This window comes from Balaenoptera physalus (genome assembly GCF_965194825.1).
Source record: "Balaenoptera physalus genome assembly, chromosome: 14".
Taxonomy (NCBI): Eukaryota; Metazoa; Chordata; class Mammalia; order Artiodactyla; family Balaenopteridae; genus Balaenoptera; species Balaenoptera physalus.
Genome location: NC_138893.1, coordinates 67700999 through 67845177, shown reverse-complemented (window position 1 = coordinate 67845177; position 144179 = coordinate 67700999).

Genomic DNA, 144179 nt, shown 5'->3' with positions numbered 1-144179 from the left:
CTGAATCTTCTTTCACTTTCAGACTGTCTTTTGGGTGGAATATGACCATTTCCAAGCTATAAAACACTTAGACAATCAGGAGAAATCGAGTTTTACTATTATTAACAGACTCCAAGGACTTTCCTCATCTTTTTAATTTCTATTACTCCACAACTTGTACAATCCCTTAGATGTTTTATATTCAGAAGTCAGTATCCAGCATTTTGAATTTTAATGGTATATTTATGCTCTGCTTGCTTCTCCTATCTCCTGAAGAGTGTCTCTTGAAGAGTTATGGCTATGGTCATAAAATCCAATAAAGATGCATTTGTCAAACTGATTTTTTCCCCAAACTCTGTCCCTGTTAAATTCATAAAAGAAACCAGATTTCCACAGATATTTGACTACTCTAGTGGAAATGATAAGAAGTGCAAGAGTCATCAAGGCACAGATATTAAAAAGAGCCACACGAGAGAAAGCTGTCGCTTATACTAAATTGTTCCTTCTCAAAAGACAAGGCAATCACCTAAATAGAAAAATTAATCATAAAGCATGTTAAATCATCAGGCATGAAAACAGTTGGGTTTCATGATTCATGATAATTAGTTTGGAGAAGCAGAAGTTATAACTAAATAGACTTGTGAGAAGAACTTACAACTGGGTAAATTTATTTTCAGATTGAGCACACAAGGCAAATGTTTTACCAAAAAAAAAAAAAAAATAGTCTCTTGGATTTATTTGGTCATTATTTTAAAACCTACATTTTAAAGTCAGGGATCCTCAGCACCATAGTGAGATTTTATATACCACCTGGTAAGTAAGTAAATGACTCAGGCAAAACCTCAAAATAAGAGATGTTTGTCCCCAAGTTTGTCCCCTTTCCTTGTCATCATAGTTCCACAAAATTCAATGTCTTTTTTTCTTGTGCCTTGGCTGTTTCATACAATAGAGTCACAATAATAATAGTAAAATTGTATCACCCTGGTTTCAGCTGTCATAAGTAAAAATAGCTGGAAATATCAGACTCAAATTTTTCTTTACTAGTTCAGGGGAGTAACTCAAATGTCCTATGTGTGCTTGCAATGAACTGTGACTATCGATTTTTTTTCCACTTCATATTTTTTATCTTTTCTTTTGACACTCGACATAATCCATTCATTCTGTGGTCACTGTGTTCACTTCCAGTGGAGAATTTGTTCCTGTTGTGTCTCTTTAATTACCATGTTGGCTCCAGGTTAGGATAGTTGTGAGGATTTTCAGTTTATGAAACTGACTTAGCTATTTCACCATGCTCCATTTCTTTTCCTAACCTGCGTTTACCTGTGCTTTTCTCCTCCTATTTTGAAGATACGTTGAAGACACAGCTCATTGACATAGTCCTTCCTCTCTCCCCTTCTCACTAGAACTCTCTTATAAGTCACTTTGGGCTGGGCCAAAAGATAATCTAAGTGACTCAATGGAATATAAACAGATTTGATCCGTCTCATAAATCCTCTTACATTTTCCATACACTGAAGCCTTCTGCATCTTTTCTCCTTTTACTCTCAGATAGGCCTATTGGGTCTTCTTTTTGAGAGGCTTAGTGGAGGAGCCTTTATTGTCTGATGGATTAGAGGTGAATGACCTGAGGACTAGCCATTAGTGCTAATGTATCCAGTTGTTAGTGACACGATTAAAATTCTATTTCCTTTCTTGTCTTCAGTCATATAGTAAAGCAAGTCTATAAGCAAGGATCAGGCCTGAGAACATCTGATTTTGCCATAGATATAAAGCTTACTTCTGTGGTACCTTCATTCTGTAGACGTTGTCAAGTTACAAACCAGAATTATTTGCTTATTACTGACATATTTCCAGGAGCTTTATACACATAATTGGTGTCCCCACTCTACCCTTTATCATCATGTGAAAAACAGGGCTACTTTTCCTAAGATCCATATTTTCCCCCAATATAAATCATTAAGTATCCTTTGGAATCCATGCTTATCTTTTCATATGAAAAACTAGACCTAATTTAAATTAAGATGGAATTTTATTACATTCAGCCTTCATCTTTAAAAACTATTTGGCCATCATCTTTATCAAAAAAATTGCAAATTAGGACAGTATTGATAGTCTTTATTTTGCTGGTAAGGAAATGAGGGACAGGGAGAGGTTGAGTCACCTGGGACTATGGAAAGTCAATAGGAAAACGTGGACAGAAAATAATATTACAGGGACTTCCCTGGTGGTCCAGTGGTTAAGACTCCGTGCTCCCAATACAGGGGGCCTGGGTTCGATCCCTGGTCAGGGAGCTGGATTCCGCATGCCACAACTAAGACCCGGCACAGTCAAATAAATAAATATTAAAAAAAAATATTACGGACTCCCTGGAAACCTTTGTTACTTGGTGTGTTTACTTATCCTCTACTGAGCAGCAAAATCTCCTAATATAAAGAAAAATCATAGTTCAAGATTTTTAGCCTCTTATAATTTAGTTATTTCTAAAAAATAGGGAAAGAAAATCATAATCTTTGAAAAAATATTATGATATGAAGATGATTTAGACATTATTTAAATAGTTTATAGACATTGTGAAGTGGTGCTTCTTTGAGTGTACATAGCAAACCCTTTTTGTAGCTAATATTGTATGTCAAGATCACATTAATTCAGATTCCTACAGCATCAGCAAATAGAGTCAAGAAAATATCTCAGGCAGTTGTTGCTTGAATGAATATATGTGTAAAATATAATGATCACCTAAATTCATTCTTTAATCAAATATTTATTGAGCATCTACTATGTGCAGAGTTTATTCTTGGTGTTTGATACTGGGAAAATGTGTGCCTAAAAATGCTGTACTGAGAAAAATGCGTACTTAATCCTTTCAAAATGGGGAGAATTAACAGAGTTTCAAGTGCATCTTGAAAGCCAGTTTTGCATAAATTTTATTAGTCCCTTTCTGTGTTCCTTTTGATTTTGCTCTTCTCATTTATAAGCCCATCTTCAAATGATTGATTAAAAGACTGCCTGCTTCTGTTCTGAATGTTGTGCTTTGTACCATGTCAGAAAATACATGAACTTACTTTGCTTTTCCAGTGTTTCATATCTCAATAGTCAATTCCAAACTATTTGATTCTTGTTGCTCTGACTTATAATTTCAACTTTCCTCCTTTTATTAGCTTTGTTTCAGATTATCTATTCTATCTCTGCTTTTGTTCTTTTTTTTTGATGAATATTTCTTTTTTAACATCTTTATTGGAGTATAATTGCTTTACAATGGTGTGTTAGTTTCTACTTTATAACAAAGTGAATCAGCTATACATATACATATATCCCCATATCTCCTCCCTCTTGCGTCTCCCTCCCACCCTCCCTATCTCATCCCTCTACGTGGTCACATGCACCGAGCTGATCTCCCTGTGCTATGTGGCTGCTTCCCACTAGCTATCTGTTTTACATTTTGTAGTGTATATATGTCCATGCCACTCTCTCACTTCGTCCCAGCTTACCCTTCCCCCTCCCCATGTCCTCAAGTCCATTCTCTACATCTGCATCATTATTCCTGTCCTGCCTCTAGGTTTTTCAGAACCATTTTTTTTTTTTAAGATTCCATATATATATGTGTTAGCATACGGTATTTGTTTTTCTCTTTCTAACTTACTTCACTCCGTATGACAGACTCTAGGTCCAATCACCTCACTAAAATAACTCAGTTTCACTTCTTTTTACGGCTGAGTAATGTTCCATTGTATATACGTGCCACATCATCTTTATCCATTCATCTGTCAGTGGGCACTTAGGTTGCTTCCATGTCCTGGCTATTGTAAATAGTGCTACAGTGAACACTGTGGTACATGACTCTTTTTGAATTACGGTTTTCTCAGGGTATATGGCCAGTAGTAGGATTGCTGGGTCGTATGGTAGTTCTATTTTTAGTTTTTTAAGGAACCTCCATACTGTTCTCCATAGTGGCTGTATCAATTTTCATTCCCACCAGCAGTGGAAGAGGGTTCCCTTTCCTCCACACGCTCTCTAGCATTTATTGTTTGTAGATTTTTTGATGATGGCCATTCTGACTGGTGTGAGGTGATACCTCATTTTAGTTTTGATTTGCATTTCTCTAATGATTAATGATGTTGAGCATCCTTTCATGTGTTTGTTGTCAATCTGTATATCTTCTTTGGAGAAATGTCTGTTTAGGTCTTCTGCCCATTTTTGGATTGGGTTGGTTGTTTTTGGATATTGAGCTGCATGAGCTGCTTATAAATTTTGGAGATTAATCCTTTGTCAATTGCTTCATTAGCAAATGTTTTCTCCCATTCTGAGGGTTGTCTTTTCGTCTTCTTTATGGTTTCCTTTGCTGTGCAAAAGCTTTTAAGTTTCATTAGGTCCCATTTGCTTATTTTTGTTTTTATTTCCATTTCTCCAGGAGGTGGGTCAAAAAGGATCTCCCTGTGATTTATGTCATAGAGTGTTCTGCCTATGTATTCCCCTAAGAGTTTTATAGTGTCTGGCTTTACATTTAGGTCTTTAATCCATTTTGAGTTTATTTTTGTGTATGGTGTTAGGGAGTGTTCTAATTTCATTCTTTTACATGTGGCTGTCCTGTTTTCCCAGCACCAATTATTGAAGAGGCTGTCTTTTCTCCATTGTATATTCTTGCCTCCTTTATCAAAGATAAGGTGACCATATGTGCGTGGGTTTATCTCTGGGCTTTCTATCCTGTTCCATTGATCTATATTTCTGTTTTTGTGCCGGTACCATACTGTCTTGATTACTGTAGCTTTGTAGTATAGTCTGAAGTCCAAGAGCCTGATTCCTCCAGCTCCGTTTTTCTTTCTCAAGATTGCTTTGGCTATTCGGGGTCTTATGTGTTTCCATACAAGTTGTGAAATTTTTTGTTCTAGTTCTGTGAAAAATGCCATTGGTAGTTTGATAGGGATTGCATTGAATCTGTAGATTGCTTTGGGTAGTATAGTCATTTCACAATGTTGATTTTTCCAATCCAAGAACATGGTATATCTCTCCATCTGTTTGTATCATCTTTAATTTCTTTCATCAGTGTCTTATAGTTTTCTGCATACAGGTCTTTTGTCTCCTTAAGTAGGTTTATTCCTAGGTATTTTATTCTTTTTGTTGCAATGGTAAATGGGAGTGTTTCCTTAATTTCTCTTTCAGATTTTTCATCATCATCAGTGTAGAGGAATGTAAGAGATTTCTGTGCATTAATTTTGTATCCTGCTACTTTACCAAATTCATTGATTAGCTCTAGTAGTTTTCTGATAGCATCTTTAGGATTCTCTATGTATAGTATCATATCATCTGCAAACAGTGACAGCTTTATTTCTTCTTTTCCGATTTGTATTCCTTTTATTTCTTTTTCTTCTCTGAATGCCATGGCTTGGACTTCTAAAACTATGTTGAATAATAGTGATGAGAGTGGACAACCCTGTCTTGTTCCTGATCTTAGAGGAAATGGTTTCAGTTTTTCACCATTGAGCACGATGTTGGCTGTGAGTTTGTCATATATGGCGTTTATTATGTTGAGGTAAGTTCCCTCTATGTCTACTTTCTTGAGGGTTTTTATCATAAATAGGTGTTGAATTTTGTCAAAAACTTTTTCTGCATCTCTTGAGATGATCATATGGTTTTTCTCCTTCAGTTTGTTAATGTAGTGTATCACATTGATTGATTTGTGTATATTGAAGAATCCTTGCATTCCTGGGATAAACCCCACTTGATCATGGTGTATGATCCTTTTAACGTGCTGTTGGATTCTTGCTAGTGTTTTGTTGAGGATTTTTGCATCTATGTTCATCAGTGATATTGGCCTGTAATTTTCTTTCTTTGTGACATCTTTGTGTGGTTTCGGTATCAGGGTGATGGTGGCCTCGTAGAATGAGTTGGGGAGTGTTCCTCCCTCTGCTATATTTTGGAAGTATTTGAGAATGATAGGTGTTAGCTCTTCTCTAAATGTTTGATAGAATTTGCCTGTGAAGCCATCTGGTCCTGGGGTTTTGTTTGTTGGAAGATTTTTAATCACAGTCTCAATTTCAGTGCTTGTGATTGGTCTGTTTATATTCTCTGTTTCTTCCTGCTTCAATCTCAGAAGGTTGTGCTTTTGTAAGAATTTGTCCATTTCTTCCAGATTGTCCATTTTATTGGCATGTAGTTGCTTGTAGTAATGTCTCATGATCCTTTGTATTTCTGCAGTGTCAGTTGTTACTTCTCCTTTTTCATTTCTAATTCTGTTGAGTTGAGTCTTCTCCCTTTTTTTATTGATGAGTCTGGCTAATGGTTTATCAATTTTGTTTATCTTCTCAGAGAACCAGCTTTTAGTTTTATTCATCTTTGCTCTCATTTCGTTCATTTCTTTTTCATTTATTTCTGATCTGATCTTTATGATGCCTTTCATTTTGCAACCTTTGGAGGTTTTTTGTTCTTCTTTCTCTAATTGCTTTAGGTGTAAAGTTAGGTTGTTTATTTGAGATGTTTCTTGTTTCTTGAGGTAGGATTGTATTGCTATAAAATTCCCTCTTAGAACTGCTTTTGTTGCATCCCATAGGTTTTAGGTCATCGTGTTTTCATTGTCATTTGTTTTTAGGTATTTTTTGATTTCCTCTTTGATTTCTTCAGTGATCTCTTGGTTATTTAGTAGTTTATTGTTTAGCCTCCATGTGTTTGTATTTTTTACAGACTTTTTCCTGTAATTGATCTCTAGTCTCATAGTGTTGTGGTCAGAAAAGATACTTGATACGATTTCAATTTTCTTAAATTTACCAAGGCTTGATTTGTGACCCAAGATATAATCTATCCTGGAGAATGTTCCATGAGCACTTGAGAAGAAAGTGTATTCTGTTGTTTTTGCATGAAATGTCCTATAAATATCAATTAAGTCCATCTTGTTTAACGTATCATTTAAAGCTTGTGTTTCCTTATTAGTTCTCTGGGAGAACTTTCGCTGTTTGATATTATGTGGCTGTCTCTGGTGGACCAGTGTCCTGGACTCAGCTCTCCCACCTCAGAGGCACAGGCCTGACACCCAGACAGATCACCATGACCCTGTCAGCCAGTTGGCTCAGAAGCAAAGGGAGAAAAAAAGAAAGAAAGAAAGAAAAAAATAAAATAAAATAAATTATTAATATAAAGAATTTAAAAAGTTCTTAAAAATTACAAAAAAGAGTTAAAAAGTAATAAAAGAAAGAAAAAAGAGAGCAACCAAACCAAAAATCAAATCTACCTATGATAACCAGCACTAAAAGTATACTAAAAGAAAAAAAAAAAAAAAGACAGACCCCTAGGACAAATGGTAAATGAAAGCTATACAGACAAAATCACACAAAGAAGCATACACATAGACTCTCACAAAAAGAGAAAAAGGAAAAAAATATATGTATGTATATATAAAAAAAAAACAGGAAGAGAGCAACCAAATCAATAAACAAATCTACCAATGATAATAAACTGTAAATACTAAACTAAGATAAACATAAAACCAAAAACAAATTAGATACAGGAAGCAAACCCAAGTCTACAGTTGCCCCCAAAGCCCACTGCCTCAATTTTGGGATAATTCATTGTCTATTCAGGTATTCCAGAGATGCAGGGTACATCAAATTGATTGTGTAGATTTAATCCGCTGCTCCTGAGGCTGCTGGGAGAAGTTTCCCTTTCTCTTCTTTGTTTGCACAACTCCTGGGGTTCAGCTTTGGATTTGGCCCCGCCTCTGCATGTAGGTTGCCTGAGGGCATCTGTTCTTCGCTCAGACAGGACGGGTTTAAAGTAGCAGCTGATTAGGGGGCTCTGGCTCACTCAGGCCGGGGGGAGGGAGGGGTACGGAATGCAGGGCAAGCCTGTGGCGGCAGAGGCCAGTGTGACGTTGCAACAGCCTGAGGTGCACCATGTGTTCTCCCCGGGGAAGTTGTCCCTGGATCACGGGACCCTGGCGGTGGCGGCTGCACAGGCTCCCGGGAGGGGAGGTGTAGATAGTGACGTGTGCTTGTACACAGGCTTCTTGGTGGCTGCAGTAGCAGCCTTAGCATTTCACGCCTGTCTCTGTTGTCTCCGCTGATAGCTGCAGCTTGCACCAGTCTCTGGAGCTTTATTTAGGTGGTGCTCTGAGTCCCCTCTACTCGCGCACCCTGAAACAATGGTCTCTTGCCTCTTAGGCTGTTCCAGACTTTTTCCTGGACTCTCTCCTGGCTCGCTCTGGTGCACTAGCCCCCTTCAGGCTGTGTTCACGCAGCCAATACCTGTCCTCTCCCTGGGATCTGACTTCCGAAGCCCGAGCCTCAGTTCCCAGCCCTCACCAGCCCCGGCGGGTGAGCAGACAAGCCTCTCAGGCTAGTGAGTGGTAGTCGGCATCAATCCTCTGTGCGGGAATCTCTCTGCTTTGCCTTCTGTACCCCTGTTGCTGCCCCCTCCTCCGTGGCTCCATAGCTTTTCCCCTGCCACCCCCTGTCTCCACTAGTGAAGGGGCTTCCTACTGTGTGGAAACTTTTCCTCCTTCACAGCTCCCTCCCAGAGGTGCAGGTCCCATCCCTATTCTTTTGTCTCTGTTTTTTCTTTTTTCTTTTGCCCTACCTAGGTACGTGGAGAGTTTCTTGTCTTTTGGGAGGTCTGAGGTCTTCTGCCAGCGTTCAGTAGGTGTTCTGTAGTTGTTCCACATGTAGATGTATTTCTGATGTATTTGTGGGGAGGAAGGTGATCCCCATGGCCAACTCCTCCGCCATCTTGAAGGTCTCTTAATAAATATTTCTTTGAAACATCCCTGAGATCAAGGCAATAACACTTGACTTGATAGCACAGAGATTGGTTAGAAGTCTATTTCTTTTTGAAAAATAGCCATTTCTAGAGAATGTTGTTTGTAAAAGCAACTTTTGTTCTTTAGCAGGATTTTTATCAGCTTTTGCATTAAGTATATTTTAGGAGCCCATGGTACTTCATAATAAATTATAAGCAGTTATTTATTTATTTTCTTTTTGGTGGGGGGAAATACCTGTTAAATGGTTTCTAGAACCCAGAATAAACTCGATTATCTTGTGCTCAGATGGAAAAAAAATCTGTTTGATTTCCCTTTAACCTATTAAGAAAGAAATTTTAAAATTTCTTAAAGATTACTCATAGTATATTGACATTTGACTCTACTACAATGAGCATCTCTTGTCAATGCTGGGAGTTTTAAAGGAATAGGTATAATTGATATTATTTTGGGAAACATTTTAAAAGGATTCTAAAAAGGGGTAAGATTCATGGAGATACACTAATTTTCTCATAAATCTCTCAATAGTAATAATTATTGGTTAGATACTTTCTTTGAAAATGTATTCAAATTTATTTGGTGACTTATTCAGAAGCAAATAGCTAACTTTTACATCCACTGTAAACTAACATTTCTACTTCATGTATATCAACTAAGGTTCTTATAATAAGTACAAAAAGAAAATACATTAAATGGTTTTTAATGCCATATAAAAATAGCATATAAAAACATATCTATATTCCTTATATTTAATGAGTATTTCTCCTTAAAAATGTATATCTTTAAGTATACATATATTTTATATATGTATTGTATATGTGTATTTTTTAAGGGATCATCATGGTCAAAATATTGAATACTATCAGCATAAATGTATTATATAACTTCTATTTGAGTTCTTGTAAAATGGATAAGGTTGGTATTCCAAATTTATTATGTTCACATGTTTTTTCACTGCCATTGCTCTTCTGATGACTACCAAAAATGGAATTATAATTCAAATATTAATATTCAAGGTATGTTCATGAAAATGGTTTCTTAACTGTATCTGGAGGACTGGAAATCAAACACTCTTTTTCTTAAATTCCTTGTTTCTGCACATCCCATCATGTGGTATGGTTTTCATTTTAATGAATGCCACTTCCTTCAAACTTCCCTTCCTTGGTTTTTGGTGCCTCTCTAATTGGGAGATCATGTCTGGTTTTGAAGGCGATGCTGGGCTGGTGGGGAGATACTCAGGACTTTGGTGTGGAGTTAATCCAGAGAGATGCAGTATTTGTGCTTCTCCAGCTTCATGCCTCTGTTCAGGGTTTTCCCAGTCTCCTGAGTGATATTCAAGTCACATCTTTGAAGTTCACTTCTTCTAAACAGGCCGTTGGTGGCCTGCAGTCTCATTTACCTGCTTTTCTATGTGTCCTCTGGGCATCAGCTGGTCTCCTGGAGATGGAAGGCTTGCCACTTTAGGAGCTGCTCTGGTCAGTGACTTCTTGCTGACCTTGTCCATGCCTGGCAATGCCAGCCAGTGCCCAAGAATTTCCCTATCTCTAATTAAATATGACCGTGCATAATCTCCTCCTGAGATTACCTCTAATTTTAACCTTACTTACATGGGATATTTTTTATTCTGAACATTTAATGTTTATAACTGTATCCATACACACTATTTATTTTACGTTGGGACCAATTGCTTGTAAATAATCTTCAATCCCACGTGAAAGTTATTGCATTGTTGCATAAGATTTTAGACAAATATTGTAGGATATATTTTTCCTTCTCCACTAAAAAATTGAATATGTGTATTTGGACATGTTCTGTGACTTTGGTTTATAAATTGGGAATACATGAATAGGAAGCAAAATCTATAGTATAAGGTAAATTGTAATCTTTCAGTGAGCAGATACCTTTTTATTGAAGATCTTGGTGTGGCTGAGCAATATCTTGTGTGCTACTTGGAGCAGTGAAAAATAAACAAGGAATAAGGGAGAAAAATGAAACACAGCATTGTGAAAAACAGGGATGAGTGTGATGAGAGAAGTACAGGCCTAATACCAATAATGGAACATGTGCCATAACTTTTATATACCTTAAATCTTCCCTCTTTGTGGGCTTTGTCACTTATAATTACCAGGGGATATGTAAAGATAAACTTTCCACTCCCCGCTCATTTTAAACACAGTTTACCAAATGAACAGAATTTTTTGGTAATTAAAAAACTAATATTTATCATATTAGATGAAAAGAGTGTAAAGGTAATTAAATGCTATAATTGTTTCAATCTTGGTTTTTAAAACTCTTTGTCTTATGTGATAACATTCAATTCTCAAAACAATCTTTGGAAGTAATGAAAACAAGCATTATTATTGCCATTTTGCAGTTGGTGAAGCTGAGACTTAGATGTGAAACAGTGTTCTCTAAGGCTAGCGCATGTTAAGAGTCCACTAAATGTAACCCTCTAACCTTAGTGGCTTGGGTACAAACTAAAGGTATAGAAACTTCCATTTTTTTGTGTATCAAAGTGGGCTTTTCCCATGAAGAAAACCATCTTAGAAGCTAATCCTGGTACAGTGAGGAAGACTTTCCATTCTGGGCTGTGGAATCAGGCTAAGCAGTTACTCAGCTTTGGTGGGCGGAAGCGGGATGTGAGTAATGCCCCCAAACCTCTGTATGTCTGCTACTTGCAGCAAAGATGAGTTGGTATTGATGTAGTCTTCTGATTTCTGGCCCTCTAGCAAATACTGAAAGGGCTAGGAACTAACCAACAACCAGAGTCCTCTCCCTGCAGTGAGATGAGAGCTGGGTCTGGCTCAACATTTAACTGATACAGGAATCCTCCCTTACCCAGCTATCATGTCATTGAGTGTGGCATTGAGGGGAAAGGGCTATCTGTATCTAAAACTGAATAAGCTGGCCTCATTGATACTACATGTCCTCCAGAATTTTACATAAATATTGAAAGAGCCCCAGCTATCAAAGTAATACTGCAGTAAACAGGCTCTACCTTCCATCTCCTGGGTGTCCAGGTTTTTGGAACATGCTTTCTGTGTTGCATGTTTGTACCAGACTTCTGGAATTCTTGTTCCAGCAACAATGTCAGCAACAGTTGATCAGTCTAACTTTCTGGCACACTTGGAGTTCTTTTACTCATCATGACTGAAGAAGAAATGGACTTTGCTCAATCAGTGGGATATAGATTTATAATTATTTATCATGCATATTGTGTCAACTCTGATCCTGTTTTGTACTCCAGCAAATACACGGAATATATTAATTATATAATAAATAGAAGTTTATTTATCTGATGGGAATAGCTCTTTTACAAGTTTCATAAGAATCATGTTACTACTGAATGTAAGAACATTTGAATCTTTGAGGACATATGTATCATTTTTCTTGTCAGTTTTAACAATTTCTGACAAAAATAACTATGAGTCTTGCTTTTAATAGGTATAATTATACCTACTTCCTTCAAAGTGGAAATGTTCTGAGTTGCTATTTCTTTGTGAGGCATTTATAAGGTGTTAGATTTTTAACACTTGTCAAAATTATCTCTTTATAACAGTCTTTTACATTTCTGGTATCTATTTTGATGACTTTAAATTATTTTTAATTTAAACTACATCTTGGACAGATTGAATAATGAATAATAAGTATTTTTTAATATCTACCAAGTTTTGGAAGCCAGAAAAATTTTTTTTTCTCAAATAAAGGAAAGGAATCATATCAGATTCAATCATAATGTAGGTAAAAGGAGTAACTTGAGAAATTACGGCTGCTCAAGTAAGTTATTTTTATCTGGAATTAATTTGTGATTGCTATCTCAATTACATGAGTTATTAATTATTCCATATTTGATCTATGATTAAGACATGTATATTGTACTATATATATGCACATACATTTGGAGTAAATAAGTGTGATTTAAATATTTTTCTCTATCAAAATTATCATCTTCAATTGGCAAAACATTTCGTGAATTGTTAAGCCACATTCTGAAAGCATTTCAAAATGTTTAAATGGATATTATTTCCTAATTTATAAACCTTCAGATGATTCCAGGAATAAAGACTGAGACAAGAAAAAAAATAAAAGTGGTACAGTTTAAGAGCTTAAGGTCAAGGGACTCAGATTAGCATGAACATTGTTGATGGCTTTTTACTCTTTGGCTGGAGATGGTTTTCTGAAATACTGAAAGAAAAGAGAAGCTTGGATCATGAAGAGCTCAAACGTAGGACTAGAGATTTCTCTTTCAAGTGGGTAGTTCCATTCTATGCAAACTCCTGTTGTTTGAAGTCAAGAAAAACATTAGTGTATCTATTCTGTTTCGTGTTTTCACTGCAGTAGCATTGTGGCTCTATTACATTTAGACACACTTTAAGGAACAAACTGATGTAGGTTGTTGAAGGTGAACAAACTTGCTTGTTCTCTGCAATTATAAAACCAGACCTGGAACAAGGACTTTCTGTTTTCTACTGGGCAAATTTTCTGTCTGATTTTGAGTTGAGATCCTAAAGCCTTTAATTGGATTCTACAAAATGATTAAGAGACAGGGTTCACATGGGAGGTGTTTCTGCTTGTATTCTTAGAGTTGCAGTAAAGCCTAGTGGTTAAGAGCTTGAGCTTTGAAGCAAAAACAAACAAACAAACAAACAAACAAAAAAACTTGGGTTTGATTCCTGACTTTATCACTACTGGCCATGTGACACTGAATAATCTCACAAGGCCTTGGTTTCGTCACCTGTAAAATGAGAAAAAAGAAATGATAATTACAAGGAAAAGAGAATGGTTAGAATGAATCCTGTGGAGTTGGCTTAGAATTGCAGTTACCAGTGATATATATATATACATATATATATCTCATATATATGCGTATGTATGTGTGTTTGTTTCCTAGCTCTGAGAGGACCTGGAAGTAATAAAACCTCAGTACCAATAAGTACATCTAGAGTCCATAACTTGTTTTCTAAATTCCATTCTCCAATAAATTTCATTCCTTTCCTCCTACCAGGACCCAAGGTTGCCTAGAGAAATGTCTGGTTTCAGAGCTATGGCAGAGAAAGTATAAGATGAACCTGGGATAGTTTGCACTAAAAAAATGAGATGTGCAAAAAATGATGGGAGCAACTCAAAAGAACATAGGAGCCAACCTGAAGTGCCTTTCAATGTTAAGCAATTTAAGCACAAAATAAATAATATTGATAATGCTTTATAACCTGTAGAATGAAATGATAATCCATTAGTCCATATTAATATAAATACATAATTAAATAAACACATGGGGCTGAAGGAAATGTCTTTGTAGAATGTAGAAGGCATAATAATAATAGAAAAATAACAAATTACCATTTGACAAATACCACAGTAATAATGGTTTCTTATAAGAATCAGTAATAGTACTAAATGTAGTACATGAAAGGATGGTCAGAAACAAGATAATTGCATGTTCTCAAAGTATCATAAGATATTAATATTTATTAATTAAAAAGGCACAAAGTATCCTATATAGTGAAGAGCCTAACAGACACCACCTGAGCTAACATCTTCAACAGTGAGACAAATCAGCATCATGAGCCTTCTGATATGAGAAGTTAACATCACTTCTGTGGTATTTTTGCCCAAACTGATTAACCTGAACTTAATCATGAGGAAATATCAGACAAACCTAAACTGAGAGAGATTCCACAAAATAACTAGCCCCAGTTCCTCAAAGGTGTCAATATTTCGAAAGACAGGCAGATGGGAACTATTCTAGATCAAAGGAGACTAAGGAAGCATGACAACTGCATGCAATGCATGGTCCTGGGTTGGATCCTGGACATGAAAAAGGACAGTAGTGGGATAATTGGCAAAATTTGAATAAGGTCTATAGATTAGATAATAGTCTGTGTCAATATTAATTTCTTGATTTTGATCATTGTACTGTGGTTGTATAAGATGTTAATAATCAAAAACTTCATCTCTTAGCCCAATATTTCTGTGTGCAGTCTGTACTTTGGACTCACAGTTGAGCTCATAAATCATGAATTAATAGGATTTTCCTTTTGATTTTTTGAGGAACAGATTTATCTACTATATTCTACAAGCATTATGCATAAATTTGAGTACTCCATTAAAAGGATTTGGGAGGAAAATTTAAGAAAGAAGAGGCAAAAGCAAGACTGGATACAGAAAGAAAAAAAAGATAAATTAGGTGGTGTTTGTCATTGATATTCCAATATTTATTCTCCATTCCATTTCTATCTCTAGGACCTTTCTTCCGACTATCTTTCTCCACCTTGTTTTCTCTTCAAAGTCATCTAACCCAACTTATTCTCAAGAAAAAATCCCATAGTAGTAGTAAAAAATAGTAGACAATAGTATTTCAATGAAAGCCTCCATATTACTCCTCCCAGGGAATTTGCTTTTTTAGACGTCTTTCTCAATAAGGAGTTCAAACTAGAATTTTCGATTGTGAAAATTTCAGATTATCTGTTTAGCAAGACAGGAGAGAAATTATCTGGTATTTTCTTCTGTTTCATCTGCGTTCACCCTTGGCATTTGGGCTGCACAGGTTCAGAGCCTCTTCCAACTGGATATAATATTAGATGTGTAACACGATGATGTCAACAGAAGCGAACATGCATTCATCCACAAAGGGGAATAGATAAATGATTTTATTTTTGCACAAAATGGCTACAATGTATCAATATCCACAGTACCATGAAACACATATATTTTGCAGTGTCCTTTACTTTCAGATCTGATTATCATTTCAGAGTTTGTCTTTTGTTTTAGCTATGATTTGCTATTGAGTGATTCTGTAACTTGAAATTTTAAAAATAAGTGCAAAGAATGTTAACTATGCAAGATAACACAAAGGATGTTGCCAAACTTAGAAGATAGACCAAGTGGTGAGGAACTCTTCCAAGTAGTTTTTTTCCTCATTAATTGCTTGAGTGGAGAGTGGGAAGTAGGGTGGAGTAGAGTGGCAACATTTCTTAAGATTTCTGTGACTTCTTCCATGGAGATAGGAAATGAAGGTCCTGTTCTAAAGCTGTTACCTACACGTTCACAAACATTTCATTTAAAAAAAATTCTCAGGAACATATTGAATATATTTGATTTTACAGTATTAACATATCATTTTGAATATTGATAACTCTTAGCTTTAGTTTCTCTCTTCATTTAATATTAAGTATCTTCAAGGAAAAGAACTAGTTGAGATACTGTTCCATAGCTTTATTAAGAATGATGGTAGCAATGACAAAAACAAAAATAACTTACAATTGTATAGTGCTTTATAGTTTGCATCATGTTTTCACAGGATAGCTGTTTGAGATAAGTTAAAATAACCTTATTTTACATGTAAAGAATCTGAGGCTCAGAGAGAATAAGTACCCTACCCAAGTTCCCATAGTTTATAAAAAAAAAAAATTGAGCTAAACATAGAATCCAAGTATTTTGTTACCTAACATTCCCAGTAATTTTAATAAGCAGATTTCTCTAATTCTGTCAGTGACAAAGATTGAGAAAGTGGCATTGCAAGTATGTACTAAAAATGAAGGTAGTGGACAATGGTAATTATAGCTAGAGCCGTTGAATTAATAAAGAACTGATAAAGGAAATAAGACATATGCTAGATTGAAAGTAACTTTTCTAGTAAACCCTTTGTCCAGAATGTACCTGAGAAAGAAGTAAGCATAAGAAATTAACCTTGGGCATCTCCTGATGGAAGAGGGGTCTGTATTTGGGCAAATTTGTTATTCCCAGTACTGAAGTCTGATAGTGACTTAGAATTAGGAAGAGGAGTATGCCTTTTGCAGTTTCCATTTGTTGATGGGGGAATGTTTTATAATTTTGACAACTTTGATTAGTTTAGCTTCATGTGATCCATTTTAACTATTACTATAATATCATAAGCACTAATTGTAATACTAGAAACTATTATCTAGGATTCTTGCTAACGTTACCTCATTTCATCAAAATAACATTCTAAGGTAGCTTTAGTGTCTTTATCTTTTTGGTGAAGAAACTGGTGTACAGAGAGTTTCTGTTACTTGCTTGCGGTCACACAGCCTATAGTAGGTGGTGAACCCGGGACGTACATTCAGACTGGGTTATTTCATTTACTCAGTAATTTAGAAGACATTCAATGAGAGCATGCCATGGGTCAGGCCTGACTTAGGATTCTGGGGTCACATCATTGAACCTGTCATATAAGCTCTCTGAATTCAAGGAGGTTACATCTTATTTGGGGTAAACAGGTAATAATCAAGTAAAAAAATATTAATATATTTTGAGGTTTTGATTATCTCTATAATGAATTACTCTTTCTTCTATATCTTTATAAGTAATTAGCATGGAATTAGTGCTTTAGGTGAGAAAGTCAGAGAAGGCGTCTCTGAAGAAAATAAGATTTGAGCTAAACCCGGCAAACTGAGAAGGAGCCAGCTACATGAAGTGAAGACTAAGGGGAAAGTGTGTGCAAAGGCCTGAGAAGGAATTAGCTTGCTCTGGCATGACTGAAGACAAAAAGAGGTTGATGTGGCTATAGTATATGAGTAAAGGGGAGAGTGGTATGAAATGCGATACGAGACATAGGCAGGGGCTAAAGCACGTAATCAAGGAATTAGGAACTTGTTTTAAAAACTCTTTCACAATGGAAAAACCTAGAGGATGAAGGGAAAAACAAATGATAGTAATTTTAGAACTGAGAAACCAAGGCAAAAACTCTTGAGGGGTTAGGATTTTGGCCACAAAGCCTCTCCCACATTACTGAGATATCCTTTCTGTTGAAGTGTTTCTGTCTCCTACTCGATGGTATGGAGAAGAGCCAGCTGAGTCTTTATCCTGACTGTATCAGACAAAAGCTTTTTTAGGAAAGGAAAGCTCAGTTTCATAAATTCAAAGCTAGGAATCCCTTCTTTCCAATTAAGTCTATCCATGACTAGAATGAGGAATAGAAGGGAAATGCTTAGGCCATTCTATGTGCCCTAATTCTCAAGAGGATATTTGTCTCATGGGGGGAATGGACTTACATGTCTTTGAATAAATGAAATAAGGGTAAGAGAACTCTTTATTTAATCAAAGAATGATGGATAATCATCTTTGGATTCTTTTGGCAATGGTTCAAATAACAAAATTTTCTTTTAAATAAGGAAATACTGAATAATGGGGCAACATCACTTGAAAATAGTATTTAATTTGCTCTTGTTTTGTTTTCTTGCATTTCTGAGTTCGTATTTGGACAACCGTGCAGTGTTTATATCCAGACTGAGTTTTCACATAAGTAACAGAATAACATGCTATTTTAAGATAATTTCTATTTTAATGTAACTCAGAGATAAGTGTAAGTTCATGTTTCTCTAATAAATTATATGTGTGAAAAATGACCAGTGATTCAAACTTGATAATGGAATGTACTTCTTTTATTGTCTTTTAATCTTACTAAAGTTGTTTTCCCTTAAAATCAGTTTCCGTAGCCTGTCGCAGAAATGAAGCTTCTGGAACTTAAGTCCTCTGATCTCTACTAAGCCAAGTGGCACTGGGGAAATGAAAAGTTAAAGATTATTAGACTAATGCCACCCATTAAAAGTGACTGTGCCACTTTTTCCAAAGCCTCAGTGACTGTGGCCAAGCCTGATGAGACACATTGTCTTACTTATCTCAGGAAAAATTGTGAAAGACTTGGAAATAGGCAAACAGATAACTGAGTCTTTTCAATGTCTTGTCTAGTGTACCCATCTGGATTTTCTGATTCTTTGGGATTCTGCCTTTCATAGTCTTTGACTGAACTATTTTACAATTTTGTATATTTTGGAAAATCGACAGTAATGCGAATAATTCTTGTCCATTGAAATATAACTGAATTTTGTCTAGTGGAGGTGCAGTTTATTCCCTGCTTCAAATGCTGCAGAAAATGCTACTTGTGTATCCATTAGTAAATCCACTGTTCATTGGCTTCTCCTATGAAAGAGGGTTTTATATCTTATTGTTTCCTTTATTGATTATGAGCTAAATAAAACCATTAACAAATGTTCATTTTATATTTGTATGAGAGTCATGATTTTACCTTTTTGAAAAGATATTTTTATAATTCCCCCTTCAAAATGAAACTCAACAATCTAATCCCTTTAAAGTAAATATCTTTTTTTTTTTCCTTCGGTTTGTTTGGTACATACGTGTCTTTCTAGGCCCTTAAAGCAGACATTGTTGACTTCCTTTAGATCTTAAATGTTTCAAAAGGTAGTTAAAATATCCTCTAAGGAAGACATAATGTGATCTTTTAAGGTATTTTGTTTAGAGGGTAAATGCAGTAATAATAGTTTGTTATGGCAAAAGTGATTTCCTCTGCACACTTGTATTTTAGGGTTTTCAGAGCCCACTCATCTGACCGTATGACTGCTGAAAGGACAAGGACCACATATATGTCTCGTGCATTCCTCTGAATTACCTTATCTGTAAAGGCAATATGATGTAGATGGCAAAGTTGGGTTATGGCCACTGTTTTCTCTCCCTTTTCGGGAATCTTCCTGGAAGCACCTCCCTCATATGTGCTAGATACCTGACATGTCTCATTGAGGATTTCCTGGCACTATTCTTTAGAAATAAATCCTATGTGTCAGAAATTAACTTTGGAGTGTATTTACCTCTCAAAAGTCCCCCTATATTATTGCTTCTCAGCTTGCTCTTATGGCTGTAAATATCTTATGATACTAGTTTTCTTAAGAACTATATGACCATGAATGTGGTCTTACACTATCATTTTGGGAGGTCTATAAATTTTAATTGGTATTCATAGAAGCTTAAAAGAATAGAGGTCTAATGGTAGAATTTCAGGCAAATTGCCAGGCTGAGACGAGAGAAGGCATTCTCAGTATACTTTACAAATTATACCACATTGGTGTCAGTTTATTCTATTTGCTTATGATATTCTTCTTACCAAATGTCACGTTCTAGTTGTGCTCATGACTAAATCAAATCATATAAGTATAGCCTAATCAGGCCAGTTGAAGAAAGGAGGGGAAGAGAGGAGATTATGAATGCCTTTTCCGTAATTTGTTTTAAAAAAGTTTAGTCTCTTCTGTTTTAAAATAATGAACTCTTGTAGAGATGACTTACTTTTCCTTACTTTTTTGGCACCCTTAAAATTGTGAATGCTGGTAGTTTCCCATATATTTTAGGCACAGTTCTAGATCTAGGAGCTTGCATGTGTGAGTCTTTATGTGCATATAATTGTGAGCCTACTACTAGACATAAGTGGACAGGTCAAAGAATAGAGAGAAACTAATAGCCTTGGTAGATTTGTCAAAAGAAACTAGCTTCTCTCCTTTGTTGATTTTGAAATCATACAAAACATGTATTTGATGAATATGCTTCAGGAATGTGGAAAGGAAGACAGTGACTGCTAACTCCCTTACCTCCTTATTTCCTCATTCTACAAGGCCCTTGGCATTGTCAGGGCAGTGCGCTCCGATGATGAGAAGAGCTCTCATGAAAAATAAAGGAAACATACACCACTTAGGATATGTATCTATAGGGAGCAGCACAACAGAAATTGTAGTTATTCTACAGTTGAACTGAATTAAATAATATGTGACACCTACATTTAGAATGGCAATTGGGCCTAGTTATTATTGGGTTCAGAAACAGTTTTACTTTTCTGAAAAAATTAAGCAAATACATTTAATAGAATGTTTAGAAAGGAGAATCTTGTAGAACTTCAGTTTAAATTTTTAAATAAGAAAGTTAGGTTTCCTTACATGTATTGAGATTATGGGGGTAAATACAAATTAAAAGTAAGAAGCTTAATTATTCCAGTTGAAAATAAGGGAAGAGACTCCCCACTCCCTCCCCTTTCCTAGAGCATTTTCTTTAGAAAAGTTGTAAGGTTTTTGTCTCTTTGAAATATATATCAATCTTTTTAAAGCTAAATAAGCTCCTTAAAAGCAATACAACCCAGGACTGTCTTTCCCAAGGACCTGGGAGCCATCCCTTTGAAGTGTAATCATCATAGAAGATAGTGCCCTATCTCTCAGTTTCTGTGGGAGGGTAGGTTCCTCACTTTGCTGGGTACCTACCTCCAAGTTATAAAACTGTCTCTTGTCCTAAAAATATGAGAAGTTTATTTTTCCTATCAATGAAGCCAATTAGCGAACGCAAATGATCACCCCAATTACCAGGTGAATTTAAGTATGATGAACTATGTGTGATAAATGGTGCTGTCAGGTACTCTTACTTGGGGACCAGTTAGAGTTTATCTTGAGATCAAGTATGTAATGGGTTGTATCTACTTGGCTGTATAAAAGGGTGGGATTTCTTTCTACCTTTGCAGTCTCTTAGTGGATTGCCTTTGATGTACATCACATCTTGGTTTAATGCTTATTCAATTTAAAAAATTGTTTTCATTCTCTTCTACCTTTGTGGAGAGATTTTCTGGGTTGGGAAGAGGTTATGATTTTAATTATATTCCTCCAACGGTGTTTCGGATAAAATCCATTAAAGTGTGTACTAATAATGGCTAATATTTATTTAGCATTTAGCACTGTTTGGTTCTAGATGTTTCATGGGCAATATTTGCAAGGTCACCCAGCTATTAAGTTATGAAACCAAGAGTTGAAGCCAGGTAGAATGAATCACCTGTGTACACATTTCACAAGTAACTGTACTGCCTCCCTATGCCAAACATGGGTGGGTTCTAGTTCATTATTTTAATCAGAATTCTCATCAAGATGGTTGCTGTGCAATTAGGTTATTTAGGCATGTTGTAATGGTTGGAATTTCCATTTGCCTTACCTTTTAAAGACAATCTCCTTCAGTGAATTACTTTGATATTTTGGTCACAGTTTGGGGCTACAAGTTAACTCCTAATTATCTAGCACTTTGCATCTGTATCAGCCCTTAAATTGGTGAGGAAATGATGAAAGCATTGAGAAAATCCCCATTACTTTCATTTGAATGTAAATTTAACTGATCTAATTCTCTGCTGGGCTCCTGAAATCTTTCAGATTTTTTTTTCATTTTTAGTGTGCATGCAATAGCCGACTTTAATTTCAGACCCACTGGTAGAGTCCTGACTTAGGGGTGAATAACAAGCCCACCCTACCTCTGATGGGGTACCTCCTTCAGTATGGGATGTTGGAAAATATCAATTGTTTCTTCTAGGGTTTATTTCCCACCTTTGCAAATTGTGTGGTATGGAGAGAATTGAGGTGAATGAGGTGATTTCTAAAGTCTTGTTTACTGAGGAACAGTAATCAGTATCCAGGCTACAAAGAACAAAGAGCTTTATTTGGAGTCTTAAGAATTACAGGGAGACACAGATTCGGTACAGCTGAACAAGTATTCTGGGGAAGGGAAAGAGTTAGGGGCTTATAAAGGCAAAAGCCACAAGGCTGTATTCTGACATGAGAAAGGAAATATTTGTCTTTAAGTCTGGCTGTCTTGAGTTGTTTCAGGTTGCATGTCTGATAAATATCTTGAGTTCTGGCAGATGTTCTAGATGCCTGCGTTAGGACAATAAGTGGTCAAAAGTTCAGATTCCATCCATGCTGAAACATACATAAGTTACCTTTCCTCAGTGGACTCCCAGCTGGATTTTAGAGAGCTCTCTTAGCAATACTGACTCCATTTTGATTTTTCTTTCACATTAGTAATGGTGGTGATGGGGAGTGATGGTGGTTGGGCTGTACTCATATAGAAGGAGAGCTGTAAAAATCAATGTGCTAAGACACTAAGTACAGGCAACAAAATAAACAAGTGGGACTACATTAAACTAAAGGGCTTCTGCACAGCCAAGGAAATGATAGATTGAAAAGGCAACCTACAGAATGGGAGAAAATATTCACAAACCATATATCTGATAAGGGGCTAATATCCAAAATATTTTACCTTTTGACCTACATCACATCATCTCCCCCTCCTCCTAGCTCCTGGCAACCACCATTCTTTTCTCTGCTTCAGTGCACTGTAAATTCCACGGGGGCAGAGAATACGAATGTCTTTTTAACTGAAACATTGCTAGAACTGATGCTGAGTAAAATATTCACTAAGAACCAAAGTGTGGCCTTGGTATTTAGCCAAAATCTAAGATTTGGCTTCAGTTTTGGCCTCAGACTTAGGAAGACTGAATTCCTGAATGACCACTTCAAAGACATTTCTGATATTCCTGGTCTTACAAATGATGGACGATAGATAATCAGGTAGTTTAGCATCAGACTCAATCAGCATAGCATTTTCAGTAATGTGTACAAGTTGTGTCATTGGGACTTATTGTTAATGTGAGAATTCACTTCAAATGTAAGCAAGTAACCAATATACATTGGACTGAAAATCTCCTAGTGTACTTTGTACATTGCAATGCTCTGTGTGTTAGAGTAAAATGTATTTTATCATTGCAGTAATATCCTGCAATAATTGATGACTGTGAAAGATTTATATGCATAATAAATATTTATAACTTTCAAACAGTTATGAAGATAAAGATATTTTCAGTATGAATATCAAGAGAAAGTATGTTAGGTAAATAACTTTATGAAAAATACTCCTTTTAAAGTAAAAATACTTATAAAAATTTAAATAATATAGCAGAAAAATAAGAGCTTAATTTATATCACAATGATAAAATTGTTACATTGCATGTGATCCTTGTATTTTAATAATAAACACATGATCCTTAAGAAATCCATTTACTTTTTCATTACTTAAGTTGTGAGTCATGAGTCTTGGGCATGAGTATAGAGAAGCAGAGTCACTTACTTGAGGACATCGTATGGCTTGTTAAGGATTTTGGATTTTATTCTAAAGGGATTAAAGTGTCTTTGAAGGAATTAAACAGGGGAGTGATGCGGAGACACCCACATTTTATATTAATCACTTTGGCTTCAGTGTGGAGGACAACATTAGTTTGCCTAAAACAAGATTCTGGGGTACAAATTATTAGATTGTGCTGCAGTCCAGGTAAGAAAGGTGAGAGTGGTTACGCTGGAAACCAGTGTTTAGGAGGTGAAATTAGCGTGCTTTAGTCTTTTATTTCATTTAAGATAAAGTGATAACGATCTCAGTTTCTGACTTGTGTCACAAGGTGTATAGTGCTTTTATTAATTGAGATTATATTAAAATTAGGAAAATCTGATTTGCAGCAGTCTGAAGTTGTGAATTCTGGACCCAAGTGTGAGGTATTAGTGGAAAGCCAATGGATATGTTTAGGAGTAAGTTTTATTTGTGAAAGTAGAGATTATAAAGTGTTCACAATGTAGATAGAAATATGGATTGGAGAGTTGTCAACATATAATTAGTTAAATAATGTATGAGGGTCACGTTTTTAAGTTTTTTGAAAATTATACTTTTAGCACAAATTGACCATGTTTACTTCTTTTGACTTTTCTTTGTAAGCAGATTATCCTCTTCGGGCTATACATATTTCTTTAGATGAATTAATATCTATAATTGAGGTATAGCTTAGCCTGTGGGCATATGAAGCATTCTTTCACTTTACTCTGAATATTGATTTAAATAGTTTAAAGTAACAGAACTTTATTTCCTCATCCAAGTTACCTTAAAATCTGCTCTGTCCTGCCTAAAATGAGCTTACAAATGTGAGACATTTATGAATGAATCATGACAAGGTATTTAGAGACTGATTCAATAGACCTGAACTGGAGCTCAGGAAACTGAATTTTAATAAGGATCAGGCAGGTTCTTCTCATACTTAACCCAGGAACACCTCAAAGGCGCTGCTTATCTACTGACCTTGTCTGAACTGTTGCTGTCACTTATAGAATGATGTCCAGAGTAGTTATTTTGTTACAATGCAGTTAAAATAATAATTGTTCCATTGGATCACAAGCTACATCTGGGTCACATTGTTGGGTTGCTTCAAGTATGAAAAGGGCAGGATTGGGCTTCCCTGGTGGCGCAGTGGTTGAGAATCTGCCTGCCAATGCAGGGGACACGGGTTCGAGCTCTGGTCTGGGAGGATCCCACATGCCGTGGAGCAACTAGGCCCGTGAGCCACAACTGCTGAGCCTGCGCATCTGGAGCCTGTGCTCCACAACAAGAGAGGCCGCGATAGTGAGAGGCCCGCACACTGCGATGAAGAGTGGCCCCCACTTGCTGCAACTAGAGAAAGCCTTCGCACAGAAACGAAGACCCAACACAGCCAAAAATAAATATAAAAAATAAATAAATTAATTAAAAAAAAAAAGGCCAGGATTTAAAATACATTTTTACATATGGGCAAATTTGCAGTCTAGCTGGTAATCTGGGGTTAGTTTTTACAAGATCTACTCTGGGGAAGGGGCATGAGTAGGGATGTGGTTTTTGTAACAGGTTGACTGTCAGTGTCTAGATGTTCGAGCCATGTAGGAGGCTACAGTATCAATACACAGGTAAAACTCAGGTTTATTCTTCTCAAGTTATGAAGGACCAGGTTTAGGCAATGGGTTTCTCCCAGGGCCCCAACCAGCAGGTGGTTCTTTACTCGATCCCAGGGCAATAGCTGCTAGCCTTAACACCTGGATTTAAGCGGCTCTCAGAATATGAATGACTAGGGGATAATAAGTTCCTGTTGCTCTACAAAGTAAGGCAGGGTTTTCTAGGTAAAGAGTATTGTTCTGGAAAGTCTGGTTCTTATGGGGGGTCCTTATGCTTAACATTCTCCCAATATCTCCAGCTTTTACAATTGCCTCGTAGTGTTATTTTGAGTAAGCTAATCCTTAATAAGAATTTCTGATCTCATTTTCAGGAAATGTAAATGAGAATACTATGCCAGTCATTACTTAATAAAATCTTCTCTAAACTTTTCTGACTCCTTTTAGAACTAAAAAGAAAAAATAGGCGTAACTCTGAAAATATGGCCTTAATATCTGTGGAAAACATGATATGGAATTTGTTACTAGCTTGGACTTAAACCAATAAAATAAAAGCTATTTATTTAAAATATAATATTTAAATATAATATTTAAAATATAAATATTTAAAATATAATCATTTCTACATTTTACACAAGTGTAGAAAAAAATATTGGAATGGAAGACTAAGAGCTATAACACCTGGAGGTAGAATTGAATGAGTTCAAATTTTCTTAGAGTCCACCTTTTCATTTATGTTTCCATGATCTTAAAATATTTCTCTTCCTTTATGTTCTCAGTATCTTATTAATAAGCTGCATTTTAAACTTTATGTATACCTTTCTAAAGCAGGTCCAAATAAGATGTGTTGTTTCCTTTATTTTTGGAATATCCTTATTGACCAAATGATGTAATTAGAGAAAATAATAGGCCTTAATTTTTAGCTAAGGTTTTTTTCCCCTTTTGATTAATATTGTTCTTTCAAACCCAGACCAAAATTTTCCTTGTTTTCAATTAATTTTTTTTGGTTTCCTTCTTATTTGAGTTATCATACTCTTGATTTGACTAATTTATTTAGTCTCTGGGTGTATTCTTCTGTGATCTTTTTTTTTTTAGAAGTAGTTAAATGGTTGAAAACTGGGGAAAAAAAAAAAAAAAGGATGGAGAGAGATGGATAACTTATACCAGTCACTAATACCTCAATGTTTATCCCTTGCCCTACTGTTCTGTCTCTGCATCAAATAGTCAACTTATTCACTTGGCTGGTTCTGCTAGTATTCATGGATTCTGTAGATTTTCCCTAGACTTCTGATTTACGCTATACATTACATCATTATCCATTTTCATTGCGTATTAAGCACTCTTTTTGATGGCAACCTGAGTATACACATGGTCTATATGTTGAGGCTACAGTAGAAATTCCATCAGGGAAGATAAATATTAGGACCTCAGTCAGAACTATGGATCTTTCTGGCCAACACTCTGTCTCTACCATGAAAGTGTTTGGGGGAGAAGACCTAATCTTTCCCAATGATTTTACCTCAAAAGGCCAGGAATGAACCCTAAATGTCAACTCATCAGCAGGTATTTAATAAGCATTGAATACTTATTCATTTCACTCATTCAGCAGCTGCTTACACACTAGGGGCTTGGTGGCTAAGTGTGTAAGCTCTGGTGTCAAGTTGTCTGGGTCCAAATCCTTTCACTGCCACTTATAATCTATGTAACTTGAGTGATTGACTTAAACAGTCTTTGTTCCTTAGAAGTATTGTATGTTTCATAGGATGCATGCTTATATTTATAATACCTAGGTCATGGAAGAACCCAAAATATGTTCACCATTATATTATGCACTAAAGATCATTCTAGGAAACCTTAAAGTTCCTTCAGAAAGTACCCCTACCTCTAGTAGTTGACAGTTTAAATGGGAAACATGTATCAATAATACGTGTAATCTCAGCGTGGCTGGCAGCCTGGGTTTTTACTTCTTGCCCATCTTAAAGTTTGATTTTGCTTTTTGCTGCTTCTGTCCTTCCTCTCACCACAAAATAATTCCAAAGGCATTGGTAATTAATGTAAATTTTACTAAAGTTTCTTTTAGGAGATGGATAAGAAGTTTACACGGCGCACTGTAAATTCACTAGCTAGCCGTTTGTCCTCTGTCTCAAGTTTCTGTCTTTAGCCATATAAATGCCGGCTCCTCACATTCAATTTTCTTTTTATCTGTGGAGTGTCTCCAAATTCCTTTTCTATTCCAGGACGATTAGTTTTTGTCCAGCCTGCATACTCTGCTCAGCAAAGCAAAATCTCAGAAATTAGCAGATTTTATCTCTTGTTCCACAAATATGTCCCATGGGGTGTCAGTTCATTCAGTCCAGATAGAACAAGGTAAAAAAGTGACATATCAAAGAAAAGAAATAAGTGCTGTGTGACTTTATAAATGGAAGAGTTTATTTCTGACTAGGGATGCTGAAGTCTTTCTGGGAATGAATGACAGTTCAGCTGGACTTTGAAAAATGAGTGTGATTGGAGACATGGAAATGGATGGGTGGGGGAGGGGAATGAGAGAAGATACAACAGGGTATATAAGATGGAAGGAACTGAAAGTGTGTACGAGCAGACTGAAACGCTGCGCTGTATATGTAAAGATCATTGCTCAGTTCAACCAAGCACCACGTTATACAAGTTTTCATTACAGTAGAGAAATATTGTCTGTTAACTCACCCTGAGAAATAAACTCTGGAAAAGAGTGTCCTAGAATATTCAGAGTTGGGAGATTGTCTCTTCCCTACACTTCAGTAAGGGAAGTGACTATTGGATAGCACAAGCTGTGCAATAACTCAGAAAGACCAACCATGAGAAAAAAGCTGACATGCAGTAAATAAGTATAAAACTCCTCCCCCTGAAACTTCTCTGCCATCAAGGTCAGTGGAAGGGGAACCTACCAGACATACCTCCTTCCCACTAAATGCTCACAAATATCCCTCAAATCACAAGTCATTATTTTAAAATATCACTGTCTCTTCATTTCTATTTCCATATACCTACTTTGCTTTTTATGGTAGTTGCTGAAATTTGGAACAGTGACTAAGTTTTATGACTGTTCTGACATGGTACAGCTTCAGGACAACATATGCATGAACAGAAAGCCAGGAGTGACCAGGAGAACACAGGCTGTGGGCCTAGAGAGAGGCTCTGGGAAGGTACTGGTCTTCCACAGGGTAAGAAACGAGGGTGCATCCTATCATTCTTACATCTCGAGGTCAAAGAGATCTCAGCAGTCATCTGGATTTCAGAAAATGGGCTAGAGGAGGTTGGACTTGATTATTGAAAGGACTCTTAAAGAGCAAACAGTCTGTGACATTTATTTATTTTTTTGGCACATTGGAATTAGATGCAGAATTATTTTTAGAAAATTATTTGGAGTCAGGTCACAATGACTTGCTTAGCTCAGCTTTCCCAATTTCTGTTAACCATGACCAGAGAATCACCCTGGTAACTGCTGTACATGTTTGTCATTTTCAAAAAGCCAGGCTCATTCACCCTTGATTTGAAAGAGTAAATGGTTGACTTTGGCTTCTGCTTTCCTATCTGTAAAGAGACTATGGTGATTAAATGATAATCACTAAGATTTTGAGAGCATAAGTCATTGGTTAAAATCAGGAATAGCTGGATCCAGACATATTAATGTTCCAAAGCAATTAACTACAAAGACATATTTTTCATGTGACCAGAGACAAGTTCAGTTAAGAGAGCTGTCTGCTATCATAAATAAAAACTAAATATCTCCCATAGCACCGTACTCTAATGAAAATGCCAGAAACAAGGGAAATGTTATAGGTAGGTCGCGATCCCAAGCCTTCTCTGAAGAAGAGGACAGGGCAAATAGAAAACTGTGTCGAACTGACTGTTCAAAATGCAAACTAATTTATCATTGGTAATTAGAACAAATTTGGGAGAGGAGTACACCTAGGGAGTCATTTAGCCCAATTCTCTAAATTATCACAATGAAAAGAACTAAAACCCAGAGAAGATAATAAAATCAGTGTGCATTTATTGTATGCTTGTCTATGTCAGGCATTGTGCTAAGTGTCTTTCATATTTCCTATTTATAGCAACTATGTAAGGTGGCTACAGCTATCCCAGTTTTACAGTGGAAAATTTTTAGTATTTAAATTTCCATAGATTGCATAGCTAGCAAGATTAAAAGGATGACCTTAAACCCAATTTTTCTTTTTTCAAATCTTCACCTACTTTTAGATGAAGTATTTTGCCCAAGGCCTAAACAAGCACATCCATATCCTGGCTCCTAGTCTGATTTTTTTTCTTGTCTTGCTGTACTATTTGAAGATGATTATGCTGAATTATTGATCCAAAAATCAATCTACTGAACCATCTACTCCATGGGTCAAGTAACTGTATGTAAAGAAAACTGTTTTGCATATGTAAAACTATATGTAAAGAAAAACACATTAAAGTATTTGGCCTGTTAGCATGAAAGGAGAATTTTTAAAGAAAGGAACTCTTAAATGCATGATGAATTGCTATATATTAGAGAGCATGAATGAATTGTCCCATGTGATACTCCAGTACTTATCACGTGTTGTTTTCCAACGTGGCCTCGGAAGGGCAGCTGGATGTAGTAAATAAATATCTACTCGCTAAAATTTTTATTCTGGCAGATGCTCACTTAGCACATTGTTGTTTTATCTGGAATATTCATGCTTTTATGTATAATGCTCAACAGCAAAACATTACATGCACAGTTTTACACAAAAGCTTTTACCTATTACTGAGTAAATACTTGATATTTATATCCAGAAGAGTAACTGATGGTCCTAATGTGCCTACAGGGCTGTAATTCACTTCAGGATTTTCTGCTGACTTATACACTGCAAGAATACTATCCGAGTGCTTTATTACTGGCTTCAAAATCCTGAGGCTAAGTTTAAAGTTCTGGAGTATTCACTCTATGGACATATTTTGTTTCCTCAAATTAGAGAGCAAAAATGGCTTATAAAGTACTTAGAAGTTGTCATCCAATTATTTGTGTATTTGTAGAATCATGACAGTGTGATAGTCTTATGTGTCAGCCTTTCTAGGCTATAGTGCATGGTGGTTTAAGTAAACACTAATGTCGGAGATACAGTTGACAGCTATAATCAGTTGACTAAAAGTAAAGCAGATTACCCTCCATAATGTGAGTGGGCCTCAACCAAACAGTTGAAGGCTTTAGGAGCAAAGAGTGAGGTTACCTGGAGAGCAGTTCTGCCTTAAAGCTGTAGCATCAAATCTTGACTTTCCAGCTTGCTGGCCTGCCCTAAGAATTTCAGACTTTCTGGCCTCTTCAGTTATGTGAGCCAGTTTCTTAAAATAAATCTTTTATTTATATATACAGGCATATCTTGGAGATACTGTGAGTTTGGTTTCAGACTACCACAATAAAGCAAATATTGCAATAAAGTGAATCACAAGCTTTTGGTTTCCCAGTGCATACAAAAGTTTTTTTGCTTCCAGTTTTTTAACATATTTAGCACTGTATAAGTTTAAGGTGTACAGCAGAATTTTTTTGACTTACGTACATCATGAAATGATTATCACAACAAATTTAGTGAACATCCATTATCTCATATAGATACAAAATTAAAGAAACAGAAAAAAGTTTGCTTGTGATGAGAACTCTTTTTTTACTCTCTTAATGACTTTCATACATAACATACAACAGTGTTAATTATATTTATCATGTTGTACATCACATTCCTAGTACTTATTTATCTTATAACCGGCAGTTTGTACATTTTGACTGCCTTCATTCATACATGGGTGATTTACTACCTTTACTGTACATTTGCCTTTACCAATGAAAATTTTTCCTTTTGTATTTCTAGTTGTGGCCTTTTCTTTTTCATGTGGAGTTCCTTTAACGTTTCTTTTAAAGCTGGTTGGTGGTATTGGACTGTTTCAGGTTTTGCTTGTCTGTAAAACTTTTGATCTTTCCATCAATTCTGGATGAAAGCCTTGCTGCGTAGAGTATTCTGGCTGTAAGTTTTCCCCTTTTATCACTTTAAATATATCATGCCACTCCCTTCTGGCCTACAGAGTTGCTGCTGAAAAGTCAGCTGAAAAGTTCAGTTTTCTGCTGTAGACTCCTTACGGAAATTCCCTTGTACACGACTTGTTGATTTTCCCTGGCTGCTTTTAATATTCTCTCTTTATATTTACCTTTTCCATTTAAATTACAACATGTCTTAGTATGGCCCTTTTTGGGTTTATCTTGTTTGGGACTCTCTGTGATTCCTGGACCAACATGTCTGTTTCCTTTCCCAGGTTAGGGCAATTTTCAGCTATTATGTCTTCAAATATGTTGTCTGCCCCTTTCTCTCTCTCTTCTGCTCTAGGACCCCTATAATGTGAATGTTAGTACACTTGCTGTTGTCCTAGAGGTCACTTAAACCATCTTCATTTCTTTTTATTTATTTTTTTGTTGTTGTTCATCTTCAGTGATTTCCAGTACTGTGTCTTCCAGCTCGTGGATCCTTTTCTCTGTATCATCTAATCTACCGTTGATTCTTTCTACTGTATTTTATATTTCAGTTATTGTATTTCTCATCTCCGTTTGGTTCTTCTCTGTGTTTTCTAACTCTTTGTTAAAAGCTTCTAACTTCTAACTCTGTTCCAGTTTTCTCCCAAGTTCTTTGGACATCTTACAGTCATTACCTTGAACTCTTTATTGGGTACATGCTTATCTCTACTTCAGTTAGTTCTTCTTGGATTTTATCTTATTTCTTTGTTTGGAACATTTTTCTCTGTCACCTCATTTTGCCTAATTAGCTGTTTTTATTTTTATGTATTTGGTAAGTTGGTTACATTTCCTAACCTTGGAGAAGTGGCCTTTTGAAGGAGATGTACTATGCATCCTAGCAGTGCACTCCCTTCTGGTCACCAGAGCTTTATGCTCTAGGGAAGCACCGTATGTGGGCTGCATGGATCCTTCTGTTGTGGTAGGTAGACTACTGTGGGTGATATGGTAGGCATTGTTGGCCCCTGGTCTGGTTAGTTGCTAAGACCTGCTTTGTGTGGAGGCTGCCTGGTGCTGGTGGGCAGGGCGGGGTCACAAGATGGCTGGCTGCAGAATCCCAGGGTGTCCCATGGCTAACACTGGCCCACTGGTGGGTTTAGCTTGGTTCCAGGGTAAGTAGTTGCAGGACTGGTGTGTCAGATCTAGTGTCAGCTGGCGGGTGGAGCCGGTTCCTGCCACAGCTGGCTGTGGGGTCTGGGGTGTCCCGAAGCTTGTGTTGACCCTCTTGTGGGAAGGGTTAGATCCCGAGGTAGCTGGCTGAGGGGCCCAAGGTGTCACAGAGCTGGCGCTGGTGTTCTGGTTGTCATGGCTGGGGCCCAGGAGGTCCTGAGTCTAGTGCTGGCTCACTAGTGGGCAGAACCTGCTCCTGGGGTCTCTGGCTGCAATACCCTGGGGGTCGCAGAGTTGGCGTATTTGCCCACGATGGGTGAGGCTTGTCGCAGGGTTGGTGCCAGCCCACTAGTGGGTGGAACCACATCCCAGGGTCTCTGACTGCAGGGCCTGGGAATCTCGGGGCTAGTGCGGGCACACTAGTGTGTGCGGCTGGATTCTGTGCCCTCTGGCGTTACAGTGCAGTGTTCTGGGTTGGCTTTGGGCTCAAGGGCTCTTAAGTTAGCTGGCCTGCTGGTGAGTGGGGCAGTGTCCCTTCCTGGCTGGTTGCTTGGCCTGCAGTGTCCCAGTACTGTTCTGACAGGTTAGTGGGTGGGGTTGGGTCCAGGTGCTAATAAGCTAGAGAGAGGATTCCAAAATAGCATTTATCAGCACCGATGTCCTTGTGGTAGAATGAGCTCCCCAGAATGGCTGCCACCAGTGTCTGTGCTCCCAGGGTGAGTTCCAGGTGACTCCTGCCTTCAGGAGGCTCTCCAGGATCAGCAGGCTCCTTTCAAATTACTGCTTCTGCCCTGGGTCCTAGAGCATGTGAGATTTTGTGTGCATCCTTTAAAAGTGGATTCTCTCTTTCCCGCAGCCCGCTGGCTCTCTTGAAAATAAGCCCCACTGACCTTCAAAGCCAAATGTTCTTGGGGCTTGTCTTCCCAGAGCAAGACCCCCAGGCTGAGGAGCCTGATTTGGGGCTTGGACCCCTCCCTCCTTGGAGAGAACCTCTGCAATTTTAATTATCTTCCCATTTGTTGGTCACCCCCTGGGGGTATGAGTCTTGACTATACCATGATTCTGCTCCTCTTGTCCATCTTGTTGTGGTTTCTTCTTTATGTATTTAGCTGTAGATCTTTTCTGCCAGTCATCCGGTCTTTCTCACTAATAGTTGCACTGTAAATAGTTGTAATTTTGGCCCTTGGGTAGAGTCTTCCAACTCTGCCATCTTGGCCACACTTTCTGTAATATAACAGTTACGTTTATACTCTACTGTAGTCTGTTAAGTGTGCAGTAGCTAACCATCATCTGAACCTTCAACAAGTTGTAATATTTTTGCTGGTGGAGGGTCTTGCCTACATGTTGACCACTGCTGACTGATCAGGGTGGTGGTTGCTGAAAGCTGGGTTGGCTGCAGCATTTTTTAAAAAAATAAGACAACAATGAAGTTTGCTGCATCGATTGACTCTTCCTTTCACGAACTATTTCTTTGTAGCATGCAATGCTGTTTGATAGCATTTTACCCACTGTAGAATTTTTTAAAAAAACAAAAATGGGAGCCAGTCCTCTCAAACCCTGTCACTGTTTTATCAAGTAAGTTTATATAATATTGTAAATTCTTTGTTGTCATCTCAACAGTCTTTACAGCAGCTTCATCAGGAGTAGATTCCATCTCAAGAACCCACTTTCTTTACTCATTCATAAGAAGCAACTGCTCTTCTCTTAAAGTTTCATCATGCGATTTTAGTAATTCAGTCACATCTACAGGCTGCTCTTCTGATTCTAGTTCTCTTACTCTTTCTACCATATTTGCAATTACTTACTCCTCTGAAGTCTTGAACCCCTCAAAGTCATCCATCAGGGTTGGAATCAACTTCTTCCAAACTCCTGTTAATATTGATATAATGACCTCTTCCCATGAATCATGAGTGTTCTTAATGGCATCTGTTGTAGAATGGTGAATCCTTTCTAGAAGGTTTTCAATGGACTTTGCCCAGATTCATTAGAGGAATTACTATCTATGGCAGCTATAGCCTGACAAATTGTATGTCTTAAATAATAGGACTTGAGAGTTGAAATGACTCCCTGATCCATGGTCTACAGAATGGGTGTTGTGTTAGCAGGCATGAAATCATCATGAATTTCATTGTACATCTTCATCAGAGCTTTTGGGTGACCAGGTACATTGTCAGTGAGCAGTGCTTTTTTGAAAGGAATCTTTTTTTTTTTTTTTCTGAACAGTAGGTCTCAACAGAGGGTTTAAAATATTCAGGAAACTGTTGTCAACAGTTGTGCTGTCACCTGGCTTCATTGTTCCATTTATAGAGCACAGGCAGAGTAGGTTTAGCATAATTCTTAAGGGCCCTAAGATGTTCAGAATGGTAAATGACCATTGGCTTCAACATCAAGTCACCAGCTGGATTAGCCCCTAACATGAGAGTCAGCCTGTCATTTGAAGCTTTGAAACCAGGCATTCACTTCTGCTCTCTAGCTATGAAAGTCCTAGATGGCATCTTCTTCCAATATAAAGCCGTTTTGTCTACATTGAAAATCTGTTGTTTAAGGTAGCCACCTTCATTAATCAACTTAGCTAGATCTTCTGGATAACTTGCTGTAGCTTCTACATCAGCACTTGCTACTTCACCTTGCACTTTAATATTACAGAGATAGCATCATTCCTTAAAACTCATGAATCAACCTCTGCTATTTTCAAACTTTCTTCTACAGCTTCCTCACCTCTCTCAGCCTTCACAGAATTGAAGAGAGTTAGGGCCTTGCTTTGGATTAGGCTTTGGCTTAAGGGAATGTTATGGCTGGTTTGATCTCCTATCCAGACCACAGTAATAAGGCTCTTTTCCTTTTTTATCATTCATGTGTTCACTGGATTAGTACATTTTTTTTTTCTTGGCTGCGTTGGGTCTTCATTGCTGCACACGTGCTTTCTCTCTAGTTGCTGTGAGCGGGGGCTGCTCTTTGTTGAGGTACGGGGGCTTCTTATTGCGGTGGCTTCTCTTGTTGCGGAGCACGGGCTCTAGGCATGCGGGCTTCAGTAGCTGTGGCTCACAGGCTCTAGAGCCGCAGGCTCAGTAGTTGTGGCACATGGACTTAGTTGCTCCGTGGCATGTGGGATCTTCCCAGAGCAGGGATTGAACCCGTGTCCCCTGCATTGGCAAGCGGATTCTTAACCACTGCGCCACCAGGGAAGTCCCAGGATTAGCACTTTTAATTTCCTTCCGGAAGTTTTGCTTTACATTCACAACTTGGTTAACTGGTGCAAGAGGCCTAGCTTTTGGCCTATCTAGCCTTTTGATATGCTTTCCTCACTAAGCTTAATTGTTTCTAGCTTTTGATTTAAAGTGAGAGATGTGTGACTCTTTTTTTCACTTGAAAACTTAGAGGCCATTGAGAGATTACTAAGTGGTCTGATTTCAATATTGCTGTGTCTCAGGGAATAGGGAGGCCTGAAGGGAGGGAGGGAGATGGGAAATGGCCGGGGGATAGAGTAGTCAGAACACACACAACGTTTACCAATTAAGTTCGCTATTTTATATGGGCACGGTTTATGGCACCCTAAAATAATTACAATAGTTACAGATAAGATCACTGATCAAAGATCACCATAACAAAGATAATAATAATGAAAAAGTTTGAAATAATGTGAGAATTACCAAAGTGTGACACAGAGACATGGAATGATCAGATGTTGGAAAAATGGCACCAAGAGACTTGCTTGACGCTTAAATAGTTGCCATAAACCTTCAATTTGTAAAAAAAAAAAAAAAAAAAAAAAAAAAAAAGCAGTATCTGTGAAATGCAATAAAGTGAAACACAATAAAAAGAGGAATACCTCTATATATAAAGTTGTTGAAGTTCTTAGACTTCTATGCTAACTTTCAGATTTCTGTGACAGTGAAGACAGTTATCTTTGAAGTGTTTTGAAAGATTATTAGTCATAACTCTCACGGTTGAAAATAAAGGAAACCAAATTAAAAAAATGGGAGACTGTTGGCTTTTGCCACTGGGAAGTGTAGTGATACAATTAAGCCTTAGGTGCCCATGAAACTAGGTGCAGCGTGGGCCAGGACTCTCACTCTACTCACAGCTTGCTTTTCCATGTATGTTCCATTCACTTTATCACCCTGCAGGCCAGCTTCATCCACATGGTAGGAAATTCTGTATCAGGAGTTCCTGAGCATCAAACCTCCTCACTGCTTCTACCCTCACTGAGTCCTTTTACTCATTTCTAATTAGCAAAACCTTGGCAAAAGACCTGATTGACTCAACTTTAGTCAGGTGCCATTCCCAAGAACCCTGCAAATGTGAGTGGAGGTGGGGCCACGTAGCTTCTTACAAGTATAGATATACAGACAGGACAAAGGACAATACTTGGCTGACAACACCAGAGGATTCTCAATCCAGAATAAGAAATGGCTGCTTTTGTTCTGGGTGTGTATATAATAGTTCATAGATTGAACTCTATTTCTTTTATGAACTAGAGAATTAGTGCTAATCAAATGACAGCTGAATATGAATCAAGTGTGAAATACTCAATTGGGTGAGTAGTTTTAGATTAGCAAAGAAACGATTAAAGGGGTTTGGGGTGTTATATAGGTAGATTAACAGTAAACTCATATACCAAATATCTTGACCCACAGGGCAGGAATCTCAACTTTGGCCTGTGCAGGCAGGTTGATATGATAGAGTTACCAGTGGATTAGGAATCAAAACCCTTAAATCAGATTTTTTTCTTATAGTTGAGTAATCATGATAAAAAAAAATATGGCACTTTATGTTTTCTTAAAATAAAAAGGCTTTATAAAAATTTCTCTCTAAAATATTGATTACTCAAAATATAAAGATTATTATCTATTTAGTTAGAAAAGTTAAAAGTGGGCTGAATATAGTTATTCTAACCAAAAGAAGATTCTTAGATAGCATAAGTTCTCCTCAGTTGAAGAAATTATGAGTTGAAATATATTTTTTAGTCTCATTTTGTACATCGCTGGCTAGGTGAAGAGAGAGAAGTTTTTTCTTGCCTTTCAACTCTTTTGGCCATTTCCTGATCTGTCTCTTTTCTTTGGAAGACCTTGCCTTTTCAGAGTTACCCTTCAATATGGCTCAACATGACTCACTTTACTCTGCCCCCTAAGCTGCTACTTGAGAATAGGATTTTGGTCCTAGGGATCTTCTTATCTCCAGCACTAAACACGGTGTCCCAAACGTAGAGCGTTCAATTAATGTGTTCGGTCTTCGTCTGCAAGTACCCTAAAAAAGGCACAGAAATATGAAAATATGTAGTGTTCAGGTACCAACAAATAGACAGGGTGGAGCCTAAGGAAATCAAGGTGATCCTGCAAAGGTAAAACCACTTGTAAGTCATGTTAAAGAACTTGGGCTTGAACTTCTGAAGGCTCCGGGGTAGGTTTTATGCAGGGCAGTCAGTTGGAGAGCCAGTGTTGTGCTAGGACCATGCTAACACTGGTCAAATAAATCTGGCCGAGATTAATATGGTAAACTTGCATTTGCAGAATTAACAGAGAAAAGTTTTTTGGCAAATGACAAAGTTTTGTTTGGGTTCTCCTTTCTTCCTCTCATTGTAAAGGATTCTGTCTATAGAGAATAGTTCTAGGGTTTTTTATGTTTTAATACCTGAATTTATGTGAGTAAAATTACTTGCAGCAGCCAGGAGTGAAAAATGTCAGAAGAAAGATATTTTAGAGAACACCGTCAATCAATCTGGGAAAACCAAGATCAGCTGACAAGTCTAAAGAACAGGAGAAGGGAAAAACTTTACAACCACCACAAAACAACTGGAAATAAAAAGCAGGAACATAAAGGAAGCTTGAACCTGGAAGAAGATTGATTACAAAATGAGGGGTCACAGGGCATGTGTTTTCAGTCTCAAGCTGTGGGAATGGGCCAGGCTGGGTTAAAGGAATAGGGTCAGGCCTGGGATATATGAATTAGAGAAGAATGGAACATGAACTTGGAGGAGTAAGTCATAATTTCAGCAGCTGACATACAGTCCACTAAGCATAGTTGGCAGGTATTAACAGGTGAGGGTGATATTCTACGATTATAAAACTAAGGAAATAACATGGCTTACATTCCCTGAGAAAGTCATGATATGAAACAGCAAGATCAAAATACTGTCTGTTTAATTTTTTCACTTGTGAGATCATCTTAAAATACAAGGACAATGCAGTATCAAACATCAGTTACACACTTAGATATGTAAATCGACTTGAGGATGAAATGTGACAAACTCCAAATGAATTAACAGTTATAATAATAACAACAGCATATTGCTTTTTCAATTTTCATTCAGCAGCAGAATGGGGAAAAGCTACATTTGATACTGTACATAGCAATGATGAGACCTGTGGGCCACACGTAATAACACAGTGATACTTTACATCTACATAGAGGCTTTCACATCAGCACACAAATGAATTCTCAGTGGCAGCATAATTATCCCGTTTGCAGAGAAGAGGGGCCTGTGCAACTGCCTGGGAGAACAGATAGTTTTTATGTCTTGCCCTGGATAGTGAATGCTTTGAGTTATTTGGAGGATGAACTCCTTTCAACCCTGTAGCTTTCCCTCATGACCCAGGTTCATTTTCTTGCTCCTGAAATTCTTCTCTTCAGTTAACATACTGAGGGGGCATTGAAACTGGTTCTGGATCCCACAGCATCCGCATTTGAGTGACTAAGTTATAAATACAGAAGAGTATATATGTATACACATACATTTGCAGGAATGCATTTATATATGCATGTGTATGTGTATAAAATGGCTTTATTGATATTATAATACACATAGCATACAATTCAGCCATTTAAAGTATGCTCCATTTGGAGCATATGATGGTACTGTTTGAGCAAAGTGTATTGTGAAGGGGATATTTCTCATTTCAGGGAGGAGACTGCTGGAGCTCATTGAAAAGAAAGAAGGATGGGTAGTGGGAGGAGAGCCCAGTGTTAAGAGCAGGTGACAAGCCACCTACAACAGGTCTGTTGCCCAAGAGCCTGGTGACCCAAAGAGTGAACCTCAGGAGAAGTGCATCATGGCTGTATGGATGCCAGAGCACTATACACTGAGCATGGAGAGAGAAGGAGGGGTAGAACCTTTCACAGCTTAGGAGTGACAGGTGATAGCCTCCCTACTCCTAGAGTTAAGGAGCCCAAGCAGTAGTTTCAGCAGGAGTGGGAAAGTGGGGGAAGACAATAGGGATGGAGACATCATAGTTCTCAATCAGTAAGAGATCACACTAAGAATTTTGCTATGCAAAGAAATGGGGGCAGTGACATTTAAAAAAAAGTAGATTGATTCATCATTCATTCATTTAGATGAGAAAGATTACATTAAGCTATTATACTGATAGGAATAATCCAGTCAAGAAGGGAAACCTTTTGATGCAGGAGAGTAAGGTCAGAAGGGAGGGGGTCTAAGGCACGAGGGTAGAGGTTGGTCTTTAGGTAAGAGCATCAACAATTCTTCCATTATAACTGGAAGGAAGGCAGAGCAACATGGACACGTGTGAGAGACCCCTATTGGGAGGAGAGTTCCCACAATCCTGTGAGTGGGAGTCCAGACCTAGAAAATGTAATTCGGTTAATGTTGTGGGACCCCCATCCATCCCTCCATTCATTCATTTATTGAAGAAAATTCTGTACTAGGCATTTTACTAGTTGCTTAATACTGTGTAATAGTGAATAAATTAAAGACCGGAATAGCTTGGCAAAACAGTTTTCATAGAACAGTCATGTCTGAAAATTCTAGAAGGTAAATCGTTTATACAATATACTGCTTAGTGGAAAATTTAGTTTTACAGGTTTTATTTTGGCTAACATTGCTAAATGATAAGCCAGGGATGAAAAGGATAAAACATGGGAATTATAAGATTCATGGAAAAGGCAAGTAGCTTTATTATAGAGGGACATTATCATTTTAAATTTTATCTCTCATTTTTCACTATTAATGTTTTAAATCACTCTTTTAAACAGAACTATAATAAAGAAATACCTTTTGAAAACTGCAAATACAAATTTAGGTGCTAAATGTGTCGGGATTCTTTGGCTGAATATGGGATGGGGGTGATGATCAAGCATCTATGGTAGAAAAAAGTAAGCACATTTGTGGAATATCTATATATATCTGTATCTATCTGTGTATCTGTATCTATAAAACATCCTCTCCTGCACCAATCTCCAGCTGTGTTAATTTCAGTCTCGTGTGTTCTTTTTCTTCCCCAGCTTTATTGAGGTATAATTGACAAGTAAAATTGTAAGATATTTGAAGTGTACATTGTACTTTTTTGATATACCTGTGCATTGTGAAAGGATTTCCACTATCACCTCACATATTTATCTTTTTTTTTTGGTGACAGTATTTAAATTATACTCTTTGTAAATTTCACTTATATAATCCAGTGTTATCAACTCTAGTCACCATGTTTTACATTAGCTTCTCAGACCTTATTTATCTTATTAGTCTCTTATGTTCTTGACTTTATTTTTTGTTGGCTATGTCAGTTTCACCTCAGATATTGAATTACAACTGACCAAACAACAAACAAAAATACCAACTACATAAGGCCATAAGTGCAAACTTCTAGTTCCTTTATCCCCTTATTTATTATGAATACTTTTCAGAAGCAGAATACAGCAGTTATTTGTCAGATTGTTTTTTGTTCTTTTCTAACTATCTTTTCCCCTTACAACCACATATAAAGCCAACAGGTAAGACAGTAGACACTTTTCCTGTCTCAAGTTGGCATGAGAATCTGTGTGTCCATGTATGAGTGTGGTTGGGGAGCCTGATTTCAGGTTGGACTCTCTCCTAGTAATAATCGTGATACCTCTCCATGTTTCTCAGCATTTGTTAGAACTGGTAGAATTAAGAATTAAGCTTAATTAAGTTCCCTCTTCCTTGCTAAGTGAAGAAGGCACAGATTTTTCTGCAGGTCACTGAGTATATGATAAGTTTTCCTCTGGGTCAGCCCAACTCTGAGGGCAAATTTTAGTTTCCTCCCTGAACGTCTCTCTGGCTTCTGTTGTGGTGGTACTGGCGGTGGTTGTGTGGATGACTTCTTGATTTTACATGAGTTTTGGTTTTAATGGCATTTTGTAAGATTTGCAGCTCATTAGCTCAATGCTCTGAGTGCTTTTATCATGAAAAAGTTCAATCTGTTCAATTTTGCTTCAGATTGTGATTGAATTTTGACCAAGGAAAGAGGTAAGGTTTTTAATTAGTAAATGTGGAAGGTGTATCCAAGTAATTGTGGCTCCCACTTTGTTGTTAAAATTTATTGGGTGATTGTTAAGCATCTACTATTAAGTGATATTGTAAATGTACCATCAGCATTGTTTTGCTTTTCCTTACTGACTCTAGCTTCGTGTCACTATGCAATGTAAAAAAATGGTGTGCTGATTATTTTAAGGCACAGTATGATTGGAAAAAGAGATAAGACTAATATATATATATATGTTTTTAACAGCTTGAATATCTCACTTAAACATTATAAAAACTTTTCAAGGTAGTCACTCACATCCACATTTTATTGACCAAGGATCTGTGCTATAGGGAGTTTGATTTGCCCAAGTCTCATCGTGAGTGGTCAGTAAAGCTGGGATTTAAACTTTGTCTTTCTGATTCCGCCTCTGTATTCTTTTTCACTTTAGTATACTTGCATTTAAAAAAAAATTAGTTCATCTATTTGTTCTTCAGTGAATTGTCTGCCAAGAGATTTATCTAGTATCTTTATTATGGGATGGAAGTAGAGTTCAGAGATGGTATCCTAACCTTATGTCCCATGTACCACTTTGGGATAGAAATAAGATACTGTTTGTTTTAATGATCTAATCAATGACTCCACACTTTTAACTTCACTCTGGGAGAACATCCTCTTCCTATTAGGGGTAGGCCATCCGGAGTAATACTCATCCACACTCTCCTGACTCCAGTATTTCACTTCCGAATACTCCATTGGTGTAGGCCTTCAGGCCTGCCACCTTATGACTATTTGCTTCTAAAAGGACCCCTGGCCAAGCCCTTAGCTGGAGACTTGCTGCTGACAGGTAGAAAATAAGCAGGAATCCCTTTTACCCACCCTCAACCCTACTGTGAGAGCTTCTCAGAAATCACCTCTGAGATAATATTGATGCAACTTAAGTGTCCTTCATTGGAGAAAACTGGAAGGAAGAGAACAGGAGAGCTGTGTTGCTGTCAGGTGGAACTGCTGCTGAAAAGAATCCACATCATACCACTGGAGGCAGTGCCTGGTATCGGTGGCTTTGACAGGTGTAGGATCGAAGGGGGCAGGGGCACTGCTGACTTCCTAAAAATTGTATACCACTGTATTGTATACAGTTGAGTGGAAACATATTTTTAATTAAGCAAAATTAAGTTTTAAAACAACTAAGAAAGATTCAGACTCAGCTAAGGTTGATCCACAGCACTGTAGGCATGGCATCCCAGATGTCACAGCTCTGTATTTCATAGTCACAGCAATTCCGACAGCCCTGAGCTTGCCAGCTGTGCCAGGGTGGAGAAGAGAGCTTTGCGGTCCCAGGCACATATTGAGCCTCTAACAGGCCCCTGGGTCCTGACGCTTCCTGCTCTGTGGGAGTGCATGGAGGAGGCATCGCTGTCCTTTCTTGCCTAATGGTCCCATTTTGGGCTGTTTTAAGCTCTCAGAGAAATTCTGCGACACTGAACTCTGAAAGAAAAGGTGGTTTGCATGTTATGATTCCTTCATTGCAGGAGACTCTGGTTCTTAAGCAAAGGTTTCCACTGTGTCTCAAGCAGCAACCAGAAACAAATAACAAGCAATATAGGGAAGAGGAGGTCTGTGCCTCAGACCAGTATTAAAACCAGTATTTGTTATAGTTGTCTGTAATGTATTTTGTGGCTTTCACACTCTCTTTACAAATACTGGCATTTAAAAAATTGTAAGAAATTAAGCTTTGTTCACTCTTAAATAAGCAATTTGATTTTCAGGAAATTATTTGTTTAGAAAACAAGATTTAACAAAAAACCCTCACTCAGTAAAAACATTTACTGAGTTTTGGATTAAATTTTCCACTATGTTAGCAACTGGGAATAAACTAATAGTTCAGACAATTTCTGGCTACTTATTGGCCTATAAATACAATCCAATATTCTATGTATTCAGTATTTTAATACTGATTCAATAATAGCTAAGCCTTAAAATATGCTGATATTTCATTTTAAAGAAAGTATAAAATTTTTTTCCTGAGGAATTTTTAACTTAGAAATAAAGGGAGAAATTAGAAAGTACAAAAATTCCAGTTGAGAAAAATTAGTAATATATCTTTGGCCCAACTTCTGGAAAAAATAATTTGTTTCTAATTAAATACATCACCATATTGAACTTGAGCACCTTTGACAATACAGTGCTGAAGGCAGGTTACACTGTGATTATCTGGTAATGCTTTTTTAAGAGGACATTTTATTTTGTTAGGTCTTGGTAATTGGCAATTAATGCTTTTAAAAATGTACTTTAATTTTGTTGGTGTAATAAGTGTGGATGCTAAAGGTTAACTGTCTCAACCAGCGAGAACCCAATGCTCGCTGGTTACTAGCAATAAATAAAAAGCTTTTCTATTAAGAAAGAGAAAGTTGATTTTATTGGGCTTTGGGATGTAAAGCGATTTTTCCTCTCCTGAAGCAAGCACCAGTGAGTGGATGTGTGGCTCTATGTTCAGATCTGAGGCTGCTGTGTTATCACTGTCAGACAGCTGGAAAAGCAGGGGAAATGTCAGTGTCCGGCCTATCAGTTGTATCCTGTGGGAAGAAGTGGCAGCCAGAGCCGTTCAATCACGGCCATGTAAAATATTGTGCGGACTGGAGTGAGGGATGAAAGTGATTCTTGCTAATTCATTGACTGTTGCTATTGATGTGGTCTTAATAAAATACAGAGGCAGAGAGAATGAGTTTCAGCTACTGCAGAGTGGGTAAGCATAGATTGTGTTAACAACGTGGTGACGCTATAGGAGACGTGATTCAGAGAAGAGTATTAGAACTTTAGGGGCTAAAAGGTGAACCACAGCTTGTTTATCCATTCACTCATTAAAGGGCATTTGTGTGGTTCAGGCATTGATTCTCATCTTAAAGTGGCTTCTTTATACTAACTCTAGGCTTCTGAGAGCTCATAGGACTCTCCATACCTTCGAGATTCTTTACTGATACACTTGGTCACTTCCAAGTCTCTTACTCTATATGGCCATTGAGAATTAGGAACGGTGCTTCCATTTCACTCATTCTATTATGGCTGTTGTGCCAGCACCTTGGTGGGGAATGGCCACACTTGGGGCTTTCCTGTAAGCTTGCAGGATTCCCCTACTAAATCCAGTCAAGTGTGCCATTAGACCCAATGTTTTAGACCGTCCCATACCTATCTGTAAATTAGAGAATAAATCTCCCTGCCTGCCCACATGCCTGGAAGTTCAGCCCCAGGATGAAAAGAGACTCTGGAATCTGACCTTATTCTTCCTCTTTTTTTCCCTCTTCTCTCTATAATAAAGAAGAGACATAAGAGGAGAGCTTTCCACCTCTATATTTCATATTCTCCATCTTTAGATTCTGGGGATATGATAATACACTCTAATAGACTCCTCTGTCTCTGTAAAGAGAGGATATAGTGGAATTAAATGTCTTTCAAGTCTGTTGCCTTGATGAGGATTCAAAAGTTTTATATTGGATATCAGAACTGAATATTAATTCTCTCTCCATGCATTCTTGTTTGAACAATTCTGTTATGCTATACTTCATAGATATATGCCTCTTGATCACTGGGGAAGAGATTAAGTACATGAAAGTACAAGAATAAAGCATATTCACTTGTTTAAAATACTCTTATAACGCAAACATATGTGCATAAATTTTTTTAATTGTGTATAAGGACTTTCAGTAGCAACACATTGAAAACAATTTGAAATTCTATTAAATGGAGAAAGATTGAGAAATTTCACTATATCCACACTAAGGATTACAATTCATCTATTAAAAAGAATGAGGAAGAGCTACATGTACAGAAAATGGGCCTGTTTTAGAAAAATATGTAAAATATTCCATTTTTTAAATATCCTGCGTAAGCGTATACATAATTTTATATGTTTGTAAAAACATAGAAAAACCATGGAATAAAAAACACCTCAGCCTATCAACTTCAGTTACCTGAGAGGTGTGGGATTAAAGGGGTTGAGGAACATGATTGACTTTCTAGAAATTTTATACCTCTGTAGTGTGTAAAATCAAATGCAAATGTAAGTTGCTAATGAAGTGAAATTAAGTGTTAAAACATATAAAGACTGGATGGACATTGCTATGGAATGAATTTCCCCCCAAAGTGATGGTATTTGGAAAGAGGCCTTTGGGATATAATTAGGTCTAGGTGAGGTCATGAGGGTGGGGCCATCAGGATGGGGTTAGTGCCTTTATAAGAAGAGACCTCAGAGAGCTCTCTCTGCCACGTGAGGACACAACAAGAAGAAAGCCATTAGCAAACCAGAAAGAGAGCCCTCACTGGGAAACTGAATTGGCCAGCACCTTGATCTTGGACTTCCCAGCCTCCAGAACTATGAGAAATAAATTCCTCTTGTTTAAGCCTTCCTGTCTATGGTATTTTGTTACAGCAGACCGAGCAGATGAAGAAAGATTTTAGTACTGAGAAGTGGGGATAGTGCTGTAACAGATACCTAAACATGTGGAAGTGACTTTGGAACTGGATAATGAAGAGTTTTGAGGTTCATGCCAGAAATATGGCCATTAAGGGTGATTATGGTAAGATCTCAGAAACGAGGAACGTGTTATTGGAAAGTTTATGAGGAATATGTTATGAGGAAAGGTTATCTTAAGTTGGCAACAAACTTGGCCAAATTGTGTTCACGTTCTAGTTTTTTGTGGAAGGTAGAGTTTGTAAACATTGAAGTTGCTTATTTAGCTGAAGAGATTTCTAACCAAAGCGTTGAAGGAATGGTTTGGCTCCTCCTAACTGCTTATAGTAAAATGTGAGAGGAAAGAAATGAGTTGAAGAAGGAATTTTTAAGCAAAAAGGAACCAGAACTAAATATTTTGGAAAATATTCATTCTGTTCATATTGCAAAAAATAGAAAGTATGTCTAGAAGAAAACAGTAAGGGATTATCACTTGATAAATAGATTAAGGGATTATATGAACAGAAATGTTAGTTTGAACTGAAGAGGATGGAGACAGTATGAAATGAGGGAAGACTGTCAGGCTTCTTAGATACTACAGCTATACAGCTGTGAAAGTGTGCTATTGTTCAAGACAAAGGGAAAATGACTCAAAAGGCAGTTCAGAGATCACTGGGGCTACCTCCTAGGTATCAAAGTGTGGGTAGAGGGGTACTGCCTCAGTTTCATGGTGGGGCCACCTGGAGGCTTGGGAGCTTGACCCCTGCCTAGCAGAGTTTTGGGGTACAAACCCTGCCCCAGTGGGTCTGGAAGGCAGAACATAGAACCAAAGAGGATTATTCTCAAGTCTTAAAATCTAATGGAATTTGCTTTCCTAGGTTTTGGACTTGCCTGGGACCTGTCATTCCTTCCTTCTTTTTTATTTCCCCCTTTTAGAATAAAATATCTGTCTTATGCCTGTCCCACCATTGTATTTAGGAAGCACATAACTTGTCTGGTCTCACAGGTTTATAGCTGGAGAGAAATTTTGCCTCAGGGTAAATCATACCTCAAGTCACACTCATTTTATATGACTCAGATTTTATTTAGATGGGACTTTGGACTTTAGAGTTGACACTGGAGTGAGTTAAAACTTTTGCAGATGTTCAGATGGAATGAATGTGTTTTGCATGTGAAAAGGACATGAATTTGGGGGGGGGGCAGCCAGAGACAGAATGCTAGGGACAGATGTGTGTTCCCCAAAATTCATGTGTTGAAGTCCTAACCCCCAATGTGATGATACTTGGAGATTAGGCCTTTGGGAGGTAATTAGGTTGAGGTGAGATCATGAGGGTGGGGATATCATGATGGGGTTAGTGCCCTTAAAAGAGAGACACCAGAGAGCTTGCTTCCTCTCTCTCTCTCTCTCTCTCTCTCTCTCTCTCTCTCTCTCTTTCTTTCTTTCTGCCATGTTAGGACATAGTGAGAAGGTGACCATCTGTAAGCCAGAAAAACAGCCCTCACCAGGGAACCTAAGCAGCCAGCATTTTGGTCTTAATACTTCTCAGTTTCCAGTTGTAAGAAATAAATTCCTTTTGTTTAAGCATCCTTTCTATGGTATTTTGTTATGGCAGCCTGAGCAGACTAAGACAGGTATACAAAATGTTATACTGTATTTTCTATTGATTATCTGGGGCTTCTGTTTTATTAAAAATTATTTAATTTATGCTTTTATATATTCTCTAAATGTTGAGGGTTGTTTATGAACCATAACACGTTTTATCATTTTTTACAAACACATTTTCTTTTTAATAAAATGAAATTAATTACATGTATTATTATCCAAGTTACTCAGGGAGAATGGTGACAGAGCCAGTTGGTGGCAGTATCAGGGATAAAAATGTGAGAACCCAGTGCTATTTCAGTGCACTTTCCATCATAACATGCTTTTTCTTAATAATCTATATGCTGGCATTCTGCAGTAGCAAAAGGTTTTCACTGATGTATTTGAAAGCAATATCTTCTGAAACATATATGTAAAATACATGAGTATGAAGTTTAAACAGTATGTTTCCATCAGTAACATACCAACAAACTCTTAAACAAGACTTAGAAATCCAAATGTTTAGAGAGTCTAAATACATAAGCATTACATTTAAAATCAATGAGAGTTACTGGGTGGCTAAGTATGCACAGTATTTTGTATGTTTTTTGAATGTAGATTTGTTTGTATATTTATTAGGATTATGGGTAGAAAGAAATGGAATGGTGCAGAAAGTTCTTGTCAGCTATATAAAAGTAGAACCTAAATTGTATGCTTATGCTGTAGCCCAAGTATATTACTTTTCCCTTTTGATTTTTAGAACATGCAATAGATAACCTTCCTATTTTCCCATTCTAAGCTTTAATTATGGGACTGCTTTGTATCATTGTTATTATAACTAGTATGTTTATACTTTCTTGCATATAAAACTTTGGGAATCGAACTTAGATATCTATGTACCTAAGTGAAAGTGAAGTCCAAACTGACTGTTCTTTGGGCTAAATGATAAATACTCAGTAATCAGTCAATACTGTCTTGAATATGGGTATATCCAAAATCACTTTCATGAGTATAGGGAAAGTAATAGTGTCAATTTCTTGGGCCACAAATGAGCCACTTAATGAACATGATAAAGAAACAACAAGAGAAAACAGAGAAGTTCAAATGGTTAGAGCGATGATGTCAGTCTAGTGCAGAGGTTAAGAATAAGGTCTGTGGATCCGGACTGCCTGAGTTAGAAGCTTGTTTCTGCTGCCTATATTATATGCATGACAATGGGAATTTGCTTAATTTTCTATATGGGTTTCTTCTTCTGTAAAATGGAGATAATAATTATAATGCTTACCTCATAAATAAATGAAGACAATTCCACAGTTCTGAAAAGCTCTATAGTACATTTTTTTTTTCTCATATGTTTGGTACTAAAATTAAGTGCGCAACATAATGGGACTGGAATGTACAATTATATTTCTTTCTTTGCTGTTCACAGATATTTTATTACCTTTCTTTCTTTCTTTGTTTTTTTTTGGTGACTGAGTTTGATTGCAGTGGGGAAGTGTAAACAAGTAAGCAAGTGTTAGTACTCCTACTGCTCCCACCATGTGTTTCAGTGAAAAAGAGTAAAGGAAACATTTGTTATAATCAGTAATGCATAAAATAGGGTTATTGCCCAAGTGTGATCATCTTAAGTCTTTTGGAAGACTTTTATAAATGGAATATCTAACTGAAGTGTCTAACTACAGAATACTATATGGGAAATATGACCTCCTATCTCTTAAGGAACTAGAAAAACAGTTGATGAAGTTTCTCACTGATAATGGTAACTGAAAACTAATATAGAAAGGGGGAAAACTGATCCTGTGGAAAAATCAAAACAAAATCAAAACAATTAAGATTCCAATCGTGTGTTGAATGAGTAGACTCAACAACTATGAAGTGAATCTGAACTACTGACTGGTGTATGGGTCACAGAACAAACTTGAATATACCGTAAAGACTGAATTTTGAATGTGAGTATGAATATTCAAAATACTGGCTGCAGAAATTTCAGAAACTTCATGGTGTAAATTACCTGGAAATTTGTTGCTTGAAAGTTGCTGCTGATCATAAAGCTGCAGATTTTATTAGCATACTTGCCAAGATAATACCTAATAAAAATCTGAACAAATTTACAGTGCCAGTACAACAACTTTTATTGGTGTTAGAGTTCTAGAAAAATAGCAGCAGAGACAAATGAGAGAGAATCAAGAGGTTTTAAGGACACTGAGCATAGATGGACTGTGTATGGATACGCTGGTGCTGTCAGCGTATACAAGGTAGAGTCTATAGTGACTGGAAAAAACCAACATCCAGATGCTTAAAAGTACATGCAGTTTACCTGAACTTGAGTAACCAAGGCATACTTTTGGTGAGTTCAATTACTACTAGTTATTAGTGTAAGATCATTGCAGGCAAGCTTAATTGGGGAAAAATGTAAAATTTTATGTTTTCTAAAGAATGATCAGCACATACCCCTTATGCAATTTTATGGGAAGTAATGTTTTCAGAAATTACTTTTCCTTCATGTGACATGTGAAATACAGCCTCGTGAACAAGGAATTTTACAATCCTTGAAGAGTAAATATAAATACTTTTGGGGAGAAATAAAAACAAAAACAAAGTGAGTTACTTGTTCCAGTTACCAGAGAATTAGGAATTAAGATCCCTGAAAGATTCCAGTCTTAAGGATGGCTGCTAATGCTTGAAAATCTACATTTATTGATAATGTTGATGAATTTATATTAGTAGATCACTGACACATTGTTGGATTAAAATAAATTTGGAAAAAACCTGTATCTAAAGACTTTGAAGGATTTTTGGTAACTGATAAGAAAAAAATTATGCCAAACATTTTACCTAAACCAGCAGTCAGTGGGCAGAAAGAATAGATGAGCCAGAGATAAAAAGTTACTTATCATCACAGTGATTGGTCATGAGTCCAGAGAGTGGTGAATAGTTGTGTCAGAAAAGACAGCTATTAAATTGTTCTTAAATCATCAGAGCTCCTCTAAGACTAGAGATAGTATATAGAGAAAATGTTGTACTCATAAAATATTTCTGTTTCTTGAGAGGACTTGCTGTGTTTGCTTTTCTTTTGTATCCCCAACATGCTTACAAGTCTCCATTTATAAAAGTACATATTTTTGTATGTCTTCCTTGTAAACTAAGATACTTTGATTTTACAAAAATAAATGTCGGTGCAACATTCATTTGGTAGGAAATAGCAAATTTTTATATTTTATTTATTTTGTGATTATGTATTATTCTTTCTTTTCTGTGTTGACTTATATTGTTGCTTGTTCCCAAATGGAGTTTTCTATTGTAATCAAATTGACATAATCAGTATATGCAATATAAAACTTATCTGGGTCCATGTCTTTGATTCCATCGTCTATGATTTTATTTCGAGGCCAGATTATAGAAAAGTTATTATCTTCAACAGATATATTTATATAAGGAATTAGAATCAGACAAGCTAAATATACAACAAGGCACTTAATTGTTTTCAAATGTTGTAACTGAAGACAAAATTAGAATTATGATAGATAAATTTGCATAAATAATATCCAAAGATGTATTATTTTCTAGAGACTGCATAATTCAGCGTCTTCTGTCTTTTGTGAAGTATAATCTTTTCTGACAAACTGTATGATTTTAATTTTTTCCTATATTGTTGGCACTGAATTCTTCTCAAAAACGAATCTGGCTTAGTTTGATAACTCGTAAATTAGGGGTAATCACTCTCAATTAGCTTATGGATAGCATTATGCAGAAATATATTGCATTTAAATAAATGCTCTATTTTATGTGGTTGACATAATCCTGTATCTCTACATTTAAAGCCTGACTAAACCATACTTTTAAAGGCTTTTTCTGTAAAATGAATTGTATTTAAATGCAAATTTGGTTTTATGAAGCTTAGGAAATATAATTTTTAGACACATAGAAATTTGAAAAAGATAATGAAATGAATTGCTACAAAGAGCAGGAATAATCCTTCAAATCTTAATTAAAGAGAGAATGTTAGCTGTTCTGAAAGTGTCATGGTTATGACAAATTCAGAAATAAGTTTATTGTAATAAGAAAAATGGAAGAAAAAGCGTATTACTGTCAAATTCATGTAAAAGGAAGAAATTAGCTGATTCAAAGTTAAGTGAGGGAAACCTGTTGATGGAAGTTTAAAAAGGTCTCAAATACATTATTCATTACTTTACAAATTTCTTTTGTTAAGTCTGGAAGTCTGGAACTCCTGTAAGATAAAATAAGATGACTTACTTTTGCTTATAAGGTTAAAAATGACTTTTTGTTAATGATATAGACTAAATATATCAAACAATGTCTGGATTTTCTAAGGGTAATATCTGCCTGTTTATCACTTATATGGGAAACCCTAGAGGTAATCTTGAAAGAAAGTTCATAGTGCCAATAATTGGAGATAGCAAGAGTGTGGGATACAGAGGAAATATTTTTGCATTTCTGTGGAGCTGGGGCATTTTGGATAAATTTTGCTGAAATCTTGGGATGCTGGTCTAAGAGCAAGATTGGGGAATTAATTTACAACTGTAGAGGTAGTATGAGAACTCTAGACAGGTTTTCTTAACTCTAGAGTATATGCTTACCTTTCAAAGGAAGATAAGGCTCAGGACTTCGGAGACATCTCTAGGTCAGAAAAGCCAGAGACAGTGGGCTTATCTGGTCCTTGGAAGTGTGTATTTACATCCCAGAAGTTTATAGTGAGATCTCAGGATCTTTTTCATCCAGTATCCAAAGAGTAAAGGTTTTTCTCCCTTCTGCAAGAAGGGAGGAGGAGGTGGCTGTTTCTTTCTCCTGTAGATAAGCAGATAAAATCCAATTTTCTCCATTCCTCATCTGTAATATAGACTTTGAAATTTGTATGTGTAGGATATCTGACCTGGCTTTCATTGCCCTAGGGGTAATAATTGGGGTTTTGGGAAATACGCAGTCATTATTTACTTTTAAAGTGAACAATAGTAATCTGTCTTTGATTCAGAACACCTTGTATGCACATTCAAGATAACATTAGTAAAGGTCAACATTAAAACCCTAATAAAGACTCAAAGTAAAGAACAGATCAAAATAGAATACGTGATAATTAATGTCTAGATCAGGGGTAGAGTCAGCAAGATTGATTTTAAACGTTTGAAAAGCCTTTTTTTTAAACTTGTATATCATACGACTTTATCAGAATATCACAGTATTTATAGATACAAATTGCTAATATTTTATTTACCTATAATTTAAGTGGAATCACATTTATTGTAATCATTAAAGATAATAAATAGAATCCTACTGAAGTGAGTTCTTTATTTCCTATAGTTGTAGTTCATATTCTTAAATTGTAATTCCACCTTAATAAATAATAATTACAGTATCATTCATGTGATGATGTTTTCAGTTTGTGAAGATTTTGTACTAAAGGAACTGCATTTAGTTTCTTAAAACTGTGGGAAAGTTGTGTTTAGACACTTTTTACTTTTGCTATTTACTATTTTCATAAATAGTAGATCCAGTATAGATCCTATCAGAAAGCAGTACTCAATAAACTAATACCTCTAATACTTGACCTTTATTACTGGGCTTCTGCTGACCTAATGCTTATTGGCAGCTGAAAAAACTTATAATTTGGAGGTCTGACCACTGTGAACTGGGCATTGGACAAGTGTGGTTTGCTGTTTTCAGGAAATCAGAAGAATCAATTTAAAGTGAGATTTTAGAAAGTTCAAACAGATGTTGCTTTAAATGCTACAAAAAAAGGTTTGAAAAAAAAATTTTTTTTCATTGAAATAACTGCTATGTGATGGAATTGAACAGGATTTTAAAGATCACACAGCTAGAACCCAGTTTCACTTTTCAGTCCTGTGGTAAGAAATCCTACTAAAAATATTTAAAATTCACCTAAAATTTATAACTTTAAGACATTCATATTGGCCACAACATAAAGTTACTTAAGAAACATATCAATGTACTTCACCGGAAGTGACTATTTGCATTGAATGAAAAATGTTCAAAATGTTTGCATATATATTCACTGACAGTACTGTCCTATATCTTGTAGCATTTTATATTGCAGGGATATTAACGTACACTTTTGCATTTATGAGAAATAAAGTTAGAGCCAACAGCTGGTGCCTCATAATTTCAATTTTTAAGATAGTGATCTTGCATGGCACTGGATTTAATCACTGTTCCTGTAATTGAAGCTTTTCCCCTTTGTGCTCTTTCTAGTATAAAAAGATCTACAGACTCTGCATTTACTAGGGCTTCTGGGAAACATTACAGATTAACAGATAGATCCAATGAGTAGCATTTCTGTGGGAGATTTACAGGAGCATCTTTGAAACGATCATATTTCTTGATGTCCCAGCTTGGCACTGTGGGAAATGTGTGACTGCAACCACACCATTTCTCTGAGCTTAAGACCCTGAACATTTTTGCCAATGTGGTGGGACTTTTTTCTAAGAAAAGTCGAGTTGAAATTTTTGGTTTAAGATGGTGGTTTGAACAGACACATTAATGCCTTTTCCCTCATGAAACCCCACTCAAGTGAGAGAAAAGGATTTTAAAGATGCTTATTTTGACAATGCCAAAGAGAGCATGAGAAGAGAAAACAGCACTAAAAATTTGGATATTCAGAAAGAAGGTGATGGGTTTGATTGATTTAGCATGTCCAAGAAAGTTGAATCCTAACCTGGCAATCAGTGAAGTCAAATTGTGAACCTCATAGAATCCCGCAAAGGCCCAAGAATTGGTAGAATTCAGGACCTCTGTAAGAGATAGATGAAGGTAGAGCTAATAACAGAAGGATTGTTTAAGGTCTGTTTACAAAGCATTTGGACCCATATCTTCTCACTACTCTGAAACTTGAGTGACTGCCATCTCATATCCTGGCAGAGTTCTGACGATTTATTATTGAGATTTATCTGAAGAGCATAAAGAGAAAGTCTCTAGACTGAAGGACAGAAAAGAAAATGGAAGGTACAGGTTACATATTGAAAGTGGTGATACAGTGAAAGTTTACATAGTGAATATGGAGACCATATGTCCTTGCTTATTTGATTTCTAGAAAACTGGAAGCAAAGCTTATATCATCCAGATAGGATAATAAAATAATTTTGCATGGGAGTATCTCATCATCCCAAGAAGAAAAGACTTAACAATACTCAGTACTGAGATGGGGGTTCCCCAGTGAATCAGAATATTTCAGAAAAGCTCACAATCAATGCATCCCACCCATGGACACAGAAACTCTGATCTATTTTTAACTGACCCACTCCCGTAAAAGTAGGTAACCAAAGATTACCAGACATTTGAAGAAACTTCAAATATGGAAGGCCAAGAACCACACACACCCAATCAATTTTGAATATAGTACATTCAGGAGGAGAAAATGAAAGGTGTGGGGAGGAGAAGAGGGAGGGAGGGAGGGAGAAAAAGAGAGGAGAGAGAGGGAGGGAGGGAGGGAGAAAAAGAGAGGAGAGAGAGGGAGGGAGGGAGGGAGAGCAAGGGAGAGAGAGAGATGTTGAGAGATTGAAAGAAAGAAAAGGAAGAAAACATCTGGTTTGTATTGGTCTGTTTGCTCATTATGCAAGTGGTAAAGGACAAGGAAAAGTTATCAGTCCCATGAAGGCATGTCTGTTGTTGGGTTTCTTGGGCATTGAAGGGCCTTTCATTGGTTTGTTGGATGATGTATGTATGGGTGGTAAGAAGAGTTACCCTTCTCTATTCATGTGCAGGAGAGTCTCTCATTGGAGATACATTGCCTTTCCTTTAGCATTTGGATTGTGGGATAACTTAGGGTAATGCAGAGGTGGTGAGATAATGAAACCATAGAGACTATGTTTTCCGAGTCATGACTGTATTTTCCTAATCTCATAGGGTAGTTGTATAATTTGGGGGATCCCTTCTTTTTCCTGACTCCCAGTTAGTATGTTAGGTACAAAGTAGTCAGTTTGATTGTACCCATCCTTTAGTCATCATTGGATGAACACTCTCTATGTTGGGGGGTGTGTGTGTGTGTGTGTGTGTGTGTATGTACATGTGTACACAGAAACACTTGCATGTACAAGTTTTTCAGTAGGACTTCCTTCAGTAGTTAATCACAACCAAGGAATTCTATTTCAGGTGATCTTACTGCTATGAGTCTCCTATTTTTAGAGAATAAGTGGGGCTGGTTCTTGGGAGCATCCAGTGACCACATATCTTAAAGACTGGCCGATTTGTACCAATGGACTTTCCCTCCTTTAAGGTTGGTCATTGTCCTCTGGACTCTCAATCCACTTCTAGAAAGCCATGGTGGATGCCTGACAGGATATACATCTTACCATGATAACTCTCATACAAATGGGGGGAAATGGTGAGAGAGCACACACACACTAAATGTGCTGGAACAGCATTTGTCAGGGAAGTTTCATGGAGACAGGAGTAGTAGTAGCAAGTGTGTGAATGCTCATTGCGTTCTAGGTCAGTGCCAAGAATTCAGGCTGGGCTGGAAATCAGACTTGGCAAAAGGCACCTCACAGTTTGTCCATAGGATCTTAGGTTATATGGTTAGGAAAGTACAAGCCCATCCTCTGGTGTGATTAGTGGCTAAGAAATAATTGTAATATGTCATAGCAGAACCTTGGCTTCACCCCTATTGTGACAGATATCGGGCTGTACTCTGTGCTGAGGAGTAGATGAAGACTAAAGGCACTACTGTAATCAGAAGCACTTTTGGTGACCACCTAGATGGAATAAACCTATTAGGGATATACCCATTACCTTTGTCTTATTTTATATGATAATTTATTTCCAGGTCCAAACATTACGCCATGTAAGTACCATACTGACTTTTCTCACTCTGGTATGAGTACAAATGAGTGTATTACAATCAGGAACATGAAGGTCGATTAATGTGATGATAATAGGGAAATCACTGGTCCACATCGAGATGACTTCTTTTGGTATGGGACAGAGCCTATGGATATATTCCAAAGAAGATCCTTGCCTAGTAAGAGGGGAACACTGCATTCATTGGAGGCTGGAAATAGGTTCACACTGTCTTGTACTTGGATTTCTCCAGAATCGCCGCTAAGGCCATTCCAAATTCTTTGCTGCTGTCTTTCTTTGTTCATCTGTCTCTGATCTGCCAAGAAGGGGGAGGGAGAGAGAATACTTTCAGCATCTGCTAACATACCTACTCTGCTTGTGAAACTTCATAGCAAACTTGATCTATATACCATGTAGTAGTATTGGCAAATGAAAGTGATTGCCAACAGTGGATTTAGATCCCAAGGTTTTGGAAAAAGTTATTTGGCACTTTCTTCTTCCAGAATGATACAGATCATTGGAGGATACTTGGGAGAAATCTAAAAGGTCCTCAAAAGACTTTTCTCAACCTTCACGCTGCTTCTGTGAATGGCAGCCTTATCAATACTTTCCATACTAGATAGTGTAGGCTTTTTAGGCTGTTCATAAAAATGGTCTTACTCCATATTTCTCAGGAGAAATGATCTGCATACTGAGGAAAGTTGTCAGGCACTGCTGACAAACCTTTAGTTTCTCCTTTGGCAACTTCATTTCAAATTCATAGCTCTTAGGAGATTGATAATTGAATGTGGTATTTTGCTTGCAGGACACATTTTGTGATCAGGGTAATGGACTAACAGGTTAGGGTTAATATGCCCGTCAGCAGTTTCCCTAAAGGGTAACTTCTTAGAAAAGAACTGATTGACAAAGCTCCACAGAAACTGGCTAAAGTCTAATAAATAATCTTGGTCAACCATAGAATCTGGACCCTTGGTCCCAGATCATGCCAGTGAAGATGTATCAGTTACTTAGGGCTATTTAGCAAACTATCCCAAGGCTTAGTTGTTTAAAACAACTACTGTTTTTATCCCTCACAAATTTACGTATTAGTTAGCTTGATATCTCTGCTGATTTGGACTGAGATTAACTGGTCTTGGCAATATTCTTTCACATGTTTTGGGGTCTGCTGGCTGCTGGATTGTCCAGAACGATGTCAGCATTTTTCCTCTTGTATACCTCTGTCAGGCTTGCTTGTTCTTGTGGTGATTGCAGACACTAAGAGAGAACAAGTACTACTGTGTAAAATAGCAAGTGGAAATGCACATGTACTTTTCAGTTCTCTGATTATGATATGTTTGATAACATCTTATTGGCCCAAACAAGTCTTAGGCTGATCTCAGAGTCATAAAGGGAAGGGAATAGAAAAAGGGCATGGATATAGAGATGACGTTAATTGATGACACTAATGTCATCAATCTACCATAGTCTATCCTCTGTTCAAAATTACGCACCTCCTGAATGCAAAACACATTCATTCCCTTCAAAGGCCCACAAAATCTCATCTAGTCAGAGCATCAGGCTAAGAGTTGAGTATTTTATGGTGTACTTTAAATCAGAATGTGTTTTTCCTAATCCAGAGACTTATGAACAACTTCATCAATACGACGTAACACCCGATGGATGAGTTAGTTTGGGGCAGTGTAATCACAAGAGGCATATTCACTCAAAAAAGGGGAAAATGAAAACCGTATAGCAGACATTTGTCCATTAGTAATCATGACATCCAGCTGCTAGGTCTTCCTACTCTGGGCCCAGAGGCTGTTCCTTGATGAGACCCAGTTCTGCTACTTTGGAGTAGCTCATCAGTTCATTACTCTCCACACCTCTTTGCTTCGCCCTTATGGATGTACTTTGTTTTCCATGCTCCTTGACCACTTTTGAAAAGAGCATCATGCTCTCTGGGCAGTTTTCTTGACCTGTTTCCTGCCTGTAGAAAGTTGGTGCCCACTTAGAAATGGAGCAGATGAATTGCTAACATTTAAGCTATTTCTCCAAGGTCACACAGGGTCAATGTAATGTTTTCACACAGTTTTAAAAATATGAAGTAAAAATTGCTGTTATTACCTATTATACATAACTATGATTCTAGGAAATAATCTTCTTAGTTTGTTTATTTTAACATCATATTTTATCTTAAGTAGTTTCATGGACAAAAGAGCAGAACAGCAAACACTGTCTCAGGTGGTTGTGTTACCATGGTAACAGGCTTCTGCCAATGAAGTACGTTACTCAGCAACATTATTGTTTCACATATTGGTGTCCTCCCTCCCAAAATGTTGTTCTTTCAGTTTTGAAAGAGGAAACTTGAGAATAATACAGAACAGTAATAGTGTGCCATTTCTCATTGACATTAGTTGTACCTCTTTTATTACATTATACGCTTCTTAACTATGTTTTGGGACCAAGGAACTTTTAAACTGTTTTGAATACCCTTAAAAGGATGACAATGGTTCACAGGCATTCAGTATTTCCATAAGGACTAATTTTGTGCATAACATGTGGTAAAGAAAGGGCCTATTTTGAATACAATAAATGTTTCTAATTTCAAGAGAACATGGTTTAAAATTTCTCATTTTAATCATTCTCATGTTTCACACTAAAATGCAATAAATATTATGGCATTTTAATGCACTTTAATGTAGTAATTTCAGAAGACACAGATCTATAAATGTCTTCTCAGATTGGAACCAAGATGGCAGAGTAGAAGGACGTGCTCTCACTCCCTCTTGTGAGAACACCAGAATCACAACTGGCTGCTGGACAATCATCGACAGGAAGACACTGTACTCACCAAAAAAGATACCCCACATCCAAAGACAAAGGAGAAACCACAATGAGACGGTGGGAAGGGTGCAATCACAGTAAAATCAAATCCCATAACTGCTGGGTGGGTAACTCACAGAATGGAGAACACTTATACCACAGAAGTTCACCCACTGGAGTGAAGGTTCTGAGCCCCACGTCAGGCTTCCCAACCTGGGGGTCCGGCAACAGGAGAAGGAATTCCTAGAGAATCAGACTTTGAAGGCTAGTGGGATTTGATTGCAGGATTTTGACGGAACTGGGGGAAACAGAGACTCCACTCTTGGAGGGCACACACAAAGTAGTGTGCACATCTGGACCCAGGGGAAGGAGCAGTGACCCCAGGGGAGACTGAACCAGACCTACCTGCTAGTGTTGGAGGGTTTCCTGCAGAGGTGGGGGGTGGCTGTGGCTCACCATGGGGACAAGGACACTGGCAGCAGAAGTTCTGGGAAGTACGCCTTGGCGTGAGCTCTCCCAGAGGTCGCCATTAGCCCCACCAAAGAGCCCAGCTGGGCTCCAGTGTTGGGTTGCCTCAGGCCAAACAACCAACAGGGAGGGAACCCAGCCCCACCCATCAACAGTCAAGCTGAATAAAGTTTTACTGAGCTCTGCCCACCAGAGCAACAGTCAGCTCTACCCACCACCAGGCCCTCCCATCAGGAAACTTGCATAAGCCTCTTAGATAGCCTCATCCACCAGAGGGCAGACAGCAGAAGCAAGAAGAACTACAATCCTGCAGCCTGTGGAACAAAAACCACATTCACAGAAAGATAGACAAGATGAAAAGGCAGAAAGCTATGTACCAGATAAAGGAACAAGATAAAACCCCAGAAAAACAACTAAATGAAGTGGAGATAGGCAACCTTCCAGAAAAAGAATTCAGAATATTGATAGTGAATATGATCCAGGACCTCGGAAAAAGAATGGAGGCAAAGATCGAGAAGACGCAAGAAATGTTTAACAAAGACCTAGAAGAATTAAAGAACAAACAGAGATGAACAATACAATAACTGAAATGAAAACTACACTAGAAGGAATCAATAGCAGAATAACTGAGGCAGAAGAACGGATAAGTGACATGAAAGACAGAATGGTGGAGTTCACTGCTGCGGAACAGACTAAAGAAAAAAGAATGAAAAGAAATGAAGACAGCCTAAGAGACCTCTGGGACAACATTAAATGCAACAACATTCACATTATAGGGGTCCCAGAAGGAGAAGAGAGAGAGAAAGGATCAGAGAAAATATTTGAAAAGATTATAGTCAAAAACTTCCCTAACATGGGAAAGGAAATAGCCACCCAAGTCCAGGAAGCGCAGAGAGTCCCATACAGGATAAACCCAAGGAGAAACTCGCTGAGACACATAGTAATCAAATTGCCAAAAATTAAAGACAAAGAAAAATTATTGAAAGCAGCAAGGGAAAAATGACAAATACAAGGGAACTCCCATAGGGTTAACAGCTGATTTCTCAGCAGACACTCTACAAGCCAGAAGGGAGTGGCATGATATTCTTAAAGTGATGAAAAGGAAGAACATACAACCAAGATTACTCTACCCAGGGAAGATATCATTCAGATTGGATGGAGAAATCAAAAGCTTTACAGACAACCAAAAGCTAAGAGAAATCAGCACCACCAAACCAGCTGTACAACAAATGCTAAAGGAACTTCTCTAAGTGGGAAACACAAGAGAAGAAAAGGACCTACAAAACCAAACCCAAAACAATTAAGAAAATGGTCATAGGAACATACATATCGATAACTACCCTAAAGGTGAATGGATTAAATACTCCAACCAAAAGATACAGGCTCACTGAATGGATACAAAAACAAGACCCATATATATGCTGTCTACAAGAGACCCACTTCAGACCTAGGGACACATTCAGACTGAAAGTGAGGGGATGGAAAAAGATAGTCCATGCAAATGGAAATCAAAAGAAAGCTGGAGTAGCAATACTCATATCAGATAAAATAGACTTTAAAATAAAGAATGTTACAAGAGACAAGGAAGGATACTACATAATGATCAAGGGATCAATCCAAGAAGAAGATATTACAACTATAAATATATATGCACCCAACATAGGAGCACCTCAATACATAAGGCAACTGCTAAAAGCTATAAAAGAGGAAATCGACAGTAACACAGTAATAGTGGGGGACTTTAACACCTCACTTACACCAATGGACAGATCATCCAAAATGAAAATGAGTAAGGAAACAGAAGCTTTAAATGACACAATAGACCAGATAGATTTAATTGATATTTATAGGACATTCCATCCAAAAACAGCAGATTACGCTTTCTTCTCAAGTGCACACGGAACATTCTTCAGGATGGATCACATCTTGGGTCACAAATCAAACCTCAGTAAATTTAAGAAAACTGAAATAATATCAAGAATCTTTTCTGACCACAATGATATGAGATTAGAAATGAATTACAGGGAAAAAAACGTAAAAAAAGACAAACACATGGAGGCTAAAGAATACATTACTAAATAACCAAGAGATCACTGAAGAAATCAAAGTAGAAATCAAAAAATATCTAGAGACAAATGACAATGAAAACACAACGATCCAAAACCTCTGGGATGCAGCAAAAGCAGTTCTAAGAGGGAAGTTTATAGCTATACAAGCCTACCTCAAGAAACAAGAAAAATCTCACATAAACAATCTAACCTTACACCTAAAGGAACTAGAGAAAGAAGGACAAACAAAACCCAAAGTTAGCAGAGGAAATAAATCATAAAGATCAGCAGAAATAAATGAAATAGAAACAAAGAAAACAATAGCAAAGATCAATAAAGCTAAAAGCTGGTTCTTTGAGAAGATAAACAAAATTGATAAACCATTAGCCAGACTCATCAAGAAAAAGAGGGAGAGGACTCAAATCAATAAAATTAGAAATGAAAAAGGAGAAGTTACAACAGACACTGCAGAAATACAAGGCATCCTAAGACACTACTACAAGCAACTCTATGCCAATAAAATGGACAACCTGGAAGAAATGGACAAATTCTTACAAAGGTATAACCTTCCAAGACTGAACCAGGAAGAAACAGAAAATAGGAACAGACCAATCACAAGTAATGAAATTGAAACTGTGATGAAAAATCTTCCAACAAACCAAAGTCCAGGACCAGATGGCTTCAGAGGTGAATTCTATCAAATGTATAGAGAAGAGCTAACACCCATCCTTCTCAAACTCTTCCAAAAAATTGCAGAGGAAGGAACACTCCCAAACTCATACTGTGAGTCCACCATCACCCTGATACCAAAACCAGACAAAGATACTACAAAAAAAGAAAATTACAGACCAATATCACTGATGAATATAGATGCAAAAATCTTCAACAAAATACTAGCAAACAGAATCCAATAACACATTAAAAGGATCATACAGGGGCTTCCCTGGTGGTGCAGTGGTTGAGAGTCTGCCTGCCAATGCAGGGGACACGGGTTCGAGCCCTGGTCTGGGAAGATCCCACATGCCATGGAGCAACTAGGCCCGTGAGCCTCAATTACTGAGCCTGCAGGTGTGGAGCCTGTGCTCCACGACAAGAGAGGCTGTGATAGTGAGAGGCCCGCACATCACGATGAAGAGTGGTCCCTGCTTGCCGCACCTAGAGAAAGCCCTCGCACAGAAACGAAGACCCAACAGAGCCAAAAATAAATAAATTAATTAATTTAAAAAACAAAAAAAACCATGTTCTTAAAAAAAAAAAAAAGGATCATACACCATGATCAAGTGGGATTTATCCTAGTGATTTAAGGATTCTTCAGTATGTGCAAATCAATCAGTGTGATACACCATATTAACAAATTGAAGAAGAAAAACCGTATCAACATCTCAATAGATGCAGAAAATCTTTTGACAAATTCAACACCTATTTATGATAAAAAAAACTCTCCAGAAAGTGGGCATAGAGGGAACCTACCTGAACATAATAAGGGCCATACATGACAAACCCACAGCAAACATCATTCTCAATGGTGAAAAACTGAAAGCATTTCCTCTAAGATCAGGAACAAGACAAGGATGTCCACTCTCACCATTATTCAACATAGTTTTGGAAGTCCTAGCCATGGCAATCAGAGAAGGAAAAGAAATAAAAGGAATACAAATTGGAAAAGAAGAAGTAAAGCTGTCACTGTTTGCAGATGACATGATAATATACATAGAGAATCCTAAAAATGCCACCAGAAAACTACTAGAGCTAATCAATGAATTTGGTAAAGTGGCAGGATACAAAATTAATGCACAGAAATCTCTTGCATTCTTATACACTAATGACAAAAAGTCTGAAAGAGAAATTAAGGAAACACTCTCATTTACCACTGCAACAAAAAGAATAAAATACCTAGGAATAAACCTACCTAGGGAGACCAAAGCCCTGTATGCAGAAAACTATAAGACACTGATGAAAGAAATTAAAGATGATACAAACAGATGGAGAGATATACCATGTTCTTGGATTGGAAGAATCAATATTGTGATATACTACCCAAAGCAATCTACAGATTCAATGCAATCCCTATCAAATTACCAATGGCATTTTTTATGGAACTAGAACAAAAAATCTTAAAATTTGTATGGAGACACAAAAGACCCCGAATAGCCAAAGCAGTCTTGAGGGAAAAAAACGGAGCTGGAGGAAGCAGACTCCCTGAATTCAGACTATACTACAAAGCTACAGCAATCAAGACAATATGGTACTGGCAAAAAAACAGAAACATAGATCAATGGAACAAAATAGAAAGCCCAGAGATAAACCCACGCACCTATGGTCAACTAATCTATGACAAAGGAAACAAGGATATACAATGGAGAAAAGACAGTCTCTTCAATAAGTGGTGCTGGGAAAACTGGAAAGCTACATGTAAAAGAATGAAATTAGAACACTCCCTAACACCATACACAAAAATAAACTCAAAATGGATTCAAGACATAAATGTAAGACTGGGCACTATAAAACTCTTAGAGGAAAACATAGGAAGAACACTCTTTGACATCAATCACAGCAAAATCTTTTTTGATCCACATCCTGGAGTACTGGAAATAAAACCAAGAAATAAACAAATGGGACCTAATGAAACTTCAAAGCTTTTGCACAGCAAAGGAAACCATAAACAAGATGAAAATACAACCCTCAGAATGGGAGAAAATATTTGCAAATGAATCAATGGACATAGGATTAATGTTCAAAATATATAAACAGCTCATGCAGCTCAATATTAAAAAAACAAACAACCCAATCCAAAAATGGGCAGAAGACCTAGATAGACATTTCTCCAGAGAAGACATACAGATGGCCAAGAAGCACATGAAAAGCTGCTCAACATCACTAATTATTAGAGAATTGCAAATCAAAACTACAATGAGGTATCACCTCACACCAGTTAGAATGGGCATCATCAGAAAATCTACAATCAACAAATGCTGGAGAGGGTGTGGAGAAAAGGGAACCCTCTTGCACTTTTGGTGAGAATGTAAATTGATACAGCCACTATGGATAATAGTATGGAGGTTACTTAAAAAACTAAAAATAGAATTACCATATGATCCAGCAATCCCACTACTGGGCATATACCCAGAGGAAACGATAATTCAAAAAGACACATGCACCCCAATGTTCATTGCAGCACTATTTACAATTGCCAGGTCATGGAAGCAACCTAAATGCCCATCGACAGATGAATGGATAAAGAAGATGTGGGACATATATACAATGGAATATTACTCAGCCATAAAAAGGAAACCAAATTGGGTCATTTGTTGAGATGTGGATGGATCTAGAGACTGTCATACGGAGTGAAGTAAGTCAGAAAGAGAAAAACAAATATTGTATATTAATGCATATATGTGGAACCTAGAAAAATGGTACAGATGAACCGGTTTGCAGGGCAGAAATTGAGACACAGATGTAGAGAACAAACGTATGGACACCAAGCGGGGAAAGCGGTGGGTGGGGGTGTGATGAATTGGGCGATTGGGATTGACATGTATACACTGATGTGTATAAAATTCATGACTAATAAGAACCTGCTGTATAAAAAAATTTTTTTTTCTCATTTTAGCCATGTATATTAAGTGATCTTCTCCAAGTCCATTCTACTACTTTTATATCCCCTTTCCTCTATAATTTGCAAGTTATGGAAGCCAACGACTTATCTCTCTGAGGTGATTAGTTGCCATAAATAGCTCTTATGTTTCTTAGTGAAAAGTTGTCATCAATATATTCTGTAATTATTGTTTTAGTAATATCTGTTGATTTAAACTAATATAACTTAGTTGTTCCTCAAATCTCAGGCAAGAAAATCATTTGAGGATATGCATGTAAATGAGCTATTTCAACAGAGCAGTGAGCATCAATAAGAGTAAGTAATTATATTTACTCTAATATTTTAAATAGGGGGAAAGGTACACAAATTTTAATAGCATTGGTAGAATCACCCATTATGTCTGGAAGAAAAATAAATAAGTTAAGAGATAAGGGAATAAGAAAATTAAATAATATAAAATTAACAGATTAAAACAAGAAAAAATCACCCCAAATTAAAATTTCTGTGCCAGGTCTTTGTTTTAAGACTTGGAGGAAATAACTCTCTGTCTTTCTTTTCCTACTTTCCTTCCTTCTTCCTTCCCTCCCTCCTTTCCCTCCTCCTTTCCTTCCTTTCTCTGTAATATGCAATGATAAATAGCCATGTCATTTATTACACATAAACATGTTGAAATCAATTCAAAGATGTCATGAGAAGAAATACCCAAGTTGCCTTCTTTAGTTCTATTTTTAATGGCTGAAAAGAGATATAAGTCAAAGTGGAATTTTCATTCAGCTACAATAATGACATTTCCCCTAAGCTCAGGGACAATGGATTACACTTTCTCATTTACTTCTCAGGAATTAGTTCAATACCTTGCTCTTAGTAAGCTCTCAGAAAACTATTTTTGATGAGAAAATATTTATTTCTAAAAAAGGTGACAAAGGATTTTCATTTCCACAGCATTTTAATGATTTTCCAAATGTAATGACAAATGGAAAGGGTGATATAAAAGTTAATGGCAATAGATCCCAAAATTAGGTAGTCCATTAGCAAATAAAGTAAATTCTCTTGGCTTCAGATTTCTTATGCGTAACACAAAAGGGTAGAGCTAGAGAACCTTGAAAGTATTTTTAGCTTTATGGATTAAAAAAAAATATTTTTAAAAGTTGAAAATTTATTTGCTCATTATTACAATTTCATTACATTTCCTTTTGTATAATTCATTCTACAATTATGGAACTCTATGCCAGGTATTGTGTGAAACTTTAGGATAGAAAAATGAGTAAGACAAACTTTTCCTCAAGAGTTTATAATCTAGTTGGAGATATAACAGCATAAATTTATTATTGCAGTAAAATAATACAAGCACTATGATTGAAGATTCACAAATGAATGGTTCTAGTGTCACTGGATGTCCTAGTCTGTTCAGGCTGCTGTAACAAAATACCATAGACTAGGTGGCTTATAAAGAACAGAAATTTATTCCTTATAGTTCTGGAGGCTGAGAAGTCCAAGATCAAGGTAACTGTAGATTCCCTGGTGAGGGCCTGCTTCCTGGTTCATGGACAGCCATCTTTTTGCTATGTTCTCACATGGCAGAAGGGGGGGGAAAGCTCTCCTTGGTCTCTTTTAAGGTGACTAATCCCATTCATGAGAGCTCTGCCTTCTTGATCTAATCACTTCCCAAAGGCCCCACCTCCAAATACCATCACATTAGGTGTTAGGATTTTTTTTTCTTCCATTCGTATACGTTTTATTTGTTCTTCTTGCCTTATTGCAGTAGCTAAACCTCTCAGGGTTAAGTTAAAGTGGTGAGAGAACATATTCTTCTTGTTCCAGGTGTTAGGATTTAACATGAATTTTGGGGGACACAAACATTGGACTGGAGAAAACAGTGGATAGAGAGTTGAGAATTAATTTCTAGAAGAGATATTGAGTATAGAGACTCCTAAAAGGTGGTAGTCTTTCCTCATGGACATGGTAGTAGAGGAATTTCAAGATGTAAGGAGTGGAACATTAAAGGGCAAGCATGTGTAATGTCATGTTATCATTGTGGTAGGGGAACTAAAAAAATTTTTGTTCACCCATTTTTTTCCCCACTAGACTAATAATTTTAGTGTTTCTCAAGAAAACATGGCTCTGGGAAGGTAGTCAGGACATTTGCTGGAGGATTTTGTTTGTCATATTAATAAGGTTATATTTTAAGTAATAAGGAGCCTTTTCGGGGGGGGCTTGGGAGAAAGAATATATAGACTGAAGGAGAGAATTCAATAAACTAGTGGGGAAGGGGAACTGACACATTATTTTCCTTATTCTTAGAGCTGTTTTTCATACTGCAGTTTTTCCTACTCAACTGTTTTCTTTCAGGACCTTTGTTTATTTAAAATTTTTTTTTAATTGAAGCATGATTGATTTACAATATTGTGTTAGTTTCAGATGTACAGCAAAGTGATTCAGATATACATCTTTATCTATCTATATCTTCAAAAGAATATATATATATTCTTTTTCATGTTCTTCTCCATTATAGGTTATTATAAGATATTGAATACAGTTCTCTGTGCTATACAGTGAACCCTTGTTGTTTATCTTTTTTATATATAGTAGTGTGTATCTATTAATCCCATACTCCTAATTTATCCCTCCCCCACCCCTTTCCCCTTTGGTAACCATAACGTTTGTTTTCTGTGTCTGTCTATTTCTGTTTTGTAAATAATTTTACTTGTATTATTTTTTAAGATACCGCATATATGTGGTATCATATAATATTTGTCTTTGTCTGACTTACTTCACTTTGTATGATAATCTCTAGGTCCACCCATTTTGCTGCAAATGGCAATATTTCATTCTTTTTTATGGCTGAGTAATACTCCATTACACACACACACACACACACACACACACACACACACACACACACACACACACACACACACACATCTTCTTTATCTATTCATCTGTTGATGGACATTTAGGTTGCCTCCATGTCTTGGCTATTGTAAATAGTGCTGCTATGAACATTGGGGTGCATGTATCTTTTCCAATTAGAGTTTTTGTCTTTTCTGGATATATGCCCAGGAGTGGGATTGCAGGATCATATGGTAACTCTATTTTTCATTTTTTAAGGAACCTCCATACTGTTTTCTATAGTGGGTGCACCAATTTACATTCCTACCAACAGTGTAGGAGGGTTCCCTTTTCTCCACACCCTCTCCAGCATTTATTATTTATAAACCTTTTGATGATTGCCATTCTGACCCATGTGAGGTGATGCCTCATTGTAGTTTTGATTTGCATTTCTCTAATATTTAGCAATGTTGAGCATCTTTTCATGTGCCTGTTGGCCATTTGTATGTCTTCTTTGGAGAAGTGTTTATTTAGGTGTTCTGCCCATTTTTGGATTGGGTTATTTATTTATTTTTCTTGATATTTAGTTGTATGAGCTGGTTTATTTGCATATCTTTTTTTTTATTGTGCAAAGTGCCAATCTATTATGTGAGCAGATCCAAATAACAATCAGTAGTATGGAAAATCAAGGACATTTGCAGATATTAAAACTAGGAGTCATAGACATTAAAATCCCCAAAGTAACTATTTAATAAGAGAGAAAATTATACAACATAATATCCAAATCCCCAGGAATTTTTCCAGATAACTTCAAAATTCACCAAACCGTTTGCCTATCATAGTATTCTCTGAGGAAAACTTTTACATCTTCCCTAATGAACCTCTTAACTTTACGACCAATTATGAAATCACAATAACCGTATATAGGACCAATCAATGTACACTTAAGATAAAAAATATATGTGTGTATATATATATAGAGAGAGAGAGAGAGAGAGAGCATGCACTTACTGTGTGACAGACGCTGTTCTAGCAGCCAGAGAATTTTTTTTTTGACATTTCTTTTTTTATTGAAGTATAGTTGATTTACAATATTTGAGCTGTTTTTATATTTTGGAAATTAATCGCTTGTTGGTCGCATCATTTGCAAATATTTTCTCTCATTCTGTACGTTGTCTTTTCATTTTGGTTATGGTTTCCTTTGCTGTGCAGATGCTTTTAAGTTTGACTAGATCCCATTTGTTAATTTTAGATTTTATTTCTATTGCTCTGGGAGACTGTTCTAAGAAAACATGGCTATGATTTATGTCAGAGAATGTTTTGCCTATGTTCTCTTCTAGGAGTTTTAACATGTCATGTCTTATATTTACCTCTTTAAGCCAATTTGAGTTTATTTTTGTGTATGGAGTAAGGAAGTGTTCTAACTTCACTGATTTACATGTGGCTGTCCAGGTTTCCCAACACCACTCGCTGAAGAGATTTTTTTCTCCATTGTACATTCTTTTTTTTTTTTTTTTTTTTAAATTTTTTATTTATTATGTTTGTTTTTGACTGTGTCAGGTCTTCGTTTCTGTGTGAGGGCTCTCTCCAGTTGCGGCGAGCGGGGGCCACTCCTCATCGCGGTGCGCGGGCCCCTCACCATCGCGGCCTCTCCTGTTGCAGAGCAGAGGCTCCAGACGCTCAGGCTCAACAGTTGTGGCTCACGGGCCCAGTCGCTCCGCGGCACGTGGGATCCTCCCAGACCAGGGCTCGAACCCGCGTCCCCTGCATTGGCAGGCAGACTCCCAACCACTGCGCCACCAGGGAAGCCCTCCATTGTACATTCTTGCCTCCTTTGTCGAAGATTAATAGACTGTAGGTGTTTGAGTTTATTTCTGGGCTCTATATTCTGTTCCATTGATCCATATGCCTGCTTTTGTGCCATTACCACACTGTTTTGATTACTGTAGCTTTGTAGTATTGTTTGAAGTCTTGGGAGGGTCATGCTTCCAGCTTTGTTCTTTCTCTTCAGGATTGCTTTGGCAGTTTTGGGTCTTTTGTGGATCCATATAAAATTTAGGTTTATTTGTTCTAATTTTGTGAAAAATGTCATGGGTAATTTAATAGGGATTGCATTAAATCTGTAGATTGCTTTGGGTAGTATGACCATTTTAACAATATTAATTCTTCCAATCCAAGAGCATGGGATATCTTTCCATTTCTTTGAATCATCTTCAGTTTCCTTTATCAGTTTCTCAGTGTATAAGTCTTATACCTCCTTGATCAGGTTTATTCCTAAGTATTTTATTTTATTTTTGATGCAATTTTAAAATGGATTTTTTTTTTTTTTTTACTTTCTGATATGTCATTTTTGGTGTTAAGAAATGCAACAGATTTCTATATGTTAATCTTGTATCTTGCTACCTTGCTGAATTCATTTATCATTCTAATAGTTTTTGTGTGGGCTCTTTAGGGTTTTCTATATAGAGTATCATGTCATCTCCATATAATGATACTTTTACCTCTTCCCTTCCAAGTTGGATACCTTTTATTTCTTGTCTGATTGCTGTGGCTAGGACTTCCAATACTATGTTGAATAGAAGTGGTGAGAGTGTCCATCCTTTTCTTGTTCCAGAATTTAGTGGGAAGGCTCTCAGCTTTTCATCATTGAGTATTATGTTGGCTGTTGGTTTGTCAGAAATATCTTTTATTACGTTGAGATATGTTCCCTCTCTACCCAGTTTGGTGGAGTTTTTATCATGAATGAAAGTTGAATTTTATCAAATGCTTTTTCTGCATCTATTAAGATGATCATGTGGTTTTTGTCTTTTGTTGATGTAGTATATAACACTGATTTTGCATATGTTGAACTATCCTTGTGATTCTGGAATAAATCCAACTTGATTATGGTGTATGATCCTTTTTGTGTTGTTGGATTTGGTTTGTTAATATTTAGGACCTTTCTTAAAAAAATATTTCTGAGAAAACTGTGGCCTACTTAAAAGACAGTTTTATTGTTGAAATGGGATAAGTTACTTTCTCCGCTCTTATATGGCCACTAATGGTTATTTCTTTACTAGGGCCATTGACTTGAGAACATACAATGTCTTGGTGCTGAATAAGCTGTGAGGGTAACTGGTGAGCAATGAAACAATGGAAAGGGTGTGCTCAAACCACCTCTACTCTTTTTTTTTTTAATTGAGGTATAATTGACATGTAACATTCTATTAATTGCAGATGTACAACATAATGATTCGATATTTGTAAATATTGTGAAATGATGATCACAATAAGTCTAGTTAATATCTGTCACCATATATAATTATACATTTTTTTTCTTGTGATGAGAACTTTTAAGATTTACTCTCTTAGTAACTTTCAAATATGCAGTACAGTATTATAAACCATAGTGACCATGCTGTACATTATATCCCCAGGACTTATATATTTTGTAACTGGAAGTTTGTACCTTTTGACTCCCTTCACTCATTTTGCCCCTCCTCCCATCTCCCATCTCTGGTAACCACCAGTCTGTTCTCTGTATCTCTGAGCTTGGGCAGCTCTCACAGAGCTCTACTTTTGAGGTGAAGAGAGTCTCCAATATGTGGCCATGGATATTTCTGAGTCTCCCACTGATGTGAACAAGATTAAGATACCTGTGAACAAGAAGAAATGAGTTTGTGGGTACTCTGAAAGAAATACCAGAGATAAATGAAATTTTCTCTTTTTAATGAGGTAATAGAGCTAAAATATCAGTCAATTAAACAATCATTAGTGTGCTTACTACTTTGTATTTGGATTAATAGGATAGTGTAAAGAAATTTTTTTAAAAAATCACGAAAACGTGAGGAAAACCATCTCATCATGGCTGAGCTAAAAGAAAATGTCATCTAAACACTATGTGGAGCAATAATATTCTTGATGGTCAAAATTGTTTGTAAAGCTGAAGCTGAAAAGTAGGCATGTTCAAATACTCTCCTTTTCTTAGTGATTCTATAACTGCTAAGTCCTAGATGACATATGGGAAAAGTGAAGTACATTTGAAAGCTGCAACAGATATTAGTTAAAATCTGGAAGTTATATGTTGAGCATGATGTAATAGCAATCCTAATATAAACCAGAAGAGTGAGAATTTTGTGTTTTATATTGGCTGCTTGTTTAGAAATGATTTTGTGAGATTTCTCTTCTTCAGATACAGTCACCGAGTAGCTATTTGGAAGCATAATTGAATTTGAGCCTCATCCAAATGTCAAAAAGCCTCTTATGGGGAAACAGAATCCCAGGAGTGTCGTGAGAATACATGTTTAAAAATGAGGAGAGTGTCACAGTGACTCCAGAACTCTTCTGAGCACTAAGTTATATCTTCTCATACATTTTACAGGTAGAGATCAGTCTTCTCATGACATACAGCTAAAAAAATTCTTGTAAATATCTGGGGCAATCTCTCTGGGGGTCCGCACTACTTGCAAAAAATGTCCACATTGATGACTTCTGCATTCATTTTCCATCCTAAACCAGTGCATATGATTTGCTAGACTGAACTGTTCATCAGAGAAGCACCACGGAATCCACTGTGGAATGACACATTTGCTCTCCTTTTTGTCATTCAGCAAGATTATAAATGAACTGTAAACACCCCTGATATTTCTTTTTGAACCACTGTACATTTGTCATCAATGAATTTAGTTGCATAATTTTGCTAAAATGCTGAATGCCGTCTGAATGTTTTTTTGTAGGGTTGATGTATTTAGTGTCAAGTCTGAAATAGACCACAAGCATTATTTAATAAAGTAGTTATTAAACTCTAGGGAGTTACACACTCCTGTAGACCCCTCTCCTTCACCAGATTACATGTACATAAAGGCCCGCCTTGTATTTTGAGTTAAAATTCCAAACAAAACTACCTTGACTGATATATGTGGTATCTGAGGCCAAAGTTAAACAACTTGTTTAGAATACACTCCTAATTAATCTCAGCCTCATAAGTGTAACCCTTCTAACTTGATTTCGGAATTGATGCCCTTTGTGTTACCAAGCGTTCTCTAAAAGGTCAAATGCCAGTTGTCTGAATCTCTAATCATAGGGCTCATAAGACCCTGTTTGCATTTGCAAGCCTTAATAGACTTTGCATCAAGCTTTTATCAGCATTTGTTCTATTCTTTAAAATCTCTTATTAAATAGTGGTTCCATCAATTTCTTGACCAATTTCTCTGACCACCATCGTTTCATCTTTCTTTGGTCCATGTGGGATTTGGACTGTATGTCCAATAATGCATAATCAGATATAACTGAAAACTATTTTCACAATCTGCATGATATATTTAAACACTGTATATTTAGTTTTTTTAAATTAATTTTTATTGGAGTATAGTTGCTTTACAATTTTGTGTTAGTTTCTGTTGTAACAGCAAAGTGAATCAGTTATACGTATACATATATCACCTCTTTTTTAGAATTCCTTCCCATTTAGTTCACCACAGAGCATTGAGTAGAGTTCCCTGTGCTATACAGTATATTTAGTTTTAAACATATCTGAGGAAAAAGAAATGAAGGAATCAATCTGAGAAAAATGCATTAGTTTTCAAAGTTTCAGATCTTGTCTATTTTTCTGCAATTGGGTTTAAATGGATAGAGTTGCAGATTCACAGGACATTTCTCTCCTAAAGATAAACTGTTCCTTGATCTTTCTATTTTTTATTTTCTTTTAAAAGACTAGCATATGTCTACATTTTCTTAACACTACAGAAATTCTTCAGATTTTTTAGTAAATTGTGATCACTGAGTGTGTTCTCTATAGCAAGTTTAACAGAAGAGACAAAAATAATACCAGACTTTCCTTATTAGTTCTTTTTTCTCACCTTTTGAAAGAAACTATATATACTTATGAGGAATCATACATGCCTAGGTCTATGTGACCAGGTACAGTAATGGTGAGTTGATAAAGTTCTGTGGGCTAGAACAAAAAGGACAGAATTTCCAAATAGCGTTGAATTTAGTCCTTGTATTTTTTGACCCAGGATTTTATTCAATTTTAAGCTATTTGTATTAGACTTCAAATAATTTTCAGTAGTGGAAATAGAGATGAAATAACACAAATGGCCAATTTATGTATTAGAAAAGATATTTTGAAGAAGCTCTTGATAAAAATGTTTTACCATATAATTAAAATTTCTTCTTGAAACTAAAAGCAACAACTGCATAGGAAAAGAAGTTTGAACTCTTCTATTAAACGACTGTTGTTGTTTAAAACACTGTACATGTTAAATCTAAAGAAAAATGCCCATTTAGGTATTCTGAACTAAAAATACACATGGCGCTGATCTCATTTCCATTGCAGATTCCAGTCTGCATGGAATTAAGGGGTAGAGATTATTTGGAGGCAGGCGGACTTCTCGGACGCTTTCTTTGAGTTTAATTGTTTAATTAGGATTGCTCAAATTTTAAATAGCTGTCCTGAGGGGTGCAGATCATGGATCTGCACATCAGCAATTGACAGGGTAGCACATCTTCAAATCACCTCACGAGGGAAAAAATGAGTTAGAACTCTACGTTTAGGAAGCTGAACTTGTTAAGCCAGTGGCCACATACATTTTAAAAGCTAGGTAAATTCCACTTGCATTGGCTTAAATTGAATTATTTTAACTGTAGATAGCTATGGCTTGGAGAGACCAAGGAAAGAAAATAATCCACTATGAAGCATGCATTCCATTAGCCAGGTGCTGTGGTAACTATGTTACATGCAGCATCTCTTTTAATCTTCCTAACAACTTCATGAGATAAATACTATTGTTCTCGCCTCCCAGCTAAGGAAACAAAGGTTTTGCAGGGCAAATAATTTTCTCAAGGTAATTAGTGGAGCCAGATGTTGAATTATAGTTGGACTATACAGTATATTCTGTTAATAACTGATACACCCTCATTTTAGGGAAGCACAGTTCAGAGCTTAAGTGAATTCCTTAAGATCACATAGCTCATTGGCTAGGACGCCAGGGCTTGTATCCCAGTCAAGTCAAAGGAAGTAAAATCAGATATTTACTGAGGAGTGTTTCCTTAAGATGATCACATAATATTTAAATGGATCAGAGTAGGGCCAGAGTTCACTCCAGTTTGTGGAGCTGGGCAAGATGCCAGCTCCCCAATGATCAATTCCTTTGATGGAAATGCTTACAAAATGCCCTTATAACAAAAGACTCCGAGACTGTGCCAGTATAGCCTAATATACCTATGCTACCGCTAGGTGGTGCTGTCTGCCTTCAAGAATCATTGCACCTGACCACAGGCAAACATGTATGAAGTCTAAGCTGGGTGTTTAGAGCCACCCTTGACTACCTTTCATCCTTTCTGTCTTACTTCATCCGTGAAGTACTCTTTATCTTTCCATCTTCTAACAAAATGAGAGTCTAAATAAATAAGAAGAAAACTAATTGGCATAGGCTTTGGGGTTGGTAAGTGCTTATATATTCTTTATAGTGTTTTATCCGTACACTAACCATTCGAGATGGAGTTTTATGTCCATGACCTTAAAATAAGCATATGAAAGGCCTGCATGCTAAAGTGCCCAGAGACCTGCAGTGATAGAGGCAAGATTTGAACTCAGGCCTTCTGACCTAAAAGCCAGTTTGTTTGCTGCACTCCTTCTGGGTAAGATGATCATGTATCCTGTTTTGCCTGGGATAGTCATTGTTTGTATCTGTTGCCCTGGCATAATTATTATTAGTGCCCCTTTTCATATTCAAAGTGTCAAAATTTGAATGATTAAGTCACATTGTTCACTAATGAAATCAGTCATAAATTTCTCTCCCCTAGGGGTATCAAATTATAAGCCTTTACCTCTGGTTTGGTGAAACGTTTCTTTCTGTAAAGAAATCTCAGGCATCAGTGAATAGGTGAGGGATGCTTGTTGTTTTTCTGAAAGTTTGTGAATGTTTATATGGCATTTGAAGCTAAAGATGGAGAGACTGGCATCTTTTGCACTTCCAGCTGGGCCTGATACCTGCTTCATACTGCTATGATTTGAGTGCACTTGTGTTACTATGTTAGGATTCTAGCTGTTCAAATCACAAAACCTCCATTCAAAGCTTGTTTAAACCAGCAAAGGAATTGGATTGTTCACATAGCTGTGAAATTCAAAGGAAGTGATCTTGTTTGGACACAGCTGGCATCAGAGCTTCAGTGTCTCTCTTTCTCTGATTTTCTCTCTGTTTCTGTCTCTCTGTCTTCCTTTCTCCATCTGTTGCATATGCTTTTCCCTGTATGACCTTCATTTCTCAGAAATGAACCTTCATTGCGAGGATAAAGAAAGTCACCAGCCACTCCAACACTGCATTTTACCTTTGGCATCAGCTAAAGGTCTGAGGCTGGTTCTCATTGGATTGACTTGGACTATATGCTTATGCCTAAACCAATCACTGTAGCCAGGGATATGGAATGTTCTAATTAGATGTTGCATCACGTGCCCACATATCCCAGGAGCTATGTAGCAGGGTTTGTCAGAACAGATAGAAGTTGAAGAGGAATGCTTCCCTAAAAGAAGACAAGAATGAAGAATAGACAATGGATGGTGGACAAAATGACACCACAAAACAAACCAAACACAAGTCATTCACTGTTCTGCTTTGCTTAATTAAAAAAAAGAAATGAATGAGGTAGAGGTGTAATTTGAGGGGCCTTTTTTTGTTATTTTTCTACAAGTGACAAGAGTGGGTCCCCATCATGGTCTGTTTAACTCTGGAAGGGGTACTCAGAGGTCCCAGTGCTTCCTCAAATTTATGGGCTGTGACTTCAGGCCTTTTGTTCTAAAGATAGAGCAGTGTGTGTGGATTAGCTTCCTATCGCTGCTGAAACAGATGACCACAAACTTAGTAGCTTCAAACAACACAAAGTTATTATCTTACAGTTCTGAAGGTCAGATATACAAAACAAGATTTACAGGGCTAAAATTAAGTGTCAGCAGGGCTTTATTCCTTCTGGAGGCTCCAGGAGAGAATCTTCCTTGCCTTTTCCAGCTTCTAGAGGTTGCCTGCATTCCTTAGCTCATGGCCCCTTACTTCATCTTCAGGGTGCATCACTCCAACCTCTGCTTCTATCATCACATCTTTTCTGACTTTGACCCACTTGCTTCCCTGTTATTAGGACCCTTTTGATTACATTGGCTCTATCTAGATGGCCTAGATAACCCAGGATAATCTCCATATCTCAAGATCCTTAACTTCATTACATTTTCACAGTCTGTTTTGCCATGTAAGGTAACATATGCACAGGTTCCAGGGATTAGGATGTAGGTGTCTTTGGGGAAGCCATTATCCCGTCTACTAGAGGATGCTTCTCTGAATTTGATCAAGCTTGGCCTTCTCACTTAGAAATGGTTCAGCTATCACTCTCTCGATCTGTATTCTGAAGTTTTGGTAAATAAACATCCTGCCTGTTTTCCAGGCCAGGCCTACCAAGTTGAGACACAAATGGTAGAGGGTAATTGCACTACTGAAAGCTCCTTAAAGATCATGACTTTGTCTTACAGCTTTAAGCTTTCTGCCTCACCCTGTATCCACTAGGTCCTCCCACTTGCATCACCCATGGTGAGTCAATAGTAGGTACAGATTGAACAGAAGGGTGTCTTTTAGAGTTTGTTCTGTTGATGCAAAAGACTTTGAGAGGAGAATTCCTTGTCCTAGAACCAGTGTTAGATTTGAAGGAAAAACATGACAGCACCTAGAACTCTGTTGTTTGCTTGTATGTTGGGGAAATTCCCAACATACCCAAATCAGCTTGTGGTGAATGAATGACATATAATGCATTCATCTTTTCCTATATAAGAAATATTTATTGAGTGCCTATGATGTGCTATCCACTAAATTATTTACTGCTTTGTAAAGAACCCCTAGTCCCACAGTAGAGTTCTTCTTCATCTTTGCTGAGACACCTGCGTAGAGAAAACGAGTTAATCAGAGGTGGACAATGAAATCACTGAAGGAGCTTTACCAACTTACATGTGCCCACACATACAACCCTGATTAAAACTGGACATTTTATTCTAAGGCACTCCAGCTGGAATGGCGCCAAGGTCCTTTGGTCTTTTCCCAGCCCCACATTCCATCACTGTGAGTATAAAAGTAAAGAACTCCCTGGGTCATGATGCAGCCACAAGTTAGGCAGCTGTCAGTTGTTTCAGTTCTCCAGAGCATGGAGGGAATCTTGGCTTTGTTAGTCCAAATACTCAGGAATGTGCAAATGGAGAAGAGCAGCTAACACTTTATTTTCTTATGAGAATAAATTCAAGGAGTTTATTTCTGTTGCAGTTTTTAATTTGGATGTGACATATTTCTTAACTGCTTTTATAGTTATGGCTATTTGTATGTCAGGCAGACAATTACTGTGAAAAGTTATTAAAATATCATTACTGGCCAGGGTTGTCACAATAACCTTTTATTAGAATTGAAATATTCTCCTTTTCTACCTTCTCCTTTGCCCTTCTTTTTGTTTAAAAGTAATAGAAACCCAACTGAGTCTTGTTCAGGCAAAAAGGGAATATATTGGCTTAAGTAACTTGGGAAGATAGAAGAGGGGCAGTCCTTAAGCACCATCAGATATAGGAATCAAAAATGCTCTCTTCTGCTGTCTCTTTTTCTCTCTCTCCCCACATTATATATAGTAATAAGGAATTTGGTCTTGCCCAAAGAAAAGGTCTGGCCTTTGCCTTTGGTTTCTGGGAAGTAATATCTGGTTTCTTGGAATATTGTGCCTGATAGGAATATCTTTGCTTGTCCGGGGGCTTTGGGTCATATGGATAGTCTTAAAAATGTGACTTAGGGTGGAGACTGCCCATGCCAGGATGATCAACAGTGTGAGTTAGAGTCGTCTGATGATGAGTTATCAGTCTACCTGGAGAGTGAAATCAGCCACATGGGCAATCAGTCATGCTTATATCATGCAGCCCCAATAAAATCTCTGAATGCTGAAGCTCAGGTGACCTGCCCTGGTTGGCAGTACACCATGTGTATTGTCACATGTCAATGCCAGGAAGATGATGAATGCATCCTGACTCCATGGGGACAGAACAACGGAAATGCTACATCTGTAACCTTCCTGGACTCTGTCCTATGTGCTTGTTCCCTTGGCTGATGTCAGTCTGCCTCCTTTTCCTGTAATAAACTGTAACTGAGAATAATAGCTGTCAGTGAGCTCTGTGAGTCCTCGAACAGGAGGGTGGTTTTGGGAACCTCCAGAACTTGTAGGTGGTGTCAGAAGTGAGGATAGTCTTATGGAGGACTGTATGCCCTCTAACTTGGGGCTGTTGGCCAACTCTGGTACCCCCTAAACTTTTTGTAACTTTTAACTCCTCTGCTGCAGACAGGTTATTCTTACGTGAGGAGAAGAAATGGATGCAGACAGCTCCAGAGTTGTATTATTACATTTAGATTGTCTCAGAGCAAAGAGAGAAACATCCTTCTCAGATTCAGTATATAGAAACGTGGGTAAGGTATCTGAATGGCTTTGTTTGAGATATCAGCCTGAACTCTGGAATAATTACCATGCCTAATGAATATGAAAGTACTATTAGAAGCCCCACCAGAATTACATGGATATGGGCGGTGTGGGAGAAGCAGTTCCCCTAAAGAAATGAGTGAGTATGTGTGTGTTGGGGGAAGCAGGGTTGGAGTTTGTGAATGGCTCTGTCTGGACAGCAAAAGGAGATAGGGTAGAATAAAATAACCTGTGTCATTAATATCTTTCCTGTGCACTAAATCTCGAATAAAGGATGGGTTGTCCCAGTAGCCTACCCACCCAAGGTTAGGTTTCAGCAAAATTTAGTAAAATTAGATTTTACTGATCTGTGAGATCCTGTCTCTGAGGATCTGGAGAATTCACAGGAAAATATTGGCTTAATTATGAACACACACACACAACCCTAGTGACAACAGAATATATTGATAGTAACTAATACTTTGTATAGTAATGTTGTGAGTATATCTATCTCAGGGATTTATTTTTGTTACAGTTTAAATCCATTACCAAAATAGTCCCCAGATATTGTTACTGTTGTTACTGTTTCTTTATTATGCTGAAAATTTATGGTGTAATTTGATTATTGTGCAACGGAAGTAGAAGTCCCCTGGGAACTTGAGGTGTTCTCTTCCTACCCTCTTCTTCCTCTTCCTCCTCCTCTTCTTCTCCATCATTTTATTCTGCTTACTAAGTACTAAGTAAGTACTAAGAAATTAGATATTTTGTGATTAATCAAAATAGTTTAATTCAAATAGCTTATAGAGCAACAGTTTCTTTTATATTTTTTTCACTAAGAAATTTGGAAACACAAAAGTGTGACTTGCATCATTTTTTTTTTTTGCGCACTGTTTTACATTTAAAATTTTCTGAAACCAAGATTATTTTAAAACTGATGTCAAAGAAAACTTGCTAGCCATTGTGTCTCATTTAAAATAATAATTTAAAAAAAAAAACAAAGAGTGCTCTAGAAATGTTTAAATCTTATTTTTAAGGTTATCTGAAGTTATTATTCTATTTGCATTTGTAAGAATCTTAAAAAGACATCACAAATTGGATTTTTCAAGAGACCTAAAAATGACATGACTGTTTATGATTATACACAAATGTATTGATAGAAAATTTGGGGCTTTTGTATGCAGTTAGAAGTTAGTTGAAATGAGAGTGCATCTGGGAACAAGGTGAAATGATCACAGCCGGGGAACATGATTACTCCCCTGAAAGTTGATTGAATTTTCCATTGTACAGACCTTCTGCAAAAAGTTGACAAAAATACTCAACAGCACAGCACATTAAATAAAGCCATAATATGCCATGATGCATATTAAGGGGGATTATTTTCTGAAAGAGGGGAGTAAAGTTTTCTTCAAGTTATTTGTTAATTTTAAGGAAAATAAATTTATTTAAAATCTCCTCTATAGTGTACTGGGCCATTCATCTATGAAATTGACAATAGTTATTTCCAGATTCTATACAGGCATTCAGGCACTGAGTGATATTCTCCCTGCTTTGTTTTTCTCATTGTAATTTTTTTCCCCAGTAAGCATAGGTCACAGAGATTAAGTTACTGGTTTTCCTATTGTATTCAAAGTCGGGTCTTACTCTCTAGAAATTGTTTAGATCAAGTATGTTAGAGTGCTTGTTGCCATAATTAAAGTAACTAGTAACGAATGTATAATTGGCAGAATCATGTGGTAGCCAATTTTTCTAAGTCAAGGTCTGTGAAACACATCATATTCCTCAGCAAATATATGTGTGTGTTTCTGTAAATGTGTTTCTACACAATCATAAATATATAGGAAAAGTGAAAATTTTACACCAAATTCCCTAAATACCTAGATATTTTCCTCTGTTTTAAAAGCAACCAACTACTTTGTAGGGGACCCAGTAGGCTATGCAGTCTTTAACATCTGTTATACCCATAGAGAAATAAACCTTTAATAGATGTGATTCCATGAAGAAGTCTGCTTATCTAATTTTGCCATATGTGGGCATGAGACTTCATGGTCTATACAGAGTGTTGACACCTTCTTGTGTTAATACTGGAGAGGTGTCTTGGGATTTTAAGAATATGTGAAAAGAGCCTGTGAAAATAATTATGCCCATCTTCTTTAATGATAATTATATATTATTTTAAACTCAGATTTACATGTACTGGCAAGTCGAGGATATATAATACATTTTGTCATGTCTCAGTTATTCCTCATTTAAAATTGGATGATAACCAGTGTGATTTAGGAAATAATTCCAGACTGAACTAGATTCATCTTCTTTCTCCTATGAATTACACAGTTTCATGTTCAATGCTTCTTATTTTAGGTATCCATGTCTATCTGCTTTATTAGAGGTGAAAATTTTATTACACTTGCATAAGTTACCTGAGGACATTTACTACAGCAAATTTTTCTTTTAGCACAACTTTTGTAATGAATTTATAAAAAGGTTTTTGCTATATTCCAATATAATTTTCAAAATTCTGGGTACATGCTCTTTGGTTGACCTTAAGCAGAAGTTTTAGCTCTTTATCTGCCTCTGTGCTGTTGGCCAGCTAGGTTTTCTCTGCCCTGATCAGCATCCTCTGCCCACAGGGTTGATGATAGTCCTACTTAAACATTTTCTTTTGTGGGGAAAAGTCATTTCCTTTTGAAGTTAGCACTGAAAAATATTCCACCATGATACTTCCTCTGTATTATTATTAAGCATTTCAGCAGCTAATGCTCATTATAATCTTAAATACTTCAGGCTCAATATCGTACCAGATACAAGTTCTCAGACCTAGGAAATGAGAGGAATAATAATTATCCTTTAATGCAAAAAATAGTACTGTGAATTTCTCATTGTCCAATTCAATGCTGAGCTTTGGTCATACAAATAAAGAATTTTTGTAACTGCATTCACAGTATGGAGACTTATGGATGAGTTAATAAGTGTACTAGTTTTCTAAGGCTGCAGAAACAGACTGGGTGGCTTAAACAACAGGAATTTATTTTCTTACGGAGCTGGAGGGTACAAGTCCAAGATCAAGTTTTCTATAGGGTTGGTTTCTTCTGAGGCTTTTCTCCTTAACCTGTAGATGGTTTCTTCTCCATTTTTGTTTCTTCACACTGTTTTTTCTCTGAACTAGTCTGTGTCCAAATTTATTCTTCTTATATAAGGACACCAGTTGTTTTGGATTAGGGTCCACCCTAGTGACCTCATTTTTTTTTTTTTAACATCTTTATTGGAGTATAATTGCTTTACAATGGTGTGTTAGTTTCTGCTTTATAAAAAAGTGAATCAGCTATACGTACACATATATCCCTATATCCCCTCCCTCTTGCGAATCCCTCCCACCCCCCCTACCCTGTCAGCCTGCACGGCTTGAATTAACGCGGAGTCCTGAGCTCGGCTGAGTGAGGAGAGTATGCTAGTATTACCGAGACATCACTGAATTATTTTCAAAGGGCACAAGGGTAGGGGAAGGGGCACGGGGAAAGGGGGCAGCAGAGATGGTGAAATTGAAGGGGGAAGAAGGAGGAATCGGGAAAAAAGAAGGGGGGGCGGGAAGGCAGGAGGAGGAAAAGGAGAGAAATGGAGAATAAAATGAATAAAAGAGACGGGAGACAGTTGGTGGGGGGGTGGGGAGGGGGAGGGGAAAGTCTGTCTCCTGCCCACACAGTGGAAAGGAAATTTCTGACAGTCAGAAAGAGAACTCGCACACATGCCCCCTAGAGGGGCCAGACGGAGACGAGAAGACTGGAGCTGTATACAGAGGAAGAAATAGAGAGCCAGGCCGGGCAGCATCGCGAGGCGGGAGGGTGCGGAGAGGGAGGCCGGCGGGAGCGAGAGCGCGCACACGGGCTGCGGGCAGGCGGGGTAGTGACCTCATTTTAACTTAATTACATCTTTAAGGACCCTATCTCCAAATATAATCATGTAATATAATTTTGAGATGAGAAGATCTGGAGATTAGGACTTAATATATGAAATTTGGGGAGATACAATTCAGCCCATAATATTAAGAAACTCAGAAAATTGACAGGACAGAGAAACAATTTGATGGAGAGTCTGGCAAGAAGGGTGATGACTTCAGGTACTTATTTTTTCACCCTCATTGATGGTTGTCCGTACATTTGCACCTTGTACCAGCAGGCAACAATACAGTGTTGATCAAGAAGACAAATACAATGAAGAATGGACATATATTTTTAACCTAAATGTGTTTTTTAGGTAGGGAGTCCATGTAGTTTATTATCTTAAGGAGGAAAGTACTGTAGACATTTGGGACACAAGAATAAACTGGAACTGTCCTGGGAAACCAGTTATATGCTCACCCTTGTTTCAGGTGACCAGTGAATCTCCTGAAGTAGTCTAAACACTGTGTTTTCTTATTTGCATGTGCATTTAGGGATCAGTGGAGAACACCCAGAGCTTTATATAACTTTTAAAAGGGGTCTATTTCCAAAGAAAGGTTAGGAACTCCTGGTTTGAGCTATTCTGTGACTAAGAAATGGAGGAATATTGCAACACCAGGGAGAGTCACTCAGGAAATATGAATGACTTGGGCAGAGAAGCTGTGCAAATGATTTATTTATGAACACATTTATATGTGAACATACAAATTATAGAGATACACTCTATAATTTTCAGTTCTTTTTAGATATCCAATTTATCAGTTACTGAAATTTCATTGATTCAGTTATGGATGGATTTTTAAAAATCTCAAATGGTAAAGAAAGCTTCTAATTTTTTGGTACACTAACACCCCTTATAAATTCTAATGATAATAGTGGTTTAAATAATGGGGTCAAGAATTAAATAGAGCTTGTTTTAAACTCCTGTATTCCTTAACTATTTGTGTAACTTTGGTCAAGCCATTCATTCATTCTGAGCCTCAGTTTCTACATCTGTGAATTGGGGAGGGGGTAAATAACCTTTTCATATGATTGTAGTGAAGATTAAATGAGATGATGCATAAAAGCTGTGCTGAGGACAGTGCTTAGACCTTTGTAAGTTCACTAAAATATTAGGTGTTAACAATATTGCTATGTATGTACAAACTGTGCTGTTGTCATTCTCTTTTCTGTAGGTCTTCTGAAAATAGAGGGACTGTTTCTGTTATCAGTGGTCAGTCTTCATTGTCTAGTAATCATTCCATTGCATCGTTTGACTGAGTGAATCACACCATATTAAGTACCATCTCCTGAGCCTTTTTATACTTACCCTTTTATAGCATTAATAAGTACACTTGTAATTAGTTGTTCTACTTATATCTTCCTTACTAGATGGTAAGAATCATGAGGGCAGCTTAAAAAAAAAGCATGCCTTACTCTATTATTCTGCATCTTATTATCTTATTCCTTATTCTGCATCCACAGTGCCTAGCATAGAGTGTAATGCATAGCAGCTGTTCAAAAGATTGTTGTTGAATAGAAATTAATATCCTACTGCTTTTCTGTCATATTAAGTTAAATATCTCAGACACTTAAAGCTTAACCTAAGACTGAAGCAATGAGTTCCCAGGCTTCCCTTGATGCCCTACTCTCCTCAGGACTCCTCCTGTATTCCTCATCTCCATGCGTGTGGCACCATACATCCTGGGTATCATTCCTTATGCCTTGATCCCTTTCTCCTGTGCCTTATTAATGAGGCTCCTTCCATGTTTATTTATCCCACAACCACCACCCTGTTCAGGCCCCTTCATCTCTTATCTAGCTGGTGGAACAGTCTTCTGACTGAACTTGATTTTTTTTCATCTCTCTCCCCTACCTTAGCCAGATGGATCTTTTTAATAAAATGCAAATATAATAATTTCACCACCTTGCTTAAAAACATCTTTAGTGGTTTCCTATCTGCTGGGGTTTTAAGCTCAAACTCCTATACATGGCTCATAAATTACTTCTTAATCTAGTCCCTGCTTCTCTCCTTAGTCTAATCCCTTACCAGATCCCTCCTACTTTAGTTCTCAGCAAACTGAGGTAACATGCCATGAACTTTCAGATTTTGGAGACATTGCATCACACACTGTTCCCTTTGCCTTCACCGCTGTTTGTCCATTAATTAATATCACTTCTTCTCCAGAGCTTTCTGTCACCTTCCAAGTCAATGTTAGGTGCTCTTCCTGTATATATTCATCCTCTATTTCAATTTAACATTCTGTCATTTCTTGGTATCTCATAATAATCATAAGATCATTAGAGCAGAGGATGTGTCTGTTATTCATTATTAATAGACAAGGTATGGCACATCCTGGGCAATTAAATATTTGAATTAGTGAACAGATAAAAGATTGTTAAGGGGAACCACTAAATGATATTAAGCAAGAGAGGAACAAAACCGATTTAGAATAATTGTAAGAAAATTGGTTCTGGAGCCAGACACGCCTGTACTTGAATCCCATCTCTACTTCTTACTATTATATAATCTTGAGCAAATCAAAGCTGCACTTTCGTCATTTTTAAGAATATCAATAATGACATTAATAAGGAAACTCATTTTGTCTGACTTTTAGACATTCTGAACAGTCATTTTGTTGTTTTGACCTAAAACAAATAGACTGCCAGTTATTGGTCCAGCAAAAAAATGAGTTTATTCAGGATCAGCAGAGAATTGCAATTTGGTGTCTGCGGCCATGGCAAGTCACATGCAAGTCCCTGCACAGCAATGGAAGGAGAACATTTCTTATAGAGGAGAAAAGGAAGTTGGGAGGGCTATAGTAAGCAAAGAGTTCATGGCTTTTCATTGGCCGAATTCTTACCAGGAAAGAAGAGGAATCTGCCTTCTTTCTGTTGGACTCTGCTGTTGTCATGCAGGAGAGCTCTATCTTCTGGTCTCTCGAGATGCTGTTGATTAAGGTTTGTGTTTGCAGGCATACCTTGTTTATTGTGCTTTGCAGATACTGTATTTTTTTTTACAAATTAAAGGTTTGTGACAACCCTATATTGAGCAAGTCTTTTGGCACTATTTTTCCAACAGCATTTGCTCACTTGGTGTCTCTGTGTCACATTTTGGTAATTCTTGCAAAATTTCAGATTTTTTCATTATTATATTTTTTATGGTGACCTGTGATCAGTGATCTTTGTTGCTATTGTAAAAAGATTATGACTCGCTGAAGGCTCAGATGATGGCTAGCATTTTTTAGCAATAAAGTATTTTTAAGTTAGGGTATACATTTTTAAAGACATAACAGTATTGCACACTTAGTAGACTACACCTAACTTTTATATTCACTAGGAAACCAAAAAATCATGTGACTCACTTTATTGCAGTATTTGCTTTATTGCAGTGGTCTGGAACTGAGGCCACACGTTGGAGGGAAAAATTGTCAACCTCTTAAGGTCACATTAGAGTAATAAGGAGGGGTAAGTGGGAACTCTCAGGACCTTTTATCTAAAGTCCGTATGTTATCAAAATCACAGACACTGGAGATCATCTGAAACATTGTCCTCATCAAAGGTTTGGCAACAAACTTGCAACAGGATATCTTGGGAAAGCTATCTCATCAGAAGTTTTCTGCTTCAATTCTGGAAAATCTTTTCTTTCAGGACACCAGATGATGTGTGGGTCCAGTCAGAGGTTGGTGCTTTCTTTAGGTGTGTCATGTGAATCCAAAAGTCTTTTCTTTGGAGTTTAGTGGCATAAGGGTTGGTTAGTAATACCTGATAGGGGCCTTTCCAGTGAAGTTGAAGAGAGTTTTTCTGGAGGTATCTTTCCCAGTAGACAAAATCACCAGCTTGCCAAGTGTGTTGCTTAAGGTCTTTGTCTCCTGAGGTCACACTATGAAAAGATTGTTCTACCAAAACATGGTTATTTTTAATAAAAGCAGTTAGGCCTTTGCAGTATTGGAATGTATCTCCTTTTATCAGTTGTGTCAAAAGAAGCAGGAACCAACTGCATTGGGCATCCTGTGACTATCTCAGTGGCGAGTTTATGAATTCAAAAGGGATGGATCTAAAATTTAGAAGGACTTTTGGCCAAAGTACATGGAAGGACCTCTACCAGTTTTACCAGTTGAGTCTTAATGCTGTTAGTGCATTTGACTAAACCAGAGGGTTGAAGGTGGTTAACACAGTGAAAGTACTGTAAAACTGGTGAAACAGCGCAGACTTGTTGAAGTACCTGACCAGTAAAATGGGTTCATCTGTCACTTTGAAGTTCCAGAGGAGTTCCCTGGGTAAGAATAATCTTTTCCAAAAGGATTTTAACCACAGAAGAAGCAGTAGCCTCTCTACAAGGGAAGGCTCCGGTCCAGTGTGGAAACATACAGAATGTGAATAAAACATATTTATATCATGAGGTTGAATGAAATCCATTTGCCAGACCTCGAATGGTCCATTAGGTGATTTTAAATGTCTAGGAGCAGTACAAACAAGCTTCCTTGGATTGTAATTTGGACAAATGGGACAAGTGAAGTAGGTACTTTTTGTGGCCTTGTTAATGTTTCCTATCAATATTGATTCATAAATGCTATCATTCTGTCAGTAGAGCAGTAGTTTAATGCATGTACGGTTGCGAGGAGTGGGAATTTTAGTCTCCAGTAGGACTAGGCTGTTATTTGGTCCAAATCAGAGCTTTCTCCTTTTGTCAAACCAACAATTGTTGAATTTCCAAACTTGTTTTTCCTTTCTGAGGCCAACTGCTGGGCTTTTCTAGCCAGTTTTTCTAGGTTATCCTTTGGGGAAATGTCCCTTCAGACCGTGACAGAGGTTTGGCTGCTGCTGGTCCCTTTAAGGGAAGCATTCCTTGCAGAAATGTCAGCAAGGTGATTTTCCTTAGCTTCCGGAGAATCAAGTTTAGAATTTCCTGGAAACTTAGTAATAGCTAAAGTGGCAGGTAGAAGTATTGTATCCAATAATTCTGATCATAGGGACCATGTTTAATTTGATTTCCACTGGAATTAAGGAAGCCACTTTGTTTCCACAACATTCCAAAATCATGAGCTACTCCAAAAGCATTTCTACTATCAGTATAAATATTGGCAGTTTTGTCCTTGGCTAAAGAGCAAGCCTATGGAAAAGAATATAATTCAGCCTGTTGGGACAAAGCAGCCATAGGCAAAGATGCTGCCTCAACAACATCAAAAGGAGTTGCAGTAGCATACCCAGCACGGTATTTGCCCCTGTCACCTTTTAAATAAGAACCATCACTGAACCTTGAGAAGTCAATGTTACCTAAAGAGATTTTCTGCAGATCATCATGAGGAAGTCAGGAGGTGATCCCCAGCGTTAAGTACTTTTGAGGTACTTTGTTGGTGATGGAGGGGGGACAAGTAGCTGGGTTAATGTTTAAAATTGTAAAAGAGTTACGTGAGGAGCACTTAACAAAAGAATTTCATAGATGAGGTGACTGGCTAAGAAGTGTTGACTGTGAGAGAACATCTACTGCATGAGGTACAAAAATGGTTAAAGGGGATCCCACTATGATTATCCCAGTGACCTTAATCTAAAGGGCAGTGGCGGTAATGGTTCTAAGGCAGGGAGACATCCCTTTGCCACAGGGTCGATGGTAATCTCTGTATTTTTGGGTGAGTACCTCAAGGGTATTCCCTTTCTTTTCATCAAAAAGGAAAATGGGAATCTGATATTTGGGATGCCCAAGGTCAGGTGGCTTTATCAAACTCTCTTTTTAGGCCTTAAAAGCTATGTCATCCACTTCTTCCCATAAAATTGGGTTGGGGTTGTTATTGTTAAGCAAAGCATACAGAGATTTGGCCATAAGAGAGAAATTTGGAATCCAATATTGGCAATAACCAAATAGCCCAAGAAAACCTTGCAGTTGGCACTCAGTTTTGGGTTTTAGGAAACTGAGGACACCATGAAATCTATCTGGATCTGGGTGTACTCTTGTTCTGATATCAGACGCCCTAAATATTAACCTGGGTTTGGGCGAACTGCAGTTTTTCTTTGGCGACTTCATGTCCCTTTAAGGATAAAAGCTTTAGCAAGTGCATGCTGTGTTACTGTGAGGAGGCTTGAGAAGGAGAGCAAAGAAGCTGATCATTCACATATTGCAACGAAGTAGAACCCTAGCGAACTTTATATTCTCCAGATCATTCTTCAGAATTTGTGAGAAATAAGGACTTGCAGTAAAACCCTGAGGCATTACTGTTCAGGTGAATTGTTTTTCTTCCTAAGTGAAGGCAAAAAGGTATTGGCTAGCTTCATCAACTGGAGTACTAAATAATGCACCACATAAATCAATTACAATTTACTTCCCATGGTAATGGATGGTAGTAATGTGTGAGGGTTAGGAAAAATAGGGTGTTGAGGGATAACAATGTTTCTTGCTCAGAGGTCCTAGACAAACTTCCACCCTCAGCCCTTAGGTTTTCTCACTAATAGGAGTATTGCAGGGACTAGTACAAGGGATATTGAGGCCTTGAGGCTCTTAATCATCTATTATGGGCTTTATGCCTTGAAGAACTTCTTTACATAGAGGGTATTGATTAACTCCGGAAGGAGGTTTTGAGGGATTTATTTGAATCTTGATGGGAGGTGTGCTGTGAATTTTTCCAATATCAGGGGGAGATTTTGCCCATAAGGTGGACGGCAGATGATTCAGTCGGGACAAAATGATCAGTATTTCGAGAAGTAGCTTTAGTATTGTCAGAAACGGAAGAAACAAAAGTAGCCTGGTTGGCTGTTTTGACAAGTATTGTCAAATTCTAGAATTATTTCCTCCTTTTTGGAGAAAGAAATTCTGGAATGATACTTCTCTAAGAAGTCTCAGCCTAATAAATGGATAGGGATGGAGGAACCAAGGAGAAAAGGATGTGTATCTCTCAAAGGGCCGAAACAAAAGGGAATAGATTCAGAAACAGAAACCTCTTGAGGTTCCCCAGTATTTGAACTGTTTTAGGACTCCAAGGCAGGGGTACTTTATAGTAGTGGGGTTGAGCACAGAGAATGTGGCTCTGGTGTCACTTAGGACTGGAAGAAATTCATCCGCAATCTGGAGAAATGTTTCTCCGAGCCGATTGAGAGGGAGGATTGGGAAGAGCCTCTGTACTTCCTCAGAGGGTGAATTGGGAGGATGTTGGAAAGGCTGGTTAGAGGGCGGAAAGTGCCTAAAGCGCTTAGATTTGTAACATTCTGTTTTCCAATGTCCTGCTCTTTGCAATAACAGCAGAAACTAAGAGGGTTTCCATATTTCTCTGGGGGACAACAGAACACCAGAAGCCTCATAACCCATTTGGTTTATTCCAGAATGGAGACAATTTGTGCACTGCTCCTGGGAAAGCAGCAAGATTCCATATTTCTCTTTGCCCAGGCCCATGCACATAGCTTATGAACAGTAGGTTAGAGATGGTAATATGGCATGCCTAGGCAGGAGACTTGAGGCAGACCCACAGCACAGTGCCATCTCACTTTCAGAATGGCCTGCTGCTAGTGAATAAAGCTTTGTCCTTTCTCTGCTGTTTTCTGGTGGTTCAACTCTGGGACTTTATTTACAGTAAATAAATCTCTGTAGATGTATCTAAACTCAATTCTTTATAGCTCCATCAGTTCTCTATTCACTATTGGTTAAAAATAGAAGATGGTATTTAAAATTTTTAATTTTGATACAGGCTTTTAATTTTTTTCCATAAATACAATTACCATGCATAAATAATACATTAAGTATACCATGACCATTTTCACTTACTTCACATTCTACTTTTAATCATATTTCAGATGTCTATGAAAGCAAGAGGCTTTTTACTTCCAGGTAACTGGGTTTGTCTCAAGTAGACAGCAGTTCTAAGAGTTGTCATTCTCTGATGATTGGTGGCTGCTTGAAATGCCGTGAGGTGAGGTTTCTATTCCACCCTTCAAAGAATACTTACTACTGCAAAAAATGGGCAAACATCTTTGCTGCTTTAGGAAAGGAGCCAAATTGTAAATGGTTCTAGAATAGAGTCATGGACTCATAGGGCTTAACTTAAGGATGCATGATATTGAAATCAGAGAACATTTGAAATCAGGAGATTTGGACTGGTGTCCTTACTGTGTGAATATTTAGTTGTGTGGCTTAATTTCCATTACTTATAAAATGTGATTCTGTTATAGATGGCATCTAATATCCCTGCCAGCCCTGGCATTCTATGATTACGGAACGAGGCATTTGCATCTGTTATTTAGATCACAATTTAAAAAGTCTTGTTGATAATCAAAAACCCTGAGAACTGTGTTAGAACATTGATTCCCAGGTTTCATCCCTAAAGAAGCTGATTCATTAGTTCAGAGATGGGGCCTTGGAATCGGAATTTATAAAATATCTCCAGAGATGAACCAGGCTATATGATGTAGATCTAATTCAGACCACAATAAGATGAGTAAAGCCTGAAGAAATGGGTTAATCCTGTGATGCAGAGAAACTTAAAATTATTTTTAATTATAAAGGTAGAAAATGTGAGTTATAAAAAACTTAGAAAATACAATAAGTATAACAAAAAATCTTAAAATCATTCATTCATAACACCACTGCCTAGAGCAAATAATGTATTCTTTTTTTGTGTGTTTAACATTTTTTGGTAAATATGTATGTGTGTGTATATACACATATATGTATATATACATGTATACATTCATATTATAAATATATAAATTATCCATCTGATTAGGTTTATGTCAATTCTATTTTGCTGTTTTATTAAATATTTTTAATTTAAATTCAAATATCATGAGTAGTTCCCTTGTCATTAAAAATTCTTTGAAAATACAATTTTATCACTTGATTTCATTTTTGTGTGTGGAAAATATAATTAATTTAACTGCTATTTTTATCATTTAACTCCTAATTTTTCACAATTGCAAACAAAAAGACTAAAATAGATACCCTTGTATGTAAATGCTTGTTCCAACTTTTATTATATCCTCAGTGTAGAGTCCTAAATATGGAATTACTAGATTAGAGGAATACACTAAATTATAGTGATCATGTGAAATGTGGTCAAAGATTGTGCTAAGGTTAGCATTGCCACGAAGACTAGAAAGATAAGAATTAATTGGCTCAAAGTTGTACAGAAAAAGTCAGGGTCTTCAATAAGATTTTTAAAAATCATTTTTATTTATATCTAAAATCCAAACAACTGCTAGTATTTTTGGTACATTTAGAGGTATAGTTCAAGCTAATTGATTTTAGATAATTCACAGCAAAGATAAAGAGTAAGGCTTGGAAATTTACCTTAGAATTACCTGAAATCTTTCCTTTATATTTCCTTTCTTTTCTTAATATTTATTTAAACTCATGTTAATCTCTCCATTGTTGTTTATCGATATATCCAACAGCATCAGGGGCCTATGATTAAATTTGTGGCTCTCTGGAAGGAGGGAAGGATGACGCACTCTACCCATCTCAGAATCTGCTTCCTTCCAGAAGTTTCCCTATCTCTCACTCTTTTTCTGTCTCTTTCCTCACCCTCATACACAAACATATATATGCATGCATGAAGTTACGTATGCACACACATGCAACACGCACACATTGTGTCCAATATATTAAAAACTCAAAACGGTTGGGGAAGATTAAGCTAATGAACTGAAAACTAACTAACGTCTTTAATCCTATCTTACTTCAACAGACCTATAATTAGAGCAGTTATGTAAAGCAATCCTGTCATTAAAATGACATTATGTGGGCACAATATGATGTATTCAAAGGGTGAACCAAACCACTTTACTTGAGTGGATCCCTCTTATAGACGCTGACTAAAACAAAGGAGTTGGTTTAGCTGGAACACTGAACCAACTGTTTGGAAGGACATAAAAATTCAAAGGAGAGACAAACTCAATCAGCAGTTGAGTTATGAAAGATAGGCTGGCAGATTAAACTTTGCCCCGCATTATTTCCTGAGTAAAAGTTTCAGGCTTCTTCTGGGCTGAACACCTCTCCACATCCCATGTGCCAGGCTGGAATAAGCAAAGAAGAGGGCGCCTTGGATGGGCCGTCCATTCTCCACCTTGTTGAATTATAACTGTGATCAGGCTCAATTGAATGACGAAAATCCCCTCTTTGAGATGATGAAATTAGGAACTACAGGGCTTTCATTAATCTTCAGCTCAGCTTGTCAGAAAGCACTGCTGATGAATCATTTGCCACAAGGCAGCTTTGTTGTTCCTAATTGTCTGAGTTGTCTTCATGTTCCTTCTTTTCTTCAGCTTCTCTGCCAACCTACTTTACAGGAAAACCGGGACACTGTTTCTATTATAAAGAGGTTAGTTGGTGATTTTAACTACAGGCGTACCTTGGAGATAGTGCGGGTTTGGCTCCATACCACTGCAGTATTAATTATACGTTGAAATAAAGTGAGTCTTGTGAGTTTTTTGGTTTCCCCGTGCATATAAAAGTTTTGTGTGCACTATAGACTATTAAGTGAGCAATAGCATTATGTCTAAAAAACGATGTACATACCTTAGTTAAAAAATACTTTATTGCTAAAAAATTCTAACCATCATCTGAGTCTTTAGCGAGTCATAAGCTCTTTGCGATAGTAAGATTAAAGATTGCTGATCACAGATCACCATAGCAAATTTAATAAAGAAAAAGTTTGAAACATTGTGAGAATTACCAAAATGTGGCACAGAGGCATAAAGTGAGCAAATGCTGTTGGAAAAATGGTGCCAGTAGACTGGCTTAACTCAGGGTTGCCACAGACCCTCAATTTGTAAGAAAAACAAAAACAAAAACCCGCAATGTCTGTGAAGCATGGTAAAGCGAAGTGCGGTAAAACAAGATATGCCTGTAATTCCTTCACTCTGCTATTTGGCAGACAAAGGGATATAATTTAAGGTCCAATTCTTGGATAATGGACTTACAGATCCAGAATAACTTGCTCATTTCAGAGTCTAACCAAAAGTCCGTAGAATTTAGATGACTTGCCTGAGGAAAAATAGCTAATTTGTGACAGAGCTGCAACCCAAATCTCCCTATCCCTAGTCTGGTATCATTATATCTTACCATAATGACAGTTCTTTAGCACACCTGCTGAGAAGAGCAGGGCAGGTGTGGCAACAATTCACAAGATCAAAGACAATCATCAGATAATAGTGGCTGCTGATGTGGTCTTAATTCCAACAGTTGACCCCAGCGATAAAAAGTCATAAAACTCTAATACCTCATTTCCAATAATGCATCAAAAAGAATCTGAAGCAGCATTTCTATTAACAGCTCACATTTTATAAATATAATATGGCAAGTATATTTTTCATACATCTCAGAAGATGCATAGCCAGGTTATGTAATCATGTTCTTGTTTCCCTTTAAAACCTCATTTTACCTAAAATACTTAAGACACAATGGCTCCACTCTGCTTACCCCATGTCATCATCTCTTATTACCAAGCAAGGACGCCCAGGCTTACCCTTCCTGCCACTTGTGGGAGTTTGGACTCCAGCAACTCCTGTGTTCACCCTAAAGAAAGACTGAGGCAGGAGATTTTACTAAATTTCAAAAATGTCAAATCATTTTAAGCACTGTTCTTATCCTTCTGGATCCAAATCCGTTTCCTTTATGTATTCCCCTTACCTTGTAGGAAACAATCATTGCCTCCTTCTCAATGTAATAAAAAAATAAAAAATGCCCAGCAGTTGGGGGCTTAAAACTCTGAGCAAGAAATTTAACAATTTTCTCATCACTACAGTTTTTCTAAGTTATCAGTCTAGTTCAAAGTTATTTTTTATGTATTTGAATTTTTTAAAAAAATGCTTTATGATCTGTGCTCATAAATGAAGGTTCTAAGTAGTTTATTAATGCAGTTTAACATGAATAATATTTTACTAGTTGAGCTGATATACTTTTATATGTTGTATGATTAAGCACTCTGTTTTGACCAGCCCCAAAGCCACTTTGCCTTCGTAAATTAAGTACTTGGGCAAAATATATTAAGTCTATCAGGGCTCATGAAGTTACCATGTAATTTAACAAATGAGCACTGCAGTCAATAGGATTTATAAATGATCTGGTGGCTAAACGTATCCCTTATCAGCAATTAACTCTCACAGAATGGCTTGGAGATTGAGAAAATTAAAGATTACAATTATTATGCTTACTAATGTAATTGTTTTAACATAAAATGATAATTCCACACACGAGTGATTGAACCTAAATGATAGATATTAATATGCCCAATCATATGGAGCTATATTCCTGACATACTCAGATATTTTCAGTTCTCCAGTTTATCTATCACGTCCTCTTCTCTAAGCCCTATTAGCTGTCTGAATCCCCTACTCAGTCTGCCCCCACCCATGGCTACCTATCTGATTTTATTCATATTTTGTGGCTTAGTATCAAATTAGCCATGGCTTCCATCAGGAAATCAGCCATAATCACTCTCTGCCCTGGCACCTACTGCCAGTAAAGGATGGGTGCCCCTTTTATATGCTCCTAAAGTGCTCAATTATAGCACTTACTGTGCTATTATAATTGCCTACTAAATAGTGGGAAGTGGTAGAATATAAGTCAAATGAATAAGTTTAGCATCATCTCCCCTAAACTCAAACTCCATGAATACAGGGACAATGTCATCTGTCTACTGTTGAATTCTTAGTGCCAAGAACAATGGGTCATATATAGTTAAATGCAATATATGATTATTATATAGTGAATAATTGAATTAGTGACATTATTTTTTAGGACAAATGTTGACAACACTTCGACTTAATGAGGTAAAAATGAATTCATTGAGTCCTAATAAAAACCTTTAAAAATATTTTCTAAATTGTGCTTTTTAAAGAAAGAATTTGTCAGTACTATAAAAATATGATTTAAAATACCTCTGAATAGTCTTATATACCAAATTCATGTTCCTCACGTTAACTGGTTATTTTGAATTACTTGCCATTTCAAAGAACTGAATGAGAATTCAGTGAAAGTAACAAATGAACTAAAAGAACAATTCAAAGGAAAATGACCGAGAGAGGTTCACCCTCTTGATCCAAAAGAATAAATTTCAATCTCAACTCTATTACGTTGTTCATGAAATGTTAACCAACTGACTTAGATCACTGGAGTTTTAAGCCTTCTTGTACTAGATTAGCTGCAGAAAATATAAGGGAAATAGTGACCTTGTTGTCTCAAAAGAAGTCAAATGCACCCAAATAACATGTATGGATTGCTTAAAGTTAGCACTTAAGTAAATCAGATGCCAAAATATTATATGCATGTGATAACAATCTTATTCATTTAATTACTGTAAGGGGTATTTATTACTTTAAAAAGAATAATTGAACAGTTGAAATTTTTGAATGTTGATGGTCACAAATTATTAGTAAAGGCGAATGCATTCATGTTCTAATATCTATTCATTAGAATTCTGTTCAGAAAATTAGAAACATGAGACATAATTACAGTGGGTATCTCTTGTCACCTTATTATTAATTCAGTTATTTATTTTAAAATATTTACTGAGTGTTTATTACGTGGTGGGTGCTGATTACAACAGTGCTTCAGAAAGGTATGTTTCCCCACTCTTGAGGGGCTTTTGTTCTAGTGAGCAGGGAGGAAGAGCTGGAGTCAATAGAAAGGTCATCAAAGGAGCAAGGTGTTTTCAAATGTCGAAATGTACTCTGAAGTTAACAAAGCAAGGTGCTGTGAAAGAGATCAAAAAGCAGATGCAGGTGCTTTCTGTTGATATGTCAAGAAAGGTATGTCTGACAAGCTGGGTGGCATTTGTACTGATAAGTAAGTGACAAGAAGAAGCAGCCAGGGGCATGTGGTTGTCTAGGCAGAGCTAAAAGCCAAAATTAAAGGCTCTAAGGCCAAAAGGATCTTTGCGTGTATGAGAAACAAAATTAAAGGTAATGTGTCTGTATATAGTGACAAAGGACAGCAGAAAGGTCAGCAAGAACTAGGTAAATATGAATTTGGATTTTAATCTAAGCAATGAGAAGTCATTGGAGGTCATTTGTGTGTTGCATTGTTGTTGTTGTGTTGGTGGTAGTTATTTTACACGCTTGGACCTCAGCCACCAAGAGTGGAGTCAGTCATAAACTTTAGTAAACAATGTGAAAGATCTCTCTTGATTAATTTATTAATCCTCATTCAACTTCCATTCTTATTTTTCTCACCCTAGGTCTCCACTCTAATTCTCTGGTTGGAATTGTTTTTATTAAATAATAACAGCTATTCAGAAACGTGTAAAAATTATGAGAATAGCTCAGTGATTGCAGAAGTTTAAACATATCTGTGTAAGAGATAAAAAGACAAGCCACAGAGTGGGAGAAAATCTTTGCAAATTACTTGTCTTAAAAAGTATTTGTATCTAGAATATGTGAAGAATTTTCAAAACTAAACAGTAATAAAACAATCCAGTTTTAAAAATGGGCAAATGACCTGAATAGATACTTCACAACAAAAGATTTGAGATGAAAAATAAACATATGAAAAGATGCCCAATATCATTAATATTTAGACAAGTGCAAGTTAAAACCACCTTGAAATATTATTACCTACCTATAAGAATGTCTAAAATAAAAATAAAACTGGCTGTGCCAGAATCTGGTGAGGATGGGGAGCTTTTGGAGCACTCAAATGTTGCAGTTAGGAATGTCAAATGGCATATTCACTTTGAAAATGGTTTGATAGTTTCTTACTAGGTTAAACATACACCTACAATATGATTCAGCAATCCAACTCCTAGAAATCTTTCCAAGAGAAATGGAAAGTTATATTCATACAGAAGCCTCTGTGCAAATGCTTATAGTAGCTTTAGGTATAATCACCCAAAATTGGAAACAAATCCAGATGTCCTTCAACCAGTGACGAGACTGTCAGTGTCCTTCAGCCACAGATCACCAGGAACACACCTATAGTTGAATAAGTTGGGTTTATTATTTAATGAACACACCTAGAACCCAGATTATTATGAGCAATAGTGTTACTCCCATTCTCTTGAGGCCAGTTCTTGAAATTGTGCAAGCCATAGATTCAGAATTGCTCAAGATGGAGCAGCTTATGTCATGGCTATAGTCTGGTCATCATGTAGTTAGCTTTTTCCCTCTGGTGACAGTTAAAGTATCTGTAAAACAACTCAGGACTGTGCATAACACTGTTATCTATATCCTTTAGGGAGGAACTAATGACTCTGTGACTCGTCCTATTGTCCTAATCATTAACTGCTTGAGCCTGCTCTTTTGTGACTCAGGGGAGGCCTGGGAAACGTCAGCTTTTCTACAAATAAGAGGCAGGGGACATGGAGGGACCTTTGTACTTGGGAGGGCCCTGTAGGGTTCTGCTCCATTTTGTGAGTACATATAAATAGCTGAATAAGTGATGGAGAATTGAAAAAAAATTCCTTGAGAAAAATTCCAGTTAATAAACATATAAAAAGTGAGAAAAATAAAAAAAATCACATTGTAACACCATAATAATAATTGCCATAGACAAGATCCTGCTAAAAGAGCAGGTGAAAGTTAAAGCAGAAAGAAGATCTGTGCACAGTCTAAGATTTTCTCCCCTGAAATATTTAAGAAGATCTGTGCATAGTGCCGTCCTCTAAAAGAGCAGGTGAAAGTTAAAGCAGAAAGAAGATCTGTGCATAGTCTAAGATTTTCTCCCCTGAAATATATTTACTATTATAAATGGAATAATAGTAAATTTCCATAGGAGAATCCTGCCAGTCACCACATTAGACAAATGATCAAGGTTAACATCCCCAATAATACATATCAACATCATGTACCTCTTGATATGATGACCTAAAAATGGCGCATCCCCTCTGTGTTATCCTTCCAAATACTGCAAAATTTCATGACAAATTATGAGAAAACATCAGACAGACAAACCCAGATTGAGGGGCATTCTACAAAGTAATGGCCCAGTACCCTTCAAAAGTATAAAGGACGTGAAAGGCTGAGGGACTGTCACAGTTGGAAAAGAGTAAGGAGACAGGTAAATGCAATGTGGGATCTTGGAACAAGAGAAAGGATATTAGTGGAAAAGTGGTATAGCTGATTCACTTTGTTATAAAGCAGAAACTAACACACCATTGTAAAGCAATTATACTTCAATAAAGATGTTTAAAAAAAGTATAGAGATATAGATTATTTAGTGCCATCCTCATAGTGCTAATTCAGGAAGTCTGCGTTGGGCCTTAGTGTGATTCCAATGACCAGACATGTTTGCGGTCCACTAATTTAGAAGACTTTAGTTCATTAAATAATTGGTTTAGCTTTTTTCCTCCCATTTTCATTGTAAGAGCTACTGTCAAATGCTGATTGTGTGCCCATCAGAACCATGTTTCAACCTGTCCTTTGTTATCTAGTTTTTCTACTGTAGCCACTCCTTCGGTGAATTAGGAGTTGATCCAAATATAAAGGTCTGTGAATAGTACATTGAAATTTCTCTAAGAGGCTTCCTTTTGAAATGTGAGGGAGGGTATGGTTTGCCCACCAATTTGACAGGAAATAAAGGGAATGAAAGGAGCCATGTGTTATTGTATTTAATATGAACTGAACTTGGAATATCTGTATTAAAGTGTGTTGGGAATTGAGTATTATGAGGGCCTGAGACTGAACAAACCAAAAGAAACAAGATTTAGAGAGCTATCATCGGACTGGTTAATACTCTTCCTAATATTGAAAATTAGTAATAGTAATAATTATTACTACTTCAGAAATGAGGAAACCGAATCCTAGAGCAGTTATGTGTTTTTTATTTTTCCTTTAGATCTCACAGTTAGTACATGGTAGTGGTGGAATTCAGATAGTAGTTAATCCATTTTCTTTGCAACCGACTATCTCCCCTGCATTATAATATTTTTCACTTACTATAATGCTCTTACATTTTCAAAACGCAGTGCCAGCAGTGATGATATAAAATTTAAAAACATGATTTATTGAAGGCATAATGAGAATTTAGAAAATATTGAAAGATATTGCTAAAGTACACTTTCAAAAGTTAACATCGTGACTCATACAACTAGAAATGAACACGTCAAATTTTTATTTACTTAGATAGTAAGGGATTCAGTAAAATGGTGAAGTTGATTCTAAGAACGTTAGAGGAACTGGCTATTGATAGGAATAAATAAAAAGAATATTAGAAGAATCAAGATAGCAGAGTAAGAGAACACAGAGCTCACCTCCCCCTGTGAACACATCAAAAATACATCTACACGTGGAACAATTCTCACTGACCACTAACTGGAGGCTGGAAGAAAGACTCCTGTACGACCAAGGCTGTAAGAAAGATCCACACAGAGTCAAGAAGGGAAGAGAAGCAATCAGATCAGGGACCTGTGCCCCGGGAGTGGACTCAGAGGAAAAGGGAGAGTAAATGGGGGTGGGGGGGGGGCAGAGACGCTCCATGGGAAGTGAGCAGTTCAAGCTACATATTGACCCTGGGGTCCAACAAAGGGAAGACAAGCCCCCTTGGCTGGTTGCAGGGCCAGTGGGACTAAGAAGAGGGCTGTGGGAAGCCTGGACCCTGCCTGTGAAGAGTGCATGAATGCTTGTTTGCTCCTGAATGCTTACTTTCTCCCAGAGCAGGGTGGAAAGGAAATTGAAATTGAAACCTCCCTGGCACGCACCCTCAGCCTAAATGGAGCAAATGCTCAGCACCGCTTACCTCGCACTGCAGCTCCACACTGGATCAAGGGCTGCCGTGACCAAAGAAAAAGCATGGGCAATCATGAGACACTGAGGCAGCTTAAACCCTAAGTGGTGTCTGAATAGGGAGAGGTCAGCCATGACTGGCAGTTGAACAGGCAGTGCATCAGAGCCAATTGGATCTATGACAGAAGCCAGACCTCCACAGGCCATGCCCTGACCCTTGCTGAATACAGTAAGTCCCCTACATACAAACCTTCAAGTTGCAAGCTTTCAAAGATGTGGATGTGCGTTCCATCAGCATCAGGCATGAGTGAAATTTCAGCTTGCCCTCCATCTCCTATTGCTGACAATCCTTAAGCTCTACCATCACCCACCTCCTCTCCCTCCTCTAGTCAGTGATTCTTCTTGCCTGTTCACTTGATGCCAGCCCCTGTATGCCAACTGCTGTACTGTACTACTGTACTTTTCAAGGTACTGTACTGTAAGATTAAAAATGTTTTCTCTAGTTTTTGTGTTTGTTTGTTTTTTATGTATTATTTGTGTGAAAAGTATTATAAACCTATTACAGTACAGTACTATATAGCTGATTGTGTTAGTTGGGTACCTAGGCTAACTTTGTTGAATTTACTAACAAATTGGACTTACGAACACACTCTCAGAACGGAACTCGTTCGTTTGTAGGGGACTTACTGTGCCAACACCTGCCCCTCTTGCTCAACATTGCTCCCCTCTGGTGTGAGGGTGCTGGTGCTAACAGAGGCAAGAGCGCACACTTAAAGGGAACTGAGCCAGCTCGACCTGACCCTCGGGGCTTCTGATCTAGCAACTTGGAACCTGATAGGGTGGTGACAGCCACTGAGAAGGGGGAAAGCATCACCTCACACTCGGCTGGCTGGATTGAAAAAGAAGATCTAACTATATGCTGCTTATAAGAGACTCACTTCAGAACTATAGACACACCCAGACTGAAAGTGAAGGGAAGGAAGAAGATATTCCATACAAATGGAAATGACAAGAAAGCACAGAGACTAAACAGCATGCTACTAAAAAGCCAGTGGGCCAAAGAAGAAATCAAAGAGGAAATCAGAAAATACCTCGAGAGAAATGAAAATGTAAATACAACTTTCCAAAATCTATAGGATGCAGCAAAAGCAGTTCTAAGAGGGAAGTTGATAGAGATACAGGCCTACCTCAAGAAGTAAGAAAAATTTCAAATAAACAACCTAAGCTTCTATCTAAAGTAATTAGAAAAAGAACAAAAAAGCCCAAACTCAGCAGAAGGAAGGAAATAAAGTTCAGAGAGGAAATAAGTAAAATAGAAACCAAAAAACAATAGAAAAGATCCATGAAAACAAGAGCTGGTTCTTTGGGAAGATAAACAAAATTGATAAACCTTTAGCCAGGCTCATCTCAGAATAAAAGAGAGACGGCCCAAATAAACAAAATAAGTAATGAAAGAGGAGGAAAAAAACTAATACCACAGAGGTACAAAAAATCCTAAGAGAATAATATGAACAGTTATATACCAACCAATTGGACAACCCAGAAGAAATGGACCAAATTCTAGAAACATACAGTCTTTTAAGACTGAGTCAGGAAGAAATAGACAATCTGAACAGACCAATCACTAGTAGTGAAATTGAATTTGTAATAAAAAGTATCCTAGCTAACGAAACTCCAAGACTGGAGGGCTTCACAGGTAAATTCTACTAAACATATGAAGAAGAGCCAATACCTATCCTTTTAAACTATTCCAAAAGATGCACCCCAATGTTCATAGCATTATTTATAATAGACAAGATATGGAAGCAACCTAAGTGCCCATCAAAGTTGTATGGATAAAGAAGATATGGTGCATATACTTAATGGAATATTTATTCAGCCATAAACAGATGAAATTCTGACATTTGCAATAATGTGGATGGACCTGGAGGGTATTACGCTTAGTGAAGTAAGTTAGTCAGAGAAAGACATATTCTATGTTATCACTTATATGTGGACTCTAAAAAATAAAACAAATGCATGTATGTAACCAAAGGGAAACAGACTCACAGATACAGAGAACAAACTAGTGGTTACCAGTAGGGAGAAGAGAGAGAGGAGGAGCGATATAGGGGTATGGGATGAAGAGACACAAACAACTATGTATAAAATAAATAAGCAACAAGGATATTTTATACAGCACAGGGAAATATAGCCATTAATTTTTAATAACTATAAATGTAGTATAATCTGTAAAAAAAATTGAATTGCATCTCTTTCACTCAGCATTGTAGTGTGATCATTTCCCCTATGTTTTAGTGGGACATTTCAAACCATTCTGTGAGGAAGATCAGGAGAACTGGTGTTTTTATATTAGATATGAGTAAAATAAAGCACATAAATTATAACTTACTAGCAACTGGCAGAGGCAGAAAATCCAAGTATCCTGGTTGCTAACTTTAATTTCTTTCCACTAGGCTATAGAGCTTAATTTGATCTCTCTTTTATTTTTTTTTCCTCTACTTGTTCCTGTCTTGAATATTTCAACTTAAAATGACATCATCAATATTAGTATTTCTTGATTTGGTGACTTTTCTAGTGAAAATTTTTCTTAGGTATTATATAGATTACATTGTAGTGATTTTAGTTTCATTAGAGAGATTAGGACACAGTGATATAAAATATTCCCTTTAAATCCAGAATTCTTTATATTATGTTTGGCCATTTAAATTACATTCTCTTTTCTCTGTTGGTGAGTTTACATTTTTAATTAAATGGGTTAATGCCTGAATGGAGATTTAAATGGCCATTAATTCTTATGATAGCTTTTCAGTCTACTGAGTGTGAGGTACTTTTCTGAGTCTGTAAGAGAAAACAAAAACATTGTCTCATTTCCTGCCATGTTTAAAATTTCACATTTATATACAATTAATACACATAATATCCAGAAATCAACTTTACATATTGTGCAATAAAGGGGAAATATTTTGCAATATTCATTTTGAGGTTTCTGAGAATTTAATGCCATTTCAGAGGTGGTTTTCTAGGGACTTTCTCCCCATAGACACCTGCTAATCCCACTGCTCTGAAAAGTAATGTTTGTAAATAAAGTCATTACTTTTTAATTCTTAACAAAAGGAAACTGTTTAGGAACTGAAATTAAGGCACTCTTTATAATGGGGAGTTAAGATAAAACTGCAGTTGTGTCATGAGGTTGCATGAAAATTATTTCAGGTTAATCATTAACTCTTCCAAATGCAATGAGAAACAATGTGTCCAAATGTAAATGGATTCCCAAGAACAGCTAGTAATTGTTTTCTAAGGCCAAATGGACCTTTTGGCCAGTTTTCTTTCAAATTTTCACCCCTGGGTATGTTGTCAGTAATTTTGCATTATGAGTTATATAGCTAATAATTTGCTTGCATATCAAAACTATACTAAATCAGGTAGGAATAGCTAGTATGACAGAGTTTGATTCCCATAACAGCGTGGTTTGGTTGATCTCTCAGATGGCCCAAAGCAACATTGTAATGATTTGGAGATAGTAATTTCTATAGTCCGAACTCTTCTGTGTGTATTTGTGTTTGCCATCTTCTAGTATTTATTTTCTTACAGATTTACAGAGTGGTTTTTAGTGGAAGTGGGAAAGGGAAAATGAATGAAATAAATTGAGTCATGTTCATTGCCCTCAATAGCTGTTATTGTTATTAAACAGTAATTATTCTCTCCTACTTCAAATATACCATCTGCTTAAATCACCTTCCAAAATCCCAATTAAACTGTTCATTACCCATCTAAACAAAACAAAGAGCTTACCCAAATTTCAGGGGACTGAAGGAATAAAAGAGTAGTGTGAATATACTAATTTATAATTTGCTCCATCAGATTTAGAAGCTTTCTTGGCAGGTGTAAGAAATAATGATAGCTCTCATATATTTTTATAATGAATCTAAGAACTGTTATGCCCTGTATGTTGAAATTCTCGTGTAGTCTTCATCACAAACCAGTGAGTAGATACTATTATCCTCATCCTATGTTATTGATAAGAAAATAGAGGTTTTCAAAATTTTTTAGGTATCTTGTTTATGGTCACATCTGGCAGTGTGGACTTGAAAATAGGCAATGTGGCAAATTGTACTTTCCACAAATGACCAAAGTGATATTTCTGCTAACATAATCTTTTAAAAACCTTGCTATTCCTCACCAAGAGGTGGAGTCCATACCAACTTCCACCCCTACTGGAAACCTTGGTGGGCTTGTGACTGCTCTAATAAAGTGTGACCAACAGAAATGATGTTTTTTTAACACCTGAGGCTAGATTATGCAAAAAGTAGAGTTTCCATGGTCTCTCTTTGTGACTGGGCTGTCACCCTAGGAACCCAGCCTCCTTGGAGGAAATTCGGGAGAGATCACATAATAGGTGTTCTGGCTGAGAGCCACGGTTAAAGATTCAGCTGACAACCAGCATCAACCTTGAGAGTAAGCAGGCTTAGGCCGAGTGACCAAGTTTTCAAATGATCCCAGTCTCTTGTCATCAAGACATCTCCTGTCTTTTAGTCTTTTCATAGGAGGCCCTGTGTATCATGGAGCAAAGACAAGCATACCCAACATATTGTGTTTGATTTCCTAACTTAAAGAACCCATGAGCATAATAAAGGGTTGATTAAGTTTTGGTGTAATTTAAGTAGTCCTAGTAAATGGAATAGGCAATCTAATTTCAAACTAGTATTTTGAAATATGAGAAATATGAGAAAATACTGTCTCTGTCAAGGAAAATGAAGCATAAGCTATGTTATAACTGCAGTTTTTAAAGGTTCAGAATATTTCCTCAAGCATAAAAATTATATACACACTCATAGGCTGCAAAACTTGCAATGTTTGGGAGTCCTGCCTCTTCCATAGACACTATATGACTTCCGATTCCTTCATGATCAGGAGGAGGAAGAGATGAAAGGAAACCAGGACCAAGGAAAAACCATTTAACATAGCTGAATCTTTTTGTCGTTATTTTTTGTTCATCAAAACATCTGGCTGGGCAGATTTCCAAACACTGACTCTTTCTCATTGGAACGTTTAATGGATTCTTTACAGACTTCCAGCCTCCCCACAAAGTGAAATCATTTGCACTATACATTTAGCTGCACAGGTGGTACAGTATCCCTCTGATTTCTTATAACCCGTTGAAGTTTTTCTCTGCATATTGACATGCCACAGTCTCTTTCTGCTGGAGTCACCTCACCCCACCACACAGACTTCTCGGACAGGATTCTTACAAGTTAAAGTTGGTTCAAGAGGGAATATCACTTGAGTTATCTATCCTGATCCATTTAAGATGTTATGAATTTTTGTCTCATGTCCCTCAAATTTCAGGATGCTTCAAATCTCTCTCTCCCTCTCTCTCTCTCTCTCTCTCTCCCTCTCTCTCTCTCTCTCTCTCTCTCTAATTGACAAAGTTAGTAGCACTGAACAGTCTTTGTCTATGTATGACCTTTTACACATCAACAATCATTTGGTCAGAGGTTGAGGTGCCCATCTTTCTTCTTACAAATAAGTCCCTTTCTTCAAGTGGTTTAAATGAAGCCTCCCTTTCTCCAAAGTGGTAGGAAAAGAACCCCCTCATCTCATGAAAAACACAGACATATTCAGTCACAAGAGGGAAAGGGGCATATGCAGCACATCTTATTTGGCAGATGACAGTATTTAAAGAAAATTCCTAGTGAATCTCAAGCTTTTTCTCTTTTAGGCTGAAGACGGATAATGAGCTTAGTGTTGAGACACTGGGTTTTGCTACATCTTAGCAAGTACTCTATTTAGAACAGAAGAATGCTTTGGAATCTGTTTTGGGCATTGGTTACCAGCCAAAATCAATAAGTAGGAAAAATCCATTTTTAACATCTCAAGAATCTTATTGTACGTGGATAAGTTAACCAGACCTTTCTATGTTTTGAACTTTTACAGTGTTAAAATAGAATTTGGATCCTTTTTTTTTGTTTCTTGTGTTCCTTCTCTTTCCCCAAGGGATTAGTGTTGTTTTTTGTTTTTTTGTTTTTTGTCTTGGAAGTAGTTCAACCACTACTACCTGAAAGAATATGAGGAAAATAAGGTTTCAGGAGACCATGAGTTTTCTCCTGGGTATCTACAGATAACTTACAGAAGTAACTGTTGATAAAAATAGAAAAGATAGTTTGGGACAATATTATTGATGATCTTAACTGTAAAATCCTAAATATCTTGAAATTTCTATTTGAAAATAATTTCAAACTTAAACTTACAAGTACAGTACAGAAGCATACTTTACCAGATTCAGTTGTTAAACTTCTGCCCATTTTGCTTTATTATTTTTGTTCTATCATTATCTATCTGCCAGTCATAATTTAGCTATCATCTATCTATCTCTAGCTATGGTAGGCAGAATTCTAAAGATGTTCTCCTTCCAGCCCCCAGATTCTTATTCCTTGGTCATTCAATCAAACATTAATATAGGTACTACTATGAAGAGATTTTACAGATGTAATTAAACTCCCAAGACAGTTAACCTTAAGATACAGATTTTAGGGACTTCCTGGATGGTGCAGTGGTTAAGACTCCATGCTCCAAATGCAGAGGGCCCAGGTTCGATCCCTGGTCAGGGAACTAGATCCCACATGCCTGCCACAACTAAGGAGCCTGCATGCCATAACTGAGGAGCTGGCAGACCACAACTAAGGAGCTTGCCTGCTGCTACTAAGGAGCCCACGTGCTGCAACTAAGGAACACTCAAGCTGCAACTAAGGAATCTGCCTGCCACAACTAAGACCCAGATCAACCAAAAAAAAAAAGATACAGATTTTATCCTGGTGGGTCTTATATAATCACATAACATTCTATAAGTCAGAAGTCAGAGAGATGTGATAGAAGAAGGGATCAGAGTGACTCAAAATGTGAGGATTCCACATGCCATTGTGGGTTGGAAGATGGCTCATGAACAAAGAAATGTGAGTGGCTTTAAAGTACTGAAAGTTTCCTAGCTGACGGCCAGGGAGGAAAGGACCTCAGGCTTACAACCATAAGAAACTTAATACACTGTCTCCATATAATACTGTCCTTTTCCTTTCTTTCTTTCTTTTTTTTTTTTTTTTTAAATTTTATTTATTTATTTATGGCTGCATTGGGTCTTCGTTGTTGTGAGCGGGCTTTCCTCTACTTGCGGCGAGTGGGGGCTACTCTTGTGGTGCGTGGGCTTCTCACTGCGGTGGCTTCTCTTGTTGTGGAGCACGGGCTCTAGGCGCATGGGCTTCAGTGGTTGCAGCACGCGGGCTCAGTAGTTGTGGCTCACGGGCTCTAGAGCGCAAGTTTAGTAGTTGTGGCGCACGGGCTTAGGTGTTCTTCGGCATGTGGGATCTTCCTGGACCAGGGGTCGAACCTGTGTCCCCTGCACTGACAGGCAGATTCTTAACCAGTGCGCCACCAGGGAAGTCCAGTACTCTTCTTTTCTGAATCATGAGAATAAGTTGTAAATATTACATCCCCTAGATATGTTATTGGGTAGTCCTTAAGAGTAAGGTTACTTTCTTAGGTAGGAATATAGTTACCAACTTAAGCAAATTTATCTTTGATGTAATACTTTTATCAAATCTGTTACTCATATTTTGCTTTTTGACCTAATAATGTCTGTGGTAGCAATTTTGTTACTCTAGTGAGAACACAGTCTCAAATCATGTATTGCATTTAGTTATCACATCTCTTTTAATCTAGGGTATATTCAAAGGTTTTCCTTTTGTTTTATTAAATTGTTACTTTTGAATAATACAGTCACCTTTTAAAATAATGTTCTCCTTATTTTGAGTTTATCTGATGTCTCTTTATGATTAGATTCATGTTTTGCATTCCTGGCTAGAACATGATGCTGCATATAAATGATGCTGCATACTTTTTAGGTTATCACAACTGAAGCTACATAATGTCAGTCTGCCCCTCACTGGTGATATTAGTTTTCATCATCTGATCAAGGTGTTGCCCTTGACAAAGAGTAGTTACTTACTGATTTTTCCCTTGCAACTAATAAGCAATCTATCAGGAGACTTTAGAACCATGCAAATATTCTGCCCACTTACCAAAATTTCCCTCCAAGTTTGGCATCTGTTGATGATGCAACTGTGAAATAATAATTACTCTGATGGTCAGAAAGTGATGATTTCCAACTCCAGCACTCTCTTCATATTCACCAGTTACCATTGGTACTGTGAAGAATAGCCCTGTTTCCCTTCTACCCTATTTACTTATTTTGTATCTTTTACTATTGGTACAGATGTATGTTATTCTACCTTTTTTCCTATATCTTATAATTTATTATGCTTCTTATTATTTTTGGAGGGAGAGCTCAAATTGTCTGAGATTTGGCCAGTGGTAGCCCCTTTAAACTAGCTGCCATGTCCGTGGGACATGGCACTATCACTTTTTTGGAGAAGTTCTTTATTTTCTGACATAATAAGATGACCAGACTCATCTTGTATTTATCCTGACTAAACCTAGAATCAGCCCTGTCTCCAAAAATACAGTGGAACCTTAGATAGTTTAACTTGAGGAATTATACCATGAAATTCTGCTGTAAGAATATTAATCTTGAAATAAAGTTTGAATTAGAATACGTTGTAGATAAAATGGGAAGACAGATTATGAAACTAGAAACTTTATTATTGTTTTTTTTCTTTCCTGTAGATCTTGGTAAAATTTTGGGGTGAATTTTATTTCAGAAGAGATGATCAAACTATCTCTTCTCCTCTCTTCCTCCTCTCCTTCATTTTATCAAAGGAAGACAACTTCATGGCCTTACTCTGGTAATTTCTTACAAAAATATGGTATATCAACACACCTTCGACATCTCTGTTTAGCTGTACACAAAGTCAAAATAAAGATTTAAAGACAAATCTTTCTAAATAATCATAGAGTTAGTGGTTTGCAGAGAAGAGCTTTATGAGGACAGTAACTTCTTACTCAATCAGAGGTGTAATATGAAGTTTAAAATTAGCAAAGAGCTCTGACTGATAGATCCAGGTTTACAACCCTTTGTGCTTGAAACTGAAATATGATTTCATATGGAAGTCAGTGTTCAGTAGGCAATATTGAAAAAGTTTGCTCTATGAATTTTTTAGGAACACCAACAGGATTAGAGGAGTTGCTTATACTTAGAAACTGGAATTTAGAGGCATACTCATACCATTTTAGGCCACCCTCTGCTTTTGATGACTAATGTAAAGTTCTTGACATTTATCTCATGATCATACTTACAGATATGATGCCTATTTCCACACTCTTAGAGCTTTTCCCACTGTTGGGTGGGAAGCCAACACAAACTCTACATTGTATCACTTAGTATTGATTCTTAAGTCTAGAAGGAACTGGAGAAGAATAAATCAAGGGCTGTCTAATCTTTCATTGTGGAAGGAGTTATTTTATAGAGAGACAATGGACCTTCTAAACACCATTTCTGTTAAGCATAGTAAACTGGGATTAGGATTACATGCAAAAACAGGCATGAAGTTAATATCTTCTCAAAAGATCCCTGAGGATGTAGAGACCTGAAATTAGTATCAAGAGTCTAGCTTTGGAAGCCACATGTGAAAAATAGAATGTTAATAGTAGTTGTTATTGCTAAATGGTTTAACTGTGTAGGGACACAGCATAAAACATTTTAATTTATATTAAACCATTTGATCCTTAACCTTATGAGGCAGGCACTATTATTATCCATATCTTAAAGATGAGTAAACAGACACAGAATGGTTAAGTATGTTCCTCAAGTTCCCACAGCTGGATGATTTGATTGGAACCCAGGAAGTCTGACTTTGAACTACTCCATCATTTTAATTTGTTAAAATCACATACATGTTTTAAACAGTGGTTCTCCAGTGAGTCATTTTGAGCCTCTAAATCAAGGATTAAAAACTCAAAATTTAAAATGGATACGGTCTCTAAGAAAATGGAAAAAAGAAATGATAGTTGCATGAAAGAAAACTGATAGCTATGGACAGGTTGCTTGTCATTCAGTTATAGCTGGAAAAAAAATCAGACAGCATATTTAGGTGCAAAGCAGAAGGAAAATCAGAAGAAGATTGTTGCCTTTCCTGATTAATGATAAATCATTTGATATAGAAAATCTAAAAGTAGAACCAAAATTAACGGTGAGTGTTAGGAGGGTCCAATTCTCAAGTGATTTAATAGAATTATGGGTTTGGAATCTGAAACATAATACATGGTGTGATAGAAACTAGAGTATGTGAATGTATAAAAAACCAAGGCATGCAATGTGCCCCGAAATAAAACAAGCATGAAAATGAATCTTAATATCTGAACTTGGAAGGTGACTTTCTCTTGAAAAACAAAAAGGTACAGATCCCACAACATAGCCAATAACTAAACTTTGAAAATGATTTTTTCATATCTTTGTTTAAAAAATAACAAGCAAATAAAACTCAAAACTGTTAAGTTCATAGGCAAATCTAGAGTATGGATAGCAACTTAAAACATCAGACTTTGTTTGTATCCATATTGAGAACCGTTAATTAGGTGTACCTGGAACTATCATGTTTACTTCTGAACTGGAGCAAGCTCAGTAGCTGGTAATCAGTGAATGTATTAATAATGGTAATATCATCTGTCAAATGTTTTCTCATGCCAAACACTATACTTAGCATTTGTGTACTTCATCTCACAGGAATGTATTAATAATGGTAATATCATCTGTCAAATGTTTTCTCATGCCAAACACTATACTTAGCATTTGTGTACTTCATCTCACAGATCAGGTCCTCTTCTTGAGAATTACAATCGTTTTATTAACAGTATGGCCAAGCTATGAGCTCATTGTCACACAGCTAGTTAATGAGAGACCATACTCCCAACTCCAAAGGTCATGTTTTTAAGCACTGCATACTATGGCACTCTCTTTCAAGATAATTCGCCCTCCGGAAAAAAAATATGTATGCATATATTATATCTGTGTGTTTGTGTAAATATAAGTAGAAAGATAGACAGAGAGTGACTTTTGAAGTATATGGATTTTAGACACTCATAGGAAATATGTAAGCTTGAAAGGGGTTACTCGTTTGTGTTGCCTGAGGTCATGACTAAATGTGTCATAAAGGAGAACTGTTACTCATTCAATTTTTATTGTATCTTGTGTGGTCTCTACAGAGAATAAGAATTTGCTAGTACTTATCCAGAGAAGGTATTTCTCTGGACTTGCATTATTTATTTTTTAAACCACAGCTAGCAGTAGGTCGAACTCAAGTGGGTATATTTATCTAGGACATGCTGAAACTGGGGATTGGTATCAGGCACAAATGGATTATTTTCTAAATGCATGTTGTTTTAAAACTCATTACATAGATTAATAAGGGGATTTATATTCATTTATGCAAGAAAGAATGTCCAGAATTATCAAGAGCAATAGTGCTGGAAAGGTGGTCATGGACTGCTGTTATTTGTGAGATGTTTGTCAATGGCCCTTAAGATGGGTTCAGAAAGTAAGACTTAACATTTGGAAGCTGTTATTGAAATTAACATTGCTGTGATATACAGGCATGTGATCATTTTTATAGTAATTTATTTTATTACATTTTCCAAAGTATCAGTCCAACCAATGGGTTGAAATTTTAAAACAACACAAAAAGTAGATCCTTGATTGTAGAGTTTGTAAAGTAATAATGTATAAATTGAAAAATTAAGTCCAAATTAGGGGTTTGCCTGAAATATCTAGATTGAAGAATATTTTTAAAATTATATATGTCTATTTTTCACTTAAATTTTCTGGATGAATGTCTTATTTTCAATTTTTCTCTATCTTTATGTATATGAAAAATAAGATTCTTCTATCTGCCAAATCTTTTTGGCCTCTTCGCAGCTCAATTGTCTGAGAAAAATCAATTTTTATTTCAGTATTAGAAAAGGGTCATTGCTACCCATGCTTCATTGCTTCCTCTGAATCTAGTTCAAAGTCTGCATCATAGTGTCAGGAGATCAGAGAACTAGTTCTTGTCTAATTCACAAGCTCTTTTGCAATTTAGAACTTAAGAAACATCAAGGACACAGAGTTCACTGAGAAAATTAGCCAATGTCTTGTGAATAAAGCATGGACATAAAACACAACACAATATCAAATTGAGTTAGACAGTTGGCAAGATGGGGACATCAATAGCATCTTGGCATGTTGATGAGAAATGCTGACTGATTTGTGGCATCATTCTGAGCTCTAGGCATCAGTTACTGTATGTTTTCATTTTTATTATATAATGCTTACTGTTTTTTTCTTATGATAGCATTACTTGATCATAATACAAACTTAAAACTACAGAAAGCTGTAATGATTAAAATGAAAATCACATGTATTCTTACCACTCAAGGATAGCTGTTCACAATATTGTATCCAGTTTTACATATGTAAGTATTTCTTCTATGTCAATTGGTGTTATTTATGTACATGAATTTTGATAGTGATTTTTAACCTGCTACCATATAGGCATTTTTTCTCATGTTATCTAAAATTCTTCAAAAATGTAACTTTAAAGATCTGCATGGTATTTCATAGTATATTTAGCAATTTCCTCACTGTTGAACATTTAGTTTAATATTTGTTAGAGCAAACAACATTACTATATATACATATTTGTCTGCATTTCTGTCTGTTTATTCCTTATGATTGATTTCTAAAACAGTGCCATTTTATTGAATTGTACTTATTTCCTACTGGAACATTGCATTTTATTTATATTTTGAAAGTCATATTTTTCTGTCCAAGTATGTATAATACCTAGTTTGGTTCATTGCAAAATAGACATAAATTCTTTCAATTCAGTTCTTAAAATTGAAACTGTATGTTCATATAATGATGCAAAATATAATACAGAAATGCATGTTAAAAAATACTTAACCAGTACTTCTACTTACAATCAAGCCTCCCCCAAAATATGTAAAACTTTAAATTGTTTCTATTTTTAGTCCTTGTGATTATCACTCTAATAGTTAATGATATTCTTTTATATTCACTTCTTGATCTGAGAACTTGGGCATTTTCTATAGATTCTTGCTATGAGAGGAGGGTTTCTTTCTATTATGGTCCCCCCGCCCCAACCTACTTCTTTTATTTTTGACATTTATATTATTATTCTTGCTTTTTATTGCTTATCTCTGTAACTCTATGCAGTAAAATTAGGTCATTTTTTTCTTGTATCCTCCTCTGTGGCTAGTTTCATGACTCCTCACTAGGTAAGATGTGGATATTTGCCCTTATGATTATACCACGTTTAATCATTTTTAATTTTCTACCCTGTGCCCTTTGTACTTCTATTTTTACATTCTCAAGGAAGAAGAGGGTTAGTATTGTATATGCACAAAATTCAGTTTTCTGAGCCTCTCTGTATGTTGATGCCAAAACATGTTAAATAGTAGTAGTATTTTATTAGTATGAGAGAATAAAGAGATTAGATGCATGTAAGAAAATATAAATGATATTCAAGGAGATCTAACATATGTCACATGTGAGTTCCAGGAAGAGAAGGCTGAGAAGTTAGGTCAGAGGAAAGGATCGAAGAGACAAGGGAGGGGAATATCAACAGCTAAAGATGACAGGAGTCTGCAGGTTTTTTAAAAGTTATTATGGTTTTCTAGGCCCTTTGTATTTCTGTTAGAAGTTTAGAATAATTTTGTCAACTTCCGGAAAAAAGAAAGCCTGCTGGATATCGATTGAGATTGCATTGAAGCTGTAGATTGATTTGGAGAGAACTCCTTCTTGATGAAATTGAGTTTTTTTGGTCCCATGAACATGGTATTTATTTCCATTTATTTAGGTCATCTTAAATTCCTCTTAACAGAGTTTTGGAGTTCTCAGTATACAGGTCTTTCACATCTTGTGGAAGATCTGTCCCTAAGTATTTGATATTTTTGGTACTATTATAAATGATATTTCTAAATTTCCACTTGTCTGTTACTAGTTAATAGAAATACTATTGATTTTAGACTATAGATCTTGAATTCTGTAACCCTGTTAAACTCATCAGTTCTGGTAGTTAATTCATCGGTTCCATAGGATTTTCTACATTGACACTTGTGTCCTCTCTAAATAAAGACAACTTTACATCTTTCTTTCCAATTCTCATGCTTTTTATTTCTTTTTTCTTTTTCTTCTTATTGCACTGGTAAGAACCTCCAGTACAATGTTGTATAGACGTGGTGAGAGCAGAAATCTTTTTCTTGTTCCTGATATTAGGGACAAAAATTCTATCTTTCACCAGTGAGTACAATATTAGCTGTAGGATTTTTTAGATGCATTTATCAGGCCTAGGAAATTCTCTTTTATTACTAATTTTTTGAGTCTTTTTTTTAAACCAGAAATGGTCTTTATAGCTTTAAATGGCTTTTTAAAATTATTGAGATTATTATTTTTTAAACTATAATCTTTTAGATCATTTTTTTCTATCAGAAAGAAATCTACAAGTTAATATTTATCTTTACTGTGCCTGAGCTCTAACAAAATCTAATAAAATCAAAGACACATCCATTGTCTTGGAGAATGGCAAAGCAAAAATTGCACTAAAGTTAAACAGGCAGAGAAAACTTTATTCAAGGCTATTGGAATAGTGTAGAAAGCCAGAACTAAAGTCTGAACTTAGCTCCACTGAAACAAAAGGCAGGAGAGTTTAATCACTGAGGTGAATGAGTGGAAAAATACTGGAGGATATTAGCAGAGAGATTAATCAGCTGAATATGTCCAGCACATTGAGTTATTCCTGAGTTTTCAACTGTTTTGCTCTGTAATTAGGCCTTCTGTTTTTGCTAATTGAGACTGATTGAAGGTAGACTCCTACCTTCCACAGAGACTGGGAGAAAGGGCTCTATCTTCCTTGATGATTACATTCAAACGAATGCCTCACAAGTCCATGAGAAAGTCATGCCTGGATCAGAAAACTGGCCAGAGGCTTTTAAAAAGTTTTTCATATATCACAAAAGGACAGAGAAAGAATTTACAGTTACAAGACTTTCTGAAATAAATACTCTAAGAAAAGGGAGGTCGGGGGCCTAGAGTCAGGAAGTAGCCTGTCTAAAGATTAGTCAAGCTGAGAGGAACATTAAGGCTGTCTTGGTCACAACTATATATATAGTCCCTGGTTAGGCTTGTTAAACAGTGTTCCTGTGTGACATTGGAAGGCATGCTGTACTCCTTTTTGATTTTGGATAAGTTTTGGATAAGTTTTCTTAGCCTCAGGTATTTCAATAATCACATAAGGTGGGAGATGATGATTTCTTTAGCCAGAGTAGTGGCAGTCACCGTGGTGGCTACAGGTAGTCAAATTTTTTAAAGTATTTTTTAAATTAAAATTCAGAAAAATTAAAATGTAAGCAAATAAGACTTGCTGATTGAACAAAGGGTGGGATATTAGAGAAAGAAAGGAGTCAGTGATGACACCAAATACTGTTTTTTTTTATCTGAGCAGTGGGAAAAGTGAGGTTTTCATTAACTTTGTTTTTATAGAGTTGGTCATCAGATTAGCAATCAAACTATGTCTTGTTTTATATACTATCTGTGACTTTTTCCCTGCAGTATGTTGGTCCCCTGCAATATTGCCTTCACAGCATTTCGTATCTAATTCTTAGCCTTTCGTCAAAAACCTGCTCTTATGCTGTCTTTTCAATGAAATAATTCCAGTCATCTCCAGCCTGATACGATGATGACAGTCCTATTGTTGGTATTGTTAGTGTTGTTGCTAAAGTTTTTGGCGGTTATACTCCGTGCTTGGTACTATGCTAAGACCTTTACATTAATTGTCTAATATCATCCTTATAACAACTCAGTGAGGTATTATTATTATTTGTTTTTACAAGTGAGAAAACTAAGGCTTAAAGATGTTGTCACTCCTAGAGATGAGGATGCAAAGACGGAAGTGGTGGCACCAGTATATTAATTCAGTTTTGTTTAACCCCAGAGGACCAATCTCTTAAGCTTCTAGAATGACTTATTAATTGCAATTATTGATGAATGACTATTTGTTCTATAGCTTACGTTTGGTTTCCCCAAGGTGATTGCATTTGTAATTTAATTAATCCTGTGCATCCATCCTTTCTTTCTCCTAGTTAACCCTGTGGTTAGTGCTGTACACTGTTCAATTCTTTTTGCTTTATGGTTCTCTACTGAATCATATTTGAGAGAGAGATTGTTTCTTTATTCCAAATAATGTAGCAAGATCCTCTGGCAAATTATTTATATAAAGCAAGTGGATTTTATCAAAAGTTTTAGTTACCTAACTGACAATTTTTCTATCCACACACATCGTTCATTACCTAATTATTTATTTATTGACTTGTGTTAATACATTTTTTTAAAGTGAGATGATGATGTTTTTTACAGAGAAATCTCAGATATGTTTTCTCTCTTTTTCTTCCCAGTGTGAATTCTTTTTTTTTTTTTTAACATCTTTATTGGAGTATAATTGCTTTACAATGGTGTGTTAGTTTCTGCTGTATAACAAAGTGAATCAACTATACATATACGTATATCCCCATATCTCCTCCCTCTTGCATCTCCCTCCCACCATCCCTATCCCACTCTTCTAGGTGGACACAAAGCACAGAGCTGTTAATGAGAATAATATACACTGTAGTGGAGAATCAGAGCTAGGGAACTTGAACATCATTTGGTACATCCTTCTACCCAAAGGTAAATTCCCTGCACAGCCTCCCTGACAAAGCACTGCTCTATTTCTGATTAATTATGGCAGTAAAGGGAAAAACAGAATGCCTCAATGCATTCAGTTTTATTATTGAATGAATATGTGTGTTCAGCGTTACCCATGATAGTTAGTTGAAATCTTCTTCTTTGTAACTTTTCAACCATTGCTTTTAGTTCTACCCTTTTAAGAAATAAAAATAAATTTAAGATACACACTGTGCCACATGCTCAAACACTTAAAGATGCCCTTCATCTTTCTCTCAAGGCTTCTTTCTTCAGGCTAACTTTGCTCATTTCCCTTACATACTCTGTGACGCCCATCCTACTCCCTCCCAATTGGCTCTGTTTTTCCCTGGAAAGAGGCAGCAAAAATATTCATTGCTGTAGGCTGCCATATTGATAGCAAACAGGTCAATTAAAAAATGCCACCAGGATAATGACCTAGTTCCTAAATGACTGATCCTTCCATGCATTGATTCTAATCAGTAGATTATGGATTCACGAGCATTTGGTTTATTGACACTAATCACCGTATAGACAATGTCCCTGAAATGTTCAAGATGTTTGTCCACATTATAGTCTCTCTACAGTTTCTCTGACAAGTTTCTGTCCTTCCCATTTTGATCTTTGTCTTTTGCACAACTGCTTTGAAATGTATCAGTCTTTTCCTGAATCAGAGCTAGTAAACGTCTCTTCTGTCCATCTTACTCTTTATTTCTTTTGATGTGGTTTTTCTAATTAATGGCATTAGTATGAGATGATCTTCAATCTTGGTTAATCTGAAAAGGGAACTGTAAAGTTTAGTTTTAGCTGGAATTTCTGCTGTATATACAGTTGCTTCTCATTATTTGCCATAGTGATATTTTAGAAAGTTACCATAGATACTGAATTAGTGAATACTGAACTTTTGCTCCTAGGGGAAATACAGGGTTAGGTTCCTGCAAGCCTCTGGTAACAACATTTTTATCAACCAAAACACCATTTATGTTAGGTAGGTTTGCTTGCCAACAATGTCCTTGTAAAACAAGCTAGTGTCTTCATTGTTGAAAACCTGCTCTACCATAAAATCCTTTTCCTAAATAACACTTAGCAGGTATTTTTATGATTCTTCTGCAGTCTCTTGACTCGCAGAATCTGCCTCACCTGCAAGTTTAACTTTTTTCATGCTCTATTACCCTTTGAAATGTCCAAGCCAGCCAGCACTAGCTGTAAAGGGTTTAACATTTTTCTGATTCTAGGTAATGTGATTGTAAATTTCTCTGGCTTTCAGCCTCACAATAGTGCCATCTGCTACACTTTTTAAAATGGGTCATCACCTCATGAATCCACAAATTTACCTACTTCTATCTTTTCCATAGTTTCAGTACGTATTATAGATGTTGCTTTAGCACATTCTGGAGTGGTCTCATGGACAGATTGGTGAATTTCCTCTTCATTTTTCTGGATGTACCTTATTGTTGATTCATTAGTATTGAGCTCATAGCCAACAGCACTGTAACTCATGCGCATGAATGAAGCTAATCTAACACACATATTTTCCCCATAAAGTATATCACAGCCTTCCACTTAGGAACACTACACAGCACTTCAGTATTATACCTGGGAAGATTTTAAAATTCTCAAACTAAATTCTCAGTTAAATCACCAAGAAAAAGTACAAAAATGTAAAAAATATGGCACTAAATAGACTTTTAAAAGCATGCTTGTTTACAGCATGAGAGCTGACTCGCCTTGTTTGACTTCAGCTGGGAATGCGTGTGTCCAGCAACTTAAGTTTTTGCCTCTATGTACATGTCCATGAATAACCACATAAGTGCCCAAGTATTGATTTGGAGGTTACAAATAAATTTTAGTGAGTAGGCCAGTCTGTAAATATGGAATCTACAAATAATGAGGATCAGTTGTATTAGGGTTAAAGGGATATGAGCCTTCAGAATGAAAAAGTCCACCAAATGTCCAGCATAAAACCATATGCTTTGACAGATCATTGTGTATTTTCAGAACATTAAGCTTAAGAGAAGATTCCCAGATTATATCCTCCACCTTGTAAACTCAAAGAAAAGTTTTTCTCAGGCTCACTTTGCTGGTTACTCTTATTGCATCCTTTTTAAAAATTATTCCATCTTTTGTTTTTATTTGTTTAGAAATGTATTATCCTTCTGCCTTCTACTGATGGTTGTATTCTCATGCTCTTCTTAATTAGAGGTTTATGACTTTATGTATGTTTTAATATCATCTTAGGGGAATTATAACAGAGAAGAAAAACACATATCTTCACTCTTCCATTTTTCACTGACAGCTCAGAGGCTGAGAAGCTAATGTGCTCTGCATAAGCAGAAAATAGACAAGTTTCTGGAAGTTGGATATGGGAGGGTAGTAAAAATCACTTGAAACCCTTGAAATGTGTGTTCCAGGAAGATCAGGTAAATCACCTGAGCTGGGGAAGAGACAAGTGACATGAGTTATACATCAGAATGTAGGTTTGGAAAAAGTAGACTAAAGCTTGTGAAAGAGTAGAGAGTGGCTCTGACTTGTTATTTTTTGACCCATCCCCTAGGAGCCTGAAAATACTTTTTTTAATAGAAAGATATGATATGAAATCCTAATCAACTTTTTCTAGTCACATAAATTGTGTGCTTTTGTAGAATGAAACCACATATTTGTATTGATGTCTTGTATTTGAATAATGCTAAAATTATTTTATTAACAAAATCTGTACCTCCTATAGACTCTAAATGAGAAAGACCTCCAAACTGTTAAGAGTCCTCAGGTCCATGATTTAATGATGGCTGAAATGAGGAGATAAATTATCCATCGTATCATTATTTTTCCACCAAGAGAAAAAACAGAATTAAAACTTTGTACTTTGTCTACTTGTCACCTGGGTAATAGAAGAGGAGGCTGAGCCTGAATAAATGTGATGGGAGGGATACATTGATTCAGGTTCTTACTGAGATGTGGTTGTAAGAGAAATTTACACACGTAATTAATATTCAGGAAAGTATGAAAGCCAAAAAAGGCCTCAGATAAAATTAATGGTTTTGAAAACTCTGACAGCAGAAAACGCCATTAACTATTATGCTCAAAAACAAAACAACCACCTGCTGCAAACTTTCTTATTTTGGCATGGCAGAACAAATGTACTAGAAAGAGAAAAACTGTAAGGAGCCATTTTATTTTTGATAGAAATCAAATATCATGATTTGCCAAAGTCTTATGACAGTTTTGGAAGGGAAGTTTCTTTTCAGAACTTGGAACTAAATCCATCTGTATTTCTATTGTTGAGTATTTAACCAATGAGGTTTTCCTAAGATGTTACTTTTATCCTGAATTTACATTATCCTGGATCACTTGATTACTGGCTTATGCTATAGTCTCACACATGATTTACCATGTATAATAACCTGCCTTCAAAATGTATGCATATATAAATAGATTACAAGATATTAGTGGATACATAACATAAAATACATGAATGTAAAGAAAATTCTGAGTTCAGAGGAGGTGGTATTACATTGTTCTGAAGAGGTGATTTTGTTTTTCAGTAGGTTCAGGAAGGGGGAAAGTTACTAAATGAAATTAATATTTAAGCAAAAATTCTAAGGAGATAAATATGTACAAACCCAAGAGTCTTAAGAATATTTTATTAAAATATATGAAGGGTTATAGAAATAGCAAAAGAAATTATTTCATAGTTGAATAAGCCATACTACCTATATGGAATTTTGTAAAGAATTTATGCACATTCAAAGATTTATTAAATATGGACATTTTGGCCAATTTTCAATTAGCCAAACATATTGTTTCAAAAATGGATTATGGAAAGAAGGTAGACACTTAAGGTAAACATGAATAGAAAAGCAATGAAGATTGGCACAACACTGTAAATCAACTCTACTTCAACTTAAAAAAAAAAAAATGAAAGAGAGGAAAGAGGGAAGGAGAGAGGGAGGGAAGAACGGAGAGAGAGAGCAGCAGACTTGAGAGCGTGCAGCAACCAGAAGAGAAAGTTATTTATATTCCTGCCTTTCCATTTAACCATTGCCATTAGTACTTTAAGCCTTGAGTTCCATGACATTTTTCTCTCTCTTCAAGTAGTCTCGTTCCTTGATTATATTAAATAGTTTTTTTTCACTGAAAAACAAAAGAGCAGTGTTCCCAACTTCAAAAGGTTGTTTGTAGGATTACATAAAGCATTGACTATGGAAGCACATTGAACAGAAAAATGTACAGTGTTAAATGAAATGATACATTAATATGAAGGCAGCCGTTTTTATTGCTTGGAAGTTTTTAATCAGTAAATCAACTTATACTTTTTATTTGTTTATAAATAAATTATTGTGAAAAATGGGTGATGTTGAAATTGTGCTCATCTCTTTCTCAACTTTGACACCACATCCACAGAGTCTATGACATGAGGCAGCATCACTGGGGTCAAATGGACCTTGTGGGTCAAAGTTTAGCCTTATAATTATTCATCTTTTTTATAGGCAATAATGCCTCCCTTCAAAATCACTTGCATGTCAGCTTTGACCTGTGTAAGTCATAATCAGCATTTTACACACTCATACAGTGTGTTTGTTCACCAAGGAAAGACAAATAGGCTTATTGAAAACTTCAATACACACTTCTTTCTGACTTTCTCAATATATTTTTTTTACACAGTGCAGACTGCAAGGGGAAGGTAAAGAGCAATCTTATGGGGCTACAAAATGGTTCATTTGAACTCCATTCAACCATGTGTTGTGCAGTTATGCTCTAGTGAACTAGGTAGACAAGAACCCTTCTCTCAAGTGTTCATACTTTGTTCAGGGAGATAGACAATAAATAAGGAAATAAATAGTTTTGATAGTACTGACTTCTAAGAAGAAAATAAATCACAGTGATAATTAGCAATGGGGAACCATCTGCTTTGGTTAGGATGGTCTGGGAATGTGTGTGTTGGCTTAGATACTCAGGGAAGGACTCTCTAGGGTGGGCAGAGTGGGGGGCATTTGAGCTGAGGACAGAATGATGAAGAGGATGAAGCTGGGCAGATGTCTGGTAGAGAGTGCAAACATCCACAGGCAGAAGGAGATTGGCATATCTGAGTGAAAAAAAAAGAAAAGATTCAAGCTGGGGATATATATTTTTTTCTTCAGTGCATGTGTCTAGGTAATGGGTTATAATCCAGAAAAAATTTTTAGACTCTTGCCAAAGGAGGTAAATTCAGTGGATAATGTAGTAAAATTTACAGGTTTAAGATAATCACTTTTGATTTTCCCTGTGGAATGTATTCTTTACATATAGTTTTTCTTGATAGGTTTTGCCTTTGTTTTACAGTCACTGTACATATTAATGTTCTTGCAGAACTGCTTTAAAGGATATTATAATTATCCTGATGAACTATAAAAGCTATACTATAGTCGTAACTGTTGTGGTCCATATCCATGGATGATATCTTCTGGCTACTTATCATCTCTATTTTGAATATTCATGGAAGTGTTCTGAAAATTAGAAAGGAAGAGCAAAAATATATCACAATGATGGTTTCCTGAATAGTTATGTTAAGCAGGTGATTTTATGTTTATGTGTGAGTGTATGTAAACACAAGAAGATTTTTTTCTCAAAGGAAACTGTGACCTTTATTGTTTTGACTTTACGTAAGTTATCTTTTCTGGCCTTAGATTCTACAGCCCTCTTCTTCCAATAGACTCATAGCATTAATATGAAAAACATTTCTGCTACTCTATTGATTGATTCTTGGGGCTAGACCTAGACTTTCTCTGCTCTCACATTGAAGTAGATAAGAACCTCTTTGTATACTGCTACTTAAGAGACTTCTTTGGCTTTCATATTTGGCTTTTAATTAGAGTCACCACTCCTAGTCGTTTTTTTCCCCCAAGGTATGGATTGTGCTTAAAAATAGCTCCCCAATTCCACTCTCTTTATAGTTATTATTTTTCTGGAACTTCATAAATGTTTGATACAGTCCTCTTTAGAATAAGATTCCAGTTTATCATTAGTGAAAGTTTAAATAATTGCACTGCTATCTTATGCCATGTTTGGTTGCAACACAGTCTTATGAAAGGCCTTAGCCGGCTCCATAGCAATTGGGTAAGCTTAATCCATTTTCATTTGTTATGAAACTAACATGTGGAATTATTTTAACCATTCTGATTTGTGTTTTTTTATGTATTGTGCTTTCTCTGCATTTTGTGTTTTGTTATTTACTTTTATGCACTTATTGAAGTAATTACTGTTCATATGCTCGTGTTGCCTCCTCTACTTGTTTCAAAGTTATATATTTTATTGATATTATTTTAGAAGTTTCTTTTAAATCTTTAAATGCACACTCAATTTAACACAGTGTAAAATTAATCATTATCTTTTATCCTCTTCGAAGGCAATACCTTAACTTTTTTCTTTTTTTCATACTAAGTCTTCAAAAATCTGGTAGATTTTTTTTTTTATTGAGATATAGTTGATTTACAATACTATATTAGTTTCAGGTTGCAACATAGTGATTCAAAATTTTTATAGATTATACTCCATTTAAAGTTATTATAAAGTGTTGGCTATATTCCCTGTGCTGTACAATTTATTCTTGTATCTTATTTATTTTATATATAGTAGTTTGTACCTCTTAATCCTCTACTCCAATCTTGCCCCTATCCTCTTTCCTCTTCCCTCTGGTAGCAAGTAGTTTGTTCTCTATATCTGTGAGTCTGTTTCTGTTTTGTTATATTCATTCATTTGTTTAATTTTTTAGCTTCCACATATAAGTGATAACATACAGTATTTGTCTTTCTCTGAATGACTTATTTCACTAAGCGTAATACCCTCCAGATCCAACCACATTGTTGCAAATGGCAAAATTTCATTCTTTTTTTATGGCTGAACAGTATTCCATTGTGTGTGTGTGTGTGTGTGTGCATGTGCGCGTATGCCACATCTTCTTTATCCATTGATAGACACTTAGGTTGCTTCCATGTCTTCGCTATTGTAAATAAAACTGCTGTGAACATTGGGGTGCATGTATCTTTTCAAATTAGTAGGTTTTTTTCCCTTTGGATATATACCTAGGAGTGGAATTGCTGGATCATATGGTAGTTTTGTTTTTAGTTTTTTGAGGAACCTCCATACTGTTTTCCATAGTGGCTATGCCAATTTATTTTCCCACCAACAGTATGCAAGGGTTCCCTTTTCTCCACATCCTTGCCAAATTTGCTATTTGTGTTCTTTTTGATGATAGTCATTTTGATAGGTGTGAGCTGATATCTCATCGTGGTTTTGATTTGCATTTCTCTGATGATTAGCAATGTTGAACATTTTGTCATGTGCCTGTTGGCCATCTGTATGTCTTCTTTGGAAAAATTACTATTCAGGTCTTTTGCCCATTTTTAAATTGCGTTATTTATTTTTTTGATATTGAGTTGTATGAGTGTTTATATGTTTTGAATATTAACCCCTTATCTGTCATACCATTTGCAAATATTTTCTTCCATTCATTTGCTTTGTTTTTCATTTTGTTGATGGTTTCCTTTGCTATGCAAATCTTTTAAGTTTAATTAGGTCCCATGTATTTATTTTTGCTTTTGTGTCCTTTGCCTTAGGAGACAAATCCAAAAAGAATATTGCTGCGATTTATGTCAAAGAGTTTTCTGCCTATGTTTTTCTTCTAGGAGTTTTATGGTTTCCAGTCTTAAATTTATGTCTTTAATCCATTGTGAGTTTATTTTTGTATATGGCATTAGAGAATGTTCTAATTTAATTTTTTTACATGTTTACATGTCCAGTTTTCCCAGCATCACTTATTGAAGAGACTGTCTTTTCTCCTTTGTATATTCTTACCTATTTGGTCATAGGTTATTTGACCATACGTTCACGGGTTTATTTCAGGGCTCTCTATTATGTTCCATTGATCTAAGTGTCTGTTTTTGTGCCAGTACCATACTGTTTTGAATCCTGTAGCTTTTTAGTAAAGTCTGCTTCAGGGAGCATGATACCTCCAGCTCTGTTCTTCTTTCTCAAGATTGCTTTGACTATTTGGGATCTGTTGTATTTTCATACACATTTTAGAATTATGTGTTTTAGTTCTGTGAAAAATGCCATTGGTATTTTGATAGGGATTCCATTGACTATCTTGGGTAATTTGATCATTTTAACAATATTAATTCTTCTAATCTATGAACATGGTACTTGTCATCTTCAGTTTCTTTCATCGGTATCCTATAAGTTTTCAAGTATATGTCTTTTACTTTATTCCTAGGTATTTTATTTTTCTGATGCAACGGTAAATGGGATTTTTTCTTAATTTCTCTTTCTTATAGTTCATTGTTGATGTACAGAAATGCAACATATTTCTGTATATTAATTTTGTATCGTGCACCTTTACTGAATACATTGATGAGTTCTGGTAGTTTCTTTAGGATTTTCTATGTATAATATCATGTTATCTGCAAACAGTGACAGTTTTACTTTCTTTCTTTTCAGTCTGGATTATTTTATTTCTTTTTCTTGTCTGATTGCAGTGGATAGGACTTCCGATACTATGTTGAATAAAAGTGGTGAGAGTGGACACCCTTGTCTTGTTCCTGACCTTAGAGGAAATGCTTTCAGCTTTTCACTGTTGAGTATGATGTTAGCTGTAGGTTTGTCATATATGGCCTTTATTATGTTAAGGTATGTTACCTCTATGCCCACTTTCTGGAGAGTTTTTAATCATACTTGGGTGTTGAATTTTGTCAAAAGCTTTTTCTGCATCTATTGGGATGATCCTATAGTTTTTATTCTTCAATATGTTGATATAGTGTATCACACTGACTGATTTCCAGATATTGAGTTCAGAAGAGTTCCTTTCTCTGCAATATTTTAGAATAGTTTGAGAAGGATAAGTATTAACTCTTCTCTAAATGTTTCCTAGACTTCACCTATGAAGCCATCTGTTTCTGGACTTTTGTTGGTTGGGAGTTTTTTTTATTAACTGATTCAGTTTTGTTACTGATAGACAATATCTTAACTTTGAATACCATATATATGTGTGTGTGTGTGTGTGTGTGTATATATATATATATATATATATATGGTACTCAATCTGTTTCTCTGTCTCTCTGTCTCTGTCTATATCTATCTATCTATCTATCTATCTATCTATCTATCTATCTATCTATCTATCTATCTATCTATCTATCTATCTATGTAATCTATCTATCTACCTATCTATCTATCTACTATGTGCATAATGTATACCATATATACACAGATATATACTATATACACTGTATATTTTGTATGTATGTATATGCACACACATACACAGTTGACCCTTGAACAACACAGGTTTGAACTGTTCAGGTCCACTTATACATTGATGTTTTTCAGTGGTAAATACTACTTCTTTTTGAAATGTTTTCTTTATATGGCTTCAGTCTCAGCACATTCTCCAAGTTTTCTTCCTTTTCTTCCTTACTTGATCCATTCCTTCTTTGTCTTATTTGCTGTGCCCATATCCCCTTTCTAAACTTTAAACATTTAAGATTCTCAGAGCTTACCTGTCCTTACCTAGAGTGATCTCATTTAGCTTCATGTCTTTTTGACCAACCTAATACTATGTACTGATAACCTCCAAATTTATTTCTACTTTAAGCCAAATATATGCTCCCTAAATATGTATTTTCAGATGTCTATTTGACACCTTTCTTAGAAATCTAATTGAAGTCTCAATATGTTCAAAGGTAACTCTTGGTATTATGCCTCAAAAGGAAAATCTTTCCCTCTTCTAGATGTCCCCATCTAAATTCACTGTACCTAACTGACTCATTAGCTCCTGCTAATATCCTGAGATTTGTCCTTAACTCCTCTTTTTCCTTCACTCCATAAATCCAATCCATCAGTAAGGTTTAGTCACATTATGTGACAGATCCCTCTCATCTTTACTACTATCACTGTACTAGCCCAGGCCATCATCACTGCACTAGCCCCTAACTGTTCATCCTGCTTTCAGTCTTGCTGTTAACAGCCTTTTCTACACACAGTGACTAAAGTTTTTTTCATATGCACATCAGATCCCATCATTTTCCTGCTCAAAACATTCCAGTAGCTTCTTCTCACGTTTAGTACACAGTCTAAACTCCTTTTCCAGCCTTACAAAACCTTATGTGAACTGTCCCTTATTTGCCCTGGTAACCTGATCTCTACTGCTCTCTTCTTTCAGTATCCCTTAGTGCTTTAGCCATTTGCTATTCCTCTAGATATCATCACGGCCCGTCCCTCTATATCTTTCAAAGTTCTACTCAAATGTTGATTCATCCAAAGACCTTTCCTCACCAACCTGCTTGAAATGGAACACCTCTGTTCCAATTTCTTTCACTCTGTCTCTAATTCCGCTTTACCATCTACATAACACTTACTCTCTGAAATCAGTTTGTTTATTTGTTCCTCTTCTCATCCAATGAAAATCCTAAGAAGCAGGATTCTTATTTATCTTACTCAACATTGTATTCTAAATGCATACAAGGGTGTTTATAGCAGATTAATAATTCAATAACTACCTGTTTAATAATAATTGAATGAATTGGTCAGGGTGATGATGCCAGTTTTTGGTTATTTAGATTCCTATTGCAAGGTTGTTTCTGAGACCACCCCAGGATCATTTAGCATCAGGTACCAGTTCCTTTTTCCCTCTCCATGGTTCTTTCACAGTTTCCAACCAAGGCTAAAGACGAGGTCTGAGGAAATTGCCCAGTTTACTGTGCTATAGGGAGGACCCTGTTTACCTATCAGAAGAGAATTGACTGCATCTTTAAATACATCTGTTTAGTTCATGTTGATGTTAGTAGTAACTTATTAGTTCTCCTCTTCAGTTAAAGTGTACTTTCAGGTTTGGCAATAATTCTAGCTGCTAATGACTGACCCAAGGCTACTTGGGTCCACAGAAGTGAGAACACGGAGCTCCTCTATTCTGAGGTTCAACAACATTAAGGGAAATCAGCAACAATGCTTTCTTCTTTATTTCTAACAATCACTTCCCTTCTGCCCAGCCCATATTCAGTGTCATCACATAACTGGAGAAGATATTAAAACTTGTCATAGACGTATATATAACTTGTCCATGATATAAAAACTGATAGAAACAGATTCACCTCCAAATGCTAGAAATTTAGTAAGCTTCACCATGTGACATAGTAATTCTTTTTTTACTAAAAATAATTTCTCTGTGTGAGGTAGGAATTAGCTTTTTTTTTTTTTTTTCCCATGAGGAGCCTGAGACTTAATGAAGTTGTAAAGTGTTCTATTGCTAGTGACAGCAGAGCCGTGATTAAAGCTAAGAACCTTTTGATTCCAAACCCAGGATAGTTCCCAAAGGGGCTTTTCCCTTGTCTGCAAGAGAAGTCCTCATATACCTTATCAAATATTATTGACCTGCTCAATTGTTTATGTCTGATGCATTCCTTATAGACAAAGGACCAGAACTGAATTGAGCCTCGTTTCCAAGCATCATGTCAAGAAGTATAGCTACAGGAAAGGGAAGGTTTGATCTGATATAGGGATAAAAGAACTGGATTCTTAAAAATAGTTATATAGTGGGAAGAAGAGAGAACAGTTTGGGCTTCCACGTTTGGAAGAATTCAAAATCAGGACAATGGCAGTGTCAGAGGGCAAAACTAAGTCAAATGCTTTCTAAATTAGTTTCTTTCCTCCCTGGGAATTAGGGAATTAAAAAAAGTCAGAGCTACTGGTTTATAATTAACTATATCAAATTTTTTTACATGATTATACATTGGTTGAATTTTTATAGTTTATTATCCAATCTTGAACCATTTTGAAAGTGAAAGGAACAAGGGCAAATGTGAAGTCACATGAGATGCTCGGGCTGTGAATTGATAATAGTTGAAACTACATGAAGCAATTCTTCCTTTGTTTTTTGAAGCTTTCCATAGTAAAAATTAAAATATTTTGATAATATTTTCAAGTGTTGGGATGAAATTATATAACATAGAAATATGCATATTACTCTTTTAAGTATTAATGTATGCTTTTATTATTTAAGCACTATATTCAAACCACACATATGTTGTCTTAGAGATAGTTTGAGAAAATAAATCCAAATACCACACACTTATATGACAGCACTTATATGACAGAAAATATTGAAACTGCCAGATTTATTACTTAATACCAATGTCATTGGACATAATCCTGATGTGACCTATAAAAGGGAGTGATATGTCTGTTTCTCACAGTGATTCAAGTAGGTAATTAGCTGAAAAACTGGATATTTTGGTGTAATCCAGATTCAAATCAAGTGAAAAGTTCAAAAGAGTAAGCAATAAAGGGACAAATTATGAATCAGCACCAAACCTTATTACAATTATATTTGTATGAAAAGGAGTAGAGCAGATGTATTTCTTCTTGGAGTAGTGAATGAATATCAGCTGCTATAGAAAACCTTAACATTTTATTATTTGAATTTTGGATACTTCTGTAAGTAGACTCTTCTAAGCCTGATGAAAAAATTTACCAAGTGGAAATCGGAGTTTATTCCCTGATATGCTCAGAGACCTCTGATTAATTACCTTTTCCAGCCATTTCACTTAGGGCACCTTGGCTTGGACTCAATATTGCTCATCATTATATTTTGTTCAGATACCTCATACAGTGGCTGGAATGGAATGTTTGCTCAGCAATTGTTTATTGAATATCTGATGAGCATTTTTTCACTCCCCTAGGATTCACTTCTGTACTATATTTCTTGATGGGAAGTGATTGGATAAATTAAGGTGCTACTAGCTGATAATTTCAGGTATCAACTTTTTTAGCGCAACTCATCTCATGCAAAGAATGACCACTTAAATTGGAATTTGGCTAGTTGAGAGAAAATTTGGAGAGAGACTTTAGGAAATTTCCAGAAAACTTTTAATAAGATTATATAGATAACAGTCAAAATAGCATTCTTAAGTTTAAGAATAACCTCTGGTAAATAATGGCGTTGGTCTCTTGTATTACCTATAAAATAAAGAGGTGGAACTACTCTGGGGAAAGCTAATTCAGTTGCATACGTATAAAATTATATATATATTATAGTCATAAGACTTCCCACTGCTCTACATGGGGTGGATATCCCTAAGAATTATAAAAGTTAGGTAGCTGAGATAGTTTTTTGAATATGTTTTCCTCTCAGTGGGTTAAATAATTGTTTTCTTGAAAACAGCATACACTGTATTTATACAGCAATTGAGGTATACATTGCCTGTGGTTTTATTAAGCATTAAATGGGAAAGATAGTTTTAGTTTGATTCACCAAAAAATTGCTTCAGAAACATAAACCAAAGACATTGCATTTCTCTATTTTTATTCCCCTAGGCATTGAACTTGTGGGCAGCACAAAGTAAGATGAATGACAGAGCCATGGAATATAGCTGAGGTAAGAATTACATAATTGCAATTCACACAGATAACATTTTCCTGAACTGCCATTATCTCCCTCAGTTGATACCCACCATTTCTGAAATTATCCTACAGTTTTATCTACTGATGGGCTATGATCAAATTCAGAAAAATGTGTGGTTGAGAGTTGAAAAGATATTAAAAAAATGAATCAGTCTTGCTTTGATTTGCAATTCTACTATATAAAGTCCATAATTCAAAAGATCTCTTTCCCTGTATTTTCTACCACTCCATAGATAAATAAAGGTTAGTTTGAATGAAATTGTTTTAATTGCACAAAATTCTTTCAGGGTATGTGACTAATATCAAGGCTTGGAGTCATGATACCTGGGATAAGACTCTGGATGTCACTTATATTGCACAGGTTGCAACTCCCTGAACCACATAGTTCATCTAAGAGGGCAACTGAGATTTTGACCACCTGCTGTGTTGCAGAGTGATAGGAAAATCACAGGAGAAAAGCCTGGGATGGGGGTAATATTTGCTAATTTTGCCAAGCAAACTCCCAGGTAAACCACAAATCAAAGAGAAAGAGATTCTGAGTCATTGAAACCTCTTTGTCCACAGTTTGGATCTTTATAATGTTCTCAAGGTCATTGTCTTTGATTGAGTAAATGTAGCCTAATTAGAAAAATGGACATTTTATCAGTCTCTTAGGATTAACTCATCTGCTCTGTTTTTTGATGGGAAGTGTATTTCTTGTATTTCTGTGGGGTTTAGATGTTTCCAGAGTTAACTCTCATGTAACTTTGTGAAAAGCAGGGAAGTTATTGTTTTCCAGTATTATAGTTATGAGGAACCTGAAGCTCAGAGATGTTAAGTGGTTTGTCCAGTAACTGACATCTAAAAATGGCAAAACGCTTTCATTTCATTCATTTACTTATCCATTCATTTAATACTTAAATATTTATGTAACACATTCTTTGTTCCAGGCTGTATATGGAACACTGTGTGTATAATAATGAACAAGGTGGGGGAATGCAGACAATAAATCTAATCAGGGAAATAAACACAAAATTATAACGTGACAGATGTGATGAATGACAGAATAATAGATGAAGAACTTTCTAAATAAGTGACTTTTAGGCAGATATTAGAAATATACAACAAGAGAGGATGGAGCATATATTCCAGGCATATAGAACAACCTTTGTGAAGGCTTCTGATCTGATCTTTATTGCAATAATTAGAATGCTGTGTGTGGGAGGGTTTGTGGGTGGGTTTATGCCTCTTGTGCAGGTCATGCCTTCTCAAAACTCCACTGTCTAACAATATCTTGGGTACAGTTTATCTGTGAATATAAAATGGGACGTATAGGAAAGGGAGACAAGAGAAATATAGTTGGTACCATTTCTGTTCATGGTTAGAGAACTTAGTCATCAAGGATTTCCAGTCCACTCTGCTAGCCCTGTTGACTTTGGCAAGACCCAGTCACCTAGTGTGAAGAGAAAGGGTCAATATCAGCAAAAGTCTACATATACAGGGGCTCGTATGATTCCTTGCAAAATGGAACACTCAGTAAGTACTCTTGAAGGAGGATAGCAAGGTGATATCCTGGGGCTTTTCCCAAAGAGCTACAGTTTCAGATGGTTTTCTCAAGACCTGTATTCTGCCATTGAGGAGACCTGTAAGAATTTCCTAAAAGCATTGAAAACATGCATAAATTCTTTGAATGTCAATGTCTAACTGCTTGTCTCATTTACATTTAAGTCTGAGGGAAGATAGAGTATTTTAAGCAAAAATCGAAGAAATGGACACATTTTAAAAATCTCAAAAAGAGAGTGCCTCAGTCTCATGACATTCAAATACTCAAATATTTTCACAAGTGGTATTCTTATAATTTTAATAAAATATATGTGTAAGAAGGCAAAGTCAAACTTTTAATACTCTTATGGGGATACTATTTACTATAAAATTTATAATTCAATGGTTTTTATTAAATTTATGGAGATATGCAACCATCACCACAATCCCATTTTAGAACGTTTCCATCACCCCCCCCAAAATACTCTCATGCCCTTTTACAGTTAACCCTTATTCTCACCCTCAGCACTAGACAACCACCAATCTGCTTTCTGTTTTTATATTTTTGCCTACAAAGGGGAAACTTACTAAAATAGTTCTGTATGTCTTGTGCCTCATCTCCAACTGTGGCTACATGACACTTGCCAAGGATCTGAGGTCTTGTCTTTCCATATCACTCAGAGTGATTCAGGTTTTTAAAACTAAAGTGGGTATGGTAGGCAGAATATGCCCCCTCCTCCAAAGTTGTTCACAGCCTAGTCTCTAGAACCTGTAAATATGTTATGTTACATGGCAAGGGGGAATTAAGGTTGTTAATCAGTTGACTTTGAGATCAAAAAATTATTCTGTATTATCTGGATGTGTCCAATATAATCATAAGGGTTCTTAAAGGTAGAAGAGAGAGCATAGTTAATGACAATGTGATAATAACAAAAAAAAGAGTCTACCAGCAATTGTTGGCTTTGAAGATGGAAGGAGGTCCCCTAGAATATGGGAAAAATCAAAGAAGTGGATTCCCACTAGAACTTCTAGAAGGAACACAGCCCTACTAACATCTTGATTTTAGCTAAGTGAACCCATTTCCAACTTCTAATCTTGAAAACTGTAAGATAAGAAATTCGTGTTGTTTTAAAGCCACCAAGTTTTGGGTAATTTGTTACAGCTGAGCAAAGCTGTTAATTACATAATGATAGGGGACTAGAACAAGTGCCTCTTTTTGGTACAAGTTTTCAAACAGTCTATCAAATCTAGTTACTGAAAAAGGGACCTGGCTAATTCTAGAGAAAAGGCTTGGCATTTTCTCTGAGTGCTTTTAACGGAAAATAGCAGAGTTACATAGGTTAACAAGTAATTGCTAACCCCGAGAACCTTGAACTGGAGTTGGTCCCTCATCTGGAATTTTCTGGCTCTCTGTTTCCCCTCTTCCTCAATATACACACATTTCTTGTCTGCCCCACATTTACTCATCTTCAAAGCTCAAGGTTCCAGGAGACTTTCATAGTGAGTGTCATAGGAAGGTAGGATGCTGGACTTTGTGCATTGCGCTGGAAAGGTTTCACTCTTCTTCACCTGCCCTGTGCTCATGAAGTTGTACTTCACAGGCTGCAGTTATGGATCCCCTTCTGTTTCTCTCTCATACTGGGTTCAGATAATGGCAGGCACTGTCAAGAGAACAGAGCCATTTGTATTCCCTTCATCTTTATATTATCTATATATGGTAGTGCAACGTCTGAACATCAATAGTTAAACTTGAACTGATTTATCTGGAATACAAATTAGACCTCTTGAAGACCGAAGGAAAACAAGCATGCAAATGCAGAATGTTTTCCCAAAGCAATGGAAATACATTAAGTTGCCATCTATCACTCTTACATATTTTCATTGGAGATGGTGTACAGTTTTGCATTTTAGTCACACAATATCCTGAAAAAAATCCATATTGTATCAAAAAAAATGTGCTTTGTAAAAATGCCATAGAGAAATTATTTCACAGTTTAATCTGACAAATTATACATGGCCACCACCCTTAGCCTTTCACTGGTTTCTTCAAAACTAAAACAAGATTGATGACCAGTAGTATTTATAATTACTATGAAAGAACTTATGAAATGGAAAATTGTAATTACATGCTTAATAATCTTAATATTTAATGTATTCTTTATTAATAGTTACATATGTTACTTTGTTTTTTATGGGGCAATATGATTTTTCCATTGCCTGTAGTAAATGTTCTTATCCTATTGCAATCAATGACTCTGATCTTTACAGTAGAAGTAATTAAAAATACCCTGAATATTTGTATATCTCTTGAAGGCAACTAGCTCAGCGGAGGACAATCTTTGGAAACTGAAACAAGGTTTTGTTTTTGGTGGGTTTTTTGGTTTTTTTGAGGGCTTCAGTTAAGATTTACCTAAGAAGTGATAAACACCATACTTCTTTAAAAGTATAACACTATAATAGCAGTGTTCTCTTCCACTGTGTTCTGTTTCCTCTGCTCTGCTCTTTTCTCTATCCCCCTCTTTCCCCTTTCTTCTCCTCTTCTCCCTTCCCAGTTCTCCCTCCCCCTTTCCTCTCCCTCTTGGTCTCCATATCCATCTCCCTCTCTTCCTTTTTCGTAGCTTTTTTTCCTTCTTGCAGTACTTTTTCGTCATAGAGCTATTTCATCTTGAAACTTCGATGTTGCTAATGAACTTTTGAGACATCTCTTTGAAAATCATTAGAAAGGTTCAACTGCAATCTTATATACATTCTTCATTAAGAGAATGTTACATGGTTATTATAAATTTTCAACTGATTGTAATTTGTTTGTTGTCAGGCTAGTAGCTACTTTTCTCACTGTGAGTTTTAATCACTCATACATGTTTTATAATTTGGAATAACTAAACATAGAAAATCATTGAGCAAAGCATGTTATGGGTTGTCATACCAGGATTTTGTTACTACTCTAAAGATGAAAGTGCTTGACAGATGCTGATTTTTTTGAAAACTGGAGTTTCAGTACAGCTTGAGTTTGTGTATTGTGTGTGCCTGTTATTTTAGTTTTAAAGAATGCCTTATGGGGATTACATTGATCTAAGACATTTATTTATCATTTATTTATTATTTATATTATTTACCTCTCTTAGTTTGCTATGAAGTTCTGCTTAATATTTAAAATAAGTGCTTACTACATGGTGAGTCTAGTAGTCACTCAGCAAACCCAGGGTTGGAGAGATTTAAATTAGTTTCTTAATGACTCACAGGGAATTATTCATCTGATTTTCTTATTTAGACTATGTAGTCTTCAGGTTTCCAGTCTCCATCTTTAGTCAGGAAGACTTTTTATCTTTCCAGTGCTTCAGTGGGGAAAAAAAAAAAAAGAGTAAAATATCACAGTTCATCCTCATTGCCTATGTTTTGTAAAGTTGCATTTAAAGTATTATTTGTGTATACTCAAATGTTTTTATTCAACTTTATCGAGACAAAATTTTCATAAAATAAATGATTACAAGAATGCAGTTTAATGAGTTTTGACAAATATAAACAGACTTACAAAACCACCACCAAAATTAAGATAGAGAACATTTTCATCATCTCAAAATATTTCCTCATGTTTCTTTTGCAGTCACTTGCCCACAGCCACTGCCTCAGGTAACCACTGATCTGCTTTCTATTACTTAGATTACCTCTGCCTAATCTAGAATTTCATAGTAATGAAATCATTGTATGTCAGTGTATACTCCTCGTTCATGTAGTTGTCTATATCAGTATAAATTATTCTTTTAAATGTATAAATATCATTCCACTGCATGAATATAATTTGTTGATTCACCTGTGGATGAAAATTTGAGTTCCTTCCAAATTGGAACTATTATAATTAAAATTTCTATACACATTCTTGTAGAAGTTCTTATGTGGGCACATATTTTTATTTCTCTTGTGTAAATGCCTACGAATATAACGAATGGTTTATATAGTAAGGGACTGTGTAACTTCATAAAAAACTGAGGAATCATTTCCAAAGAAGTTGTACCATTTTACACTCCCACCTACAATGCAGGAGATTTCTGGGAGCTTCACATCACGGAAACGTGGTTTGTCTTTCTAATTCTAGCTACCCTAGTGGTTTATAGTGATATCTCATGGTTTTAATTCACATTTCCTTGATGATTGATATTATTGAGCTTATTTTTATGTTCCAACTGTTTGTTTAAATATCTCTTTTTTGAAGTGCCTGCTCTTACCTTGTATTAACAGATATAAAGATATGCATATTTTCTACTTCATCTTTTGTCATTTTTGGTACATTGTTTTTCAAGAACTTTGTCAGTTTTATCTAGATTGTTTAATTTGCTGGTATAAACGTGTTCATAGTAATCCCTTTATCTCTTTAGTGTTTTAAGGATATATAGTGATTTTTCATTTTTGATATTATTTTATGTTTTTCTCTTTTTTAATTTTCATGGCTATTACTTTTAGGAGTTTATCAATTTTATTAGTATTTCTACAGAAACTTTTTATTAGTCTTTCTACAGAACCTGTTTGTTTATTTATTTTTTCTTGGTTTCTGTTGTACTTCATTGATTTATTCTCTTCATTATTTGCTATGTGCTGCTTTCCTTGGTTTGATTTGCTCTTCTTTAACTAGGCAAATAATGAGAAATCTTAGATTATTATTGAATTTTTCCTTCTTTTCTAAGTATTTAATGCAGTAAATTTCTCTACAGATTGCATCAGCTATATCCCATACATTTTGATATGTTGTGTTTTATCTTTAATTTTCTTTCACTTCAAAGTAGTTCCACACTTTTTTTCTCTTATTTTTCTTTGACTCATGGTATTTGCAAGTGCTGCTCAATTGCCAAATATGTGTTTCTTTGTTTTGGATATCTTTTCATTTTGATTTGTAACTTAACTCCAAGTGCTCAGAGATAAGACTGTATTTTTAAAATTCTTTGAAATTTGTTGAAACTTTCTTTATGCCTTGGACTATAACTTATTTTGCACATGCTTCCACTTGAAAAAAATGTGCGTTCAACAATTACTGGTATAGTGTTCTAGAAATATCAACTAGGTCAGTTTGTTTGATAGTGTTATTAAAATATTCTCTGTTACTTATTTTTGTCTAATTGTTTCATCAACTCCCAAAAATGGATCATTAAATTCACTAAGTATGATTGTGGATTTGTTCATTTCTTCCTTCATTCTTATTAATTTTTGCTGTGTTATTAGCTGTGTACACAACAAGGAATTTCACATCTTACTGATAATTTGCTGCTTGATTTCACTTTGAAATGACCTTTTTATATCTTGTAATGTTCTTTTTAGTGAAACATTGATATTAACATAGGCCAGCTTTCCTTCTATTAGTGTTTCCATGGAATGTCTTTTCTAAATCTTTTAGTTTCCATTCTTTGTAAAGTATTCCATTATTTCACCTATCTGGTTTTATATTCAAAGCGTTTTTTTTTACTTGTAAACAACATATTGACATAGTTCAGTCTTATTTTTTTAATTCAGTCTGTCAGTATCTGCCTTTTAGTTGTAGTTTTTACTATATAAAATATAATATAATTATTGATATGTTTGGTTTAAGTCTACCATCTTGCTATTTGTTTTGTTTGTCCTATAAATCCATTTAACCTCCTTTCCCTTGCTGTTGTTTCATACATTCCCTTGCTATTTTTGTCATACATTTTACTTAAATGTTATAGGCATGATAACACATTATTAAAACTTTTGCTTTAAACAAATGATTTTCTTTATAGTATTTAAGAAAGCAAAACAGTCATTTTTATTTAACTATCTACCATTTCATCATTTCTTCATGATATGAATTTCCGTCTGATATAATTTCCCTTTTACTTGTAGATCTTCATTTCATATTATTGGTGGTATGATTCTGCTGGAAAAAAATTTTTTTCCCCAGTTTTATCTTACTCAGGAGTTTCTGAAATCTCTGTTTAGATTTTTCCACCTTTCAGTTTATTTCTTATGCATTTAATCACACTCTTGCATTACTCAGTTAAGAATTCTGCCAAAGAATTTGAGGGAAATTTCTATGCAAATACTGAGGCTTACCCACTATGGTTCCCTTTACTGGGGGTGTTCCTATTCATTTTCCAGCTGTCTGGTAGCCCAATATTCTGACCTCTAACTCTTTAGATGAATAAGACTGCTGCTGTCTGCAGATAAATGCAAATACTCTCCTCTCCAGGGCAACTTTTTTTTCCCCCCCAGTGGCTATCCCTTTTAACTCTGGGGCCAATGGGCTGAGGCTTGAATCCCAACTCTGACACCTACCTGTTAGTTGGGCTATCTCAGGCAAGTCACTTAACACTTCTGAATCTTATTCTTTTTTGTAAAATGAAGAAAATGGGATCTTCCAGGATGAATTGATTTTAGGATTCAAGATTCTTAGATATGTATGCATATATTTACATATCTCCCCTAGGAGCATTGGTTTAGTATTTATTAATTCAGTGTTCATAGTGACTTTATAGAACATTACTACCAGGAATATCAAGAATTGAAGGCATACCTAGAATTTATACTGGTTATTGACAGGATATTAAAATTATATAAACAGAGCTGCCATTAACAAAAGAAGAAATCTGTTGATGCTTCTCCTTATTTTTAAGGACACTTCCTGGTAGTAACACATATTTTCCTATACATCTTATAGCCTGGTACATAATAACATCATTACACCTAACTGTGAGTGATACTTGAAAATATAGTCTTTTAGCTCAACAAAAAATAGCCTATTTGTTTTCATAGGGAAAAATAGGAGATAGGTTAATTAGAAGCATCTGAGGGTCTATGCCATATAGGCAGTGATAAGAATAATTCAACAGAAATAAAAGATGCAGAACTTACCCTTATAGAAGAACTCAAATCTAATTGAGAAACCAAGACTATAAAGTGGAGATCAATGAGAACATTTAAAATATAACCTAATGGTATGGGTTTTAAGAAGCAAAGAAACAAAATGAGAAAAGGGGCAGCCCAGCTGCAATGAGAATGTAGAAATAGGTACTGAATGAATATTTATTGAGTATATGAAAGAATAATTGTATAATTAAATATTCAATTCAAGGAATAATCAAAATATCACTGCTAAGAGAAAGAGTATTTAGTACTCTTTTTTACAATTGATATCATAATATCAACTTAATGTTACCTAAATCTTTGACAAAGCAAGGAAACATTGGATGTCTTGATATGCAATCTTCATCGAATATCCTGTATCCTAAAATGAACAAAAACCTTAAAAGTTTATCTTATCCTTTTATTTTAGCCTGATAATCAGTTGTCACCCCCATTTTATAATGAGGCTTGTTAAGTATTTTATCTATGGGAAATCTCTTTATAAGTCATGACTCAAAATCTAGAGGCAGGACTGATTTCTTTCAGGGAGTAATTTTTCCATTTTACTGTTTATAACTACTAATACTTAGTGTTAATACTTTTGGTGATTCGGGTAATAATTTATGTATGAAAAGCATTTTTTGTTAAGTTTGTGCCCCATCCTTTCTCAAAAGGGATAAAGGTGAAGTGTTTCAAGTATTTCAGGGAATTCTCAGCCATAAATTAGTATGAAATGTCCCAAGTGCAGATACCTTCCTTTCCCCCCAATAATATTCCTCTTAACAAAGCTTACAGATATGGCATCTCCAGAAACAAGGCCAACCTTCATGTGGGAAGATAATGACAAGAAAAAAGTCACATTAAAAATCGAACAATTGAATCTTTGTGGTGTGTCTGTAAGAGAGATAACTCACTAGTGGCCTAATGGGCGGCGCACAGCGTGAAAGCTTCAGGGGAAAAACATGTTAAAGGCTGGATCCGAACTTAATAGACGGTTTCTTTTTGTCTCTCTGTCTATTCTTTTAGAAAGAGAAGGAAGCAATAGGTCTTCTAATGGATGAAGAGCAACTTGTAGAGGTAGCGCAATGATATACTGCATCTCGTGTTTTTATTTTTGAGAATATTCCCATTTGCTCATGAACTCTGCATAGTTAGGTCATTTACAGTGTTCCTTTGTGCAGATGACATAAAAAGAAGAAGAGGACTAATGATGATAGCATTAATTGAAGTCCCAAGAATTGGTTTATTGCCTGAGCATTGAAACAGTTTAATAGGGACAGTTTCTTTGAAGTACAGAGAACAAAAATGCTTTTGCAAGAGGGTGAAAATTAGAGGCTCTGATCAATCTATTTGAGATTGTATTGCTAGAGGGCAAACTTTTTAGCAAACAACTTTGTACCATATGGTTGAGAGTTCTACCTCAGATCTGCTAGAGAGTTCTAGTGTGTTTCTCATGGCATTCTCTATGTATCATTCTGAATTTACAAAGGGGAAGCTCTGTCAGAGTGGCAGAAAAATTAAGAGTAATGGACTTTTAAGTTGGTAGAGCCTAAAGTACTTTCTTTTAGAGGTCACTGAACCACTTTCTCTCATTTTAACTTGAGGAAGCTTCATCCTGTGGAGATGAAGAAGGTGAATCAGGTCATCCAAAATCATGTGACCAGGTGAAGGCAGATTCAGAACTAGGTATCCTTATCTTGACCATCAATTCAGACCTGAATCTCTGGCAAGGTGTTTTATTTAAAAAATACCAATTAAAATCTATTCAAATGAAGAAGGCACTGACAAGATCAAGGGTGTTGTTAGAAGCGTTGCCCTCCCATTACTTAGTAGCAAATTTTGATTGGGCTAGAAATAGATGGTTTTCCTCTGTGTTGTTTGAATTTCAAAATACTTTGTCCATGTGTGTGCCCGTGCGCACATGTGCATTCCCTTTGCTCTTTTCGGCTTACTACCTTCCTTATTGGCTTTCTGGTAACCGAGGAATCTACATCTAAGGCAGACTTAGAGCTAGAATGTGATTATATGCAAAATAATATGGATAATCAAGAATAATTAAAATTATGGAACCAATTGGAGTTTCTCTTTGACTTTGCCACTTAAGCTTTCAGATTCTAATTTAGAACTGACTTTTATTAGTCTTTAAAATCCCATAAACCTGAGTAGCACCTTTCTGATCTATCTTTGCTGCTACCATTCCAAGCTCTGCACTGCCTCCTGCCACTGTTTTTATTTTAATAAAAAAGTTTATTATTATTATTGGTTAATGTTATATTCTAATTTATATATATAAATGTGTATAATATATATAAGTATATGTTCATTTAATTATATTTTATTAAAATCTGCCCAAATATTTTGTTGAACAATGCATAAAATATATGTAGCTATCAAGAACGTGAATTTCTTAAGTGCAAGGCTTTTTTTAAAAACAATTTTATCTCTGTATTTCAAGCATCTAAATTGACTCTGACCAATAGAGGATGTTCAGTAGGTATCTAGATAGACCTTTGTATTTGCATATGTTTCTCATGCTGTCTTTTTATATTGGTATGCATTAAAATATAGATAGACTCATCAGGGATCCTTTGTAAACTATATATTTTTAACATGTGGTATTAGTTTCAAATATTGGGAAGCACATAATTACATTAATAAATAGTTTAACTAGTTCTCATGGACTTTAATATAGAGGCATTTTTTTCCCCCAGGGATGAAAATATTCTCACTCTGTTTCTTGATTCATTTTGGAATCATTGCATTCACTTTGTAAACCTAAATTGTTGCTTTGGAGAGAGATCATAGTAAATGTGTTAATCATCTAGTTTTAAAATCTGTAATTTAAAACATGCTTTGTCTTCCTTATAATTGCTGTTCCAGGGGAAGTAAATGCCACACGTGAATGCACATTCACATACACGCATATAGACACACACTTGTATTCTCTTCTGCGCAATTGAGTATTTTATTCAATGTTTTGGTAAAACAAGGGGATTGAGCAAAGTAGAGAAGAATTGTTAATAAAAATTATGCCCCCCCCCCATGCTAATACAAATGGTTAGATATTTTGTTTTGATGTCCTTTTGTGTTTCATCTTTCTGGACAGGGCAATATGATAAAGCATTCTATTTATCTATAAATTTATCTATAAAACTAAATCCCAGCCCCAGAGACCAAAAAAAGGCAATATAATGGTGGTAGAAGAATAAAAATTCAAATAGTCAATAACTAACTAAATAAAAAAGAATGTGATTTCTAGCAGTATGATTAGATAATGGTAGGTAATAGGTAACTCAAATTGACAAAGTATAGATTTAAAAATCATTATAAAGTACTATTTTTACCCCAGTAATTCAATAGAGATTATGACACACAAGTGGGATCATTAATCTTAGGTTATTCATATATATATGAATTATACAAATTGAGTTTATTCCCTTCACCGTCATGTGGGTATGTTGTACCCACATATTTATGCCAATTGCCATGGGATTCCTTGTAATACAAATAGCATAATGTGAAAAAACATGAACTGTTTTTGTTCTTGTATAATTGATACAATGCTAATGCCAAATGTATTGCACAGTAAGTACTTAGGTAGAGTGCTGATCGATTTACAGCCAACATTTCACTTGATCTTTACAATAATTCTATGAAACGGATAAAATTATTATCACTGTTTTACAGTGGAAAAATTGTTTAGAGAATTCAAATAAACTGCCAAAATCCCACTGTTAGCAGTAGGGCCCATCAGAATCTCCACATTGTGTGTTCAGTGCCCAAAGACAGGACACAACTTGCACAACTGTATAGAAATTTACTCCATAAGATGCTGGAATTTGGAAACTCTGGGTGCAAAGAAAATAAATTCCATTAGATGCTAAGATTTTGTATTCCTGATAGAGTCAAGTCTGAGTTGGCTAATTAAAATTTGGAATTTCAGCTCACCTGAATGCAGCAGAAATAGAGAAAACAAATGTGGCAGAAAGGTTGGGGAAATTAAAAAACAAATCTCTAGGTAGAAAATCTTGGATCTCAGTTTAGAAGTTGCTTTGTTGATTATGTTCCTCCTGAATCCTCAGTGTCTGGATGAGTACCTTTTAGTGCTTTCATAAGAGGCAGTATTTTTCTACCAAAGCCTACATCACTCTACATGGAAGTGCCTGCATATATGTGTCACCTTCAGTTTACTATAGTTTCTGTAAAGACAGGGACCCATTCAGGCTTTATGCCCAGAGCCTAGAGAAAGAGAGAAATTTGACTACAGAGAAAGACAATGACATGTCAAAGACCATGGATAAATATTTCTGAACTTTGATTTGTAATGATTTCGTGAACTAGAAAGAAATATGACCTCCCATAGTAACAAAATGAACTCCATATTTTAATGCACCCCCTTTTTCTTTTTAGTTTTTATTTAGTGAAAAGCATTTTAAAGTATAATTAATTTGGGGAGGGGTAAAGTAACATTTTTAATGTAAGACACTAGTGAGTCTTTGGGACACATCACTGAATTGAATTCTCTATTTATAAAATATCTTAAATGATTCTGTTTCTGAAACATCTTCCAGGTTTGATAAAAGCATCCAAAATAGGGATAATGTATTGTTAAGACTACTTGGGAAAGAATTTCTTGCTAGAAAAAAATGGATTCATATTTCCATTTCACAAAACACTAAAATG